At 33.7% G+C, this 144,179-nt stretch overlaps 12 protein-coding genes, 1 long non-coding RNA gene and 1 other non-coding gene across 23 annotated transcripts in view; 6 read left to right on the plus strand and 8 right to left on the minus strand.

The window, feature by feature from the left end:
* Positions 1 to 4,739, plus strand: part of ARP5 (actin-related protein 5) — an 11,164-nt gene extending 6,425 nt beyond the window's left edge. For both annotated transcript variants that reach the window (XM_011078905.3, XM_088879881.1), the window contains 6 exons: positions 2,317 to 2,426; positions 2,509 to 2,599; positions 2,701 to 3,132; positions 3,322 to 3,449; positions 3,590 to 3,935; positions 4,023 to 4,739. In XM_011078905.3, the coding sequence (XP_011077207.1) occupies positions 2,317 to 2,426; positions 2,509 to 2,599; positions 2,701 to 3,132; positions 3,322 to 3,449; positions 3,590 to 3,935; positions 4,023 to 4,523 (1,608 nt within the window). In that variant the 3' untranslated portion in view covers positions 4,524 to 4,739. The remainder of the gene's footprint in view (positions 1 to 2,316; positions 2,427 to 2,508; positions 2,600 to 2,700; positions 3,133 to 3,321; positions 3,450 to 3,589; positions 3,936 to 4,022) is intronic.
* Positions 4,740 to 6,067: 1,328 nt separating this feature from the next.
* On the minus strand, positions 6,068 to 9,957 carry LOC105161270 (scarecrow-like protein 14). Of its 2 annotated transcripts, XM_020693348.2 has the most exons (4): positions 9,799 to 9,957; positions 6,980 to 9,476; positions 6,697 to 6,852; positions 6,068 to 6,279 (listed from the first exon to the last, which is right to left on the minus strand). In XM_020693348.2, the coding sequence occupies exon 2, from the start codon at positions 9,281 to 9,283 to the stop codon at positions 7,085 to 7,087; it is 2,199 nt and encodes a 732-aa protein (XP_020549007.1). In that variant the 5' UTR covers positions 9,284 to 9,476; positions 9,799 to 9,957; the 3' UTR covers positions 6,068 to 6,279; positions 6,697 to 6,852; positions 6,980 to 7,084. The 2 variants fall into 2 exon arrangements, with proteins under 2 accessions (XP_020549007.1, XP_011077208.1); XM_011078906.3 differs by having other exon boundaries at positions 6,068 to 6,852.
* Positions 9,958 to 22,492: 12,535 nt separating this feature from the next.
* LOC105161271 (telomere repeat-binding protein 3) lies at positions 22,493 to 27,599 on the plus strand. Of its 3 annotated transcripts, none has more exons than XM_011078910.3 (11): positions 22,493 to 22,632; positions 22,752 to 22,840; positions 23,896 to 24,044; positions 24,131 to 24,983; positions 25,087 to 25,293; positions 25,378 to 25,431; positions 25,526 to 25,605; positions 25,830 to 26,071; positions 26,300 to 26,620; positions 26,746 to 26,809; positions 27,215 to 27,599. In XM_011078910.3, exons 3-11 carry the CDS (start codon positions 23,964 to 23,966, stop codon positions 27,398 to 27,400), a joined length of 2,088 nt encoding a protein of 695 aa, XP_011077212.1. In that variant the 5' UTR covers positions 22,493 to 22,632; positions 22,752 to 22,840; positions 23,896 to 23,963; the 3' UTR covers positions 27,401 to 27,599. The 3 variants fall into 3 exon arrangements, with proteins under 3 accessions (XP_011077212.1, XP_011077209.1, XP_020548885.1); XM_011078907.3 differs by having other exon boundaries at positions 22,495 to 22,632; positions 22,747 to 22,840; XM_020693226.2 differs by having other exon boundaries at positions 22,495 to 22,632; positions 22,747 to 22,840; positions 26,746 to 26,826; positions 27,215 to 27,376.
* A 7,461-nt stretch (positions 27,600 to 35,060) lies between these two features.
* LOC105161272 (expansin-A6) lies at positions 35,061 to 36,633 on the plus strand. Its single transcript, XM_011078912.3, has 3 exons — positions 35,061 to 35,307; positions 35,405 to 35,723; positions 35,965 to 36,633. Exons 1-3 carry the CDS (start codon positions 35,157 to 35,159, stop codon positions 36,272 to 36,274), a joined length of 780 nt encoding a protein of 259 aa, XP_011077214.1. The 5' UTR covers positions 35,061 to 35,156; the 3' UTR covers positions 36,275 to 36,633.
* Positions 36,634 to 38,755: 2,122 nt separating this feature from the next.
* On the minus strand, positions 38,756 to 41,480 carry LOC148788514 (uncharacterized). Of its 2 annotated transcripts, none has more exons than XR_016065110.1 (2): positions 40,787 to 41,480; positions 38,756 to 39,227 (listed from the first exon to the last, which is right to left on the minus strand). It is a non-coding gene; the product is annotated as an uncharacterized LOC148788514 (long non-coding RNA). The 2 variants fall into 2 exon arrangements; XR_016065111.1 differs by lacking the exon at positions 38,756 to 39,227 and adding an exon at positions 40,450 to 40,631.
* Positions 40,862 to 40,998, minus strand: LOC148788515 (small nucleolar RNA snoR143). Its single transcript, XR_016065406.1, has one exon. It is a non-coding gene; the product is annotated as a small nucleolar RNA snoR143 (small nucleolar RNA).
* Positions 41,481 to 46,641: 5,161 nt separating the features above from the next.
* On the minus strand, positions 46,642 to 52,565 carry LOC105161273 (16 kDa phloem protein 1). The gene is made up of 5 exons (XM_011078913.3): positions 52,246 to 52,565; positions 50,562 to 50,672; positions 49,465 to 49,606; positions 47,764 to 47,899; positions 46,642 to 46,868 (listed from the first exon to the last, which is right to left on the minus strand). The coding sequence occupies exons 1-5, from the start codon at positions 52,310 to 52,312 to the stop codon at positions 46,854 to 46,856; spliced, it is 471 nt and encodes a 156-aa protein (XP_011077215.1). The 5' UTR covers positions 52,313 to 52,565; the 3' UTR covers positions 46,642 to 46,853.
* A 7,863-nt stretch (positions 52,566 to 60,428) lies between these two features.
* Positions 60,429 to 65,712, minus strand: LOC105161274 (cytochrome oxidase complex assembly protein). 3 transcript variants are annotated; one of them, XM_088880135.1, is made up of 4 exons: positions 65,556 to 65,712; positions 65,180 to 65,472; positions 64,112 to 64,286; positions 60,429 to 60,904 (listed from the first exon to the last, which is right to left on the minus strand). In XM_088880135.1, exons 2-4 carry the CDS (start codon positions 65,347 to 65,349, stop codon positions 60,653 to 60,655), a joined length of 597 nt encoding a protein of 198 aa, XP_088736261.1. In that variant the 5' UTR covers positions 65,350 to 65,472; positions 65,556 to 65,712; the 3' UTR covers positions 60,429 to 60,652. The 3 variants fall into 3 exon arrangements, with proteins under 3 accessions (XP_088736261.1, XP_088736260.1, XP_011077216.1); XM_088880134.1 differs by having other exon boundaries at positions 65,180 to 65,686; XM_011078914.3 differs by having other exon boundaries at positions 64,099 to 64,286; positions 65,180 to 65,680.
* A 701-nt stretch (positions 65,713 to 66,413) lies between these two features.
* LOC105161275 (Radical SAM superfamily protein) lies at positions 66,414 to 75,331 on the minus strand. The gene is made up of 10 exons (XM_011078915.3): positions 75,052 to 75,331; positions 74,883 to 74,958; positions 74,332 to 74,429; positions 70,841 to 70,942; positions 70,642 to 70,728; positions 69,514 to 69,630; positions 67,861 to 67,964; positions 67,349 to 67,488; positions 67,122 to 67,258; positions 66,414 to 67,006 (listed from the first exon to the last, which is right to left on the minus strand). The coding sequence occupies exons 1-10, from the start codon at positions 75,253 to 75,255 to the stop codon at positions 66,830 to 66,832; spliced, it is 1,242 nt and encodes a 413-aa protein (XP_011077217.2). The 5' UTR covers positions 75,256 to 75,331; the 3' UTR covers positions 66,414 to 66,829.
* Positions 75,332 to 80,672: 5,341 nt separating this feature from the next.
* Positions 80,673 to 85,109, minus strand: TPI (triosephosphate isomerase). Its single transcript, XM_011078916.3, has 9 exons — positions 84,950 to 85,109; positions 84,210 to 84,285; positions 83,222 to 83,345; positions 82,855 to 82,939; positions 82,622 to 82,754; positions 81,537 to 81,631; positions 81,304 to 81,382; positions 81,021 to 81,103; positions 80,673 to 80,885 (listed from the first exon to the last, which is right to left on the minus strand). The coding sequence occupies exons 1-9, from the start codon at positions 84,986 to 84,988 to the stop codon at positions 80,835 to 80,837; spliced, it is 765 nt and encodes a 254-aa protein (XP_011077218.1). The 5' UTR covers positions 84,989 to 85,109; the 3' UTR covers positions 80,673 to 80,834.
* A 6,867-nt stretch (positions 85,110 to 91,976) lies between these two features.
* LOC105161278 (zinc finger protein ZAT11) lies at positions 91,977 to 92,819 on the plus strand. Its single transcript, XM_020693155.2, has one exon. The coding sequence runs from the start codon at positions 92,058 to 92,060 to the stop codon at positions 92,595 to 92,597; it is 540 nt and encodes a 179-aa protein (XP_020548814.1). The 5' UTR covers positions 91,977 to 92,057; the 3' UTR covers positions 92,598 to 92,819.
* A 6,993-nt stretch (positions 92,820 to 99,812) lies between these two features.
* LOC105161279 (serine/threonine protein phosphatase 2A regulatory subunit B''beta) lies at positions 99,813 to 120,597 on the plus strand. The gene is made up of 13 exons (XM_011078918.3): positions 99,813 to 100,312; positions 105,591 to 105,833; positions 105,959 to 106,064; positions 106,373 to 106,472; positions 110,981 to 111,086; positions 111,197 to 111,287; positions 112,591 to 112,732; positions 113,045 to 113,192; positions 113,317 to 113,426; positions 114,157 to 114,313; positions 114,812 to 114,937; positions 115,046 to 115,196; positions 120,135 to 120,597. The coding sequence occupies exons 1-12, from the start codon at positions 100,163 to 100,165 to the stop codon at positions 115,184 to 115,186; spliced, it is 1,620 nt and encodes a 539-aa protein (XP_011077220.1). The 5' UTR covers positions 99,813 to 100,162; the 3' UTR covers positions 115,187 to 115,196; positions 120,135 to 120,597.
* Positions 120,598 to 129,534: 8,937 nt separating this feature from the next.
* On the minus strand, positions 129,535 to 129,948 carry LOC105161290 (uncharacterized). Its single transcript, XM_011078933.1, has one exon. The coding sequence runs from the start codon at positions 129,946 to 129,948 to the stop codon at positions 129,535 to 129,537; it is 414 nt and encodes a 137-aa protein (XP_011077235.1).
* An 11,336-nt stretch (positions 129,949 to 141,284) lies between these two features.
* AN3 (SSXT family protein) overlaps positions 141,285 to 144,179 on the plus strand; it is a 5,487-nt gene continuing 2,592 nt past the window's right edge. Inside the window, exons 1-2 of one of the 3 annotated variants that reach the window (XM_011078919.3) lie at positions 141,285 to 141,934; positions 143,567 to 143,643. In XM_011078919.3, coding sequence (XP_011077221.1) covers positions 141,854 to 141,934; positions 143,567 to 143,643 — 158 coding nt within the window. In that variant the 5' untranslated portion in view covers positions 141,285 to 141,853. Of the gene's footprint in view, positions 141,935 to 141,957; positions 143,427 to 143,566; positions 143,644 to 144,179 lie in introns of those variants that run through there. The other 2 variants (XM_020693546.2, XM_011078920.3) reach the window with 2 other exon arrangements.

The following is a 144,179-nucleotide window of genomic DNA, read 5'->3' on the forward strand; positions in this document are numbered from 1 at the left end:
TTTTGCATTTTAAGTTTAATTAAAATTTTCTTAGTTGGAAAAAATATCTTTTATTTATAATAAATTAAAATATAATTAGTGAGTTAAATAGTTCGATTTTTTTTTTTTTTTTAAAGACTCAAAGATAACTAATAAGTACAATAAATACACAAAAAAATTCATGAAAAGATTTTATTAATTTGGTGATATATTAAGTTATTAACTATTTATTCTTTTAGATAAAAATGAATAATTAAATATCAGTTTTTTTAACATGTTTCCTTTTAAAAATATGATAAAATATATGTATTCATTTTTTTTCTAAAAATGTTCAACTTTTGGTTAAGCATATATATATTTGTCAATTTCTTTTCAGAAGCATGTATGAGTTATTGGTTTTATTATATTTGTTGTGTATCTATGTTATATATATATATATTAATTTTATACTCCACTTTTAATGTAAATTCTTCACTTATTAAAAAAAATTAATTAAATAATAATTTGATGATGATTTAATGTGCAAACTACTAAAATATATTGAAAATAATGTAATTGTTAAAGGGATGAGGGGTATTTTTGTCCAACCATAGGGGATAAATGATACATGATAAATAGTTTAGGGGGGCAAAGTGTATTTTACCCTATTTTAATTCTGTTTATGATATTTCTCTGTTTTGGTTAAATTCTAAGCAAAATAGGTACTCCAGAAATTCTCATATCCAAGAAATTGGTTTGTTGAGTTTTGGAGAAATATTGGAGATACTAGATTGATTAGCTGTTTCCCTTTTAATTAGATCAGGAAGAAATCTGGTGATGAGGTAATATTCTCTAATCAACTAATCCTATGTAAAAAGATTAAGGACATTATCTGTTAATGGTTTTACAGTTTTAATATAAGTGGATAGTCCTTATTTCCTTTGAAAAGCAAACTTTTATACTTTCCGGGTCTTCAAGAAGAAAACTGACAGTGAAACAGAGGAAATATGCAATTAATATGTACTTCTTGGCCCAATTTCCAATTCTATCTGCAGGGTGAGTTTTGTCAGATAGTTGATTCTTGTAATCCTTTTGATTCTCCCAGGCTTTGTACCCTTATGTTGCGTCTAGGAGTTCTTATTCGGTAAAAAACTGAATTCAATCAAACCGAGCGGAAAATTCGGTATGCCAAAATGTCGTACCAAATACCTAACTGAATAAATTGGTTTGGGTTTAAATAATTACAGAATTTTTTTTCAGTATTTTGAATTGGCATTTCGGTAAACCGAACTTCTTTTTTGAAAAAATTAAAAATAGTTAAACATCAAATATTTAAAATAATCATTACCCTTTTATTTTTTTTTTAATTTTTGATAAGTGAAATAATAAAAAATAGTATAAAAATAATTAATAAACATAAAAAAATGTATATAAAAATCAATTCTTAAAATATATAGAAATAATATTTCGTTATTGAGGACGGCTCAGTAAGCTGAACCTAAAAACTGAAATCAAACTGAATCAAATTTTCAAAAATATGAAAACTGAATGTTGAACAGAATTTTTTGGTGTGGATTTGGTATATACGGATTTTTCAGTTTCTGTTCAGTCTGAACTTTGAACTTGCAGCCAAACTCAAGGTAGATTGTGAATTCGCGGAGAATGATTGAGGAGAAAGGAAGAAATTTAATTGTATCAACCTATTATCCAATGTGGATTGCACTTACCTCCTTTGCTGGCAGAGTTTGGTCTGCAAAAAGAATTTGTCTGCCCTAAAATATTTCTAATATAAACTATAACATGTGGATATAATGTTGGTTGAATGAAAATTCACCTTTCATGCCAGTCTTTGGCCCTTCTCCCTGGCACATGGGGCAAGCATGGAGTTGGCTTGGGCCGCGGCATGTCTTCCCTGCCAACCTACACATCAACCCCAACCCCCCAACCCCCTTCTCGGCTCTCCACGCACGTGCAAATGTTCTGCTATTTCATTTGTTTACCATCAACACTTCCATAATTTCGTTTAACTTAAATATTTAACTTCTGAGACAATAGCGAAACTTGGTATTGTAATAATTAATGATACACATGTGAGAGAGTATGTAATACAGCATAGGATTTACTGAGACAAGGTAAATCAGTGGAAATATCTTGCTTGTCCTCTTTAACATATAATTCTGTATTAGCTTATCTATACCAGGTTAGTTGTTTGACTACACTAACTGAATTACATCCACTATGTAATCAGATACCCAGTTTGACATGCTCAAGTTTTTGAGTAATCATTACTTAAATGCAGTGTTTGCTCAGTTTGAAACAACTAACAATGATTTTATTGGCTATTCGTTCCAATTTCAGTTTTTGAATGGAGAACCAGTGTATGATGCATGCTGCCGGACTAATGTTGGTGGATATCACGTCACTGATTATCTAAAGCAGCTTCTTTCACTTAAATACCCTCATCATATGTAAGCATGATAAACTCTATTTGGATGGACAAACAGAAAACATTTGATTGAATGAGGCTTGGACTAATAAAATCTAAATAAGGTCTAAGCTTACTTGGGAGAAAGTTGAAGACCTGAAGATGGAACACTGTTACATAGCACCCGATTATGCAGCTGAAGTTCGACTGTTTCAGGTATCTGTTTCTGTAGTTGAGCCACTCAAACTCTCCCTCTGTCTTGTTCATGCACAGGCACCCATGTACACCAGAAAGTAATCATTTACGTATTGTCTTAGAAAGGGGACAAGAAAGCCGAAGAAAAGACGAGGTGTTGGCAGCTTCCTTGGACTCCCTCACCAATGGAGGAGGTCCCATCAGAGGAAGAAATTGCTAGAAAGGCAGCTTTAAAAGAGAAGCAAGGGCAAAGATTAAGGGAGATGGCTGAAGCTAAGAGGTCTAACAGAATAAATGATCTTGAAAATGAAATAAGAGACTTGGAAATGCTGTTACAGAGGCTCAGACACGCGACAGAAAATGATATTCCCTTGATCCTTGCAAAGACTGTATATATCTCAAAGCATGATGTAGAATCTGCCCTTGCAAAGGCAACACAATCTTTACGTAAAGCGAAGGGGGAACCTGTTGAAAGTGTTGAGAAGATGGATCCTTCATCTACTGAAAAATACAATTTGATTAATGTGCCTGATGAGATGCTCACACCAGAACAGGTTCCTGTTTTATGTGGTTTCAATGTTCCTTCTTAAAATTGGTCCCCTTTTTGTGTTTTGCGTTCTAAGTTTGATTTGCATAATTGCGTCTTATCTCAAACCTGTGTGCTATTGGTGAAAGCAGTTGATCTTTACATGAAATTCTATTATGCTGGTTTTTGTGACATCTCAAATTCCCTATATCTACAGCTTAAGCAAAAGAGGAAACAGTTATTTATCAAATCCACGTCTGAGGCTCGGCAGCTAAAAAAACAGAAACAGATCGAAGAGGAATTAGAAAGAGAAAGACAAAGGAAGCTGGAGGAAGAAAGACGCTTGTATGTTCATGATGCTACAATTTGTAACATTGGACTGAATTTGTTTTAAAGAAGATAAAGAAAATCAGTCATCTCCCTTAATCTTATTTTGGCTTCTATTGTCTCTTTTTCTTGATGCTGTCTTTCTTTTCCGAATATAGAGAGAATCCGGAGCGATATTTGGAGGAGTTGCGTGCAAAGCACAGAGATCTCTCTGAGAAAGTAGAGCAGCGAAAGAAATTAAAGACGAATGGTGGGCAGACTAATGGAAATCACAATGCATCTGGAGGTGTTGGTCGTGGGGAGAGGTTGAATCCCTCCCAGAGAGAGAGGATGCGTCTCTTGACTACAGCGGCCTTTGACCGGGGAAAGGGAGAGGACACTTTTGGTGCAAAGGATGAAGATTGGCAGCTCTACAAGCTCATGAGTAAGGATAATGATGATGATGATGATGATAAGCCAGATCCAGATGAAGCAGAGTTAGCTCGCATCTCCTCTAGACTCCAGGTGAGTTATCACTGTACATGATTTGGCACCATTTTCTTTAATTCCTGATCTGATGGATAGCTTAGATATCAATTACTTCTCGTACAGGAAATCGACCCAACCTTTATTTTCAAATCAGAGTCAGGGTCCTCTTCAGCAGAACCCCCTCGTTTTCGTCCTCTGACCAAGGAAGATTTCCAGATTATACTTGGTGTAGAAAGATTCCGCTGTCCTGAAATTTTGTTCAATCCCAATTTGATCGGCATTGACCAGGCAGGGTTGGATGAGATGGCTGGCATCTCGATAAGGAGGTTGCCGTTGAAAGGCCAAGGCCTGGAAGAAAAAATAACCAGTTCAATCCTACTGATTGGTGGAAGCTGCCTCTTCCCAGGCATGAGTGAGCGCTTAGAAGCTGGGATTCGAATGATTCGTCCATGTGGAACGCCTATAAAAATTTACAAAGCCTCAGACCCGATTCTTGATGCTTGGCGTGGAGCTTCCACCTATGCTGCTGCCATGCAATTTCCCCAGCAAACCTTCAGTAGGATGGACTATTATGAAAAAGGTGAAGATTGGCTTCAGAGTTATCAACTGAGGTACACAATTTGATCTTCGGCCTTGGCTGCAACGGAATATGTTTTGCTAACATCTTGTGGCATTAAAAATTAAATTGCATGCATATATTATATTAGGGCTTCTATTGATGAAACTTTAGATACTATTGCAGCTGGCTTTGCACATATAGTGAATCCTTGTGTGGCATTTTCACTGCTGGCTTTGCACATATATTGAATCCCTTCTGTGGCATTGGCAATTTTATTGTTATTATGCTCTCTTTTAAATTTGAGTGCTGGGGGAGATCATAACTAGGCAATGTTTGTTCACTCGTGTCACGTTTATGATTTATACCATTTCGGGTGTTCGCCAAATTCTCATTTTTAAAACCTCTTATAGAATCACAATATCTAATTGTGGAGTTCTATAAGATCATTTTGGGAATAGTTATAGTTCTACCAAAAATCATTGTTGCAAAGACGTCCCAAGTATTGTCAAAATGCGTTCCCCCAAAAACTCGCCAGCCACTCCGCCGCCTCTCTGCGACGTCTGGGTGGGCTGGATGGTGTCGCCGCCTAGAGCGACCGATTTGTCGCCACCTCCATTATATATATATATATTATTTTATATTTGCATTTATATTATATATTATAATATTTTTGTTTTATATATAATTGTGTATAAATATAAATGCCAAAATATGTTTTACAAATTTATTTAAAATTTAGGCCGTTTATTTTTCACTAAAAACGATCAATGGCTATAAAAACAAGTGCATAAGGGACAAATCAAAAAATAAAATCAACGCCGTTAAAGACAATTAATAGAGGAGGAGTATGTGCAATATTTTAAAAAATATTAAGAGGTTTTTAGTCGAATTTTGATAACACAAAGGGGTTTTATCCGATTTTCCCATGTGAAAATTTTGTACAAATCCCAAACGTTATAAAGGGAAAATATAACTCAACATCTTTTGAATAGTGAAAGAATTTCCCCAAGTGTATTAGACAATTCTACAGTTTGGCAATTTATTTTGAAGTTTTTGCAAATAAAAAAATATAATTCTAAAACTTTTTTTGCAATCAATAATAAAACAATTGTTTGTAAAAGTTGAGATAAAAATTAGGATAAATTGCATTAAACACTCCCTATATTTTAAATATTCAATTGAAAACCTGTGTTAAAAGAATTAACAAAAAATCACCGTGCTTTTAAAAATTATGCACACTCTCTCCTTCCGTCATGTGATGTTAACGGTGTTAAATTTTTTACAAAATTCCCTAATATAGTCTTGTTATGATAGCCTTTGATCTTCAATAATTAAAAACTGAATGGTCCAAATTTTAAATAATTAAAAAAATATAATTTATACATATATACAATTATATATATATATATATGCTATTCAAATAGTACAATATATATATATATATAATACGAAGAGCGATAGGAGAATCTGGACGCAAAGGGGGCAATGCCGACGCCGTCTTAGCAGAAGGGAGTGATGGCGGTCACCCCATCAAAAGGGGGCGAAGCGACGTTGCCGCCTTGTCTCCCACGATGTCGCCCAAGTGCAAGTCATCCGGCACAATGCTAAATTCTTGAGTAAAATAGAATTAAAATACAAATTATCTTTACAAATGCCAATTAAAAGAAGATAGACAGCGTATAATTGATGTTGATAATAGAGTACAGAGGGAAAGAAAACAACACTTTCTCCCCTGCCATTATGGTCTTGGACAAAAGACTGCATATGTAGCAGTTTCTCTCGATTCTGCGGTACCTCCAGGCATATGACAGAAAAAACACCCTACTAAGAACACCATAGAAAGTTAACAAACCTAAATCTTGTGATAAGTAAATACCAAACAGCCAATTGATCTTCAGTTAGACAGAAGTAACAAATATGATGAGCAAATGTATAATACAAACATCCCTTCACATCAGTGGTATGAGTTTTAATGAGCCGAGATAGTTATATTTGACTAATCTTAAGGGCGCATAGCTCGTATGACCCCTAGCATCTAAGTAAAATCCATATCATGGGAAACGAATTGCCGTTTGCTTAATCGACCTGTTGATGATGCAGGGAATTAAAGCTAAGTAGGGTTGTCTGCCCCTTCGCAACTAGCCTATACCACACAACCATTTCTAGTATCCTTCTTCAACAGATTGTCGTTAACTACGTAGTGATGTTTGTATTGAGGAAAGATCAACCTTGTCATACCTCCGAATTGTTCAAGCATGCATGTCTATTGGCCCAGTGGAGCGATGGCACAATTGTTTTCGGGGCTATGTGTTGCTAGTCCACTTGACATTCTTCAGCCAGATTGAAAAGCACAAGAACTGCCTAAGCAGGAGCAATTCTGATTCCAATAAACAGCTGAAGAAGCATCTTACAAACATTAATAATTGTTCATGTAAAGCTCTCTATAAAATGCTCAATTTGACTAAAAACGCATTATAGGTTTTAGCCAAAAAGAAAACATTGCATGTAGATGGATCCATACCTTGCTATTAACAAAAGAAACATATTGATATTCTGCAATTGATGCAGAAGACAGCATGATCAGTAACCAGCGATTTGGCCTTTCTGAAGGTGTCATCGATGAATTTCAGTATGCAGGCCTCCAAGAAGAAAGTGCGTAAACAATACGCCCCTTCCAACCCTGCAACATCCAGTGGCCATCTTCATCTATCACAAAATCCTTGTGATAGGATGATTCGACTCTGTTTCTTGCCATTTTCATAATCTCCTTGTCCAGAGGAAGCTGCTCAAACCGAGCCCTCATGTTCCGAGCCTGCCACTGCTTGTATGTCTCTGGTCTCTCAATCCTTTCAGCTGCTTCACAAGCAATTACATTCATTGCTTCCCGGCCGAATACTATTCTCTCAAGAAGCATTCTCTCATGAATTTCTCGGGGAATAATGGCCTCAAGCATGTCAAATAAGGAAGAATAATGAAACAGCGCCTCACGAAATCTTGTAATGAAAAAGGGGGCATTATAGGAACCATTCACAATTCCCAGAACAAAAACAGCAGGGTTCATCTTTCTGATAAGGTTTAGAACAATGTTTCTTGGACTGTTCACCATCACAGTTTCATCTAGTAGATTCCTAAATCTGTAAAGACAGTTCACAACAAGCAACTCATCCGTGTTGATCTTAAGATCTTCTAGAGTAATTGTTTCCCACTTCTGAGCTATAGCATTGAACTCAAATGGAACTTTAAAAGTCTCAGCATATCTAGCCAAGCGCCTCCCAGTCTCTTCAACCCTTTCTGATGGTCGGAAACCTGGACATGGAAGATCGATACCAGTAATACGAAGTTTGGGCGGTCCGCCAGGTCTAGAAGAGAGACGTTGTAGAAAGCAAGGCCACTGGAAACCATAGAGAATGCCAAAATCAATAATATGGAGCCTTGTGACTTTCGCAGACAGATTCATAATGGTCTTATTTGCAAAGAAATTAGAGATCTTTCTAAATGGACAGGTAGCAAGATATATATGGTAGGCCTTCAAGACGTCAGCAGCAGATGTAGGCATATTAATTAGGGATGTATATATCTGAGTCCCAGATCCAGCCATACGTGCCACAAGACCATCGGCAAAGTAATGGGCAAGTCTCTGCATTCCATCTCCAGTTGGAGTTGCATGCTGTCTAATCTGCTTAAGAAACTCATTTGCGGTCCTACGGTCATCAGCTGCAACAGCTTGTGCACAAAGGGTCAATAGGGTTCTCAAATCAACCACATTCCTTTTTCCTCCCTGTTTCTTAACACGGGTTTTCCCACCACTAGATCCCTTTAAATAAGCAATCTGTGGAGTGAGTTTACTTACTTCACTCAGTTCTTTGCGAAGGGCAGATTCATTTCTCCCTCCGCTGCATAGAAGCACCTTATCAAACATTTCTGGAGTCACAGTTGATTCAGAATAAGTGGCGGATTGCTTGCTGCTCCGTTCGTCTTGCAGCCCCATGCTCTCATGATATGGATTCTTCTTTCCCCGTGATAAATCGGAAGACTCGTCATTATTAATGTTCTTTTCCACCTTAACGACCATACTGGTACGGCCTTCTTTTTGCTTCTTTTCCACTGACTTATCATACTTCATATCAACAATTAATTTACTACCACTAGGAAGAAATTTCCTTGCTTCTTCAACGCCCTTCTTAAATTGCATAGCTGACTCATTACCTCCAAATATATGAGGAACTTTAAGAGTACTCACAGGAGAATCGATCGGGCCATCAATGATGGTGTCATTACTTGATGAACTATAAGATGACAGAGAAACAGATTGTGAGACTAAATTACCAGTAACATGATGCCCGCCAATTCGATCGTAGTAGGGATCAGTATGCCAATCCGTACACAGAGCTCCCATATCACCAGAACCACAATAACTTTTCAATTCTCCAGAGAACTTATCATCAGGGCTTTCAGTATTCAGATCTAAATTTGGCAACAGCTGATAATCTGTGGAGGCAGGATATTGTTCTCCAAGTACCTCATAGAATGATTTTTCTGCAGCTTGAAGAGCTGCAGACTCTTGAAACATGCAGGTTTTGTCTTCCACTTCCTCTTCCATGAGAATATGGTTTATGTACTTGAGCACCACATCACTAAAATCAAAATCCACAGGATACTCGCCTTCTGACGACGGACCTCGGGCATCAAAACTGAACTGGCTAGAAACTGGCATATTATCAACGACATTCCTATCCAAAAACCTATCACTAACTCTCAAATATTCAATCATGTTAGGATCCGGCGATACAGGGACAGCTTTGTTGTTAAATTTGATTCTAGACATTGTCCCACTCAACTGCTAAAGTACTGATCCATGACCATCTAGTTTGCAATAAGAATTGAAGATAGAAACTACTCTCATATCAGAGAATCGCCTCCCTCAACTTCTCTTATCACCTGTACTGCTGCTGACTGATCCAAACTTTTCAAGATACAAGCTTTCGAATATCAAAATTCAAAATCCAGAAGCAGAAACACTGAAATAACCACAGGAATATGCATAAAACAAGAAATCAATCAGTAAAATGAACCTTGAACTCATGAATATCAAACTTCCAACAGGAAATAAAGCCAAGACAAGCATATATCTAATATTCAGAGGCTTAAACCACATATGGCGAGCAGAAAATCTTTAGAAACAACTAGCCATAGATATGCATTTGAAATCTTAAAACCTCAAAAATCCCATTTCACAAGAAAACACAACGACGCTGCTTACAGACACATAAAAAAATTATATATATGCACATTTTTTACGCTGCTATCATAAGTAGCTACTTGTAGGTCAAAGAAATATACCTTCAAAGAACTCTTGGGGAGAGAGAGAGAGAGAGAGAGCGCATTGAAGATTTGCTGAAGATGGGTCTGCGTTTTCTCAGCATTAAAAAAACGGAGGTTTCTGATGATAGAGAGAGAGAGAGCATGGTAATCTTCATCTTGTCACAGTCCACACGTGACAATAGCTCACGGCTAAACTTTAACCAGTATTGGATTTTTTTATTAAACTATTCTTATAACAGCGAAAACATATATTTTCACATGAATTAACGTGTGAAGATGTATAAAAATAAATTTATTTCACGCTCAATAAGTGAGAAATAAATCAAACGGGTTAAATATAAATTTTTATCCATTAGTAAAAATTAAAATAAATTCGATAATTTTTTACTAACATGGACTTCTTTGTTAGACAAACAAACCTCAGTGTAATATTAAATGTAATTTTTTAAATCACATAGGGTTTATGTGTAATCACACCAAATTTCAAAGGAGAAGAGTGTAACTGTCCCTTAATTATACGATAAGTGCAATACTCTTGTTGTATGATTGATATATAGTTTAAAAACAATGACCAATAAATGTATCATATTTACTCTGTAATTGATTTGATTCAACTAAATTTAATTTAAATAAGAATTTTATATTAAATTTTGATCTTGTATTTAAATTATAATTTATTTTATTTTATTTTTCAAATAAATATATAACACAAAATCTAACGGAAGATCTGCACCCGACAATCTTAATTAGGTATTGAATATTCCAAATGTAAAGGCTGCGGTGGAAATTTTGGGTTGACCGACGACCATCAAATGTTTATCCATTTACAAACAAATATTTGGTTTCCTTTCAAAAAACTAATTAATATATATAAAAATTATAATGTGAGGTGTAGAGAAAAAAAAAATTGATAAAGAAATTTAATACTCAATAAAATAATAATTTTTTTCGATTTCGATTTGGGCCCGAGATCTAAATTAGTAATTTAAATAAATTAATAAGATAATAATTTTTTAAAAAACCCTTATATAAATTTATGGTCGCTTCACTATTATAAATTAATAATTTTATAGAATTACAAAAAAAAAAAAACCTACAGCAACTTAGTAAATATGATTCTATTGTTATTTGCTTCTTTGTAAAATTTAAATTTAGCTGTATTTCATATCTAACTTTGCTTACTGCATCAAAACACTACGCTGTTGCGTTCTTATACTGCAATAAAAATCGTGAATAGTTGTTGCCGCTGTGAGTGCTTCCTTCTGTATAATTAGTTGCAATGGCATTGTATCATCTTTAGTTACAATGAACATTTTTTTTAGGGGGGTGTATTACATTAAGTTAGTGGACACTAGAATATTGGTTTTTATTATTTTTCGTAGAAAAAAAAAATCAAATATTATTTATAGGATGGAGATAGAGGAAATAATATTTTTCGTCATATATTTTTTATTCCATTCACTTTTGGTCCCATATTTTTAAAAAAATAACAGTTTTTGTTCCATGACACTTTTAATTCTGTTAAATATTTAACGGAAAAGACCATATATACAGCCGTTAAGTACATGGACCAAAAGCAATACTTTCTGAAAATTATGGGATCAAAAATGAGAATTCCGTAACATATTGAATCAAAAGTATAAAGGTTCAACCAAACACTTGCTATTTTCCGTTAACATATGTAATGGAAAAGTGTCATGGATCAAAAATGCTAGTTTTTAGAAATTACGAAACTAAAAGTGAGAATCTCATGACCAATAAAATAAAATCAGAAAGACTCTTAATTTCGAAAAAGAAAAAAAAAAGTTGCTACTTGTCCATGCAGGTACATAGTAATAATATTTTCACATGAGCTGCATGGTGGTGAGTTGCTTAAGGAATTAAGATTTATATATATATATATATATATATATAATCTAGAAGGGTTTGAAAGTTCTTAAAACTTGTGGTCCAAGGAAAGAAAGAAAAAAGAAAAGGGAATTATTTATATCCAATCAAAGATAACTCTATCCGAATGAAGAGACTCAACCTAAATCATATATAGAAAAAGATCATTTGACTTGTCATTTTGGGGTGCATGAATATTCTTCCTTTCATGTCATATTATAGAGTTTACTAGTGTCTAACCCATGTTATGTATCAACTTTTTATTAGTGATATAGGTATTATAAAAATTATTATCACTAAATTTTATTATTGACAAGATCCAAATTTTTGTGACAATATATAAGTTGTCCCTCGTATGAACAACAAAAAGCTCGTGTCACTGTAGTTCTTAGTTTTGAGTGACTATTTAAATGACTTTGAATTAGTGACAATATGAATCCCCATTAAAATGTAGAAATCTTATCGCTGCATAACTGATGGGTGTCAAAACCACAAAAAATAATTCCTACTAACACTTTGTAGAAAGTGTGAGTAGGATCAATTCTACAGGGACTGGTACTAAGCTAATTTCAAGAATAAAAGGAAATAGTTGGGGGGGGGGGGGGTTGATTGTAGAGAAGAATAAAAAAAATTAAATTAAACTGAAAGCTATTAAAATTAGAGGATGGAGATATGAGAGGAAATTTTTTCGATTAAGATCAAGTTCATGCTTTTTTTTTTTTTTTTTCCAAAAACCACCTAGAGGTGGGGGGAGCTTTTCGGAGTCCCCAATCCTTCTATATTAAAACACACAAAATAGTTACAGCGGGGAGAGTTACCTCTCTAGAATTTCTAGTAAAGCCATAAACAAGAAGTACTACTTCCTTACGAATAGAGCAACAATAAACAAAGAGTACTACGCCCTTACAATAAAAGACCCGAACAGGTGTCGTAGAAAAATTATGGCGAGTCAAAAAGATTTTTGTTATCCCACTACGTCGTGGATCGTACAGCACCTGCAAATAAATCTGTACAAAAAGGCCAAGCCAGAGTGTGTGTAATGTTCCAAAAGGATAAATGATGAACATAAGTATTAATATTGAGATTATGTTTATATGGCTGGCAGCCTTTGAACCTGTGAAAGGGGTTCATAAGACCTGCAAAAGATATAACAGCAAACAACTAGATAAAGGAGATCAACAGAAGTGACAAAACCAAAAGGTAACTAGAGAAATATTGGTCCCAACGTCAACCATATGGATGAGTAACCTCCAAGGAACCCATATAGGTGCAATCACAAAAACAACACAGAAAAGCTCAGATAGGACAACAAGTATCAGCAAAGAACTAATCAGTAATGAAGTACCCCTAATTTCAGCAAAAAATATTTTAACTGAAATTAAAGGTACTAGTACTTCTGATTCTAATAGCAGGCAAGGAGCAGGCGTCAAGTCTAATCAAACCTTTAGGAATACTAGTGATATTATCAGGGGAAAAAATAGTAAGATGTTGGCTGAAACATGCTTGGTTAGCAAAATAATCGGCCACTTGATTACCCTCTCTAAAGGTGTGTGATATCTTGAACTCAATTTGGGATAGAAGCTCTCTAATTTGTTGCAGCAAGTTTTGAAGGTGCCATGGCCCTTGCGGGGGAGAGGAAATAAGCTTGATGGTGATGTTGGCATCTGTTTCCACCCAAATTTTCCTAATGTTGTTATCAATGCACAATTTAACACCTCTATATATAGCATTAAGTTCTACCGCTGTGTTGGTCATGAGACCAAGATGTTCTTGGAATGCAAAGACGGTCTGACCTAGATGATTTCTGATGATGCCTCCTGCTCCTGCAACGCCTGGATTTCCTTTTGAGGCCCCATCCGTGTTCAATTTGAGCCATCCCTTATCAGGTCAAGTTCATGCTTGATTCCGTAGGTTGATCATCGATGCAAATACAACACTTGTTCAAACAAATAATTCAGTTATGATTATTGATACAGCCTAACGACCTCACCTTTTCTTACTTTTTCGTCAGCCGAGATACAACCTTGACTAGATCCCTAATCAATGGACAACCCTGGGAACGTCCACAAGATTTCATCTATTAACAACATTAAAAATTAGAACGACCTGATTCCAATTAATAAATTCCTACGAGGATAATCTGTTTAAATTAGATCATACATTCCCATAATATAGCTAACTACTTTGACATAATTAATTATGCTACGTTGCTACTGAGTATTGAACTAAACAAACAATTACACAGATTTGTAAAGTTCAATTAGCTAAGCAAACCTTCTTGATAATGAACAATTGGCCACGTTATTCATGAATTAGATGATTGTAATAAGCGCACAGAGAACAACATGAATACTTGTTTAACAAGTGTAAAAAGCGCAGATTAGATCTCACAACAATTTACGAATCAAGCAATTACCTTAACCTTAATCAGAAAATAATTGAAAATAGCCGGATATGTTAATGGAAGAACACACTAGATAGTGGCATTCCATTAACTCTAGGCAATAAGTTAAAACTAAAGAGAGAATCTGAAAATAAAGTTGTCAATTGAATTCAAAAGTATGTTCATAAATTGAGAGACCCCCTTAGTTATAATAAAAGTGTCCTACGAATCTAGACATGGGGGGAGGGTTAAGTATATGATTGGTTCTTAAAATGTCAATAAATCATCTCATTACATCAATCACATATTTAAAGGGGTCATTTCCAAAATTCAGCAAATCATTCCTTTTTCTCTTATGAAAATCGCATCTTTCCTGTTCTTCATCAGTGTTGACTGAAGCACTGAGCGTGAGCATGTTTAGTCAGCTCTGGCGAAATTGTCTGAAATCTTTTCTTCCCTTTATGATGTCTTCAATTTCCGTTTTTAGCTTGATTTTCCCATCTTTATCCTATATAAAACCTTTTTAGCTAAATATGCAATAAATTTACATGATTTTGAATATTTTAGTCCAAAAAAAAGGTAAAATTACCATAAAATAATGATAATATTTGTAGTTATCACAAGTTGTCACTAAATATGTAACATCTGGTGACAAGATTGTCACTAAATATGTTGTATTTAGTGACAAGAATTTTTTTATACAACATGTGAATTTTATTGAAAGATTCGTCGCATGAAATGAGAGAGAAAATTGAAAGATTTGTCCCATGAAAATTCTAAGTCATAAAATCATTGGATCATTTCTTGAAAAAATCATTTGATAGATAGCTCAAGAATTAATTAATTTTGAACTAAAGCACCTTTAAATTAATTAAATTTAACTTAATTAATTAATTGAATAATTAATTAGTGTTCGACTTAGTTTATTTAATTGAATTAAATGAACCTTTAGATTTAATTGAGTTAAAATTAATTATATTAATTATACGCCTATTGCACTTTAGTTGGGCTTAATCATAATTTGATTAAATCAAGTCCAATTCATAACTTAAAGTTCAAGCCCATTTGAAATAGGTTGAAGCACGTCAGAAGGAGTTTCAACTCCACATCATGTAAGCATATAACCTTGTCTAAAACACATAAGAATTGTTTCGTACTTGCGCTTTAAGAAACTTTAATATTTGTTTTTTTTATGAAAATTTAAAATTTGAAAACTTTAATATCGTCTACTAACATACTTAATTATTAAAGATGAATTACAAATTACCTCTTTATATTATTCGAAATATTCATATAAAATCCTATAAAAAAAATAAAATATTATTTTATCCCCATATACTTTTAAAAAAAAAAGCAAAGTACCCTCTCACCAAGAACACATTACACTTGTTTTTTTAAAAACATAAGAAAATAAAATGATATTTTAACTTTTACAAAGACTTATATATAAACATTGTAAAAATATAAAGATGTAGTATACAATTTAGCCAACTCTTAACGTAATGGGACAAAACATTGTTGTAATTGAAAGTTGAAAGTCAAGTCCAACCCTTTGACCCCAAACAATTGTGAGTGCTAGTAATTATATATTGCTTCAAAATTAAACATTTAAAAACGTGTTGATATGAGAGTTACCAAAACAGACGAGGAAGTCAAATTTGAAAAGTCACGAGGCACGAAAACTAGTGCAACTCGCCTACCTTTTTAATGTCTATCTAAAACAAAGTTATATCACTACAAAAAATGTAATATTTAATTATAATTAATTGTCATCGTGGATAATAAATAATCGTATCAAATAGTTATTGATTACGGTCACACGACAATCATTGGTTGTGGTGTTTACAAGGTGGCGAAAACATTTGTCATGGCTTTTAGATATGGCAAATATTTTTTTCATAATGGAAATTAGAAATTAGTTTTTTGGATGATTTTACTTAACTGTGATTAATAATAGTTATTTATCTTAATTTTTAGCCATAGTCGTTAATATTATAGCTAATTAATATTTTTTTCTAGTTTGTATAAGTTTCATTGTATTAAAAATTGAAAACGCTTGAAAACAAAAGTAAAAAATGGAAAAAAATTGAAGTTGGGGTGCTTGGAAAAAAAAACTTTATGTTTACTTTACAATAAATTGCAAAAGGTGGCGGAGAAAAACTTATAACTCTTGACTTAAATGAATTTAATTAATTAAACAGTTCAAAAATATAAACGATAAATCAAGAACACATCATAATTGATTCCTTAATATTATACCTTTTCTGCTCTTAAATATTACTCCAATTGTGGAACCTAATTGCTTGGAGTAATCACATAAGATATAGACTCTTTTGTCTTAAATTATGGGGAAAATTATATTAAAATTCCATGAGATTTAGTTTAATCACACAAATAATAAAAAAAAAAGTGCTTATCCTATGAGGTTTGTGTAAAATTTTGCATATGGGTAAGGATGTATTTATAATTACAACTATAATTTAAAAGGTGTATCTATAATCTGACTATATAAAGAAGAAAATTTTATTTTCACTCACAAATAACGGTTACTTACATCGTGACACTAATTTTTAAATTATCGAAAATAATTTTATATATTTTCAACCACCCATACTCAAAATTCTTCTTCTTATCTATATGATCTATGGTACCTATGTGTACTAGCTAATATATATTTTTTGTGTCGACAATATTTTTAAATTAATTTTATTTATTTATTTCTTTTTTTTTAAATATGACGGATTGATTAATATATTTTATTCTTATTTATAATATATTTTGAAATATAAATAATTATTTATTATATCCACATAGGGACGGTGTGCTATAACGGCTTATTTTACAAAAAAATAGAAAATATGAAAAAATTATTTTTTTCATCCTTTAATTTTACCCCCTATTAGGTTGAGTCCTATAAGTATGTTCTTTATTTGTTTAGTCCTGTAAGTTATAAAAATAATAAAAGATAGTCTTTTTATTGTTGAAATTTTAGTTTTTGGCTAGAAATATGACATGGCGGACGAATTGGACAAATTTTTAGGAGTTTTTGATGCTAGATGGCCTTAGATATGAATTGAAAGATTAGTTGGAATTATTTTAGCAGGAATAAAAATTAATAAATTTTAAATTATAATTAAAAAAAAAAAGAATTTAGTCCCCCTACCACTACCGTCGATGACCCTCATCCCCACCCCTTGGCGTCTTCGCTCGCCCCCTCCCCCTCCCAACCTGTTGCCACCGCAGTCAGCAACCCTCATCCCCAACCCCTCACGTCTTTGCTTCCCCCCCACCCCCCCAGCTTGCTGCCCTACCGTCGCCAACCCTCTTCCCCGCTTCCCTGGCGTCTTCGCTTCTCCCCTTCCTAGTCTGCTGCTGTCGCGGGTAGCAAGGGAGGAGGTTGGGCGTGGAGGGGAGGGGGGCATTGGGAGAGGGGGCGAAGCAGGGGTAGGGTGGGTTATGATTATTATTTTAAAATAATATTTTTTTTATAAATTATAATTATATATTATATAAATATATTTTAATAGTTATAAATTATATATATTATAAATTAGTAATTATATATTAATAGGTCTATTCTGACCAGTTGATTAGGAGGGGCATGTTAGTCATTATTTTTAAAAAATTTATTCATAATTCAGAGTGAATTTTTTATATTAAAAATTTTATAAGAGATTTTAATTTTTGCATATTATAGGGGTTAAATTAAATTAAACCCTAATTAAATCAGATGATATATTAGGAAAGATACTTGAAGAGAGAAAGAGACCAAAAATAAAATACTACTTCGGTCGATGCAAATTCATTCTTTCCAACACCTACAACAATCTACTTCGTTCGAAAATAATTTATAAAATTTAACTACACAAGAATTTCTAGAATTGTAAAACTCTTGAGAAATTATTAATGGCGTTTTCAAACCATCACTACAACAGTTCTAATAGTTGAATCGATCTCTACTTTGTATTTAAATGTCACGAGTTTAAATTTTTTGTTAATTAGCATCGCAAAATATTAATTTTAAATAATAAATTAATCTAATAAGATAGATGTTAATTATAAGGTTAATTTATAGATTATTAGATTATATGTGCACTTATCCCACACTGAAATGAGGGATGCAATGGAAATTTGATAAGAATATATAGAGTTGGACTTGAAAAAGTTAAAACATGCCGCACATAGAAAGCTCTTTTGGAAGAAGTAGTTTCTTATATTGAGTTCAAGGTTCAATTTGTGTTTGAAGTGATACTGAAAATGTGAGTGAACTTGCAAAAATCCCATTTGCATAGTAGTTGGGGTGTGGACGTGGCATTAGGGTGAATATGTCTCAATATATATATTTTTTGTAGCATAATATTTGAATTTCAAAATTCAAACGTTTTGTAATAGTAAAAAATGTCAGTTATTGATTCCACATTTGTAATCGTAGAAATATTAAAATGTCAGAATTCAAACGTTAGAATAGGTGCCCAAAAATCCAATTAGATTGACTATTTTGTAATCTATTTAAGCAATTTTTTTTCATTTTGTAATATTGAATTAAATGAATAAGAATAAATATTCATTTGGCCTTACTTTGTTATTCTTACTTATGTAATTTTCATACATTACAACAATGCCCATAAATCACTAATCAACCAATAAAGTTGGGTTGCGCATTTTATGGCAATTATGAAACCAACTTCTGAGGGTTGGATTTGAAATGTTCTAAGTCGAGAGCCCCGAGAATGAGTATTGAGGATTCTATTGAGAGAAACTTGCACTAAATATTGCGTCCATATGATGGGTGTCATGTTTTAGAGGCGACAGACGTATGTTATCTATACAATTTTAGTGGGTGCTTAACAAAGATTATCAAATCGACTGAACTGACTCACGAGGAGTCGTCATATGAAAGCCTGTGAGGCTTTTGAACTCCTCAGCTCTGATAGTATGAGGTTTGGTCTTAAGACTTGAGGACCACGCAGTCCCATATATAGGACGACTGTATCTAGGGTCTGGTAAAAGATGATCATGTTCTAATGTGGTTATTATAAGTCTTGCCCAATTCAGTCAGAACGTGTATGAACATTGGTGAATTCAAAGAGAGGATCCATCGCCTATCATGAGATGATAGCAATCTCCTATAAGTTCGGATGTGTGTTGTGCTCCCAGGAGTTTGTGGCCACAACGGGTGATCAAATAGGAAATTCCTTTTCTATATTGATCAAGTGGAGAAACATAACCATAATATAAACATAAATGTCTAGTCCAGATGAGAACCGCTAACCAATTTTATACCCTAGACTAAAACTGGAAAATGGCCGATGAAAGGACCGCACTCGTATGGTACTTGGTAGCCTTAAAGATTCACACCACTTTCACTTATTCTCTAGTGCCACAGACCGTTGCTAGATCCCACCCATGGTGATGGGTGCTGTCGAATTATGTGTTAATCGAAAGCAATTAATTAAATATGATTTAATTAATCTAGCTCTAAAATATTTTTCATTTAAATTATGTGATAACACAAGCTCAAATCTTCTGAAAGTGAACTAAGAGAGTCACACAAATTATCACTCAAGGAAATAGTAGAATTAGTTATGAATTAATTCTAGGAGTGGATTAATTTAAAGAGTTTAAATTAGTTCGAGAGATTAAATGATATTTTAAATGGGAGAACCTATGTGATAAGAAATCCAAGATTTAATCAATGAGATTAATTAAATTTGGTTTAGGTTTAATTAAGTTGATAAGATCAATTTTAATTGAACTGGATGAATTAATTAATAGAATTAATTAATTAGGGTATTGATTTTAATGAGATTAAATAAATCGGGTTAGGCTCAACACAATATGATGAATTAATTAATTGGGATATGAGCTAGGATTTATTTGATAAGATTAAATAAATTCCATTTGGGCTTTTAAGAATTGATTGAATTAATTTTATGGAGGCCCAAACCTATGTGTTTAATTTATTTTTGAATTAAACAAAATAGGATATATATATTTATGTAGCCCTAGCTCGAATATATATATTTGGATATATATATATAGCCCTAGCCTGAATATATATATTTATATGTGATATACATATATATATATGAAGTTGTAAGGATGAGGGAGTTATTGCTTGACTACTTGTGGTACTAGTAGGTAGTGTACTATGGAGACAAATTGTACCTATTTTTGACTTGACATGCAATGTATACATGTATGTATATACAAAAAATATATGGGATGTCTCTTGTGTGTGTGTGTATATATATGATGCAAAAGACAACATTCCTCCCTCGCACTTATCATCTTGAGCTCTCTTTTCTCCCTCTTTTTTCTCTCTATTCTTGTTGTTCTTGAACTAGTTTCAAGTTAGAGCAAGATCTATTTGAGTTTGATATACTAAATTAATAGTATAATCAAGTCTCTTATACTACATACACTTTACCTCTAGCAAGATTTGACGTAGACCATCTTGTCGTGAGCACACTATTGGAGGAGAAAAGTTTGAAGAAAGTCTTCAAATCGAAAAAGTAAAATTTCGTGATTATATTTGTGTTACTCTATGTTATAACAACCACTTATTTTATTTCAAGCTTCCTTTATGCTTGTTCAGTGCAGAATGCCCGGGATTACAGGACTAGTTCCCTTTCAGTTTAAAATTTAAATATATTTATTTTCATTCTTCTGTTGCGTTTTTGCCAAGTCTCATCCATACCGATTCTTTCAAATTACACATTTATAACCATAGAAACGTTAAAATGTTTCTGGCAGTCAAAACACTAATGTTATTCGATGTTGCTGCCTCCTTGAGGCTAATGAAGAGAGTTCATTTCTATACTTCAAAATACACTAACACAACAGCACAACGAAAGCTTTCTCTCCCTCTCTTCCAATTTGAATTTTTTAGGTTTTGTTTAAGTATTCTGCCGATTGAGTGTTATTTTAAAATATATGATGTTGTATCTGTTGGGCGAGATATTTTCGCTCTAGTTTCATATGATTCCTCGAGATTGTCCTGAAAATGCATCAAATTAGGGAGAGTAGGCCTTCGGGCTTATAAGCTACTCAAGGTTCTTGTCTGCAGTCAATGTGGGATGCTTGTTTACATCATCAATCCCACAGAAGAGGGGTTTGGAAGGGGCACATTGCCTCGTTCCTACAGACAAAGCCAAATGATATGGCCCGCAACCTAATCGGTACCTCATTGCGCGAGGTATTCTCCGTTCTGGCTTTGTGTAGCTTCACGGATATTATACTGAAACGACACTTTGCTAGAGAGAAGATATCTCAAGACTTATAAGCCACTCAAGGTGCTCATCTGTAACCAATGCAAAACGCTTGCCTATATAAAAAAACATTGCCTTGACTTTTATTTTCAATATTTCTTTGAGTACACAGATCAACTCCCCAATTTATGTGTATGTATTAATACTTGATTCGGTAGAAACTGAACTTAATTTTCAGTATGTTATGAGCTGAGCTACAATAACTAAGTTGAACAATTTTTCAATAATTTTTAAAAAAAGAAAAAAACTTAGGTAGACAATTAAATTCCTTTATTGGAATAACCACAAAGGATTCGATTTGACGTAACATTTTATTTGGTGCAAATTAAAAAAGTTATATAAAATAAAATTTTCTAGACAATTTGGTAATAGTTTTAGTAAGAGAGAAAAATATTTTCGTCCTGTAATTGTGGTGGTATGGTATTTTATTGTCCACTTCAATTCAATTTTGTAATTGACAAAAATAATTAAAAAAAAAAAGAATTTTTTATCAGAATTCTATTGGAAAAAGCCAAAATTTCCCTGAAAAGACACGTAATCCACACAAGACAACCTATTTTTTTTCAACAAAAATAATATTTTTTTTGCAAAAATTAGACCAAAATTAACCATAAAATTAAAAATAAAGTGGACCAAAAGTATCACACCCTGAAATTATAGAACAAAAAAAGCATATTTCCCTTTAATAAGATGTCGTTATAACAAAAAAGCTACCAAAATATAGTAAAGTCGCTATTTCATTATGCCAAACTTTCAACCTAAAACATTCATTTTATGAGAGCAACATCAATTGAATACAATAATAAACAAATTTGAGACAATTCAATTATGAAAACTTTTTGCTACAATTAAATTTGGTAGAATCAAATCAATTACAAAATAAATGTATCGTGAATTATTTTTTTGAACTATACATTAATTACACGATAAGTGTATTGCTCTTGACATATGATTTTATCAAATTCAGCCGGAATTAGAATTTCCTATGTTCACGTGGTGCCACGTGGCGCATTCTATCTAAGAGATAGATATAATAGCGGTGGTGGTGAAGAGTTTCTAGGAAGTGGTCCAATTCCAAAGCCCCCATCTCTCAGTCCTACCCACACCACAAGAAATTAGAGATTATTTTACCGGACGATTTTGCCCCTGTGACCGGGAGAACCGGTTTCCTGGTCAATACATGTATGTAAAACAGTAACCGAGAGAGGGGTTTTAGCAGCACTGTTGTTTTTCCATTTGTTAGTTGGTACTTTCTTTTGGTTGGTTGGTTGGTTGGTTTGGTTGCTTCTCCCAAACCCAGAGAGGTTTTGTGTAAGAACTCTGCTCTTTTTCTTTTTTCTTTTGTTTTTGTTTTTGGGTTTTTGATTTCCGAATTGTGTGTCCGCAAACCATTTCTCATTTTTGTTTGTTTTTATTTCTTTCCAGTACAGTGGTTCGAAATTCTTGTTTGGAATCTTTATGGAGAAGAGGGGCAGAAAAGAGGTACAGGTGTAGATTTCGAATCAAATCAATCTTTCAGGTAATTCTGTGAGATTTTTTTGGGTTCTCTGGTTTCTGTTGTTTGGATTTGGGTGGGTTCTTGTTTTTGTTCTGAATTGTGTCAAATTTGCTGTTTTGGAGCTTTGGGTTGTCGGTTTGTGGGTGTTTTGTTTGAAATTCTAGTTGATCCTGCGGAGATCTGGTCGAATTTTTCCGAAGTCTGTGATTTTTGGTTTGATCGCTTTGATTTGAAGTTAAAAAGAAAGAGGGTAGTTGTATTTAAATCCAAGTAGTTGATTTAGTGTTGTGAGTTTTTGCTATCTGCACCTTTTTGTGTCCTTTGGATGGAGAAATTATGATGTTCAAGTTGGAAATTTCTTGTGTTTTCTTGCCTTTTAGTTGATCAGACTTCAGAATCACATAACTGGATCTGGTGAATTTGAAATTTATGATTTTTGTAAGCATCTTTTGATGTTGTTCCTTGAGAGCTTTGTGAATGGAGATTTTCTGAGGCGCAAGGATGGTAGAAAATCAAGTGTTATGACTTGTTGATTTACTTATTAAGCGACGGGTTATTTTCGAATAGGGCTTATCCAGGACTTAATCGATTATGATGCAAGTGATCAGATTAGATTTCGGTGACAATGATCTTCAAGTCTTTGATTTAAAAAATGATTCTTGACGATAAAAGAATTTGTTGAAGCGTTGTTATGTTCTATTATTTTTGTCCCCCAGATTGTTCATCTCACTTCTTCATGGTCTTTAATTTTACCCCTTATTTTATAAGCTCTATTTTTAATGAGGAAATGATGTTGCACTACAAGGGTTTCAGAATTGGGTTTTGCAGTATCTCCATTATGATCAGTTTTGAAAATCATAGATCATATATTTTTCAGAATGATTTTTAAAATAGGACATTATCTGATTATTTATTTCTTTGTATTTTAAAATGTGAAAATTGATGTCAGATATATCTGCCAGTCAACGTTTTACTGCAGCATTATGTATTAAGTGACTTTTTTGGGTTCCAATGCTTACCTTGACTTGCCTTTTGGTTATTGCTGAATTGCTCTATTGTAATTGCTTTTTTTGTAGATTGAGGGTGACCTCACAGTTTAACATTATTGCACTTGATGATCTCATATTGGCATGCTACCTAAGATATGGTGTCAAAGAAGAGGCTGGATTGCAGATTCAATGGCTACCGAGCCCCCATTGTTCCCAGAGCGCCTAGATCAATTAGGGTAACCATGTTTATAAGTAATGTTATTTCCGCCATCCATATGATTTGCTAAATAACCAAGCACCTCATATTTGTATGTCATCCCAGAGGAGAGGTCCACGCAAGAAATTGGTGGAAGACAGCAAACTTTGTGCTTTTGAGTTACTTGCAGCTGTAGCTGGCAAGTTATTAGAGGAGAGTGAAAGCTCTGCTTCCAGTAATATAGCTGAAGGGAAAGTGAAGGTTGGTGCTTGCCTAGATGGAGATGAGAAGGTGCAGCCCAAAGATGATACAGCTTTGAAATCAGAGAGCTTAGACCGTGGAAGTTCTGCTGAGAGTGCGTTTGTTCCAGAAATCTGTGTTCAGGAGCACAAACTCTTATCCAACTTTAAGGCACTTCCACAAGCAGAAAATGATTATGTTGTTGACCACATTTCTGTACATGCAAGTCCTGATCGTGTAAAGAAAATTGATTGTGATATAAAGCTTGGAATCTGTGAGGAGAAGAATTCAGATGGAAATACTACCTGTAAAATAGGGGGCTCTGCCTGTTTTGATGACAGTTTCAACCATAAAGTGGAGAGTGAACCAGAAGTTCAACCAGAGGACGAAAAAAATCAGATTGGTGATCTATCTATGGCCAACAGATCCACTGTAAAGGATTCAATTGGTGAATGTGTGAATAATGATGTACTGAATAACTCAGAGAGTAGTGTACAGTTACCCTTGTACAGGGAACCTGTTGCTGGTGCTTTCTTCCAGAAGCACTGGAATGATGTAAAGTTAGGGATTAGAGATGATGACGAAAATTCTTTTGGGTGCAATAAATCCAGGACCAGGATTAGGCCCTTTAGGCCACAACCACGTATTGGACACCGTAGAATTAGGAAACTGATGACCTCCAAATACTGGAATTGGAAAGGAGCTCCCAAACTGAAGGATTGTGAACTTTACAACACTAGTAAGTGGTGATTGCATGTCTACCCGAATTTAATAAGCTTAAATTTGCTGCATTTCTGACAATTTATTGCAGATATAACCAGTCGCATGGTTTTTGTTTTCAGGTGAGGGCATGAAGTCCTTCTACCGATACAGGAAGAATGTTTATGCACGAGAAAGATCTCAACGAGTACCTCTGAAGAAAAGAAAATTATCTGATCACAGCTTTGCGGTTTCCTATGATCAGGATGTCAGCAGTGATAGCATCTCTAATTTGCCTGAGAAAGGGGTGATGGGAGATAAGGGTAACTTGGCCATGGTCTTGCATAGAGGTCGTCTATCATATTTGTTATTTGAAAAAGTTACGGTTAGCAGTGTTGGCAGATTTTCTGAATAGCTATTGTAATATCTTGCAGATAATGGGGTGTCAGCCACAGTGAGAGGTCATCCAAAGCCAAAGGATCCTCATGGTATAAGAAATTTTTTCATATTACATATCTTTGCTAAAAGCTTTAATGTATTATTTCATGCAAAGAAGTTACTAGATGTTATCTCTTCCCTCAGTGAAACTTAGCATTAAGTCATTCAAGGTGCCAGAACTTTACATTGAGGTTCCTGAAACTGCAACTGTTGGTTCTTTGAAGGTTTGTTCTCTTATTTTTCTGGTCCGGTATACCAATTGATCCTTTATGTCATGGATGTACAATCTGTATTTGTATCCAAATTATTGCAAGCACTTTCTATCTTGCTATCATGCATTTTAGATAATAATAATAGTGCGTGAGACTTTGCTCCTCCTATCCAATATGCTTAATCAATCTAATAAATGGATGTTAAGTACCTAGTTTTCTGAATCTTGTTTCTTCAGAGAACTGTGATGGAGGCAGTTACTACTATTCTTGGAGCTGGAATACGAGTTGGGGTGGTTTTTCAGGGGAAGAAGGTCAGAGATGATAGTAGAACATTGCAGCAGGCTGGTATTTCTCAGTGTAGCAACCTTGATAATCTTGGTTTTACACTAGAGCCTAGTTTTACACGTGTTTCCCCCTCCTTGACTCCCAAAAAGCTTCCTGCGTTATCGTCATGTGATGCAGATCGGACCTTGCCAAGGTATATTAGCATACTATCACCTGAGTTAATCTCTAATGCTTCAGCTTCTATGTGGGCAGGGCAAAAACCATATGTATAAATTTGATACTACAAAGGTTCTGCTTGCCGGCTGGGGGGGTGGGGGGGGGGGGGATAATTCTTTGCTACTAAATTTGGCAAGTCTGTATTCAATGCTTACACTCATCTTAATGACTAGATTTTTTAATGGTTGTATATCTTATTCTCTAGGTCTCCTGCCACACCAATGATGGCTTCAGGAATCTCAAACACCTCAGTTGATACCCCGGTTTTGGCTAAGTTAGATGATGTGGGCCAGAATAAATATATATGCTCTACAAAGACCCCAAGTGATGCACTGTTGGATGGAGCAGTTCCTGACTCGAAAGCATTGGTTCCAGTGCCTCCAGTGAATGTGGAGGAACTCGCAGTAGTTCCAGCAAACCTGAAACCCAAACGATCTGAGCTTTCACAGCGTAGAACTAGAAGACCCTTCTCTGTGGCAGAAGTGGAAGCACTGGTGGAAGCAGTTGAAAAGCTGGGAACCGGAAGGTAATGACATAAAACAGGACTTGTATTCATATGGAATATAGTTTACTGAGATTATTTGCCATTTTTATCTTCTTGTTCTTTGAAATCCAGCTCACTAAGCAGTTTAGTTCCTTTCTGGTGTGCAGGTGGCGTGATGTTAAAATGCTTGCTTTTGAGAATGCAGATCATAGAACATATGTAGACTTGAAGGTGCGAAATATTTCCTGGTATATCCATTAATTAGCATTGGATGTGGGTTTGTGTCACTTTCTTTGTCCATTCCAGGGTGTGTGTTGTGTTATCTTTGAGATTCGTTTTAGATACGTAATTTCTACTTTGCTAACATGCTGTTCAGCTTTATGGATTTGTTTCTTTTTCCAATATAGCCAAAATACCTAACTTTTCAGTATAGTGTGATGGGATGTATTATGTATTCTGAACTGCACATGCTTTAGGCATATAATATTGCTAAGTGAATCTGTAATTCATGAGAAGAGCCAAATAATCAGTCACATGGGTTGTTGTGGATAGGCTTTGATTCATAGAGATATTTAATTAAGGAAATTAATAACAAAATCTTTCCGGCCATGTGACTCGGCTTGGTTATTTATACAGGATAAATGGAAGACCTTAGTCCATACAGCTAGCATTGCTCCTCAGCAAAGAAGGGGGGAGCCGGTGCCACATGTGCTGTTAAACCGAGTTTTATCAGCGCATTCATATTGGTCGCAGCATCAGTCGAAACAACACGGGAAGCACACAGCGGAAGTCGTGCTAGGGGAGCCTCACTCTGATTGTTGAACTCTGTAAAGTATAGGAAAGTGTAGCAGTGAAACTGTAAAAATGTGTCATTTAAGTTCCATTTAACATTCTCACACTCACTGATTTGTTGCCTAGTCTGTCACTGACTTTGGGGAGACGACTGGCCTTCTGTAAATGATGGGTGGAATAAAGGGGTTTTAACATTGTGTTAAAGAGATGGGGGTTTTAACAGGAATCACTCTTCACCTTCATTCTTTCACTTGTATCTTCTAACTTTGGAATACAACAGGGATCAATTTTTTTTTTTTAAATTTTTATAGAGAGTTTGCAACTGAAATTTGAATATATGCATATGAGGCTTTCCATAATTATAAATACATTCTTGTTTGATTAAAAATTACGATTACTCTCCTTTAGGTTTGTTTTATCTACAAATAATTTCATCAATAGGGTTCCGACGAATTTAACATATGATATTCTAAAAATAGTCCTAATAAAAAATTTGACTATTTGACTATAATTTGATCAATTTCTTCAACCAAAATGCCATTCGGCTAAAATTGACGGAGTTCAATTTTTATGATTTATTATATTTTGTGGTTAAAATTTATATATTATTTTTTTTCCCCTAAACTATTCTTGTTTACTTTTAATAGCCGTAGTATGTAGGAAATGCATCTATATATGCATGTTGAGGCTGTTTTGTGTTGGCCAACTGCTGAATTAGGATAAATTATATTTTGTCATTCAAACTGTGTTTGTTTTCTATAGTTTGGTATTTAAATTTTTTTTTTTTGTGAGTGTCAATTTACTATCTCAACTTCGTGAAATTTGCACTTTACCATATATACCTCCTTTTTTGCTGTTTTTTTGTCGAAAACACATCACATGTTGTGCAGATGTAAAAAATATCACATCATATTCCCATAAATATCATATGTGACTGTATGTGGTGTTTTTTCGACAAAAAACTTGTGGAAAAATATTTATAAATGACAAAATGCAAAATTTTTGTAAAGTTGACATGATAAGTTGACGCAAAAAAAAAAAAATATCATAATGTAAAACTGATTACAATTCGAATGATAAAATATAATTAACCCGTTGAATTGAAGTTAACGCTAGTTACGTGTTGTGTGATGTCATTATCGCGGTCCATGGTTTCTCCCGAAGGTGTGAGCGTGCATGGAGGTGGAGACCGGCAATAGCCAAATGTAAGTGCGGATCATCCAACGATGATGATAAAATATTTAAGGGGCTATAGTGTTGATTTATTTGTGGTTGTTGTACTGTTACGATTAACGGATTAAGGGTCTTTCTTACAGGGGATTCCAAAGGGGGATGCATAATGTTGGTTTGTGATCAACAATTGCCCATTTCGCGCTTAAAAAAAATTGAATTTTCGCCTTATTATAAATGATCGTGACTTAAAAATTAAAGTAAATTAAAGCGAAATTTAAAATTTTTATCAAAATTAATCAATATTCGTCATGGTTTTTACACATACCCAAATCATTTGCCATGGTTTAGGCCATGGCTAATGTTTTGGCAACACCTGCAGAAACAATGGCTTATGGTCGTTGCGAAATTGTAATTGATTCGTATTTATAATAATTTTCTTCTTTTGACTATAATAATTAATCGTACTGAAAAATCATATATTTTTAATGTCGATTGCTCATGGTGGTATACGCAGGCGTGATTCATCGGAGATGATGGCAAGCATTTTGGCACCCAAAAAATGGGTTTTCAGCAAGAAGGGCCAATTTGACCAATGGCAAAAGAGAGTTTTTAACTCATAAAAGATTAATTGTTCTGATTAAAAATCAAGTAAGCTAGATCAAGGCCGAATACCGGGAAAGATTATACGTTCGAGTTTCATGAATATGAATTTTAAATTATTTTTATAATATATTATTATTATTATTTTTAATTTTCAATTGATTAATGTATGATTATTTGATTTTGAATTATTAATTTAGTATTTAATTTGTGTTTAAATGTAGTGGACGATGTATTAAATTGTACTTATAACTACTTAAAAAATTCAATATTTTCTAAGATTGAAGTTCCTATTAGGTTGTATTCCACAAATTAAAGTTCATTTACCAATAAAAGTAAATAAAGATAGATATAAATTGAGCATAAGGAAAATTGATTTTGTGAACATTTGAAGTTGAAATATTATTCAAACTTAGCGCAAGAAATTATTAATTATAATTTAAGTGATTTGCTCACATTCATTAACACTAACAAAAAGAATTATAATTTTAATATGGCCACTTATTATAATTTTTATTTTTCGGAATAATTCATTTTTAAAGTCTCAATAGTGATTATTATTTTATAAAAAAATTAATAATAAGAATTAGTGACAAAAAGTTGACGTCATTGATGAACTAGAGATGAAATATAAGTGTTGTAACTGTACTGTGTCGTCACTAAATTGATCACCGCAGACATGTTACTAATTATATATATTTACAGTGACATATCTTACTAAATTTAGACACATCCTCGTAGTTAGCGCTACTAAATCCTAAGGAGTCGAAACATTTAGAAAGATAATAAAGACGTATTCAGCCGAACATATTTCAAAGATCTTATAACTTTTATATTTCATAAAATACTTTTAAAGCATTTTAACATATTACATTTTAATTCTAAAGTAAGTTCTTATAATGCTTGAATAAAATAAAATCACGAAACTCATAAGTAAAATGCCAATCACGATATCTAATATTGTAACATGGTAAACTAAAGAAATTTGCGACGAGAAAAAATCGCATTTTTCATTCAGTTTTTTAGGTTCAGTATGCTTTTCATTCAATAAGTTATGATATTCTAATTCATGGTCACATAAGTTTTCTCACTTTTAATTATTTCATCAAATTCCATTAGTATTTTGACGGAAAACGTCGCGTGGTCGATAGCTCTTCAGTCTTTTGTAACGGCCATGCAGTCTTTTCCATCAAAATACCAATGGAATATAATGAAACGAGTAAAAGTAAAATTTTTTATAATTTATGTGACCGTTAATAAAAATTTCATCGTAAATGAGATTAAAAGGATATCAACTCTAAAATATAGAACGGAAAATATTATTTCCTCTTTGTGATAATCTTAAATAATTTTTTTATGCTTCCTTGATTACATGTAAAGATCTGATAGGGGTCCCATGAGCAATGATATCACAGCTGCTTTAAACCTTCTTTTTCTTACAAATCTTGTTCGAGGTAGTTATATTAGTTAGTATTCGAGTATGTTTTTTTTTTTTTTTTTTCTCTATAACTAAAGTGGGTGAAGATTGGTCGATACCAGGAATCATTTTTGGGCATGCGTTCATCTAAATATTGTCCAAATTAAAGCGGATGATAACTTTGGTGTTTGTTTATATCTCATAAATAAATTCTTTCGTTAATTATAATTTATCGAATTTGCTGATATGAGAAAAAAAAATTGAATGAAAATCTATACTTACCACTGAATGACTCATTAATATATAACTTATTGCAGGTCAAACAATTTTTTTCTGACTAAACTCTGCTTATAAATCTTTATATGATAATGCACGTGAGGAGGTATATCTTCACCCTTATAAGAGTATTTAAATCAGAAAAGATTTGTTTAATCTACAAAAAATGAGTAATAATTCAACCGGATGTAAATATGAATTTTCATTCAATTTTTTTTTTATTAATATTAGCAAATTCGGTGAATTTTAACTGAAGATCGATCTAGTTATTAGATAAAAACAAATATCAGGGGTACTAAATATAATTTTTCAAACCGTAAGGAGTCTATGTGTAATTACACCAAATCTTAGGGAAGAAAAATTCTAAACACCTTCTAAGGTTAGGTCCAAATATATAAAGATTCTCGGTTCTTTGTAATTGTAATTATAAGTATTCAATGTCAAAAATTGACCCAAAGATTATCTGAGGTACATTACGCTGATGCCCCCTCAGGAGGTGCACCTGCAAATTAAACAGAAAGATTTTTATGTATTTAGATCTAATCTCAGGAAATGTAGAGATAATTTGCAATATTTATGTGACAAAAAGGAGAACATATATACATAAGATATGAATATGATTCGGACATCAATTTGTTTTAGTAAAGAAGCATGGGATTGTTCTTTTCATTGCTTAATGCGTAAAGCTGAAACAAAACTAAGTGAAAGATTCGAAAACTTGGCAAAAAAGAGTGGACATAAGCTAATAATTATGTTCTTAGTGTAAAGGGTTTTATCAATTGCTATAGGGATGAAATTGCTTGCTAAAGAAGATGCAAGTGTGTGTGTGTGTGTGTGTGTGAAGCATGCATGCTTGTGCATTTTGAGGAGTTCAGATGATTATTTCTTCAATAATCGGAATTAAGTTCCTAAACGTGATTAATTGGGAAATTTTAGTTCGGTTTTGCCTTGATGAAATTTGAACCAATTATATGATAATTGCATACATTTGTCGTTTGTTTGGTATACAGTTCAGGAAAAATGAACAATCACAGTTCAGGAAAAATGAAAAATAGAACTAATTTATGTTCACTTCAAGTACTACAAAAAAAGACTTTAGGAACGATTTTTTTAATTGTTTAGAACCACAAATTAGTAGGTGAATAATTTTGAATCAGATTTTGGAACGGGTATGGAACGAAAGATCTTTTATCCTAATAGACGGTGTTCCTAATAACTAAGAACGGCTTGGCAGAAACTGTTCTTAAAATATAACGGTATTTGTACCACATGTACGATGATTGTTTCTAATTATTAGGCTATTAATTGAGATTTTAATCAATAGACACAACTCTAGTTGATTAAACTTAGAAAAAAGAACTAGATCGCAAGAGTGAAGCTAAAGGAAAATTTTAAAATAATTTAGCTCTTTATTAAGAGGTTACGATCTCTTCTGAAATTTGACGTAATTATGAATATCTCGTTATTTAAAAATTACAAATACCCCTCGTTGTTTGAAAATTACAGATACCCCCTGATATTTGATGAAATTATATAATCATTGGATGGAGGTATGAAATTGTCAATAACATCTTTACTGTATTATTTCTTTTAAAAAAATACAAATTTACAAAAAAAAAAAAAAAACAGTCGGAGTGGATGAAAAAATTTGGAAAATTATAAATAAATTATCCACTTAGTTAATAAAAAGATTTAAAAAATAAATAAAATAATAATTTTTAGTCCACAAAAACATTTTTGTGAGTTCACCATAAAAAATGGATAGAAACCTAACGGATACTAATGAAACAGGATAATTATTAGACGATCGTGAGGGGTATTCATAATCATACGAAACCTCAAGAGATATCTTTGTAATTTACCCATATTAAAAGCACTAGAATTTTTGTATCTGAAATTGCAGCATCAGTCACCAAATAGTTAAAATTTTGACGTTCCCACTGAGTCAGAAAGTTGATGATCCATAGAACCCTAACTTTATTTTTAGAAAAAGAAATGTTGACTATGTTGTTCACTGATAAGAACACTTTTCTTTCTATTGCACATAGAAGGCAGGCCAGGTCCCACTTTGCATGCTATCAAGGACTCGACTGAACACTAATGTTTGTATGGGCAGAAAAAAGGAAAATTCCACAATTCCAATTCATTTTTGTGTACACTAAAATTATTGTAAATTATTAATGTCGGTATCACATAATTTTATTAATTTAAAAAAATATTAATTCATTAATTTAAAGAATTTTTTTTTATTCAACGTACCTACATTATTCTTCATGGATACAACATTTACATTGCACTGAATGATGTTCGTGTACAATGTAACTAATAAAATATAATATATTTTCCTAAAAAAAATTGGTACACATAGTATAAAATAAAGGTCTTTCCAAAAATTATTATCTTATTAATTTATAAAAATTAATTTAGACTTTAGGCTCAAGTCGGGATCGAAAAATTTTATTATTTTTTAAAAAAAATATTAATTCATAGACGTTGTAGGGTACATGGGTTGGAGCTGTGGTGAATTGGCAATACGCGGCGCGATAGGCGGAGCGCTGAATGCGGTTGGGTGGGACCAAATGCGCAGCAATTCCCGGTTCGTTGAGCCTTGTGATTGCGATTGCTTTTCCTTTCTGTCTCTCCTTTTGGTTTTCTGTTTTTGAATTTGGCGGGTAAAAACTCGTGATGCGCTTTTGGCCTTCCATTTTCCTTTCAATTTTATTGTTCTTTTTGCATTTTACGACTTTTCATCTCATTGAACTAGACCTAATCATTAAGACACAACATGCGATTTTTATATTTTTTTTATAATAATATAAATTTTTATATTTTTTTGGTATAATAACGTTCGTCCGGCATCACATATTTTTTATGTTTTATCAAATTTTTCTTTAAAAAAAATTAAAATTCAGCAGTAAAATTAAGAAAAAAATATAAATATAATTAAATTAAATTATAATTTAAAATTAAAACACATACAATACACGCACAGATGTGATATGGGTACCAAGGCTGTCTCCCCATTAATTAAACAGACATTCATCAATCCCAGGAAAGGTAGTGTCAGTAGTGGGAAACTGTCTAATTTCTGCATTTTGCGTTGCTTTTTATGCTTTAATCAAAGTTCAAATGTTAGTTGTAGACTCACAAGTCGCCTATTGACAACTTTGAAGATTAGATTAAAAATAGTGGCACTTCTTTGAAAAGATTTGGATCACGTTAATGGAATTTAAACACGACTTTTGAAACATATTTTTCTCAATTATTTTTCTAATTTTTTAATTAGGTGAAAAAACACAAAATATTCTTGAGAATTGTTAAACCAACATTTGATATAAAAGTTTAAATTATTAGAGATTATTATTATTTAATATCATTATCTTAATTCCCACTATAAAAAATTTGAGTTTTCGTTACATTATAAATGATCACGACTTAAGCATCATGGTAAATCACTACTGGTGATTGTGATTAAATAAAATCAAAGCAAGAACTTAGTTTAATTAATTTTTGCTATGATTTTTAGTCATGGCTAATATTTTGGTCACACTAGCGGAAACAATGGCTAATAATTTGTATTTGTCATGATATTTTTTCTTTTACTATATATAATAATTAACCATAGCAGAAAATCATATTTTTTCTAGCGACTCCCGCCTCACTGGCAAACTCCTGCACGAGAAACATTTATTTATTTATTTTTCGTAAACGAGTGCAATGATATTAGAATCCAAAATCTTTTGTTAAACGCTCACTATAATGTTACGTAAACTATCATCTTATCCAAAAAATGAAGTTGTTCGAAAGAAGAGCCATTTAGAAATATCGACATATTTAAAAAATAAAAATAAAAATAAAAATTATTTAATATTAATATTTAACACATAGTGATATTGGTGTAGGATTAATTATGTTTTAGGTTTGTGAGAAAATATTAAGGAAAATGTGTGAAATGATATGGCTTTGGATTCCAATTCCATGGGTGAGGGCACAACTTGCAATTCAAGCAAAGCGGCAAAACCCCTTTCATATTACATGTGGGCCCCCTTTACCTACAATTTTTGCCCTTTCCTCCAATCCCAATGCTCTTCTTCATCAACATCCCAGGGGCAAATCCGTCCAAACAACACAGTACAGTCCCCGCCAATATTTGCCTTAGTTCAGGAGGCATTAATCGTGGGGGATGTCTCATGATTTCCGCTTCTCCTCTGCTTCTCTCTCCTCTCTCCTCTCCCCAATAAGTAGCACTTCACCTTCTGCCTCTGCCTCCGCTCTCAAACACTGATCATCACTCACAAGCCCCCCACCCCCTTCGGCAATATGGCTACAATGGGTTTTAGTTGCATTGCCGCTTTGCTCTTGCTGCTGCTGAGTTATGTCGAATGTAGAATTCCTGGTGTCTACACCGGTGGAGCTTGGCAGACCGCCCACGCCACCTTCTACGGTGGAAGTGATGCCTCCGGCACCATGGGTATGCACTATACCATACTCATTCAAATTTACTACACAACGTTTTGCTTTTTTCTACTTTTATTATAATAGATTTGAATATGCTGTGTTATGGGCAGGGGGTGCTTGTGGGTACGGCAACTTGTACAGCCAAGGATACGGCGTGAACACGGCGGCATTGAGCACGGCGCTTTTCAACAATGGGTTCAGCTGCGGTGCGTGCTTCGAGATTAAATGCAGAGATGAGCCGCAGTGGTGCCACCCTGGCAGCCCCTCCATCTTCATCACTGCCACCAACTTCTGCCCGCCAAACTATGCGCTGCCCAATGACAACGGTGGCTGGTGCAATCCGCCCCGCACGCACTTTGACCTTGCTATGCCCATGTTCCTCAAGATCGCCGAGTACCGTGCTGGCATTGTGCCCGTCTCATATCGACGGTCAGTTCCCCTGCTAGTGTATAGTATAAAGACAGTGATTAATTACATTTATATTCAAGTATGATAATATTTGTAATACGATGTTTGTCTATAGTTTTTCTTGTTCAAATGCTTGAGCAAAAATGGAAAAATCAGTAGTTTATAGTTAGGCCTATGGGGGTGTGTGAAACAGATTGAATAGGAGAGACTTTTTGGTACATTTTTTGATTTTTCACACTAGAAATATTGTTGTTGAATGCAGGGTGCCGTGCCACAAGAAGGGCGGGATCAGATTCACAATCAACGGCTTCCGTTACTTCAACTTGGTATTGATTAGCAACGTGGCGGGTGCAGGGGACATAATGAAGGTGTGGGTGAAGGGGTCGAGGACGGGTTGGATGGCAATGAGCCGCAACTGGGGCCAGAACTGGCAATCCAACGCCGTTCTGGTGGGGCAGTCGCTCTCTTTCCGCGTTAAGGCCAGCGACCATCGCAGCTCCACTGCATGGAACATTGTCCCTTCTAACTGGCAGTTCGGACAGACCTTCACGGGCAAAAATTTCAGAACCTAACCTCAAAGGAAGAAAAACCAAGAAAACAATATTTTAAAATTTTGTGTTTGTTTTTTTTTTTTAAATTTAACGAGAAAAAGAAGAAGATAATTGAAATGAGGAGTGTGTGTGTGTGTGTGTGTGTGTTTGTCTCAACTTTAAGGAGAGTTGATTCAGTGTTGCCAAATGGAAGACTTAAAGCAAATTTGGAAGCTTGAAGTGGCTGCAAAATGGTGTGGCCCTCGGCTATCTTTCTTCCTTTATTTTCATTTATTTATATAAAGAAAAATGAAATATCTACTTTAGGGTCCTTTTTGCTTGAGGCCAAAACAAAATGTTCGGATGATTTTGTGCATTTAATGAGTTGCAATTTTGATTTTTGAGTGCTTTTTCGGTAATTTCTATATGGATTGATATTAATGATTGTGGTATCTCAATTTTGAACAACTTTGGAAATCATAAATTCGTGGATTTAGAGGGTTAAGTAATATGAAAATACTGTAATTATTAAGAGTCACAATACTTGTCGTGGTTCTAAAATTATGTTGTCTTTCTATGTGGATATTTCGGTAGCTTATTATAATTTCATAGTATCACACCTCATTTGGTCGTTACATAAAAACATATAATTTCATAGTATCACACCTCATTTCGCCCTTAAAAATTTAATCAAAGTACTAGCATGTGGAAATAGAGTCGATGGTTACACATAGTTGAATTTTTTATTATTATTTAATGGAACAAAAGAGAAAGAAAATAAACTAAATAATTGATCAATTCTTATAAAATGAGTCTTTTTTTATTTTTTTTGTGTGCCAATAAAAAGTCATTGATAGATTTAATTAATTGAAAGAAATGGTAATTTGGAAAAATAAATTTTGTTAAGACCATTTTAGTCAATGATATTTTGTCAACTAACCTAATTAAAATTTTAATAAATAGTGATGTGTATCAAGGTCCAACAATTGAACGAAGATATTTTTTTACAAACTCCTAAGATTTATCTAAGGGCTAATATGCAAGACGGTGATTAGCACTTTAATATTTAAGTCAGTAAATGACTTATGAGAAATAAAATTGAACGAGTCTTACGTAGTCAACCGCATATATAGGAAAATCTGTTACTTGCTGCTTCCAACTGCATTCCAGCTGGATACGATATCCTAATTGGTGCCTTTTTCAGAGTAACGTGACACGTGATGCGTAGAATAGCTAACACGACAGCCTTCCTATTTGGTGCTCGGGCTTGCTGATTAGGCTGCTTTTATGGATTTTGCCTCATTAGTTTGGCAATAGGAAAGAGTTGGAGACCAGCAAGGTTCTGGAGCCTGACTTCTTGGCTTGACTTGGATTTGTATAACCTCAACATATTTTTATACATAGTTATGGGACTAATTAATAAGTATTAAGAAATTTAAATTACTCAATAAATAAATTATAGATTGAAATTTAAGTATATTAAATTATTGGTGGATTAAAGTGAAATTTTAGAAAGTTGGAGGTCTAATTTATCAATTTTAAAAGTTGGAGGGACACAAGTCGAATTTTTATAAAAATTATAATATAACCAACATAGAGTTGGAGTGATGGTGGACCTACAAGTCAAATTACCTGATGTATAATTTAGTTTTAGCAACAATTATACATGTATTCAAATATTTGGAAACACTTATCTGTATGGGAAAGAATTTCATATTTTCAATAACCCTGCGAGTTTGAAATATGTTTTGACGTATGTGTCAAATCTACTGAGGTTTGATATAATTACACTTCTTTCTATAATTTGAAAAATTATATCTATCACTCCTAAAATTTGTTTTCATCTAACGAATAAGTCCTCAGTTAATCATAATTCATTGAATTTGCTGATATTAACAAAAAAAAAATAAAAAAAATTATATTTACTCTCGATTTAGTTGTTATTGATTTATTGCAGGTCCAATAAATTTTTCTATGATCAAATTATTGAGTAGGATCGAATCCACAGAGATTGGTTTTGAATTAATTCCTTCAAAAACGAAAATAATTAGGGCGAGTTTTGATTGTGAAGAAGAATAAAACTAAAAAGTTAATAAAATTAGAAGAGATAAATATAAGAGAAGAGTATTCCAGTCAAAGACAGGATCACGCTTAATTCCACGGTTGATCATAGATGCAAAGATAACAATTATTCATGATAGATAAATTAGTTATGGCCATTGGTATGACTTAACAACCTCACATTTTCTTACCTTGTGGATAGTCAAGGAACGTCCATTGACTAAATCCCTAATCAATAAACAACCTTGAGTACGTTCTCAAGATTTAATTTACCAACATCATTAAGAATTAAAAAGGCCCAATTCTAACCAATAAATTACTACGAGGATTTATTTAAGTTAAATTGTGCATTCCCCACAACATAATCGAAAACTTCTATATAATCAAGTATGCTATGTTACCACTAGTTATTGAATTAAACAAACAATTACGAATTTGCAAGTTCAATTGGCTAGGCAAATATTTTTGACAATAAATCAGATTATTTGTAATAAAAGCACAGAGAACAACAGAAATACAAATATGAATAAAAGTAGAAAACATAAATTAGATCTCACAACTCGTTGGATTTAAACGTTTACCAAGTCTTCAACCGGAATGAGAGGACTAGCTAGACATGCTAATGGAAGAACACATAAAAAACAAAATAGGAAAATATTATAAAAGCGTAGAAAAATAAAAGAATTCAAAAGTTGTCTCTTAAAGTGCATTACATCACCTATTTATAATAGCTAGATACCTAATTCTACTAGGATTAGAAGTAGATTTCTAATTGAACTAAAAGACTTATAAAGATAAAATTATAATCCTAGTTAAACTTTTCCTTCATCAGAGATAGTCCAAGCTCCAAACTCTTGTCAAAAATTGAGTTTGAATCTTGTTTGAATTTTCATTTCGGTGCTTTTCTTCATTTTCCATTTCTTTTGTCCTAATGCTGCAAAATAATATTTAATTAAGAGCATTTAATCACAAAATAAGTTAAAATATTATATGAAATAAGCACAAAATGCGATTCTATCAATTACTCTCATATGTTTTTACGCATTAATACATGTGAGGTGGCATATTTTTACTGTTACAAAGATAGTTTAGTATGAAAAAATTTATTTGACTTGCAATAAATCAATAATAAGTAAATCGAGGATCAATACCAATTTTTATTAAATTTTTTGATCAATATTAACAAATTTAGTAAATTTTAACTAACAAACGATTTATTTGTTAGAAGAAAGCAAACTTTACAGATGATAAATGCAATTTTTCAATATTGTTTAGAAATATCTGTATAAAAATATTAAAATTTAAAAAATAAAATATACAATGAATAATATTTTGTGAATGTAATTGAAAATTTCAAATCAAAAGAATACAATAACCATCTATTCATTTAATCCAAAATAAAAATGTATTAAATTGTTGATTAAGTTTATTTTTAGATAATATAAACTAAAATACTATATTTTAATATCATCATAAATTAAAATATAAAATATTGACTAATAACTCTATTACGTAGTGAATAGATGCATTTTGTCCTAACGAATTCAATTCATATGCATTATTATTAAATATTTATTTAAAAAATTATCAAAAATGTACTAAATTATCAATTTAAGCTTGTTATTAAATAATATAAACGAAAATACCATATTTTAAATATTCAAAGATAAGAATTGAAAATTGAGAAACAAATTAGAAGAAGAGAGAGGACAAATAATAAAGTTAAAAGTAAAATATATAATATATAATATATTATATAATAATATTTTAATGTAATTAATAAAATTAAATCTATACTAGACAATTCCTTATAACTATTCGATAATCTGTTCGCTTCAATTGCCCTAATCGAAATTGGCCAGTGAACATAAATTGGGCTAGAAGAAAATGAAGAGAACAACACATTATTAATCTAACTTATCATGCGCAACTGACTTCATATGTGTATCATATTTGGAAGAAACGAATCTTAAGATGTTTTGAACAATTTGAGCGAGAACCGACCGCACATGTTGGACTCATTGTGGAAGAGGCTAGACAAAAGATTCTTAATGTTTTTTTAACTTGCTCTGTCCGTTCTTATAAGTTATATAGACTTTGGCGTATTTCTTGCCCTGTCGAGGGAGACACCACTCATTGAACACTACACCACTCATTGTACACTATTGTACTGTATAATTATACTATTTATTTAATAAAAATTACATTAATCTAGAAAATTAAATCTATAGGTTATAAAAAGAAAAAGCATTTTTTCCTCGCAAATTGGGTTGGGTTTCGGCCGATAACAGAATTCTGCACACCCTTAGTCAAAGAAGCTTCAAAGTGCGCAGCGTTCCTGAAGTGGATTGAAGTAAAAAAAAGCAAAACTTTGAAGAAACGTACTAAAAATAATGGCATAGCTACAAGTGCAGAGAGTACTCACCATATATCAGATTCTCAAGAACCAGTTAATTTCACTACCAAAGAAATCAAAGCAAGAAACTAGCTTACCAGCTATCATAAACAATCTCTTCTTGGCTTTTCCTTGTGAACAAAGAAAAATTGAAACATTAGAATGGCAAAGAAGAATATGAGACGGAATCAGTAGACGAGCAGAAGCGAAAATCAGTTCATCTGTGGAAAACCCATCTCTACGGTTGTCTGGCCGATGCCCAACTTTTGTTCAACAAAAAATTAAGCCTTTCATGTATGCACTGTTGAAGATGGTGTGAGAACAATAGAAATAGCTCACCCCATATGATTTTAACCAACAAATGCAGTAAATCATTGAAAAGGAACAAAACAGTAAAAGAATGTTAAAGAAGAAGAGAGGGCTCATATCAAGTGTAAATTGAGAAAAAGGATATTCATAGTGGGGAAAAAGCCCATAACAAAGAGGATAAGAGAGAAGAGAGACGAAATGAAGGTGCCAAAGGCCACCCAGCCGTTTGCAATAACAAAGGGGGCGGCACTGATTTCCTTCAAATTCGAAAATCTGCGTAGATTTCATCTCCATCTTTTCTCAGCTCTGAAATGGGCTTCGTTTTCTACTGAGGGAAAACCGTCCCACTCAAGCCTCTCTCTTTGTAATCACAGCCACTCTTCTTCTGAATTCTCGATTCAGGATAGAAATGGTTACAAGTTAAAGGAGGAGGGAGGAGAGATTTTAGGGTTATAGATCTCTCAGGACCCAGGTCTTATATATACAGTCACTGCCCACCCTGTGTTTGGGTTCCCTTACAAGCCCACAGCCCACAGGTGTTAAACAAGCTCATTCTTGATCTGTCACTTTTATTTTTAAATTGTAATTTGATCCCTCGCTTATAAATTTAAAAAAGTATAACCATTTTAATTGAAAGAAATTATCATTAAGTAATTATCTAGATTATAACTTTATCAATGGCATATAGTCATAATTGTGGATTTAACCAACTTCTTGAATTGTTCAATAAAAGAGCATTTGAATGGAGAAAAAAGTTTAAATAAAAAGATATAGCAAAAATATTGAAACAAAAAGTCTTCTACAATTTGATATAAGTAAGGAAATGGTATGCCAGTTAAAATATTGAAAAGTGGTTTATAAAATCCCTTATAGTAGAGTGCCTACCCGAATTAGATGACACATATTTTTACATTTTTATAACATAATTGTATAGACGACCATACTCAATTGAGATGACATGGGCTTTTTATTTTAAATAACATTATAACTTTGAAACGTTTTACTTGACAAAATTATTCTCATATTCTTTTATATACTGATGCGTATCACGGTTCAGTAGCACCACAATAGTTGAAGAATCTTGGCAAATATTTTCAAAAGGAGGACTAACTTATAAAATAGGAATTACCACTCCAATACTTAAATCAATAATTTTTTAACTAAAGAAACAATCAGAAAACTTAAAATATTGTGAGTAATGGCGTAATAATTGAATTGGAGTGATGAAGTATAATGAAAAAAAAAATGACAATCGCATGGAGTGCCAAAATATGTTATAAACTTATTAAAAATAGAGAGAAAATGAGAGTGAAAAAGTGAGAGAACTTTATTACACATATGGCTGGACATTGACCTATATTATATAGGCTGGTGGAGAGTGAATTTCGAAAGAAGTTGCAACTTGTGATATATTGTAAAAAGTTGCATGAATCAGCTAAATAGAAAAAAACATGGATTGTAATTTGAACTTATCTGAAGAAGTTACGACTATGTGGATGAGTCTTACTAGTCAGTCCATTTTTTTGTCTTACTTGTTGCTTCCAAGTCTGATGTTGTCAATCCAAGAGGAGTTTGTTGAAACCTTTTTTTATATGAATTGTTATATAAGACCAAACAATGTGTGTGACGTGTCATCCTTGCTGTTAGTTGAGTCATCCTGTTGGATTGGGCTCATTTTTTGGTTTACCAAGTTAGTAAAAATAGATGGACTATATATTTAATACTTTGCTCATGGATCAGCAGGGTCAGATCTGCTAGGTTGTTTGGTGTCCATGGCATTAGAGACAGGTGAAGATTGCGTGAACTTGTAAGCTCCCAAGTACATACGGGTATGGTCCTTCAATTTACCATCTTTCAGTCTTAGTTTAGAGCATCAAATTAGATATCTGTCCATCCCATACTAGACAACTGTGTATAACTCTTATCTTTGTTACTCCAACAATCAACATAGTAAAGCCTTTACTATTTGATTGAATGTTATGGCCATGGACTTTCTGGAGCGAGACACATCCCAAAGAACACAAGAGATTGTTATCTTCTCTTGATAAGCATTGAAATAGGTGAAACTCACTAGCCACTATACACGTTTCGATTGCATTAGCACAAGGCTTATATCAACCACGTCAACAACAAAGTCACTCTTCGCGAAGACCAAGATATAGTGGCCCCATGCATGAAGCTACTATGGATTCTCAAGTCTTAGAACTAAATCCTGTACTATCAGAGTCGAAGAGTTTAAGTCATACCAATTATGTCACTTGGACTTCCATATGAGGACTCCCCACGAATTAGTTGAGTTGGCTTGACAACCTTTTGTGAACCACTCATTAATAACGTATAGACATTACATACTTGTCGTCAAATGAAACGTGACACTCATCATATGAGTGACCATCAAGCCAATTGATGGCTCTTTGTAAACAAGTCTAGATGATCTTTTCAATAAAATATATTTTAGCCATCTTCAACATATATTTTGTACATTATATTTATATATATATATATATATATATTTATGCATTTTGGTTGAAGCCTTAGATCATAATGATGTGGGGCTGAGTAGCACATATAATGACGATTATAAAACAAACCTCTATAGCTTGATCTAAAATGTTTCAAGTTGATGAATCAGTGGAGATGGGGCATTAACCATAATTCCCTAGATACTTGCACTATATAATGCATTCATATGATAATTGTCGAGTTTCTTAGATGGAGATGTATGATGTTTGTGCACTTTAGTAGGTCTATGATAAAGAGTTATCAAGTTTATCAAACTGGCCTATAAGAGATGTCATATGGAAGTCTCATGAGTCATGATTGGTAAGACTTGATTCTCCTTTGTTACAATGGTGGTTCTTTGACTTAAACTTCCATAGTTGCCTTGTGTATAAGACAGCTATCACTTGATCATGGTTAACACAACTATGGTTCCTGCTATACTTGTAAGAAGTCATATTCTAGACATAGTCAAGTGATGCAAGGAGGTTGATGAGTTCCAAGATAAGATCCATTGCTCATCGTGTGATGATGAATCTATTATGTTTTTATTACGTTTATGCGGTGTGTGTTGTCAAAGCCCATGCCAATGATACTTGATCAAATAGGAAAGGGGTTTTCAATATTGATAAATGAGAAACACGAAGAGTAGAGTGGATAAAATAGATGTTGAAGTCCTAGGAACCAATTGCAATATGTGTCCTAGACTATGATCGGAAGAATGTTTGGTGGGAATAATTGCAATTTGGCTTGGTCCAATTGAAGATTAAGATCAAGTACACGCCCACAAGACAATAGAGAAAAACATTCACTGAATGAGGTTTGTCTTCATCTTTGGAAGATGAAAAAGCAAAGTTGAACTTTGATACGGTTCTCCATTAGGGACATCAAGACAAAAGGGTTGTCTATAAAAAAGGGATAGCATGACAAGAGACTCGAACATTAGTTCATTCTATCAAAGATAAAAAAATACTTGCTCACTAGCTCTCGCTCATCTCCATCCAAAGCTAGAAGGTCTAGCTCTTTCTTATGTTGTGTTCTTCGTGTTCATTTCTCATCTCCAAAAGAGAAGAGTTCTCTTTCTTTATCTACAAATCAATAGTTGATCTACCTTAAATCTCCAACACTTACTAGCATAAGGTTGAGGGTGATTCCATCATAGGTAGTGTGCACCAACTTTAGAGGAAATACACTACCTTGACAATAAATTAAAATGGTTCCTTCTTGCCGTTCCACCGTTTGCTTAAAAAAGATCCATTCTTGATAATGTTCACATCAACACGAATGCATCAAAGGTTGATTTCTCTTAACAATTAAATTGACATCCTTTTATGCATGAGATCCACTTCATAGTAGAACCAAGACGGATGATTTAATTATTATTTATACATTAATGTTGTACTTCAACGACAAAGCCCACAAATCAAAATAAAATCAATAAAGTTGGGCCACACATTTGTTGGGCCACACATTTGATGACGACTAAAGAACCAACTTTCAAGGGTTAATTTGAAACATTCCAAGTCGAGAATTCTAAAAAATGAGAATTGAGGTGTTTTATTGGGACTTGCATTAAGTGATGTATTCATATAATGAATCTCATGCTTCATGGCAACAGACGAAAAAAGACTATGCATTTAGTTAGTGCTTGACAAGTAGGTTGACAAGTTCACTGAATTGACTAGCAGGAGTTGTTATATGGAAGCTCGTGTGGTATGATTATATAACTGAAACTCCTTAGCTGCAATAGTACGAAAGTTAGTCTTCTAACCTGAGCCGCATTATTCTAGCTTATGTAACTACGTGATTACGTAGTTGTCAAAACCCCTGCACCAGAACATGCATGAAGGTTAGTGCATTTCAAGAGGAATTCATCTTCCATCGTGAGATGATGGTGATCTCTTATCTGCTTTAAGTTGTGTCAATTATCAAATCTCTGGAAATTTATGACCACAGTTGTCCATCAAACAGAAAGTAATTTTCTATGTTGATCAATGAGAGACACAATCAACAGTGGGTACATTAATTTATTGTGGTATTGTGGATACACACACTAGCGGTATTGTGGAAATTAATTGAAGAATTAATTTGTGGATGAAAAATTAATTACTAAATTAATTTCGAAAGAGTTAATTCAAAGGAGTTTGAATTAATCATTTGAATAATTGAATTATTCATTGAGATCATATTTTACAAGAAACTCAAAGTATTAATTAATTGAATTAATTAAATATTTGAGTTTTGAATTAATTCATTAAACTAATTAATCTTATGACCAAGAATTAAATAAAAATTTGAAGTGAACTTGAAATTAATTGATGGAATTAATTAATTATAAATCCAAAATCAAAGTGTATTTAATTCAAATCGTAGTCAAGCCTTAAGAAATTATAAGGTCATTCCATGCAATAAGAACATTTGACTAGATTTCCCTAGCTAAGGGCTTAGCTAAGCCCTTGACTTGAAACACCCTTTGTCTTGATGCTTAAAGTGTGCGTCTTCAATTGTATCACTCCCTCTCTTGCTTCTCTCTTCTCTCCTCTCTGGAGATATTTTCTCTTCCATTCAATGCTCAAGGACTTAAAATATATTCAACCTGGAACACTTTCTACTAGTGTTGTTCTTGCACTACTCTGTTGTGTTTCTAATAAGACTCAAATAAACACAAGTTGGTATAAACACAAGTTGGTATTTTGTGTGGACTTATTAGAGTGAACATTCTTTTGCTGTTGTGTTAACAAGCAAGAAATTTTGTTGGATGTGAGCTTCTGAAGTTAGGACACTACTTTCTTTCAAAGTGGCACATTCTCTTTAACTTGACATCAACTAGTTGATGTGCAAGTGCACAAACAGCCCAATTGACGTAAGATCAGATCCCGTTTACTATATATGTTACTTATAGATTTTGCTGCTTATTTAATGTCCCAAACTTGTACTGGCTCCTTCATGAATATCATGTCCGAACGTGCTTGCATATTAGCAAACCAGATGTCGCGTAGGATCTCTACGCTTCTATAAGAATATATTTGTATTAATGAGCTTAATTGTCGTACTCTTTTCCTTAATTCATATATAATATCGTTTTGAGTTATAAAAAATAAAAAATATCGATCATTTTGTACTACTTTTTAAATAACTTATAAGATCGTCCAAATACCTTTTTACTAATTGACAGTATTTCTAACATTACATACTTCTTTAAAGATGTACACAAAAAAAAAAAAAAAACAAATAGAATAATAACATGAAATTAGAAAGTATTAAACTAAATAAAGTTAATGTACACAAAGCACATATTGTAGGTGAGAGCCGGAGAACGATCTATGGTTGGCTTTATTTCCATCCAACACATTGTTGCTAATCAGTTTCCCCCTGTGCCACAGAAATTTGCTTTGGTCAAAAATAAAATATAACTATTTTCATATGTCTTTTCTTCAACAAATTAAAATTACCACTGCCCATTCCATGGTTTATTAATTTATATAGATACCAACATTAATTATGTTATTTCATTTGACCCGATTCGAGTTCGAATAAATTTGAATCAATTATATGGCAAATGTAATATACTTATCGTGCGATTGATGTATAATTTAAGAAAAATGACCAGTCACAGAATAGATATATCATACTCGCTCTGTGATTGATTTGATTCGAATAACCCTGATTCAAATAAGAATTTTCACAATTTTCAGTTACTCGCATCCACCTTTCTTGAGATTTTAGTCTTGGGCACCATCTTTCTTGAGATCTCGATACTTGGACAAAATATCTCCTCTTGTATTTTTTTTTCAACAGTTTCATTAAAATTCTACTTAAAAAATTAAATACCCTAAACCTAATTATATTATAAGATTAGGATATGGGTATTTTAATTTTTAATTACCAATTTTAATATAATATTTTTATCAAAAATACAAGAGGGGGGTCTTGGCAAATACTGAAATTCAAGGGAGATGGATGCCAATAATCCTAATTATCTCTGTAAAATAAAAATTAAGGGGCCAATGAGGCTTAACTTAATTCATGAAGTTGAAGTTTGCAATATGTGTGGGATTCTATTCTTTTGCATAGAAGGTGTTGTGTATTGTAATAGTAGGTATTGTTTAAATTTCAATTTATTTAATATTATTGATCATGATATAAATGTTGTAATTATTTTTATTAAATATTAAAAATTAACATAAATAATTATAATCGATTTATTTTAATTACTAACAATCCATCTCTTTAAAAAAACAAACAAAGATTTAGGGGGTAAACTTACATTTGTGGTAAAAGTAACAGCAACTTGGATTTCTCCATGGTAAGTTTTGTCGGTGGAGACAACCCTATACTTCTGCGTACGAAGTTCAGCTTTCCCATTCTCCACTCCTTGTTCAAATAGTTCCTTCACATAGATGCTGCAGTTTTTTTCATATATAGCTCTCAATTAGTAAATACAGTAAAATTTTTACAAATTAGTGTTGGACCATATAATTTTATTAATTTAAAGAAATATTAATTAATTAATTAATTAATAATTTATTAATTTAAAAAAAAATTATGATGTAATGAACTTACATTATTCTTAGCATTTGTTTGTTGCAGTATGAGAACACAATACTAGAAGATTGGATGCATTAAGAAAAGTTAGAGATGAAATACAGCTAGGTTTAAATTTTAAGAAGCAAAAAAAAGAATCATATTTTACTAAGTTGTCCTAGTTATATTTGTAACTTTATAAAAATATTAATTTATAATATTGAAGGGACCATAAATTTATATAAGGGTTTTTCAAAATAATTATATATTATCTTATTAATTTATTAAAATTATTAATTTAGACCTTGGACTCAAGACGGGACCAAAAAAAATTATTAGTTTAAAGAAGTTTTTAATTTACCGAGTATTAATTTATAGACTCAGATAAGAATAAAGCATTAAATGTAGATATATGTAATTAATGGTAAATTAGATGGACATCCTTTGAGGTTAGATTTGATTGCACAAACAACCCCTATTCAGGTTAGATTTAATTGCACAAACAACCTTTTTGTAAAATTATCGGTACACCCCTAAAGTGGTGTTAAGGTAATGTGTTTATACAAAATTTCATAACTAAATAAAAAATATATTTATAATTTTATAAAAGGGAAAAAAATATGTATTTAATTAGATCCAACTTCAAAATGGCTCATGTAATTAAACCTATAATGAATATAAAATGAGAACTAATGAGTTGGGGCTCAAGAGTTTTATTTTAATGTTGAAATGGGACATCTTCCCATTATCAATTTTTTATTTTTTTTTTCTATGTATTTCATGATCCCTCTAAAGATTGTTGCTACTATATTGTTTTATCAACAATTTTTATTATTCAAAAGTAAAAAAGAATTGATAAAAGTTTTTTAATACTCAAGTATTTTCATGTATTTGAGTAATAAAAATTGTTCATATATATTTTTGTTAGCTATTTTTATGATTTATTATTACCCATAGATAAAAATAATAAAAGCAAAAAATAAAATTTTTTTGGATTTTTTATGTAATAAAAATTGTTAATGTAATTTTTAAGATAACAAAAATTAAATATTTTTTAATTGTAGATTGTCAATAATAAAATATTTCAAAATTTTACTACTATAATATTTTATTTTAAATAATCTTTAAAAATTAGAAAAAAATGCAAGCAAAACTCCAATGATATTGCGTATGTGCAAATTACGCTCCTATAAAAAAAAATAGCATTTTACCTTCATGTGTTTTTTGAAATGCAACAATTTACCCTATATTTTTTTAAAATAAAGCAATTTACCTCCTCAGAATGTAAATTGCTTTATTTTAAAAAGTATAAAATGTAAATTGCTAAATTTTTTTTTATCATAAAAGAGTAATTTACTCATTTGTAATATTATAGAGCGTAAATTGCATTTAAGTCCTTAAAATTATACTAATTGACATTAGGTATATATGAATTAGGGCTTACGTGGCTTGGCCGAGATAGTCATCATCTGTGAAGTGGTCGCGGTCCATAAGCTTGAGAAGGAGCTTGTGTTGCTCCTCGTCTCCTGCCTTGTACTCTACGCTGAATTTGTACTTCTCGTTCCACACTGGCCTGCCGCCTTGCCCTGCACCCCCATTCATTCATCATTTCTTTTTTATTTTCACTTCATATGTTTGCAATTATTTTTATTTTTCTTAAAATGAATATTTATTCGGATCAAATATTTTAAATTATATTTGGATTGATGGGTTTGAAATATATAATTTTGGTTCCATGAAGACGAATTTTTTAGAGTTTCTTGGATAATTTTGAAAATAAAATATTTCAAATCTTTCGACTCTAAATTTGAAAACTATATATTTTGTTGAATATTGAAGGCTTCTAATTTCTCTATTTTATTTTTTTAATTGAAAGTGACGAACTACTTTCAATTGAATATATCAATTACAGGCTTCCCATTCGAATATCATTATTACATATCATATACTCTAATCAATAATATCAATAAATTAATCTAAACAACACATACTATTACAATAGACAACGCCTATATGCAATAGTATAACATCCCACGCATATAATGGGATCCGAACCCATGATCTCTAAGATCATGGGGTCTCAACTTCCAAATTCATCTATTATGGAGTGACTCAAAATTCTTATTTCAAATTCTTTCCTTAAACAAAAATTTATCAATTCAAATATAGTCTTTGGAAAATATGTAATTGGCATGGATACTTGTGCACAACACAGTATAGAAAAAATTTCCATGGCAAAACTATTTTGCAACGGATTGTATGCAATCCGTGGCAAAATTCCATTGTTCTGACACAATTTTTTCTATAGTGTGTCTTGCAACTAGAACCTGAAAAGTGTTTAATATAGGCTCTCCCACACAGTATCTAATTAGTGTAACAAATATTAAGATACAAAATTCGGAGGTTATGAGAACCCTAAAAAATGAAACATAAATTAAGAAGTTAATTAAAATATTTAAACAATTTTAATCCTATACTTCTACATCCAAGAAATGAGAGAGAGAGAGAGAGAGAGAGAGAGAGAGAGAGAGAGAATGTTACCTCGCAGACAGAGACAGCATTGCATGAAAGACTTAGAAGTTTGGCGTCGACCAGTTGTGGTCTTTTGCTCCTGATTTTTATACTGAATCACTACGTATGGATCCATCTTACCTGCTCCACCCAATACATACACACATATATATATATATTAATGATCCATTACTAACAGCTTAATCAATTATGCATCCTTTTAATGATAAGTTAGGAATAATTACACTCCCTTCTTTCGGCATTTGATGTAATTATATGTAGATTTTTGTTAATATTTGAAAAATCACATCTAGCACTCTTAAAGTTTATTTTCGTTAAATAAATAAGTTTAGTCAAAATTCACCAAATTTATTGATATTAACAAAAAAAAACATCAATATTTATTCTCGATTAACTTATTACTGATTTATAGCAGATGAAATGAATCTTTTTATAACCAAACTACCCTCATATATTTATATGAGTTAATTCATGTGATGAAATGTATGTTCATCGTTAAAATGGTAGTTTAGATTGAAAAAAATTATTTAACCTACAGTAAGTCAGGAATAAGTCGATCAAGAATAAATATGAGTTTCAATACTTTAGAGCCTAACAATACGTACATATTAAAAAAAATTTAAAAAAAACTTTAATATTTCAATAATATTTGTGTCTCGTATTTATAAAGTTAAGGGAAAACAACTACATATTTTCTAATATTTTAAAATTTTAACCAAGTCTAGTAGTGAGTTGGGTCCGAGTCTTGAATAAAAAATAAAAAAGAAAATTCTTGACGGGTCAGATCTCAAATTTTGACAAATCCGTCGCAAACACGGATTGTTTTTATATATAATTTGAGGAATATTTGTTAGTCATGTATCATTTGAGAGTAGGTAAATTGCAACAAACCCTAATCAATGGAGAAAAGCAGGCATTGGGTCAGTATTTGACTTGGTCTCACTCATGCATGTTTGAGGAGGTTCTCTTCTCCCGACCTCCTCAAATTGACTTTTATTATATCGTAAGAAATCAAAATTGTAATAAAATATCTCAAATGGGAGAAAATTAAGAAAGTTGACCTGCGGCCATCGCATTGGCTGAAACCCAATTGTCTCCAAAACTAGTTCCACGTCATGATTCGAGTTTTATAAATATTTATGTTTTTTAATATAAATTTATTATTATTATAACGAGCATTTATCTCATTTACCGTGAATTTATCATAATTTTAATTTATTATAATACGAGTTTATTAATTTAATTAATGCATTGTTTAATTTATTGCTATTAATATAATTACGTCATCACCGTTTCAAAACAAGTAACGTATCTAAGAGGTAATTTGCATGAACTCAACTAAAGATTTGTCAGACTATTGCCCCGAAATTCAGAATGAAATTGAATCCCTCCATGTCAAAATAATTGATAAAACTATTCTGACTAAAAATTACACTAAATCAATAATTAATCACTATCAAATAAATCAATGTAAAAATATAAATACTTATATGAATTAATTAATATTTAACATGATTTTAATTATAATTAAAATTCATTATGATTTTTAATAATGATAAAAACAATGGTGAAATGTTGAAAATAATGGAGAAACTCAAAGAAATATATACGTATATATATATGCAAGAAATTAGACAAGCTTAAAAAATTCATGGTGTGGGTGTGTGTGTGTGTAAGGGGGAAAAGCCTATACCAAATAGTTCGGTGTTCTTGAGACCTTTCGCGCCCACCACCGTCACCTCCATTATTCCCGTCGTCATCTCTCTTTCTTGTCTGTGTGTGTGTGTGTGTGTGTGTGATATAGAGAGAGAGAGAGAGAGAGAGAGAGAGAAAAAGGGGTGTTTAGGTTTGATGAGAGAGAAGTGGAAGTGAATTTAAGTTTGAAGAGAGCAGCAGGCGTTATTGGGAATTGATATCTGCGTTAATGGTTTATATAGAGAGAAAAGAGAAGAGGGGAGAAGATAAAGACATTCACAAACTCTACACACATTAATATGGACAGCTAATAAGTGCTTGGGTTGTAATATGTGCTACCTCCTCGTACTTGCCACATATATATATACATATATATATATATATACCCCTTTGTGTGTGGATAGAGACCCCACAAACAAATTCAAATACAAATACAATATAATATGGAAATGAAATATTTTAATGTTCAAGAAATGTAAAAAGTGAGGTGTTTAGAATAAGGTGTGGATTTTAAATATTAATTATGTTTATTAATGTATTTTTTATGAGGTATTTGTGACATTTTTAGATAAGCTTAATCAAACAACATCTAATTATTTTAACAATTAATTGGTATAAATAACGGTAATAATAACAACAACGATAACAATAGTGGTAGAAATAGTACTTATTAGTGTAATAACGATATAATCAAATTATAAAATTTATTAACGACAGAAATTTGGGGACGGAAAAAAATCCTTTGCAAAATTTGTCACAAACTTTTGGGGAAATTTGCGATGGCTTCTTTGTTGCAGAAGTTGGATCAAATTTGGTACGGAAATGGAAAAGAAACTTCTGTCACAAATTTTGTTTTTCACTATTGTCAAAAGTTTGCAACAAATTTTGCAATGTAAAATTGCAACGGATTTGTGACGAATTTGGCTTAATTTTGGGACTAATCAGCCTAAAGTTGGATGTTGTTGGAAACAACTCCATCACAAATTGCAGCATAGATGGATTGTTGTATGTCGCAAACCCTGACACATTTTGCGACGGAATTTTGTTACAAAAGTTTGTACCATCACATAGGACACCAATCTCAAGATAAGTCGGAAGCAAATTAAATTTTCACCAGTCACTTTCGACATCCTAACTATAGCAAGCCCGTCAGACGGGCAGGGAATACAAGTCCTGTAGCATGAGGTGTAAGGCATTTTTGTATGATGATCGGTCACCCTAATTGACACAAAACTTAGTCCAAGATAGCACAACCTCCTAGTGCAATCAGGAGGCAATGCTCCTAAATTATATTTTTATTTTTCTTCTTTTTCAAATTTGTTTAAATAATATAATATCATTTATACTTTAATTTCAATTTATATTTTTTGGGCATTAAATTTAATATTTATCGCACTTTGCATTAAAATTTCTTATTAACTCTAGTAATAAATTAATTAGTTAAAAATTTTTTAAAAAGTTTCCCATTTATGTTAATTTAAAATTTAATTAATAAACAAGCCATAGCAAAATCCTTTGCAATATTTTTCACGATATCATTTTCAGTATTGGGACCGGTTCTTGTCACAAAATTCATCTACAAAAGATTCAATTAATATTAAAAATAAATTTATCATAAAATTGATTATTTTATCTGTCTTGATAATTACAAAATTTGCCACGGGCTTTTCTCCCCAGTGAAAAATATAGCATTACTTCCGTTGCAAAGATCCGTCGTAAGTAAGATGTTTTTTTTTTCAACAGTGTGATGCCGAATTATAAGGGTTATAAAAGTTACTAGATGATTAATATTTCGTATTCATGTGTAATATTGAGTCAAGTTCTATAGACTTAAGTTCCCAAATTCTTGCAAACTTGACATTTTAGAAATTTTTTCATATTTTTTTGGAAAAAATTACTTTTAAAAATAAGATTTTATTTTGAGATAATTCAAATAAAAGAAAACAAAAAATTATAGTAGAAAGAGTACTAATAACACATTTTTGTCAAGAAAACTTTGTTAAGATTCAATAGAAAACCTTTTGAATATTGGATAATTACAATTTACTCCCTGTAATATATAAAATGAGCAAAAACTCTGTGTGAATTTTTTTTGGCAATTTCTCCTGTATTTTAAAAAGTAAAACAAATTACTACATATCAATACAAGAATATTTATTATAAAATTTTTTTTACTCATTTCTCATATCATCGAAAAGTAAATTGCAATTTTCCTTTTGAATATTAGATGATATCATATTAAATTTTTATATAAAAAAAATTCACTTGTGGTGGAATGACATCAATTATCCACTAACTTTGGGCTCCTACCCACCACATAAATTAATCGGCAAAAAATCTTAAAATAAGGAAAAAAAAATATTATTTTAGATACATATTATGAAGGCGGCTTCTTAAGTTATAATTCGAAAAAGGCTGCTGATCATTTAAAATACATAAATAAATATAGAAAAGAGCACGTGCAGTAAGTTTCATCACATCATGCTAAAATTTTGGTTCCACCTGCCTCCATTGACCCTAATAAGCTGCAGAATTTTCTATCCTATTTAAAAAAAAAAAAAAGGAAAGAAAAGAAAAGAAAAGACCATTCTACGGTGGAGAAATTATTTTAATAATGTAAAAAAAAATATTACAGAAATAAAGTTGTTTTTAATTATTTGTAGATTTAGACAGCACGTTACTGCCAATTTTTATTAAAAAAAAAATTAAACTTTCATGGCACCGATCGCAGTGCCACTTTTTATAATAATAATAAGAATGCTAAGAATCGCGATGTTTCTTAACTAAAAAAGAAAAAATGGTCAAAGCAAGTTGTTTTTGCTGCAGCACCGCTACTGCAAGCAGCAGTGCTGAAATAAGGGTGAGCTGCTTTTGAAGAAATGAGTCTCAACTTCAAATACGAGAGTTGTGAGTGAAAATTGTGAGAGTTTGTAATAAAAAGTGAGGCAAGATTTAATTGTGAGCTCTCAAAAATAAAATTTGAGTGATTATGGCAAATTTAGTTCAATTGATATGGGCAGTTAAATTATCGATTTGAAGATGTGTTCGGAGTTCCAGATACAACTTTATATGTAAGACTGTTGTGATATATTTTTTTTCCATGTCCTTCAACTAGTGCCACATTACATTCATGTTCTGCAGGTGCTACAGAATATGGGATTTTTGTGAATGTTATAATATGGTCATATTAAGATTGACATACCTTATTACTGCATTAGTAGAAAGATGGCGTCCCGAGACGCGTACTTTTTATTTCTTGGTTGATGAGACAATTGCAACACTGCAGGACATCGCTATCATCTAGGCCCTCCCAATCTTATTACCGGAGTAGATACAAGATTAGTACTCAACAATAGCAAAATTATTGCCATCAATGGTTGAGATTTCTACCGGATGAAAATTCTTTTAGATGGTCTAGAATAAAACTTACAATGTTACGCTAGTGGTTGCTTCAAAACACGTGTGACGATGATAGCCCGTTTGAGGCAGCATTACAGGAGGCACGTATATGTGTCATGTGCATTATTGGTGGAATATTGTGTCATAATGTTATGGGTAACACCATATCGTTATTGTATCTACAACATATGGAGAACATTCATGAGAAATGTACCTCAAATTTGGGTTCAGCAGTGTTAGCGTATCTATATCGAGAGCTGTGTACAGCATCACAATGAGAAAAATTAATATTGACGGTGCCATGCAGTTATTATAAATATGGGCATGGTCCCGCATCATAACACTTGCACCAATTCCGTCGAATAATACGACTAATCAGATGCCAACAGTAATTAACCCTGAAAACATCCTATCTATCCCTCCATATGCTGCACGGTATGAATATTTTTATTCATTTATATCGTGATAAATAATTTTGATTTCAGTTATTTTTTAAAATTTTGCTTTTAGGTGTTCGTGTCATATATCTCGAACACATACGACTCAAAACGCTCTATGAATTATAAGGAATATGTTGGATTGTATGCAATCAAATAAGGTACACCGCTGCTAATATTTTTTTCACGGTCCCCAGATTCTATTTCTGCAATGCAGCCATATATCTGAACAACTTCTGCACAGAACTCTCCCAAGTATCGTATACTTGTTCTCTAGCTACCTTGAAAGCTTGTCATGCCTTATGATATGAGATTTCAAAATTAAATCGATCTTTCATAATCTGTTGGATATATTTGATATCATACGATAGGTCTTGACGAACCATACCAAGCAAATATATTGCAATCATACTCTTACCTAAGTTACCATGGTCAATAGAAATGTCATTCATTAGGCATGTATGTATATGGTCCGACATATCTAGTATTTTTAAATAATCCCATGTTTGATTTAAATATTCCTTTTAGCATCCAATTGCACCCAGTCTCTTCATCATATTTGCAAGCAACTTTCCACAATTTTGGTTCGCTCTCCATCACTCGGTATTCTCGTCTTGTAAATCGGAACGAATAATTTTTTACACTTGCTTTCAAATAGTCCTTACTTTTAAAAATCATTCCGTTGGCGAGCTCTCCCTTGTTTGAGTCATAAAAATTACCCCAGTTACCAGTAGGGATATCAATCGAGTCGGCAGGTATTTCTAGATGTGTTGTGCTGAAAAATAGAATCACTAGATATAAGTTAGATTGTTCATGAATGGCAGGCATTTTCAAATCAAACTGATCTTGTACTTGGCTTGTTAACCAATCTACATTATAACCAAGAACGTCCATCATAATTGGTATGCTTACTTCACCATCATCGTTATGATTATTATCAATCTGCCCCTCTACTTCAACCTCATCTAGTTTTGAGTCTGTTTGCTCATTGTTTAAGAAACTGTCGGCTTCAAGCTCGGCGTCTTGTTCATTGTATCTGATGGACCTGCATATGAAGATGGACATGCATAATCCGATGGACTTTCATATGCATATGGACATGCATTTGATGATGAACCTGCATAATCTTCATTAATCTCAAACCTCCCCATTTCTTGAGTTACTACTGGCAAACTCGGCAAATCCTGTGTTATCATAGACATATACGTTCCCCACTCAACAATAGTCGGGTCATCTGGTACAGTATTTTGAAGAATTTTCTCTATTTCGACAAAAATATCAACAGACACATATCCATTCGTCGGGTTAAAAAAAAATACATATTCCGATCCTTCTTAATTGTCAATACCGTCTCTCTCCTTTGTCCAAAACTAAATGTTATGTATTTAAAAAATATATGCAACTTAAAATCATTCCTATCAAATCCAAGTTCTTCGTACAAAATTAATTCTAACTCAGCAAATGTAGTACTACGAAAAATTTGCATAAATCCAAGCAAAAGACGATCATAACTTACAGAACCATTTGAGTTAATCTGTTGACCTCCAAAATATATAACAATATCAAAAATATTTTGCTCCGCCATATCTTCACAACAAAATAAAATACGCTTCAAAATTAAAATTTTCAATAATATTATAATAAGAATATTCAAACGAACAAATAATAAAAAAAATTAATAAATAACTTACTATAAGACTTTTTAATTGTAATTCTTCAACTTGTTATAACAATAACACAAATAAAAAAATGAAGAAAATGGAGAAGAATGAGTTTATTAAGGAATGTAAAGAGAGATAGCTCTATGGGATATTGCTGAAACACAAACTCAGCGAGAATGTGAGAATGAAATTCGAATTTTATAGGCAAAAAAACGGCAATAAAAAATCACTATGCCGATCAGTACAAAAAAAATTATTGTGTTGAGGCATCGCTACTATTAGCAGCGGTGCCATAGAAAAGGTGTTGCAGGACCGCTGCCTGTGGCAGCAGTTTGCTGCAGCAAAAGCAGCCTGCTACAACAAGCTGCTTTGATCATATATTTTTATTATTATTTTAGCTAAGAATCGCAATCTGACATCAGCGGTTCTTCGCATTCTTTTTTTTTATTATTATTATTATAAAAAGTGAAGTTTATTTTTTTAAAAAAAAAATTGACAGCACCACGACTAAAAATTGTGATGTTGCCTAGAGACTAATGGATTAAACTCGTTGTTAGACAGATATTGAAATCAGGAGGGTATTTTTAATTACTCAAACAACGATGATGTATTTATCATCATGTTAAATCAGAGAGGTGACTATAATTTATCTTTTTTAAAGAGTAAATAAATAAAATTACACATTATTCAAAATTTTAATAAATAAATAAAAAATAAGAAAATTAGAATTTAGATTGCCTTACTAGATATACCTAAAAAATACGAGTGAGTGTTTTGGATATAATACATTCATCTAAATTTAAATAAAAAATATTATTTTATTGGCAAAATGAAAAATAATTTTGAGTATCATTAGATATCAAAAAATAAATAAATTATATTATTCATTAATTTATTCAAAAAAAATCTAGTGATTTTTTCGAGTGAAAATAAACAATCACGCAGTTATATAAATTTAAATAAAAGTAAAAATATGTAGCAATATAAATTGAAAGAGAGGATTAAAGGTATTTTTAGTCCCCTAGCTTTAGAAAATTCTCATTTTAGTCCCCTAACTTATTAGAGTTCTATTTTAGTCTTCAATAACTTAAAAAAGCTCAATTTTGGTACACATTTGGTCAGAAATTTGCCTTAACCACCGAAAAAAGTCACATGGCCTTCACGTAACTTTTTAAATTGGAGGTTTCGTTATTATTGGCTTAAAAAGCTCACGTGATGACGACGTGGAAATAAAAACGTGTACCAAAATTGAGCTTTTTTAAGTTATAAAGGACTAAAGTGGAACTCTAGTAAGTTACGGGACTAAATAAAAATTGCCTGAAATTATGGGACTAAAATTGCCTTTAATCCTTGAAAAAGACTATCCAGGCATTCGGTTGTGTTTACTTGGATAGTTTGTATATTTTTGTTGTATTATATATAGATGATAATGTTACACCAACTTAATTTTATTATATATTTTAGCATTAAAAAATACATTTATCAATCATATATTTGTATATCATTAAAATAAAATAAAATAAAAAATTCCCACCACCATAAGAAATGGCAAAATAAGGTCGTCGTAGGATTTTAATAACTAAACGCGTAACCTCATGTTCCAACTAAACCACTTCAATTTCTTTAATAATTTATGAATATTAACTCTTTGAATTGCGCAAACTTTTCTCCACTTGCATGCTTACATAGATATAAATAATGCAAAAAAAAAAATGTTAAACGTTGGGCAAAATTAAAAAGATTTATATAGTTTTTTCATGAACATCAATATTTTTCAACTAAATTGTAACAGAAGGGATTAGGTGTAAACGGAGAATTTTTTAAGAGGATATAAGTTTAATTTTAGAACTTTTTTTGGGAAAAAGTATAATTTCGTATTTTTAAAGAGGGTCTACGTTGAATTATTTCTAATAAGTAAGAATTCGAATTTTGGAATCACACTTGTTGGGAAAGGATTAGCTCTTCCGCGCCCTCCTGAAATAGAATTAGTTTTATTTCTAATATAGATTGAAAATACGAATAGCCGACAAAAAAACAAAAATACAAAACAAAGCCCTCTTGTTTTTGGATTCGCATTTATACCCCACATGAACCTCATTATATTCCAATTCATCTAAGGCCTTGAATTGACTTTATATGGGAGATGTATCTTTTTGACCAAGCTGTATACCCTTGATTTTCATCATAAACACGTTGCGATATTAGCACCATGGCGTACGTTGGTTTAATTATTATTTCTTTTTTTTTCATTTAAATGGTATGAATTCAAATTTCACGTTATTGAGAATATAAATTTTGTCATTTTATGAGTGCGTATAACGAGACAAATAACTATAATCAATCATAATATTTGATTCCATGAATGTTCAACTTGAATTACTAATTATGCATACAGCAAGACCACATGGCACAATTGGCCAAAGATGCGCATAAAGAATAATTCTTTCATAATTTTTTTGTTTTCAAACTGAAAGCGATGAATTATTATGATTTTTTTAAATAAATTGATTATAATTATCAATATCAAATATACATATTAAATAATTATCGACAACTATAACAATGATGAGTCTAAAGTCATGTTCTTTCATAACTGAAAAGTTATTATAATCGATTTGTTTCAAATAATAATAGTCCATTGCTTTTCATAAAAAAAGAAAAAGAAAATAGAGGACACATGAGAATCTCCCAAAAAGGAACTTTGTATGACCCACTAATAACACAATTAGAATCAATGTCAAGCAGCAGGGTATGGTCATCTGAAACTATGGCCTACTGAAACTATGGCCTACCAAAATAGAAGTCATGTGAAACTACCCTTCTTAATATTCAGAACTCCACAAAGAATTATTCAGTCCCAAGCCTGCAAGTATTATTCAAAATCCCAAGTCAGATTTCATGGGAGAAACTACATAGTTACAGAGGATAGAAACGAAACAAGAATTTTTTCCTTTCTAGGCAGGCTGAGGTTGGTTCTCTTTTGCACTTGCTGATGGTTGATCCCTACAAGCAGTGCATGGCTTGCAGGCCGATGGAGGGTTATCTGAAACACTAATCCGAAATGTCTGTTCCTTTTTTTCTTTCCCTGGCACGTGAAGCAGAGCTTCCATAATGAGGATTTCCCAGTCACGAGGCCGTAAAATTGAGAACCATGTATCCTCTGTTAAAGACAATACCTTACTGGTGTTAGAAAAGCGAAAGTAAAAAGAAAACACCCTCGTCATCGAGAACATAGTTCAATGAGTATCGTTGAAGCCATGGTTATATAAAGGTAATGAGTTTGAAATAGAGCATAAATGATAGTTTTTGGTAGCAGTGAAGTATGATGTTACACGCAGTTCAAGTTTTTGCCAACCATCAACTACCTCAACAAAATGTACAACAAAGAGAAGTTCTGTATCTCATTCATATTGTCTTGTGTGATTTTAACTAAATAGCAGGACACGACTGATGCCTGAGTTTTAATATTCGGGATTGCAATGTAGGGCTTTTCTCTAAGCCTTCAGCTTACCCAAAACCAGGATGTTAAGAGAATTAGGCTTGCTATATCCTGTTTCGTTCAAAATAAAAAGACGGTTTTTTATGGCATAAGAATCTTTAATATCTTGACATGATTTACTTGGATTATTTCGACAAATAAGTATTTTTCTAATTAAATAAGGCAATCCAACTGCAAAGAAAATAAGGGAGGACAGAGGTGAAAAGAGAGAGGAACGGAAACAAGAAAAGGAAAGAGAAGAGAAATTTGGGGATAAGGACTTAAAATCACCAAAGTATGCCCTGATCTCAATTGGTTGTCAGGATGAAGACTGAAGATACTAAATATAATGAGTTGTTAGTACAGATATATAAACTATATGAGACTGTTTAACTTGGTCAAAACCACTGACCTGCCCCAAGTTCGCCCCAATTCCAAAAATTGAAAGCCTGAAACCTCTTTATGGACCCAAAACAGAACATAGGAGGAAGATTTTGGCCGGGTTGCCCCCATTAGACATGCCCCATTGTCTACCCTACTTTAGAAAATTAATCGCATACCTTTAAAAAATATAGAGTCTTTATATAGTGTTGACATATTTATTCTTCATCTAAAAAATCACTTAGGAATTGAAGAAAGAGAAGATTGGTGTTTCATAAGATTAATGACTCTAGCTTAAAAGACTGAGCACACTCCCCCCCCCCCCCAAGGTTCCTCACCGCCCTTTCTTCTAGATGTGTCTTTCTCTTTCCTTTCTCATTCCAATATCTGTTCAATTTTGCTTATCTGATCATCATATCTTCCTTCAACTAAAATATTCATACTACAAGTAGATAGATACGTCTACCTTTCCTTTGATCTGTTTGTGCATTGGAGGTGCTCCACGATTAAGGAATTCACTTGGTGATTAGTTCATGAGAAGCTAAAACACCAAAAATTCACTACAAATGAGGACACCTTATAAGGCACCCTGCCCAAAGTGATGTTTCATGCTCATCTTTTTCTCCTCTGTCGAGTTGCAAAGGCACTTTGGCAGAGAATTTTTGAGTTAATGAAAGATATGATAGAAGTCCCTTCCTTAACAGAGAAAAGATTTTCGTGACACGGTTTCTAGAAGAATGAGGAAGCAAAGAAAACTATGTGTTGTGGCATCAGTTGTTTCTCCTATAACTTGGTGTTATCTAGTTAGAGAGAAACACGCACATCTTTTGTGGACTATGACTCAACTACTAGGTCCATTTAGGGTCTTCTTTTAAGGGACTTGCAAGCAGGCTAATTATATTTTATGCGTTCTTTTAGGACATCTTATCCTCTTTCATGTAAGATCCCTTTCTTTCTATGTCCATATTTTATATCAAAAATGTATTCTTAATTCATATTGTTGAAAGATATTCCCAAGCATGTATCTTCTACTCAAAGTAAGATGGAGATATGCTTAGAAACGAGTCGTTACTAGGTTTAACATATATATATATCATATGAATCAAACTTCCATAGAAACCGTCAACCAAGCTCCAACTTGTGTCTAGAGAATTAAAGGAGAAAAACATTGGAGAAGTAACTAGCACTATATCTCCATTTTTGGTCCTAGAGAAGGACCCAAATAATCTAGTTACAGTAAACCCAATCTTATCCAATGTAATCAACATACATAACTAGCGACACAATAATGTAACTTGATGAATCCTCTTGGATTTATTTGTCAAAATATTTTAATGGTTTCCAAATTGAAAACATGCCTTTTACTTCTCAAAACCTTTATTAGAATATTCTTAGAAAAAAAGCTCATACTTCAAGGTATACATATTATTTTCAAAAGCACCAAAACTAATTTTCAAGAAATAATGTTCAATCCTCACAGGCGTTCTTGATTAACAATCAACAAGAAATAAATCGCGCATTTTTAATCAAAATAAAATGTCAAACTGAATAAATTTTAACTCATCAATCATATCGAATGTGCATCAAAATCGAGAAATTTCTAAGTTCATTAAAAAAGAGTAGAAGAATTGCACCCAAATATGAAATCAAGCATCACGACTATATTTTGAAAATTATGTTATAATTTAGTTTGAAATAATACTAATAAAAACGTAGAATTGTTACAATTCCAAAAGAAAAAAATCATACAATTTTAGTAATTTCGTAAGTTGGAACAACAAAGTGAGGAATCCACAAAAGTCTCAAGAGTTGAATAGCATGATTGAAGATTTTGCCTTCTAAAATCACACATGTTGCAAACGTGTGGAAATCCTGATGGAATATCCAGCAGACATTTTCACTTTTGGATCTTGTCTATTATTAAGTTTGGATGGTTAAGTGTAATGTTTTTTGTTTAGATGGTAGAGTGTATAAAAGTCGAATAGTTCGGCTTAAAGTGTATAAAAGTCGAATAGTTCGGCTGGAAAATCATTTTATCCCTATATAATATAGACATCCAGCATAGATTCATAATGTAAAATGCAAGACACAAAGCATGAACTTTTTGCAATTTAACTGTTATACAACTCGCATATTCATATATTGCTTGATCATATGCTGCTCTCTTGACTCTATTTTGTTGAAAACCATTCTAACAATGTACTTTAGTACATTGTCATAATGGATTAAAGAGCATAGCTTTACCTGAATAAAATTTCCGCTCGCATATCCTATAATCATTTGCTTCAGAAGTGGACCTATGTAACTTTTATTAGCAAACCCTAGTAGTTTTAAAATGAACAACCTTGGAACTGCAAATGGAGTTGTATATGAACTTCAATTGGAATATCTGAATACCACCAGAAGACAACAGGCACAATTGGATCCTACTTAAGAATGGACAAGGGAAAGGTCTCAATCATTAAAATGAACATTTCAGAAGGCATGAAACAAACCTCCATTACGTACTGCTTTCAGTTGAAAAATTCCAGAGCCCTGCGGTCCAGAAACAGGAAAAGTGCAAGAAACTGAGTGGCGCTTGTGAGCCACTGCAAGTGATGCATTATACCAAGGACCCCTCACAATAGGCTCACCAATAGCTTCAATTATAGCCTGATTCTTACTAGCTTTCTCCAGGGCCTTGCTGCAAACAGTAAAAGATTATGAACTATGAGCAACAAAATATAAAGTGCATCCATTCAATAGTCTATTTGAAATGTGATTTAGAGGTCCAACATATTAATTTCAAATCTTGCTCACAATACACATTCTGAGCTCACAGTTTAGAGTTTGTTTGGTTTGGGTTGAAAAGTGAGTGTATAATAAAAGTGAAAGTAAAAATGGATATATACGAAAATGTTTGGTGTTTGGTTAGGGAGAATAATCGGAGAGGAAGTAAATCTGAATGTAAATGAAACACCTATGAAGTCCATTTCATTTTCGTCCAAAATGGGATGGTTAAGAGAAAATATAAGGCCAAAAAAAGAGTACATATTTTATTTTTATTTACTTTATTACTCATATATAATTTCCCTTTAATTATTCTTTCCTTCCCGTTGATAATAACGGTACATAATTTTGAGAAAAGATATCACAAAATTTTATCTTTTATTCTCAATCTATTACCCGTTGCCATCTTGACAAATTACTTGAAGAAAAACTATTGTTCTTTGGCTCTCTTTCCTTTTCACTTCACCTCCTCTTGCTTGATCCTTTTCACTTCCCCTCCCCTTCCACTTCCCCTTTCCTCAAGCGAACCCTTAAATGTAATACAAGGATATGACTCTCCAACATTAAGTTAAAAGTTGAAGTACAGAACATAACTTCCATCCACCCATGTATCAAAGCCGCTTCATTTACAAAAGAAAGAAAGAAACAAAGAAACCATATTCTGTTCCTTCCTATAGTTCACCATTGCTACTCAAACTCTAGAAAATTCACTTAACACACCTTAAGAATAAAACATAACAAGCAAGAGATAATCCAATGAGTTTTTAACCATAATTGAATCCATTATTGTATGGACAAAGAGTGCACCTGCTACAGCTATGGTAAATGACAAGATCATCAAGCGCGCTCAAAGCAACACCTCCTGTCAAGCAAATCAGTGCTCCTGACACCACTCTACGACCCCAAGTTTTCGCTTTACCTTCTTCGGCCGCCGCTGCTCTGCTCTTCAGCATGGACAGCACCCTTCGGCCTACCATTGCTGGGTTTCCCTCTATATCAAGTGTAGGGACTCTAAGACGCTCTGGAATTCACTAAGTCAATCTTTATCATTTCCCAAATCGTCTTTGATTGACTATTGTATGAATAATCAACTCCAAGTTCTTCACCGAAAAAGAGTGGCCCGTCAAATCTCGGTGCTTCCGTCAGCAAAAGATTAAAACCAGAAAAGAGAGAAAGAACTCACAGTGGTTGATTTGCAGATGAGAAGCCAAGAAATAAGGTGAGGCGGCGCGAGAGAGGAATTGGGCGATTTTATGAGCCTAAACGCGATTTAAGAGTGAAGAGGAAGAAGGCGAGCCTTCACGATTTTAAAATAGGAGGAATTGGGCGAAAAGGGTAGATATACACTTGGTGCAGTTTGGATCAATTTAAGTGTAATATATAATATATATATATTGCCTCAATTCAATGTTTGTGATTTTTAAAAAATGACCACTCCACTGAACGTGGGCACGCTTAGTCAATTTTACAGAAATTGCCTTGTAATATCCTTTTTCTTTTTTTGATGCCTTCAATTCCGAATTTAGCTTGATTTTTGTCATATTTATCTCATATCTTCCCTTTTGACTTAATATGTAATAAAATCACATAATCAGGAATGTTTTCATTTAAAAAGAAAGATTAAATACTATTAAATCGTCACAATTGCAGGGTTATCAGCTTATAACATTGATTCAGGTGACTAGACCTGAACTAACTCATTCAGATTAGAAAACTAATTTCTATTGTTCTGACTCATACATAGCAAATCGCTATTGGATGAGTTGGACTATGTTAAACAATTATCTTATTTGAAAATTCAAACTGTTAGGAAAAAAAATATTTAATATTTAATATGTCAACATGCTCAAACTCTATGTATGCTCCAACGAAATCAGGCTCAACCCATATGAGAGGGTTGAACGTGAACATGAAGTCATCGAGCCTACAACCCTAAATTACACAACTGAATATCATATAAAGTGACTGGTGACGGATAGGTCGAACCCAGAAATAATGCTACTTAACTGAAATACTACCACCAAATATTTATGAATATCAGTTGCGTCGTGAATCAAATTCGCATTTCAGATAAACTATTAACCAAGAAAACAAGACAATATATATTTAAAGAACCAATTCCGGTACTTGCTCGTACAGATCAGTTTGGTTCTAAACTTTGGACTACGTACACAAATAATGAGCTCCCCGATTCATCCATTTTTTCCTGTCCATGGCCTTTGTCAATTCGAACCTGGGGCCTCGATAAGGTCGACTTTACCTTGTTCAACAGCAGCCCATACACATCTCTTGAACTTCTTCCATGCTGCTTGTCACGAAGAATCATCAAGAAACAATCAATATATGCAAAAACTAGAGCCGCTCAACCCACCTGCCACAATGAGCTCTTTCGTTGTTGGTATAGAGGGAGAAGTAAGAACATGTTATACAACAAGAAGAGGAAACCAAAGAAGAGTTTCAAGAAGCAATGGCCATCTCTAATTGAGGTTGCTGGACTTCAGCGCTAGCAAGCAGAGGTATTTTCTGAAACTCATTCCTGAGTTGACCACAGGCTGCACTGGCATCCAATCCTCGTGTTTGACGAACACTAACAGTAACTTTACGAGACTCTAAAGCAGCTGAAAAAGCAAGAACCTGTCAAGGACAATTTCAAGCTATGTCAAATATAGATTGCATGGTCCACCTGTCTGCAGGCGAAGTTTAATCAAGAATTGGCTAATGGATACACAGTACGATTGAAGAGGCATACGGATTTTTTATATGGACGCTGATACTCAGAACCTTCTATTGGATTGAATGGTATCAGGTTTACATGAGAACCAGGACCCCATTCATGAAGAAGCTCTGCAAGCTCTATTGCATGCTCTACTGCATCATTGACTCCAGCTGCAAGAGGGAGAGAATAGATATCACGTTATTTGCATGTTGCATGCATTCCTTCACAGAAGAAACTTAAAAAGAGAAACCGTGGAATACCTAATAGTGTGTACTCAAAGGACACCCGCCTACTGGTTTGAAGGAAATAGTCCTTGCAGTCCTTCATGATTGCATCCAGTGGATATGACTTTGCACTTGGCACAATCTTTTCCCTAAGTTTCTGATTGGGAGCATGTAAGCTGATGGTGAAAGATGGAACACAGAGGATAAGAACACCAACAGCTCAAGCATTACTGAAAGTGCATTATCAAGCCTAACTTGTGCAAGTAAACACAGAACAACCCCTCAACTGTAGACATGTACGAGTCTACTTTCTCACAAAGACTTGCTAACATAGTCGGTTAAGGACCCAAAACAATCAACACTCAGATTTCCTTGAGAAGAACTTTAACCTTGGTCAACCTTACTTCACTGTGTTCAATTCTCTTCCAAGTCAGGAATTGACAACAAAGACAACATCGCTCATGTATGTATGAACAAGGAAATTGTAAATCAGACGTATGCATCGACCAGTGCATGTATAACTTGAAATGAGCATTTAAAAGTTTTACCTGATAGCCAACGTAGATTGAAGTTTGTGAGACGCCAGTTTTCTGATGGTGTTTGGAACTCCAACAGATGAAATTGTTATCATCCTTTGCCCAATTTGAATATCCTTAATTTCAAAATAGAATAAATTTTTAGGCACTGAAAATAAATAAAGACAGTTCAAATTTTCTATCAAATGCCAAAACTAGGTGCAACACCAATGTGCTTCTGTATTATTCTTTTCCCTTCAAAAGTCCCTTCGCAAATAAAAGCACTGCAAAATTGCAGCTAGAAGAATATGTGAGAAATTTACAACAAGTATGACATCAATGTAGCATAGAACGTCCTGATCCATTAAAGGATCCATATGCCCTATAGACTATTAGGCTTAATAACTGAAGAAATTCAGTAAATTCCTTCCTTGTCTTTTAACATGACTAATAAAGGCAAATTTCGCTGTAATGCTGCACAAGAAGCACAAACTAATGTTGGATTTCCCATTTCTAAGCAAACTACAAAACTGAAGCTCCTCAAGCCTAAATATCAAGCACAGAAGTCCTACAACAGAAATACCTAGATTACTGATTTACTTATTTGTGTATTGTGTTGATTAGATCACCCATATCAACATTATTCTACCCTGTTATGTAGGAAATCTGTAAATATCTTCTGCACAGCAGCATATATTGTTAGTTCTTATGATTTCTCTTCTTACCTTCTAGATTAATTGATTCCTGATTTGAAGGAATCTGATCCCAGATCCACTGTGATTAATTTAGAGGTAAAATTTCCCTAGTTAGGCCCAGTTCACCTAATCCCTCTGGTCTATTGAATCTTCACCAAATCCATCTTATGGGGACCTTGAGAATATTAATCATCCATATCGATCAAATGAAGGCACTATCTAAAGTTGTCACAGATTGTGAGAACAATTTTGAAGGGAAGAAGAGGAAAATTGGATCATCTCACTGGAGCTGCCCCAAAACCTGAAGATCCTAATTTTGCTGCATGTGATGAGGAAAAGTCAATGTATGTCTTGGCTTTGGAATTTAGTGCAGTCTGAACTCAGTGGGAAGTGTATGTTTCTGCATACTGCTCACAGATCTGGGATTCCGCTGACGAAGAAAGACGCAGCTCTAATGTATGAGATCAAGACTAAAATATCATCTCCGAAGCATGTTACACACACTGCAACAGAGTATACATATGACAACCAACAAGCCCTTCTGAATAAAATCTCATATCCAAAAAAATTGTTTTTTATTGAACTTTAGCCTTTAAATCGACAAAATGCTTTTGCAACAGCATCCATGTAGGAAATCAAGTATCAAAACAGCAGTTCCCAAAGCGAAGTTCACTCGTAAGTCAGGTAGATGTTCTATACTTTTCATTCTTCAAAAGCCACCAGAGAAAAAAGAAAGAAACAGCTCATCAATGAAAAGTGAAGAGAATCTCGGTAGTAATAGATGAGAAGCTAAAGAACAAAGATAGGACGTGCCAAACATTATCTGGCTTGTTAATAAACAATAAGGCAAGATCAATCCCTATAAAGGAAAATGCATAGTCTGAATTTTGTTTCATGAAAATGAGAATCATCACAAATTCGGTTTGAAGTTGCTATGGGAGATAAGTGAAATTAGACAATATGATTAGCAGTTATCTCAGACTCACTCTACCTTGTTCAAGCAACGGTGTGCTTCAAGTACTTCTTTCATGTTCAACATTGGCTCACCCATTCCCATAAACACCACATTTGTAACTCTACGCTTGAAGATCTCTTCAATTGCCAAAACCTGAAAAGTTAAGACATCATGGACAATATATTATCATGCAAGTGTCCTCAAACAGGAGCTTGAAGCTCCATACTTGAAGAACTCTTGAAGTGCTTATACCAACTATGCAAAGGAACATAATGCAAAGTTTGCAAACTTAAGAGCAAGAAGCCATATTCAAATTGTCAGAAATACTGCCAAGAGGTGTACTACAACTGAATCACAGGCTTTAAACAAAAGCTGAGGTTCACCACCAACTGCTGGTGGGCCATAAGATGAGCCAAAGTACAGCTGAACTCTGCTTGGGCTCATCCAGTGCAGGCATTCAGACTGCTGAAATCATGGTCCACTTGCTAATTTATACAAAATTGACTCCGCGGACAGTGCTTTTTGCTCATTCAAAAAAATTTAACTTATACATGACAACAACAATATACTTTAAATTGTAGACCATCAGCACAGTACAGGTAACTAGCGGAAAAATGTCATCAGAAATCACAGTATTCCAATTTTCCAACCAATAAAAGCCCTTCATTTAAATGTCTTCTCTTACATGGTTTTTGAGATAAAACAAAAGAACACCATGCATGTATATGAAAATGCTTTGTTTAGTGAATAAGCTTCTCCACAAACAATGAGGGAAGCTAGAGTCCGTGTGCTATTGTTATGCTGAACACATTGAACAAAGATAAAATAACAAGTTAAGTGTTTAGAAACAGCTTCTTCACAACTACTGTTAAAGCAAAAGGAAAAGCAGGCTTAGTGGTTTATGGTGGGGAGGCCGTGGAAACCCCCAACCCCCAAAGAAGGGAAGAGGAAGAAGAAGAAAGGAAGAATAGACAACTGAAGGCACCAAAGAAGTTTACAGGACTTGATAGGCTCATGAATAATTGAAGCACTTCAATTCTTCAGGAAAACAAGAGATACAAAAACTTGTTAAAGAATAAAAGGAGATGGCAAACTTCATTGAGCTGGAGAAGCCTCCTGACATAAATAGCTTAAAAAATTATCCTGGAGCAAATTTAGACAAACCTGTTCAACAATTTCATGGCTTTTAAGGTTCCTCGAGAAACCTCCCTTGCCAGTGGCGCAGAAGGAACAACGCAGTGGGCAACCCACCTGGTCAAGAAAAGTGGATAGATGATATGATGCAGAATACAAATTCCATCATACCCGTCTACTTAAGAGGAAAAAACCTACCTCCAAAAGAATATAAATGGAAGAAAGTTACCTGTGATGAGATGCATGCAGTCAGTCGAAGTGAACCTTTGCTGTCTTCAACAGGTATGCCAACAGTTTCCACCAGCCTGTTATCTTGCAGCTTTATTAGTAACTGAAAGAGACAAGAGTAGTTATGGGAATGTTGGAAGAGGATGAATAGTACAAAAACACACACATAAAGGGGTAATATTCATTTTAATCCTTGACAATATAATCCAACTTCAAAGTAATCCTTGTCTTTTCAATTCATTTTGAATTAGACCTCCAAATCAGACTTCTGGCATCCTTTCCGGCCAAAAAAGGGTAAATTAGAACTTTCAATTACTAATAACAAAGAAAATGAAGAAAAAATGGCCACCATTAATTTACAAATGAATCATAGTCTTCCATTTTCTTTACTCCTTAACACTTCTTCACTTTCATAGATTAACTGCAGACAACTAAGGCATCTAGTAAAAGTATGGTTTTGGCATAGAGGAAAAAATTAGTATTTTCTCATAGATAAGTAAATATCATTATTATAAAAGATAATAGGTGACAAAATACCAAGTGACAATTTTAATTGTCATTAGTGATATATATTCAGTGACAATAATTTTGATTTTGTCACAATATAATTATATAGTGACAAGAATTACGTATAAAGTTATCACTCACTATTCACTAATTATTTTTAGTGAAAACTTTATACATAACTTTCTTGTCACTAAATTCTTACTAGTGATAATTAAATTTGTGTATGGATACCGGATTGCAATTGAAAATGAAAAGTGAGGAACTAACAAATTTTTAGTCAAAAAAGTAAAACTTTGTAAGAGTAATATTGGTAAATCACCTTTATTGGACGGAAAGTATACCGGAAGTCTAACAGGAAGGACTAATTTAAAGTGAATTAAAAAGATAGGGGCCGTTATGAAGTTGGATTCAACTTTCAAGCCAAGCACTGAAATGAATTTTACCCCACATAAAAATTATTTGTCAATAGTAATAGCGAAAATCTATTCTGGAGTTGCATATATCTAGAAAGAGAATTGAAGCTCAGAAATTTGCAAAAAACCTACTATAGATGTAATCTAGAAGGATTGCACTCCGCATACGTCCAGATCTTAAAGTAAAGGAAGAAGCAGAAGCATTCGGACTTGTTCATATGAGTATCTTCTTTCCAGAATTTCAGAATACAACAAAATGAAATCCTTTCCATCGGAGACGAGATTATGAAAAATTGAGTTGTAGGTCTAACGATATTTCCCCAATTTGTTAAGGTAAAATAATACTTAGTACTTTTTCACCAAAGTCAAAGAACAGTATATAAGCACCTATTGAAAGAAAATTAAGCTATTATATGTAAATACTAAGCAGGAATCTTAAACATATCCTGATTTCTTGATGTACTGATTTTGCATTCAAGTTAGCAAATACAACAAGCTGCCATAAGTGTAATACAAAAAGGAAAAGAAAAACAAAGAGAGGTGGCACAAACTAAAGGGGATACCTCCAACATAAGATCTATATGATATTCATTGTCATATCTCATTTAGCATCTAATCTTGATCTCTATTAATTAGGACATATCAACCTCAAAATTATAGGAGAGTGGCCATCAATTTTTCTAATATGAAAAATAAACGGGACTACCATCATCATATAAATGAGCTAAGCTATGAATCAAGTCCTTTAACAAGCACCTAGATGTCCTTCATGGAACTCTATAAAGCCCTTTATAGCTTCTGAAAATTATTAAAAGATAGAAGGATTAGAATAGATATGTTAGCTCCTAGAATAGTTAACATAGATTGAGATGGTTACCACTCCCCATAGGGGAGGTCCTATCATTTGTTAATTGTAGAATAGTAAAGCTTACTCGATTCCTTCATTTAGCCAAAATTGGTCAAGACAGTAGTTCAATTACTTCATACCAGGAGTAGAATCAGTAGCACTGCGACTATATTCCTTATAGGAATTGGCAGGTTGTTAACTAGTTATCATTCGTAACCTACGACTAAAGGTCAAATCACTTGAAGCTACAGTAGAACAATTGTGTGGTTCGGAATCACTCCTCAGCCTGTCTGGTCCTTTATGGGCCAGATTCTTGCAAGATGCTTTCGATACACCCAAGTAATATGCCCTGTCCTCTAGCAGTTTCGGGCACCAGCTCTTCCTTCTAATGACAGGTGCATCTATGATTCTTTTCTCAGAAATAGATACTGCATAAGGGAAGGGTCCTGTAGAGGAGGTCCTGTCAGTCGCTGATAGCAGAATAAAAAAGACAGCCTCCTACTTCCTTCCATCGTTTAGACAACAGCATTGGAACTGTAGCTCAATAACTTCATACCAGGAGTAGAATCAGCAGAACTGAGCCTATATTCCTCATAGGAAGTAGAATTGCCATTCTTGACCAATGACTAGTAGGTCAAATCACTAGAAGCTACAACAGACAAATGTGTGCTCTTGTAGGCCAGATTGCTGGAAGTTACACTAGACTGATCATGCTTTGGCTTCACCAGTATCACAGGCCTAGTTCCCAAGCTCCATACTGCTCCATCTCTTCCTTCGAATGTCTATGGTTTTTCTTCCAAATAGATACAGCATAAGGCGATGTCCTGGCCCCCTCATTCCATTCGTGTAGGGATGTTAGCCAGAAACAACCGGTTGCAGGCCACAGACTAGAATGCCTTGTTGATTCTTTAGAATGATTAACAATGTTGTGCCCATCATCTTCACAAATTCAACATCACCATTGTCTTTGCTATTTTCTAGAAATTCTTTGGCAACAATCATTTTCCTTTAGCCCTTTGGCATCGTTATTACCCAACCATGAGCATTGCATGTCCTTAATTCTGAGGAAGTCCCTGAGCATAGATGTCCAGATAGGAATATCAGCTGCCAAACACCCAAACCCATGGAAGTACATATGATCAACAAATATACTTTTAGCACTTTGGTCCAGCATGCATGAATGGCCTATCATTTGAATGGTTAGTGGGAAGGTACGCATTCAACTGTCGATCATTTGGAACTAGTTTGAGAATTGCCATGTGACAGAGTCCAATAGCTAACAATGGAAAAAAAGATATGGAGCCATGGGCTGATAAACACAAAAGGCAAAGCAATGCCTTCTTTTCAAAGTTGATTGTCTTCAGGAGTGTACCGAAAAACAAGATGAGAAGTGTTATTGGTAAAAGTCCTAGGTCGATGTCTTATCAGGGCTTCCTCTGCTTTCCAATATGAGTTGATTTGAAGAATGTGATAATCAAGAATCAGGCATCCTAAGTAATTTTATTCGTTTTTGTAAATGCTGAAGCCTTTGACAAAGAACTTTTGAACCGCATAATACAGTCAATGCAAATTAGTACATTGCTATACTTAGAAATCTCCTTTGCATATATGCACAGGAAGTCAATATACACTATCATCATCGAAAGCCTAATCTCCCATTGCAGTGATGTAGGCTCCTCTTTCGGAGTAATGAAAATAAGAACATAATGCCACTAAATTTTTCACCTTAACTGTTCCATCAGAAGCTGTGACTTCCTTATAAATAGGTGACCTACCCACATTCCATCCCGCTTCCTGCAGCTCGTTCCTGAATGTCAATGGCACTGCTTCATCCAAAAACACAAGTTTCTTATACAAAGTCCCAAGCCAAATTCAATTATGCTATTTGAATTCAATGAAGGATTTGAGGAAAGAATTCCAAATTACTCCATATTAAAGGAATTTGAAATACGTTATAACATCACAAGATATAATTCAAAATAGTAAGTAAAAGAATTTGATATCCTTTATAACATAAAAACAGAAAAGTTCAAATAATCTGTTATTGCGAACCCAATATCCCTTACGCTAATACAGAATTTGAAATACATTATAAGGTCACAAAATATAATTCAAAACCGTTAGTTCAAATATTTTGAAATACTTTATAACATAATTTTAACAAAAAAAGTTCAAAGAATTTGTTATTGTGAATTTAAAATCCCTTACTTTAAATCCTTCAATCTAATCGCAATTTTAATGCATTCAGATAAAAAATTGGCTGACAAAGTACTCACAGTGACTAAAATCCTGAATTTCTTTAACCTTCCTCTTGTACAACAAATGATGCAGTTGTTTGCCTCTGTACTTTTGCTGCCATAAATAAAAAGAAAAAACAACAAACCCAAAAACTTCAATCTTTGAAGAAAACATACAATAATCATTCATCATCGTTCTCGAGCATACCTGACCAAAATCAAGGGCAAGTTGCTGCAGGTCTTGCTCGGACATGCCGAGGAGCACGCGAGACTCTTGGTTATTCTTGTTCACAGAAGGAATGGCAACATCAGGGGTGGTGCGTACGCTGCTACTGCTGGAGGCCATTGCTAGCGCGCGCGACTGTACGGCACGTACGAGGGGCGCATGGCGTAATACGGCCACGGACGTCATTGTTGAGATGTGAGAAATCAGAGTTGAGAGGAGTCGTGGAGAAGGAGATGATGATGATAAACCCACTGGTACTCGCTTCATTTCAAGTCAGTTAAACCTCAGCTTTGGAGAGGAAAAGACTACTATACCCCTGAAGGCCTTTGGAGTGGAAAGTTAATAATCTATGTTCATTTTTTTTACTTTAACGTCCTTAAATTCTATTTTTTGTCTCAATTTGGTCCCTCTTACCATTTTTCGATAAAATGTGAGTGAATTTCGACTCTTTAAAGGATAAAATGATCAACAAATTTAATTTTATCACTTTAGTCCCTTAAATTTGTAACATTGTCAAATTAATTCTTTCTTATTGTGAAAGAAATAAATTTTTTATATTGTTTATAATGATATGTTGTAACTATCTTATGTGAATAATGAAAATTTTAAACTCTTATAAATAGAATAATAATATATTGTGTAACTTAAAATAAATAGTCTTTTTTTTAGTAGTTAAAAAGAACCCAAATTATGAATAAATTTCATAAAACTTATCTAATATGAAAATATAATAAAAAAAACCTAAGTACATAATTTTTATTTCAAGAGTTAAATATAAGTCTAAAAAATTTAATTCTTAATAATATTTATTAAATGGTTGGACTTTCGAACAAAAAATTGATAGAATATGCTTTTTAATTGGAGTTTTTAGTGGATTCCACATACTATATATAATTCATTTTAAGAGGTTTATATAAATCCTTTTCTATAAATGTGACTATATATTTAGGAAACCTCTTGAAATGAATTTTATATATATTTAAAATTCATCAAATAATCTAATTAAAAGTAAATTTCACCAACTTTTTCTTCAAAACCATAGCTTAATATTTAATAACATTGTTAAGATTTAATTTTATTAGACATAGATTAAAAAATCAACTTAATTTATTTTATTATATTTTTAGATTAGATAAGTTTTATAAAATTTATTTATAATTTTGATTTTTTGGTCACTTTTGAGAGTTCAAAATTTTTATTTTTCATACAAGATAATTACATCATTCACCATATAAAATATAAAAAAAAAATAGTTCTTTCTAAAAAATGACTAATTTGATAATTTAATAAACTTAATGAATTAAAGTGATAAAATCAAATTTAAATTGATAATTTTACCCTCCAACAAGTTAAACTCTGTCCATACTTTCGCGAAAAAATGGTTAGAGGAACCAAATTGAGATAAAATATTAAAATTTAGGGATGCTAAAGCCAAAAAATAAACTTGAGAGATCAAAATAATTTTAAACAAAAACTTAAGGGACCAAATATAATATTTATCCTCACTAAATATATATTTCTTAGGCCAATCATTACTTATTTAGTATATACGACACACTCAGAAGTCATAAATATGTACATAATTAATTTTAAATTAATATTTAAAAAGAATTATGCATGCGGATACCGTGTCCAAATGTGGCTAACTATTTCAAAAATATATAAAATATATAAATGTAAAATATAAAAAAAATATGAAAGAAGACATAAAGTAAAAAGACATTCTTTTCATTTGGTTTAAGTAGAAAATATTGGAAGACTTTAATATAATACCAATAGATGACAATTTTTATTGGGAATATTTTTGAATTCGTATGCGTTACTTCCCCAATCAAATAAGAAAATGATGAAATTTATGAAAAATTTTATGTAGCCAATTTGTGAGAAATTGGTTAGGGCTCTTTTTTGTGGTATATTTTGTATGTAAGTGACTTTGTTCAGAGGAGGATGTCTTCATGAAATTGTTAAGTTTTTTGTGGATTTTGATAGATCCTGTTGTGCCTTTGATCAATCACTATATTTGTCATCTCAATTGAATCACTTTGGACGTGTTTGTTGATCCAGTCTTTTCAATGACATAATCGAGATGGAAGTTTGATTTTTAAATATATGGAGAATTTGAAGAAATTGTTTGAGTGCTGATTGATTTAGCATAGAAGTTTCTGGCATGTCTGTATAAGCTTGGGTGAGTTTGGAAGGAGCAAGAGGAATTAATTTTCAAAAGGAGTGGATCTGTTTGTGGTTGAGTAAGAGTCTTTATGGGTTGGCTTGACGCTAATTGGGTGAGAGGGTTTGTGGGTTGAATTGAAGTAAGTAGAATTCTTAATAGTTTTGGACGTTGAAGAGTTTAAGTGTAACAACAGGAGTTTCCGGTGCATTTAGGATATTGAATGGAGGATATTCTATTTGAAACCTTGAGTTGGTGTTTTTGTTAAAAGATTTACCTTTAGCTTCTATTTTTATACTCGCTTGGACATCCCTATAAAAATTCTCAAGTTAAGAAGTCGGGTATATAATTGTGGGATCCTTTTATATATTCTATATCAAAACTAAAGATAGATAAAAAAATTATTTTGAAACTAAAATTTTAACATCCTTGGTAAATACATCTTTTGCACCTTTGCAATCTTTTCTATAAGAAACTTTTGCTTAAGTAAATTATCTTGAAACTTAGAAATACAACATTCCAGGAAAGAACGCTACCCGCGCCTCACAGGTCGGCTGTGACCTGTGGACGGCGTGCGGGCAACTAGGGGATGTCGACCAGCACGCAGCGATAATGGAGCGCAACCTTGGGCGCGAGTAGGAGCTTAATGTGCGGAGTAGAGTGCTTTATACTTGGAGATGCAGGAAAAGTGCACTCATCGGCCCTTTCAGTGTTCTACTCTTGGAACAAAAGATTATTTTCTTAAGCCTATATAAGGGGGGCATGCAGTGGTGAGCTCCAGCCAGCCCTCCCCGTGCACGACAGTAGTAGCATGAGACGATGTCTGCACTAAATGAGCATCTCTTGGAGGCATGATGGGGGCCTTCAAAAGCCGGCTCTAGGCAGCTAATGAGAGGAGCGCTAGAGTCCCCGAAGGGCTTGGAGACCTGACGGACAGCGTAGGGTCAGGATGGCCTACGTTGGGCGCCGATACTGCCGAGAGGCTCCATGTGACGTACAAGGTTGCCCCGTGGGCTGCGAGATATCAGGGGCAACACCTCTCGTGCGAATGGGTGATCGAGGCAAGCATTCGAAGACCTCGTGATCCAGCTCATAGAATGCACTATCGAGTTCTAACCGTCTATGGGGGTCCGTTGGCTAAAGATAGGCGGTCGTGGGGCGACGCCGCACTGTGGGCATATTGTGAAGCCAAAGCCGAAAGGCAAGAAGGCATCGGGCATGCCGTGCGGGAGAACGGCAAGATGTCGGCATATTGATTGGGCCTCGAACTTATGATGTTGTCCTACTTGGGCGAGGCATGGAAGGCGGCCATGACGAGGGCGAGCGCCTAGGATGTACCGAGTGAGTGTTGGGCATGAGATGGGCGTTGCGGGAGCAAGCGTAGTGCCGTAATGCCGAGGTGGAGCGAGGATGCTCCTTGCCATTGAGCAATGCGTCGGCAGGTTCCGAGATTGTGTGCGAGGGGCTAAGACACGAGTGCCGAGAACCTCAACAAGTATGGGCATTCTGGATAGGCGAGCGCAAAGGCACGCGGTGCAGCGCTGGGAGTCGTTCAGATGTCGCGCTAATGGGTTTCAATGTCGAGGACACGCGACGCACTGTCTCTATACTCTGATATGTGCGAAAGCCGATCGAAGGTTAGGCGTAACCTTTGAGGCAGCACAGGCGAAAATATATGAGAATTACATTCCGCTGCAATGAAGAAGAGCACGCCTGTGACACCGCGCCACTCTCTCTCCCCTAAACACTGTTGTCGCTGCCTTCCTTGTTCCCCTCCTTCCCGAGCCCCTTTTCCCTTCCCTTTCCTACCCCCCGTTGCTACCCCTTCCCCATCCCCTTAACGTCATTGCCCCACTCCTCCTCCCTCTCCGCCTCTTGCACCCTCCCTCTCCCTTCTCCCCAACCATGCCGCCTCTTCCCCTTTCCCCTCCTTCCCACGCCCCTCTCGTTCCCTCTTATTGTTGCGACTGCTCCCTCCCTCCCTCTCTCTTGTCCAATTGTTTTTCCTTCATAACAGGTGTTTCCAAATGCACATGTTATAGTTTGATGTAAGGATAGAAATGAAAAACGAAAATTCGTCATATTGTTTATGATTTAAGCCTGTAATGGCTAAATAATACATAGGCTCCAAGACCTCATATTTAAATCAATCAAGGCTCATACCCAGGCCTATTGAAAGAAAATATTTGGGCATGGATCTGAGTATGTACTCCATTCTTACCCAAAAAGACCCATTTTCAAATTTTATTCATCTATCCCATACTCCCAATTCTCAAAATTATCTCCCCGACCCTGTCGATCATTGCCTCCAGAATTCGCCCGACCTCCACCGCTCCGCCTGGCCGTTGTCATCGGCTGATCGTATACCGGCCAACATTTGTCTTGATGTCTTTTTTCTCCATCAACTGCATGTTGATTCTACCCTATGCTTTTATTTGTCTTGAATTTTGGATATTTGAAGAATCTTATTTGGAGTAAAATTATAATGAAATTGGGATTGAATAAGAGCGAAGGTTGGAGAGTTTAAAGTCCATAGACATACATTTGATGGGATGGGCGTACATTCACAAACAAGATGACAGTGCTTGAAGATTTTGGGCTTTCGAATATGATAAATAATAAGATGAAAAATATGGGGTTTGTGGTTTCTGTTTGTCTCACAATGCATCTTATAAATTTGAGGGAGCCAACAGCCTGAAGAGATAGCAACTACTGAAACGATTTCTGCTGTTGTCAATGTTTATTACCTCAAGAAGATATATATATATATTGAAATGTAATGTTGTTCTTTCCTCAAATTCCTTTACCTTATATAATCCACTTAATTAATTTACTTCGAATTAAAAAATGCTACTGCTGAAAAAAATAGTCTTGGTCTGACCCAACTGGGAAAACTAGGTCGGGTCCGTAGACCAAGGGATCTTGATTTGGGTTGGATAGAGCCTTGATAGTAATTAATTTATTTGGACCAAAACTTGGACCTTACCTTACCCATTAACAGACTTATCTTTATCTATCTATATAAACATGAAACTATTTCAATCCCAAATTTAATCAACACTAAAATACATATTATCCATCATTCTCTAGTCCCATTCAACATTTTATCGTTCATTTATCAGTCTCTCATTTTTCCCCATCAACAAAAGTAATCAAGACCTAAAAGTTTTTACATGTTCTCCAAGTACAGCAACACCAGGTTGAACAGAGACAATTATATCTTAATCTGAACATGAGAACTGCATCATGCATAAAGATGGAAATAGATTGACGTTCCTGCTCTCATAGCAGAACTCATCATATAATCCCTGGGCCATTCTCCCACAACAACAGCCTTTCCAACGACTTAAATAGTTTCAAAATTCACATACTGTGTAAAGCCCAGATCCTCGCAACAAAAGATGATGCTTAAGTGCAGTAAATTTGACAGGGAAACTACATCTTAATATCAGAGAGGTTGTCAGTTTTATTCGTAAAAACGAAGGTAACTTCAAGGTGCAGCCACAAATAAAATTGCACAACAAAGTCCCCAGCCAATAGAGGTAATGGTTATTACATCTCCGCTTCAAAACTTGATTAGCCAAGACTTAAACTGAACTCAAGCACTTTTCTTCACCTCAGCAGACTTGATGATGTCAATGAACTCCGGCTACAGAAACAAAATGGAAGTGAGCAAGTTTGGTGTGATCATCCACTCCAACTCCAAATACATGACAGTATCATTCTTCTCACTATTTGGATGGTCCAAACTTATAAAGTTGCTAAAAAGAAGGTAGTAATTTACCTTGAGAGAAGCACCACCAACTAGGAAACCATCAACATCAGGTTGTCCGGCCAATTCCTTGCAGTTGCCACCATTCACGGAGCCTGGATCGATTACAAAAAAGACATTTTGGAACAACCATCACTCACATGAACAAAAAATAAACCACAATGTACATGAGATGCCACCCTTATTGTGTGTTAGGAAAAGAATACATCCTTAACAAGACATATAGCGCCATATTTTAAACCAAGATATTCTGCATCCAGGGCAATTGAGAATTTGGCCACAAGCTGATTGTTACCTCCGTAAATAATCCTGGTTGAAGCAGCAACTTGAGGGCTTACATTTGTCTCAAGCCATTTCCTCAATTCAAGATGCACCTACAACAAGAAAAGCCATTTTGAAATGTTAGTTCAAAATGTAAGTTTCAACTTGACCAACTTAAATCTTACTTCTTTGCTTGAGAAAATTCCACAGGAGGCTGTACTAGTAAATCTAGATCTATTAAATGCACAAATAAGAAGCCAGACTTACTTCCTGAGCCTGAGCAGGAGTGGCGACCTTTCCAGTTCCAATAGCCCAGACAGGCTCATAAGCCAAGACAACATTAGTCCAATCAGAAATCTTTGCTGTATTGTAAAAGCACAGTGAATTTTTGTTACCAGTCAGTAAAAGGTAGGGACAATTAGCACAACAATCCAATAATTAGAAAAGACAAACAGAATGGGGAAGCAGCAACAGTTTATAATATCACTTTGTGACAGGAAGTCTTCAAAAGCCAAGAACTTGCTTTATTGACATTTGACAACTAGCAGAATCTTCAAGAAAAACAAAAGATGCATAAAAATGCAGAGCAAAAGAAGATCTATAGGCAACAGTTTTGACAACAACAAACTACAGCATTCAACTATAATCATTTTGGTTGTAAAGTATTTGTTGAAACTGCAAAGCAAATGTGTCACATTTAAATATGAAGTTCCAAACATTCTAGTGTCGATAAAACAATTAATTCTCATTAAAACATATGAATGACGCTATACGGTCACTAATATACCATATTAATATTTAGAGAACAGGAGCCAAAGAGAAAATTTGCACATTAACTCCACCAAGATCACAATAAATTTGAGAAGGAAGAAAAAGCAAATGAATCCAACTAATCTATGATCACATACACCACAACAGAAAAGACAAAGGCAGGTAAGATGCAGTCATGAACCATTTAGATAAGGTTGACACCAAAACTGTATGATTATAAATTTACAAAGCCAAGAATGTCAGAAGCTACCAAGAGTATAGATCTGAAATCAGACAGTTGGTCCAATTAACAGAATTTCTTGTAAGGGTAGAAGTTAGAGGGTATATCTTTCCGGAAAAAAATCTCTTAACACTTATCGAACAGAGTGTATTTCTTATAATGGGCAGGAACACCAAGAATATGTTTAAGGATAATCTAAAATGTCATCCCGAGTTGAATAAGAGTGGAAACTCATGTAACCCATAGCCTTCTTAGTCCAATTATATTCAACTGATTGCGGAAAAAGAGTACACAATAATGCAAGCACATCCTTAAATGCACCCTTGCCACATGGAGAATATATCCTTGAAGGCTTCAGTACCTGCAATGGCCTTAGTTTGTGCAGCAACAACATCCACAGTTGATCCTGCTTCTCTTTGTTCAAGAGTCTCGCCAATACAAGCAATTACTTTCAAACCTTGAGCAAGTGCATATGCAACTTTATCTCCAACAAACTGATATTAGAAGGCAGCACGACAACAAACAAACGTAAGAAAAGCTTCAATCCAACAGGATACAGACAAAACTTCCAAGAGAAAACTCATGGAATGTTACCTCATTTGATTCACCTAACAAAGCCCGCCTCTCAGAGTGGCCAAGAATTACCCAGGGTACGTCCAGGTTGACAAGCATCTCAGCACTGAAGCCAATTACTAAATATTTATAATCTTAAACTCAATCACAAACACAATATCTTCACTAATATGCAATGATCTATTAGCTCTACTGCAAGCAGCTACGTCAACAATCAGTACGCAAAGTGTCAAGCATTTATCATACATCTCAATGTTAGAAAGAAGGGCAAGAAGGGTCCTTTCATAATTAGCACGGAAGCTTTATGGGAGCAAGAGAATATGAACACTTAAAATTTCTAAGAACGAGTAAAAGTAAGAACCTGCTCGATATATGTAACAAGGCTTACCTAACCTCACCGGTGTAAGCACCCCCTTTCTTAACCCAACAATTTTGAGCTGCGACATGGAAATCAGATCGGAGAGTACTTTTTACCAAAGGAAGAAACACGAATGGAGGGCTGACAACAACCTCTGCAAGAATTGGTCAAAGTATTCAATAATAAGATGAAAAGAGGTCCAAATTTCCACAGATAAAAGAAACTTCCTATTGGAAAACCCAAAGAGGGAGTTTTAGTTCTCTTCCTTACAAAATTGGTATATGATGTTTATAAACAGTCTAACTCTCAGTTCTCCACTACTCTCATACTACATCCCTAATTGCAAACAAATAGCAGTTATTGGATTTTACAAGAAAATATTTTCCCATCATGTTCACCATATAAGATGTTCCAGAACTCCCAGACTAAATCATCCATATAATTTCATATAAAACAACTGGAGAACTGTAAGTATGATTCTTCATATGTCACTGGAAAAAACCAATACAGTTCAAACATATTTTTATGGGCAAATCAGGGACCACAATAGCAGAATTACACAATGAAGACTCCAAGAATACTTTTTGGCCCCAAATTATAATGCTTACATGGACCAAAGAATAATTCATATAGAATGTAAAGAAAAATGTATCCATTCACTAAAAATAGATGAGGATCCAGCATTCACTTCAAAACATATAAAGACGGCAGATACAATATCATATGGGCAAAACAAAGACAAACTTAATACTTCATCCTTGTGGCTTTATCCCTAAAGATAAAAGAAGAGACTTTTTATACAAGTTAGTACATGAAGTTAGTAGGGTTGAAATTCAGTCAAACTAACAGTTCCTTCTTATGAAGAACAAGGGTCACAGAAGACTGATTTTTTATACCAAATCGTGCACAAAGTACAGGTAAAGCTAATTCCCATAATACTTTCATATCTTCTTTCAACTGGATAAATCAACAAGTTTGAAGCAATAGATGTTAGGTTTAATTAGACATGTGGACTCACCAACAACATCTTGAGATGGCACTTCAGCAGCATTGAGCATTGACACTATCTTCTTCACTTCATCCGTAGTACCATTCTACATAAAACATTGAAACTTTTTAAAGACAAAAGATCGCCCAACATATGGTAATACAACCGACAACAAACAATCTACTAACACATTCATGAAGAGGTAATATAACTTGGTGCTTGATGCTAGAATGAACAATTACAGAAATATATATGAGAGGAACGCAGATAAACAGTTTATTGTAAGGAAGTTCAGCGTATACAATTAGAATACATGTAATGAGATCTGCCTTTAATTGATAAAATAACAGATAACCAAATGAAAAATCTAGGATCAATTGACAAAGTATCCCAAGAAATGTCGCAAGTAGTGATTAATAGCATCGAGCAGGGAATTACAACTACAAGACATCGCTTCAGATCTGAAAAGTAGCATTTTCATTTCCTGTTTATAAGCTCCAATTCCTCAATAGACCAAACATGCTATCAGGTAATAAAATCAATTTCACATCAGTAATCAGGTCTAACTCAATCAACTTTTGTAGCAAAAAAAAAAAAAGGAGATTCCAAATACTCATAATCAATAAGATCCAGAAGAAGAAAAGAACATGAACCGATGCCGAAAACACACGAAACAACTCAAATCTAAGGGAAAAACGCAGATAGATCCATAGATCGAGAATAAGACAGGTAAATAGTAAGCGGACGTTCTACGAGGATCGGAGGCTCACGCATTTCCAGTTGCCGCCGACGAAAAATTTCCTGCCCATATCTCTGCTAGCGATGATCACGAGAAGCTGCTCGAAAAGAAAGAAACCTGTTGGCTTTTGCTATGTGCTAAGAGTGACTGGCTGTGAGTGAGTGGGAGTGGTTTTAGCGTGTGGATATCCACGCATTTATATTTGGGAAACAATACATTATTTGCGGATCACGGAATTTGATTGGTCTATAATGCCCTTGACGCTGTCTGATAACGGAATATCTCATTTTGGGCCTTTGGCCAAGATGTAGGTTAACGACGTCAGTTAAGCAGCCGTTGACGGAATATTTCCAGCGCACGCGAGGAGCTTATATGCTTTGAAAAAACATAATAGCAGTATCTTTGCCCTGTGGACTTTTTCATTTTATATTGTGTAAAATTCCTCGTTCTCAACTATTTTTGATATAATATTTACTTTTTAAATTAATAAATATTTTTTGTCCTGATTATTACTCGCCACGATTAATATTTTTGGATCCAGATGGAGAGGGTCCCCCCAAGTATGAGTCTAATTGCCACCCCTAGATAGGATAGCATTAGTCCTTGGACATAAAGAATTATGGCAGTCGAATGCATATAAAGGTTGTATTTTAAATCTGATGAAATGTGACCGTATTCTTTGATATGGTCATTATAGGTTTGCTAGTCCGATGCAATCAAAGTATGTAGTGAGCACGGTGGATTCCAAGAGAAAATTTGTTCTCTGTCAGTATTCAACAGAATGTCTCATTCGAACCTGAAAACTTTCTTGTACCATCAAGTCTTAAATGTGTAATTATGTTATCACCAGTGCTAGCTATTCAATTCAATGTGTACCTACCTTTGCTTTCCAACCTTAAGATCATCAAGTAGGCCTTCTTAATGCTTTGAAGAGGACCCATCAATAACACCTGGTTCCTTACATGATCAAACTAATCATCTAATTCTATTCCCATTAGAATTTGCATTAGTTGATGTAAATCCATCAAATTCTCTAGTTCATGTTGTGTATACAAAGGCCTTTACGTTCTCCTTGAAGATTGAATTCAGGGACATCGTTGTTACATGCAGTCAGTCCTTAGATATTGTTCAAACTCATCAATATTTACTGTTGGATCATTTGCCATTGACGAAGTCAAGTTTCATCTTGGCTACCAATTCAATTTTTACAAATCTACAGTCTATAACATGTAATTGTTACATGTCAATGGCTTAGAGACAACACTTGTCCCAGGGTGGTGATCCAATTTTCAAGCCTTAAAACCTTTGAATCAATTTGTGATCTAATGTTAGAGACTGATTCACCAACAACAACTGTTGCAATGGCTCGAGACCATTTTTTATTGGTAGGCCAATTAAGCCCAACCCACCACCTAGATGGCCCAAAACCCAGCCCACTATCTGACCCTACCTGGTCCCTTAAAAACACCCTAAACCTCACTCTTATTTTCCATCCTTTCTCCTTCCCCTTCTTTCTCCTGGCAGCGGCGCCCCCTCTCTGTTTTACTTCTTCTTTTCCAATGGTCTTGGAAATGAACTCCATCGCCCAAATCCTCCCCCTTCTACTATATTTCTATAGTATAAATAAGCCCTTTTTGAGCTGAAAATATGTGTGCTATCTACGAAGAAAAAATCAAAAGTATTCTGATAAGTTCTTTGTGAATTGAGAAATACATGAGATGTGGGTCTTTGTGACTTGGGCCTTTGTAGCTGTGGTTCTTGGTGCAACCAGTGGTGGGTTGCCAGTGTTGAGACTGTGTGCTTCGTCCCCCTAATCTCGGCTCTCTGAGTCTCTTTATTTTATTCCATTCTTATGTATTGTCATGTTTTCGCTTTATTTTAATATTACTGTTGTTATACTCTGCTTTGTAATAGTTTGTGTTAGGTTGTATTTTTTGAGCTCATCACTATGGGGTGAAAATCCAACAGTAGTATCAGAGCTTAGGCTCTGTCTCCGTCTCCAACGCTGGTAAGATCGATCCTGTTTTTATTGCTGTGAAATAATTCTTTTTTGCTTTGTGTGAATTCTATGTTTAATATTTTTTATATATCTATTAAGAAAAATCTGATCTTGCAGCTGTATGATTGTGTTGCACGGTTATAGTTGCAATTGTAAATGGAACAAAATGATCTTCCTAATTCTTCTTCAGAGAGCATTAATGGTGATTTGTGAAAATCATATGTTTTTTGTTTGGGGCACTATTGTTGTTATTTGCAAAAATTCATTTAAATTGTTTTTAGTGAATCTTATTCCTTTGTGGGATAATTTATCTGCTTTGTGCAAGCAAATAACTTAATGTTATCTGACATTGAGTTTTTTTCTCGTTCTGTGAAATATTTCTATTGTATTCGAGTATTCTTGAGAAATTAGTATTTATGTTGTTTGGAGAAACTTTTTTCTGTCAATAATATTGCTGAAAATTTTCTGTTAAGTACTGCTATATTTTGTTGTGAAACTTGTTTGTCGTTATTCTGCTTAGTGCATCTGAACCAATTCCCAAACTTCATGTCAATAACTCTCCTGGTTGGACCCTTGAGGTCGACGGGTATCTGGTTGAGCTTGGCTTGGAATCCCTATTATCATTTTTTGAAAAGTTGTTTAGTAAAATTGAAATTGTTGAATCTTTCTAATTTTGTTAAGTGCATTATTATTGAAGTATATTTTGGCTTTGTGCAAATGATCGCTATGTGCATTCTGCTTTGTGACTTGTTGTGTGCAAGTTTATACTTAGTGTATAATAATTGCTCCGTAGTGGATTTTAAGCCTGTGTGGCTATATGTCTTTGTGATTTGTACCTAAATGGTTGGTTGTGCCTGTGTTGCTGTTGGACTTAACCTCAGTGGCTACGGGTTTATAGTGTTGCAATCTGCTTGCTGCAAAAATGACTTAATGCTATTTGTTGTGTGCAAATGTTATGTGTTGTGTGTTGCTTAGTGTTTGCGATATTGTTTTTCGAATCTTGTTACGAACATCTCTATTTTGCAGGTATATATGGCAATGATGAAATGCCAGATCAGTCCTTGAAATGAGTTCCCTTTTCGGTCCTAGTACAAAGGGGGAATTATTGGAATGACCCAGGACCATTTTTTATTGGTAGGCCCATGAAGTCCAACCCACCACCTAAATGGCCTAAAAACCCAGCCCACTACCAACCCAACCCGGCCCTTAGAAACACCCTAAAACCTCACTCTCATTTTTCAGCCTTTTTCCTTCCCCTTCTTTCTCTTAGCAGCGACGCCCCCTCTCTGTTTTCCTTCTCCTTTTCCAATGGTCTTGGAAATGGACTCCACCACCCAAATCCTCCTCCTTCTACTACATTATTATTAGTATAAATAAGGCCCTTTTAAGTTGAAAATATGTGTGCTATATACGAAGAAAAAATCGAGAGTTTTCTGATAAGTTCTTTGTGAATTGAGAAATACATGAGATGTGGGTTTTTGTGGCCTTGGTTTTGGTGCAACTGGTGGTAGGTTGTCAGTGTTGAGACTGTGTGCTTCGTCACCCTGATCTCGGCTCCCTGAGCCTCTTTGATTTTATTCCGTTCTTATGTATTGTCATGTTTCTGCTTTATTTTAATGTTACTGTTGTTATACTTCTGCTATGTAATAGTTTGTATTATATTGTAATTTTTGGGCTCATCACTATGGGGCGAAAAACCAACAACAACATTCGAAATTATTGCAATCTTTACCTCTGGTCAACTATTGATTTTGGTCCCAATAATAAAAAAATATTGATAAAAGCATATGATACTAACCCAACATTTTTATTTATTTATTTTTTCTTAAGTCAATTAAACCAAAATGAAATTAAAAAGAATTTAAGTTGGCTACCCATGATTTGAATTTTGGGTCTATCATTACGAAATTAGAAAATAAAAAGAAAATTTTCTAAAATATTTTTTCTTTCAACAACAAATTAAAAAAATACTAATAAATTCAATATATACATTAAATTATAAAAAATTATTGCTGATTTGATACACAACTTTCTTTTTAGATAATAATTTATTTTGACGTATACCCAAATATGATTGTTTCATCTATTCACTTCATTTTGATGATTTAGATCAAGTAATTTATTTTTTGTATAATTTGTATCTAACATATTTTATATATTTTGCTTTACATTGTAATTATTTTAGTCTTTTTTACTAAATTTATGTGGAATAAAAATATCAAATTTCTCCTACCCATCAAAAAATAAAAATAGAAAACAAAAAAAAAAGTGAGTTTCGTTCTTACGTGAGTCACAACTCATGATTTTTTTTCTTACAGACAACAACTATAACACCGTGACACTAATTTATTGTTATGTCGATAATACCCCTAAATTTACTTCTTCTTTTTTTCCTTCGTTGCTTGTTTTTTCTTTCTTTCTTTTAATTTTTCTAAATTGGCTGTGTTGGTTTAAATATTTTTTTGAAATTCACAATATATCTTAAAATATAACATATTATTCATTATATGCATAAAAAAATAACATACCACAACCACTAATACTTCACTTGTTCATCAAATGAAGCAATAATCAAGAGAGTGGTAGAGAGATGTGTAAAACCTTTGGCTAGTGTGTGAACGAAGAGTTTAGAGAGTATCTGGAAGAATTGAAACGCGTACACATACGTAACTCATATATAGTCCACTAAGCAACAGCAAGATGGAAATATTGTAGACCAAACTTGCTTGTGTTTCACGGTCTTATATCATCACCACCTACGCACGTTGTTTTAGTCGATATAACAACCTTTTGCCTGCTCTATTTTAAAATTGCGGTTGCTGCTACTGTTAACGACTAAGTAACTCAAACAATTGAAAATTTTAACTCAAATTTAATTGAATTAAATCAATTATTGAGTAAATATGATGCATTTAATATATATGATTGATTACTTTCTCTTATTATGCACAAATCATATAATAAGTGTATTACATTTGTCATATGATTGATTTCGAATTAGAACTTCCCCCCACACAACCCGATATGCTGATGCAAGCATTATTATAGTGGTCTTTTTAAATACTTTATTTTTTTCCATTTTGATCGATTTATCCTAAATAGCCTTTCACATTAGAAATCTATTAGAATATAAATAAAAGCCTGAATGCAATTTCCTCTATGTGATATAGTAAATGAGTAAGTTATTTTTGTATGATAAAAATATAGCAATTCGCCCTCCATACTTTTTAAAATAAAGCATTTTACTATTTTATCTAAGGAGGTAAATTGCTTCATTTTTAAAAAACATAGGGGAAATAAATTGATGCATCTTAAAAAAATACGGAGAGGCAAATTGCTGTTTTTTTTTTACTATAGGAGGTAATTTGTTCATTTATAATATCACGTGAAGATTGTTTGTATTTTTCTCTATAAATAAATATTAAATGTTTTAAGATGAGTTGATCATTTAATCAACGAGTATTGTAAGTGGAATAGTCTTATTATTGTACTTTATATTGAATTATAATATTAAATTAATATAATTTCAAATAAAAAACATATATAAATAAATATATATTTTACTTTAATTACTGTTTCAAAAATCGAAATTCGAGGATGAGAAGGCAACAATCCAAGTTTATTGATCTTTCATTCATTTTATTTTTCTTTTTTTATTTAATTAAATAAATTAAATTAAATACCTATATTGACCGTGTTTCGATCACTAGTGTCATTCTATTTATTTTAAATAATTGTATTTTCAAATTATTAAAAAAAAAATACATGAAAAATTCAAACTTTTTGGATGTTAATTATTAATAATTAATACATAGGCAGCTGAATATTAAATTTTAGGGAGTAACATAATTTATGTGGTGATGTGGTTGATATGGAATTCTAGAAGATAGAAGGTTCGGGGTACTGCAGTACGTTTCTTCCCCGGCTCGCCACTCATGACTCACTACTCCCACTATTCTCTAAGCCACGCGGTGCTTACGCGGTCAGTGACGCCTTTTCACTTCCTTTTCACACTTAATTTTTATCAAATCATCATTATTCTTTATTATCATTATTACATACTATATGTAGTATTATTATAAGGGTAAATAGATCTACACTCCCTTTTTAATTTAACTTCAAAAGTAAATAATTCATATGTGATATTGTAAATGAGTAAATTATTTTTTATAAAAAAAAATAGCAATTCATCTCTCTGTGTTTTTTAAAATGCAATAATTTATTCTCCTATATTTGTTAAAATGAAGCAATTTACCCCCTTAGACATAAAGGTAAATTGCTATTCTTTTAATCATAAGGGGATAATTTGATTATTTACAGTGTCACATGGGTAAATTGCATTAAGCGTCATATTTTGAGGTTGTATTTGTAATTATAACTAAGTACACCTATCTATTTTCAGCATTAAAAATTTACACAAACACTTGTAGGCTCATTAACTAACTACCGCTCAAGAGGTGTATCTGTAGTTTTGCATAAGAATACAATATTAACCTTCTCAGGAGGTCTATAAAAAATAGAAAATATTTGTGAATTCGAATTTAACGTCAGAGAGTGTACATGCAATTAATCCTTATTATATAATTCATACTATTAGAGGGATAATTTGCTTCATATTTCAAGATACATGGGTAATTTGTTATTTTTTTTTCACAGGAATCTTTTTACTAGAAAAATGCACAACCCCCTTATGATATTACAAATGAGCAAATTACTACCATACAAGAAAAAAAAACAACTTACTTCCCAATAAACTGCTTTATTTTAAAAGATACAGGGGGTGAATTGTTGTTATTTTCATAAAAAAATAATTTATTAATTTATAATATCACAAAAAGATAAATTACGTTAAACCTGTTTTCTTTACTCATTCTCGTATCAAAGAAGGTGAACAAGAAACTAAATTCTAAATTCTTAAACATGCAGGAAGCAATGGTACGTTACACAAATTTGACTTCCTTCTGGAGCAAGAAAGATCGCCCATTCCAATTGATTTCCACTGGTCAATTCATACATCAAGTCAAAGTACCCCTCCAATCACCACTTCCATCCAAACACCTGTATTATATATCCTCTCATTTATTACAACTCCATAGTTATTATATTTCACGTCTGTTTTCGTGTTTATTTGATCTAGGCAATGATGAAGAGGTGTAGAGAAGGATCTGCAGACGTGGAGGACGTATCGAGCATGGCGAATTGCTTGATGCTGTTGTCCGGTGATCGGGCGGCAGCGGCAGCGGCAGCAGGAGGAGGAGTATTCACCCGCGTTTTTGAGTGCAAGACATGCAACAGGCAGTTCCCGTCGTTCCAGGCGTTGGGCGGCCACCGCGCCAGCCACAAGAAGCCGAGGCTGCAGGCTGGAGGAGATCATCTGCTCCGGGCATCGTCGTCTCCGCCGAAGCCCAAAACGCATGAGTGCTCGATTTGTGGCCTGGAATTCGCAATAGGGCAGGCGCTTGGAGGCCACATGAGGAGACATAGAGCAGCCATGAATGATCAGAACCAGCAGTCGCGGTCGCCGCCACTGCCGTCGTCGGTCTTGTCTCTGTCTCCTCCACTAATTGTGAAGAAATCAAAAAGCACGAGAGTTTTGTGTCTTGATCTGAACTTGACTCCCTCGGAGAACAAGTTTCTGTTCGGGAAGGTTGCTGCTCCGGCGGTTGATTGCTTTTTCTGATCATCCATTACTCTTTAATTTCGTGTCTTCATTTTTTGGTTTTCTATGGATTTATTCATTTGTTAATTAGCAATAAGAACCTCAAAAAGCCCAGTATGCATCATATGCATTGTACAATAGATATGATTTACTATTTGATATAGGGAAAAAATTCTAGCTCCCCTCCTCACAGTTCACACACTATATATAAAGAAAAGGCGAAATTGCAAAATTGATCCTGCATATCTTGGACTAGCAATTTTTGTCCTATAAATTTTATTTTTATAGTAATTTTAGTTTTTTCTGTCAAAAATTGCCATATTTTAGACGAACAAATTGGGACTTGGGGTTTCGACTGCCAACTGAAATTAACTTACACAGTCAGCATCCTACGTGGATGCTGACATGGGGTGGAGAGGAAAAAAATGTGTAAATCAAGTGAGGAAGACTTAGGGTGTTTAACAATTTTTCTGTCGTAATTGTTTACTTCGTCATTCGCCGGCCACTATTCGACCCACAGCATCGGACCTCTTCCAAAAGCTTCGCCATCATCCAACGATTCTACCACATCATCTCTCACCTTTTTTCATCAACTCTTGGCCCATATCTCACCAATGCAATTTTCCCATCGTCCTATACATGTAGGACCAATTTTACCTAAAAAAAATTTCTTAAATTATAAATTACTACGATTAAAATTCAACAAAATCATACTATCTACAAAATTAATTCGAAAACTTAAACTTTGACTATGATTTTTATCAATATTTACTATCATTTTAGTTATGACCAGAGCATTTGTCATGATTTTTAACTGCGACTAATATTTGATCTTGCTTACAAAAAAAAATGATAGTAATTATATATATAATCGTAGTTAATTAGTATTCATCATTATTTTTACTTTCATTGTAAATAGTGATTAGTTTCTCCTAGACAATGTGTTAGCCATTTTCGAGACTTGTTGATCTTCAATCCTGCAAAAAATAAAAAAATATAAATATGATATCTTTTAAATAATAAAGAAAATTATGATAAAAGTATATGTATCAACATCCCATGTAAAAAGCATGTTAGGGATGATACCCATGAAAAATATTAAGCAATGACTTATAACTCAATCTACAACAAGTCTAGAAAAAACCTATTAAAATCAAATGTAAATTTCCAACCTTGGCCAGATAATAATTTCAAATTTTCAATTTTCAGATCACAGTATGACCACCTATCACTTAGTATAACTTTAGTTCCTCATAAACAACTTAAAGAAAAATAAAATAAAATAAACTCAAGAAAAAATAGTACTAAAATCATTATTTTGAGTAACTTACATTAGTTAGGGTATGAACTTGACCAAATATTTTTTAATTTCTTCTAGATAAAGTAGGAAGTTGACTCCTAAGGATAGCTTCCACTTCTAAATTTACTTAAATATTTTGATTGCTGGCTTGGGATTTCAATGTTTGTAGTCGTTGAATCATGGATCTCTTTGTTATCTGTTTTTGGGTGGCTCTCACAACTAAAGAATAATTTTATTGGGATGGAATTCTCGATAAAATTTCATCAATAATAAAGTTTTCGATAGAATTTTTATTGATTTTGAGATAAAAAATAAGACCGCTTCAAAAAGTGGCGTTGAAAAATATTCTGACAGGTAAGCGTTGTCGTCGGAATATTTGTCACGATTTTTTGAAGGTCTAGTTACGGCCGTCAGGAAATCCATCCATAAGACAAAAAATTAATTCCTGACTTGGGACGGACTTTGAGATAAGTAATTGAAAATTTTTAACATGCAGAAAATCTTATATATTATCGTCGGAAAATCAAACAGAAAATTTGCCGAAAGTAAGTTGGAAAATTGTGACATATATTTTGTGACGACAATATTATCGAAAACCATCCCAAATTATTTTGAGAATCAAAATGCATTTTGGATAGAATTTGTGAAGGACTTTGTCATGTTGCCATCCCAAAATATTTTGATGTAATTTGGGTTGACTTTCGTCTCAAAATCCGTTTGAAAGTAGTATGAGATGTAATATTTAATTAGGATGGCATTTTTGACAGTTATCATCCCAAAATCTGCCCCAAATATTTGTTTTTTGTTAGTAAAAATTATTTTATATTTTATTTTTTAATATTTTATAAAAAGTAAATATTTGAAAACTATAATTTATCCAATAAAATTATAATTAATTAAAATAAGTAGATACTGTACATTTTACAGTACCAACAAATTAAAAATTATAAAAAAATACTAATCTAATGGCTCTAGTGGCAGGTCATCAGCATGCTTGGGGTCTGCAGCACCCTCGACTTGTTGTTGCGCTGCTCCCTCAATTAATGTCTGTGGCATTCCCATCCTGTCGCACATCGTACTTAAGACCAGCAATATTTTATCAAGCTTGGATTGGAGACTAGGGTTAGTCTACGATGAGGCAGGAATGAATGAAAATGGTTGAGAGTATGTGGTCCACGACCCAGGCTATGTCTGATGCCAATGATCATAGAGACAAGTTATTTCAAATCTATTCTAATTCCGTCCCAAAATCAGTCAAGAAATATTTTATAAATTATTTCAAAAAATCAAGGCCAAATTGCATTTTACCCCCCTATATTTTAAAAATAAATAAAAAATCCACTGTGATTTTTAAAACCCAGCAAAAAATCCCCTTTCTGTTACAATCCAATGGAAGGTGGGATACACGCGCGAGTGGTGAAAGTGGGCATGATTGTTTTGCGATTTTTGACCTTTTTGTTATTAATTAACAAAAATACTCCTATCTAGTGTTTAAAATTACTATGATTAAATGTACTTATTTTAAATTTATTTTTAATATTTTTTTATATTTTTTATCCCCAAAATTACCTTTGGTGGCCACCCAAATACCCATGGGCGACCATCGTCGTCGCCCTTCTCAGCGTCGGGCAGCGGTGCGAGGGGATTGGATGGGCAGCGGGTGGGTGGGGGTGGGGTTAATTTTATTTGTTTATATTTTATAATTATAGATCTAACATTTAAATTTTAAGTCTTAATAATTTAGATATAACGGTTCAGATGTATTGATTAAATTCTAGCTGTTATACAATAAAAAATTTTTTAACCGTCATAAAAGTAAGAAATAATATATAATAGATAAGGGCATAACGATCTTTTGATAAAAAATTAACATCGTTAACTTCAATTAACGGTGAGGGGCAAGTGTGCTATATTTAAGAAAACAGATGATTTTTTTTGCCTATTTAAACACATGGGATTTTTAGCTGACTTTTAAAAACACAATGAGGTAATATGCAATTTGGTCAAAAATTTAAAAGGCAAAATTGCACAATCTTATATGTATTAGGGGTGGCAAAAATTAGTCCCATAAGTATTGAATTGACAATTTTAATCATGTAAGTTTCAATTTAGTGGAAATTTTAGTCCTTTCGACAAAATATTGCCAGATTTTAGCCGAACATATCGGGAATTAGGGTTCCGATTGCCAACTGGGCTCGAATTAAATACATAGCATCCTCATGGGATGCTGACATAAAAAAGTAAAAAAAAAAGATATCAAAAGATTTTTCTTTTGATGTTTGAACATAAGTTGCTAAATAATACATATTTTCGGCACTACCAAAAAATAGGTGATTGTGAACGTAAATATTTGGGGCCGGCATACTCCATTAGGTGTAACTGGTATTGTAAACATGTCATGGATGATAAATTATTTGTTTTTGTGATGTGAAAACCATAAGAAAAGCCGTTCCAACGAGTTGTACAAGTTATTGTCCCAAATTCCGTTACAAAACAAAATCTATTACAATTTTTCAATGGATTTTGGGTCGGCTATAATTAAAATTGGGACAGCTTGAGCAAAAACGGAATTTTTCGGTCTAAATATGTTAGTAACTCCATTACAATTTTATGACAACTAAATAAGCCGTTCAAATTTATATACCATTCACAAATCTACATAAATTTGCCCAATACTTTTTAATCGTTCCAAAAGCCATCCCACAAGCCGCTCTAATCTATAATGGTTATATAACCATTAATGATTATATCTTAACAGCAACTTTTCCATCCCAAAATCCATTCTTATAGCTGCTCCAAAAATTTGTATATATATATATATATATATATGTGTGTGTGTGTGTGCGTGTCTGTTTATTATTTTTGTTGCATTTGTTTTCAATCTGTTTCATTGTTAAACCACACACACTCAATATCTATCTTATTTTAAAGTATATTAAAGATAATAGCATATTTCTCATGTACCGTTGTTCCTTTGAGCTAGTTGACATCAAAATTTTGGAATAAAATTATCAATTAAAAGCTCAATAAATTGATTAATAATTGGGTTTCAAATTAAAGTAAAAAAGTTTGGATTTTATCATGAATAAATTCGCATAAGTATTCATACTAAATCTAGATCATATGTGTTTTTGGTGGATTGATTCAAGATAAATATGAGTTATTTTTTATTTTGGATTAGCTAATTGGATCAAAATATATTTAAGTACAATCCGATAGTTAATGGATTCATATCCAAGTCCATGGTATACAAGCACAACAGACGTGAGCCAAATTATTGTAGACCTACTCATGCCTATAAATAAGTGTCTCCACCACTTAAGTCAAAGAGGGAGACACATACCACAAATCCAGAGGACATACAACGTTCCTCCACACTATACACGAAGACACATAGATAGCAAATTCAAAGCAAGAGTAAGTCCAAAAGCTTTCTGCCACAATAAAACTCTGCAATCGCAGGGCCTTGATACAATATTCAAGGTAGCATGTGGTAGCCTTTCACAAATCTAAGGGATATCGCATATCCAATTTAAGAACAAGTTTCTGGTGGGAATTGACATTCGTAGAGAAGAATGAGAGGGCTACTTTAAATTCAGAGCTTATAAACCACTTATATTTAAATTAATAATCTCATTTGGTCCATTTTATTTCTTGTCTTGTAATCCATTTTTCAGATACGAAATTCGTGTGAATGGTAACAATCAGGATTCATTTTAATCTAAACTAGTTTAATTATAACTTTTAATTTCTATATTTCAATGTTAAGTATTACTAGTGAAACTTAATTAATTTATAGCTCAAAATTTATTTTTATATATGTTTGCATATACATGTGTATAATTTGTAGTGATCATCTTGTTAAGGCATCTGCAGAGATGAGTGTATGAGAAAAATATGTCGAAGAATGTGGGTATTAGGCAGGAGTTTGAGACTGGTGCTAAGGGTCTCATAGAATGGGTCAAGTGTCAGCATGCATATATGTCGGGCTAGAAGATTAGACGCCCATCTCATAAGTGAATAAATCAAAGTATAAAACACCAGATGAGGTTAATTTTGACTTATGTATGAAAGGTTTATGCTAGAATATTATAATTGAATTTGCCATGGTGTCAAGGGCCGCTGGCGCACTCGGCACCCTTGACATACATTCGGCCATGCAACCGCTCAACCCGACTGACCAACAACTTTTATCGACAGACGCTGGACTTCCGCAGTCTTAGAGTTTTAGGCTTATGTCTTTTGTCTTGTACAACACTTGTAAATACTTTTGTTTGCTTAGGGGGGCATTGTGCCTCTTAAGGTGCGATGTTCAACCCCTTTTGGTATTTAATGTAGTCAATAGAAAAAATCTTTTTAAAACTATTATAGAGGGGAATGAGTTCTCGAAGCTTGGTGTAGTGTTACATGCTAGTGTCCTCCTCAAGGCGATCCCCTTGCGCTAGCATCGTTTCTACAATGTATATGCAATTTGCTATTCAATTAAATCCACGTTCTAAATCTTGTAATCAATTTATTGCTTTCCTACTGCACCTTGCTTACTGTTGTTGCTTCTGTCGCAATCTGTGTTGCTATATTCGGTTGGCACGCTGTGCTAGTGTCGGGGGGAGTTTTGTTGTTGTGTTGCTATTGGCTGAAGTAGTCATTTGCTGTGGACTGCTAGCCACACGGTGCTCCTTTCCCCGCATTGCGGAAGGCACTTCGTGAGACATGGGGATGACAGAGTGCATGAGTACTTTGATATAATGATCGCCGCAATCCAGCAACAAAGTGCACGAGTACTTTAATGTAATGAATGCCGCAATCTATGAGCACATCCCAGTTGCATAGGAAGCTAATATGCACTGGGTTAACGATTAGTAGATGGATTTAGCCCAAAAGGATTTATGATGCAGCTGGGTTGGAATTATTTTTGTTGTACGCCAAAGGTGTACCTGATGAGGGTTCGAGCTCCTGTCCTACTAATGACGGTTCTAGTTTATGGTATGATAGGGGGCCCAATGATGTGTCCGAGTTATATTACCATTTTTTAGATGTAGTACACGCTGCCAACTAGCCTTTGTACAATGGGTGTAATGAATTTTAGTTGTTTGCAGTTGTTGGTTTACCATCCCAAACAGCACAAGTGCACCATAATTCAAACGAGCAACTTTTTTGCTCACATCCTTATCCATTTATTCAGTGAATAACCAAAAATCCAAGTCGTGGGTTGATATATGCTGACATCAACTTCAATTTTTCAATTTCATTTTGGATTAATAATTAACCTATGAAAAAACAATACGTAAATAAATAAAACATTGAGTTAGTAATTTATGTTTTTATCAATAATTATCATTAAATATACGATTATTGAGATGAAAATCACAAATAACTCTTGTCAATTAATTTTTTTTAAAGAACATATAATTTATTATATCATTTAAAAATATTCTAATATAAAAATATTAAGTCAACATATTAATGAAAAACAAATTTAGAATTACAAAATTTTGAACTTTAATTTTATCAGTCACCCAAACATAGTTATTTATCAACATATTGAAAAACATATCTAGCACCATTAATATATTTATATAACAAATTATAATTATTTATTGATTAAAAACTATACATGATTAAATAAATACTACATGGAAAATGATTTTATTTCTTAAGTTTTTGAAGTTTATTCACTTGAATTTAGATGGATTAATGGATAATAATCTAATTAAATTGGGAGAAAAAAAGTATAAATATTTTTCTTAGATTCAAATTGGGAACTCTTAGAGAGCACTAATATAATTTACTATAAACAAAAAGGTCACGTGATAATCACGTGGGATTGACTCCCGGAATTGGGCTTACGTTTCGACTCCCTAGTGCTTCTGTCTATGGGTATTGGGTATAGTTTGATTTCAGGTGTGAATATAATGATAATAATAATAATCTTATAATTCTTACTATTATTATCATCGCTACTATTACTTCCTCCCCTTCTCTCTCTCTCGCGCACACACGCACACCGCTTTTCTGCTCCAAGGGTTTGCAATCTCTCTGTAAATTCCGTCCCTCCGATCTCAGTTCGAGCCGAATTCCAGGGTTTGTTTGCAGCGCATGTAGTAGTAGTACACATCTGGAATCTTATGTGCGCCGAAGATTCGGAATCTACGAGGATCCGTGAGTGCAAGAAATCTCCAGCTTTCTGCTTGGGTTGGGCCATTTTAGGGTTCTGTTGATGGTTGAAGAGGCATTTGAAGATCTGAGGGTTGTGAGTAATATTATAATTTGAGGGATTTTGAGAGATATGGATTTGGATTTCAATGGTGATGTTGCGAGCCTCGATGCCGAACTCTTGCAACTTCCGGAGGTGTCTCCTTTGGCCATCAAAGCCAACCCTTGCGTCGCAGAGAAGCTTTTTGATCAGTGGCTATCCCTTCCTGAAACCAATTCTTTGGTAATTATTATGTTTTCCTTAGTTCTTAAATTACAGTCTGGCGATGATTTTCGTGATTTGGGTAGCGCGTTTTCTTTTGTTGTTTAGATTAGGTTAGTTTACGTTATCTGAGTGTTGATGAGTGTATAAGATTGATACTCTTTTACATGCAATGTCATTTTCACACATTTTCTGTTAAAAGTTACAAAAAAGAGGAATTATAGTTGAGCTTTGGGTTTGTACTCTGATGCATTGTGAAGAAACCGTGCTGTTTTCTGTGCTGTTCTTGAGGTTTTCTTGTTGTGTAGCAATGGGGAAAATTAATTTGGTAAATATACAGAAGGAAATATGTGATAAACATGTGCCATGCTGTTAGCAATGGGTTGAAAGTGGATATTCCCATAGGAGACTTAGAGGTGAGCACCAGCAGTTTGAGTCACTTAATGCAATCATGTTTCAGGTCAGAGCTTAACTTGTAAGAAGGGTCAAAAGAGAGGTAGTTGGTGATATCTTAATGGTGTGTACAGGAAATAAATTGCCAAGAGATACGTATTCTTACATGCAGCAAATATAAGTTGCTAAATTGCTTAGGTGCCAAATGAATTACTCCGGGTCATATTCATGTATCATGTTATCCACTTGTCTCACTTGTTTAATCTCTTGATAATTTCTTTGCCTTACTTGAGCTTGATTTCCAAGCCTAATGAACTCCAGGCCTCCAGCTGCTTGATATGATAACAATTGCTGTTTCTTAATGCATTTGTTGCTTGTACGATCAAGAACGTTAGTAGGTTATTGATTTTTACTCGTAAGATATATTAATTCCATAGGTTTCGAGGATTACTATAACAACTAATTGTAATGCAACTGTAGGGCGCTGATGCTTAAAAAAAGTTAAATGAATTTTAAGTTTAAATATGGTGGTTGAAACATGTGAATGCCCAACTTCGTGAAAGAACTAAAATTTTTATTTGAGAAAATAACCTTATATCAGATATTTTTTTTGCTCCCTGATATTTTCTCGAAAGTGAAACTTCAATATCAAAAGTTCCTTTTCAACTTAAGAACTTCTGCTTCTTCAGCTTGTTTCCATCTCAAATTTCTTGACATTTTGTCACCCGAAGTTCTAATCTATTGTGCTTGTTGCCACTTGAATTCTATTATGTCCTCAATTGATAATCCAGTATTATGTCCTATCATTTGACTCAGTTAACATTATTATTCATAGTGAATAAAGCTTAAGCTATCCATATAAAGAAGAATGTGAAGTGTAGAAAAAAATTGGTTATAACTACGATGAGATATCTGAAGTTCTAATTTTATCAGAATTTGAATGTCGCACTGTTTGCAGATAAGACATTTCCTTGTAGTTGGTGTTTGTATCTTGACTAGAAGATTCTGGTAATAGAAGTTAGTTATAATAATATGATATGCAGTAGCTAATATGAAAAGTATCAATTACGCATGCACATAGGTAAGCTTTCCGTAAGGCAATTGCCTTTGCAGAGGAATTTCCAGATAAGTCATTAGGTATAAAGAATTAACTTTGGAATATAAAATAGACTTGGTTTTGAATATTCATAAATAATACGAATTTCACAAAATTGTGTTCATCATAGGGTCACCTGTATGGATAAAAGATATAGATTTGCGTGAATGCTGGTTGAAACTTTTGTACCTTAGCTTGGTGTGATTTCAGAGTGATATAGTTTTATACTTATCACTCTTGTAAGCTGTGTCGGTGAATTGTATGCTCTAGCATAAAGATGGCAAGTTCAGGGTGGGATTTTTGCTTTAGCTCAAATATCTTAGGCAGCAGTTTCTAAGGTCAATTTACTCAACTGCACACTGCTGGAATGCATTTTTTGCAGGGCCAGAATTTTGTGCTGTGGCAACTCTTGTTAGCAATTATTAATTCCAAGAATGTTAAACCTGTGGAGTGTGGACTAATTTCTTGTGGCAGGAATGACCTTTAGCCATAAATGTGAAACATGAGAAGTTTTAAGTGAATGTGTACAACCATTATGCCCTTCACATAAAGCATATTATTACCTTCCACACAGCATGATCCATGACACTGATTTTATGTGAGGAAAAATCTGAGCTGCTTTAAGTTCTGCTGACTTGACTAAGTTAGCACAATGTGCTAAAATTGTTTCAGTACTGGAGCTCAATTGACTACCATCAGTCGGCATTTGATTGTGTACATATTTCATCAGATATGTCTCTGCACGTATGTATGACTTGGTTTGAGTGCAGTATAAGTTCATGCCTCCAAACTCTCCGGGGCTCATTAAGGGTTTGTTTGGTTCAAGTGACAGGAAAAGAGAAGTGTAAGGGGGAGAGAAAACTAATAGTTTTCCTTCAAGCTGTTTGGTATGATTGGAAGGGGAATAAATCTCAAATACTTTTACTTGTTTGTATGAGGAAAACAAATTTAGAAGAAAATACTATTTTTTGTAATTTTACTCAATAACCCTTCTCTTGGTTTTGTATTAGAAAAATAAACAAATTAAGATCATACTAATATAATTGTAGTATATCAAAAATTTAAAAACCTTAACAATAAAAATATTTATCAAACAAGAACAAGAATATTTTTTATTAATAAAAATATTCATTCGACTTTGATGCAATAGTTTTTTAGGCGATTATGTACCGTATTATTAGCGGGAAGGAGAAAACAATTGGAGGGAAATTAGATATGTATATAGCGTAAAGAAAAATAAAATATATACTTGTTTTTTTGTCTTTTTGGCCTTATACTTTCACTTTTCTGCCCAATTTCGGACGGAAACAAAATTGGACTCCGGAGGGGTTTCGTATGCATCGAGTTTTACTCCCCTCCATCTCTTTTCCGTAACCAAACACCAAACTATCTCTTATACATTCTTTTTTACTTTCACTTCTCTTATACTCCCACTTCTCACCCCCACCAAACATACTCTAAGAGAAGACTTTTAGTTTTCGTTTCATATTTATACCCGATCCCATGGAGTCATGGACCATGAAAACAATGGTAAAGCAGAAGTTCTGATTAGGAATAGAGTTTCTATATGTTGCCTAATTGCTATATCAAATTCAATAATTGTAATATATTTAAGCTGAAATGTAAAGATGGGAGATCATAGTCATTGAATGAAGAATTTGCATCTTGGATCTGGAGCTCTTGCAATTTTAATCCGTCTTTTCTTCAGAAGTTCAAACTCTGAGGAGAAAATGGTTAGAGATTCTGCTGATAACTTCTGTTATTTTCTAGTTTGCAAACCACATATCTCTCTTAGATCCTCTATCGCCTCTATCACAATTATTACTCCTAGGACATATCTAGTGTTTTTGTAATCACCCAAATGTTTCTTTTTAAATAATGGATGCTCATTTTCTAGAATATTTTATGTATGTTGGTATCTCCATGCTGAGTGATACTTTTCCTCTAAAGATTTGCATGGTCTGGGAGTCATGTTTTAACTTTTTCATCCTTTATTTTCCCCCATCAAATTGAAAATTTCAAGAGAAGTACAGAAGAATAATCAATGTATATATGGGATTGGAGTTTATATCTTTAGGAGATGTTAATGAAAAGCTGAGGTAAATTTGACATTGAATGTTTGTAAGGCTTAAGGATATTCAAGTTATGCCAAGTGTGTCTTAATTTCCTTTTTATTTCTTATAGACATTTTGCTTGGTTGACTGAAGATTATACATCATGTGGTCAGCTTGCATGTTTATCCATGTGGATTCATACGTGAACATGTCCGTGCAACACATCCAATTTACCAATACCACTGTTCATTACATGACCAAGGAATTATGATTTTTTTTTTTTTTTTGACTCTATGGGAAAATCATATGTTGGTAAAGTTATGTAAATATGTTACTTACTGTAATTACTTTCTTATAATTGTTCAGCGTGTTTTTAGATTTTTAATCAACTTCCTAATCATGATTCAATTCATTCATGCATTTACATATTGTATAAGTGGATGCTACTTTTAAGAGGAACCTAGTTACTAAAGAAAATGGGTGGCACTCAAATCTGATTTTTAAGAAGGTTTCCCTTAATGATTGTATAAAGGTAAATTATATGTTGTGCCCATTGCTTAGTTCTCTAGGCTAGCCTACCAAAGAAAGCTCAATATTATATAGCCTTGTGTGTGCTTACTGATGAGGTAGAAGACAAGATGTATGCTATGAGGGACTCCAAACCAATGATGTTTTCACAAATCTGAGTCTCATAATTTGACTGACTCATGTAATCACATGTAAAACATAATTGGCTTCTGCTTTATGGGCTAAAATATGCATTACCATGGTTATATAAAGGGAAGGATATTTCAGAGATCTTTTTTAGATTATGAAAAAGAGTGGCTTTGGGAAGGTCCAAATTTCTGTTCAAGTGGAAGATATTTTCCATTTTCCTTGTCGGGAAGGTCAAGAGAAATACCATTTTTTATCTTCCATTCTACAATTACGCAATCTTATTTTTCTGTTTATTTTAGGGGTATTGTAGTCTGTTTTACCCATAGATTGTCTAATTGCTATAGAAGAGACAGTAATTCTGAAAGTAGACGAGGAATGTCGATTGCCCTCCTTGTCTTGTCCGTTTGGTTCCTCTTTCTGCGAAATAATGGTAGGACGCCTCCTCTTCAGTTTTCCTATAGATGCTTCCACAAATGGAGCCGAAGTGAATTCTAAGATACATTATTTGGGAGCTTGGAGGTGGCATTTTTATAGATTTGGTTTGACTGATTAGTGACTTGCTACCACGCTATAATTATTGTAATAATGTGGTTTACTTGGAAAATCTCTATACTGTTTTGAAGTATATCTGTATACTTTTTTGGAATCAAATTGTATGTATTAATTTACTTGTATTTTATAGGTTTAATCGTGAAGAACTTGTGTTGCAAAGTAGAATTCACAATTGTACCTTTTCATCTGGTGGATGTTTTGCTACCACATTCATATCCATTATTTATTTTGATGCAGTTGGGACCTTTACATTCTCACACGTTATCTTTCAATTATGAATTGTTGTCTAATCTAATTTTTTCTTTACATGTTTTACAATAGGCTGGAGTGGAACAGTCTTTTCCATGTAAAGTATTCACATGTCGGTCATCCAAAGCACAAATTGCAATATAATTTATTGTAATACTTTAGTTGTTTAGAATTGGGACGAAAGCAAGTTAGCTGATAGTTTCTGTTTTTTGAAAGCCATATATTACTTTTCTCTTGAGTCTTCGCACAGTTGAAACAGTAATCAATTTTTCTTACAAAGATCCACCTACAATTACAGGTAAAATCCTTGCTAAATAATGCTAAGGGAGGAGGTCCACTAAATGTCGCTGGAGTGTCATCTAGCACAAATTCCGCAGCAAGCAATTCGTTGCCTTCAATGTTCCCTGCTGGTAGTACACCTCCACTTTCACCAAGAAGTTCATCAGGTTCACCTCGCATCATGAAACAGAGGGCAGGGCCGTCTGCTTTAGGCTCTCCGCTGAAATTAGTAAATGAGCCTGTGAAGGAGCTCATACCTCAGGTTCAATTAGTTGATTTTTTATATGTTTATGGGTATTGTTCAATTTGTTTTCCTTTTTCTCTTTACTGCTTTTACTTTGATATTGATAATTATTGATAGTTTGATAATACTTGTAACAAGTGCAGTTCTATTTCCTTAATGGCCGTCCGCCACCAAATGAATTGAAAGAGCGGTGTTTGTTTAGAATCAATCAATTTTTCTATGGTCACATGGATGGTCTCCAAATGCACGGTGAGATTTTCTAGAATGTCTATTTTTGTATGTTTTGTAAAATCATACCTCTATTTTTATAAGTTTTCAATTGTATTCAGTTACTCTTTTATCTACCAATGCTTCTGGAACTTGTAATGTGAAATATGAACAAATGATATGTCAATTAGTGGCCGAGGATTTCATTTGATCTGTCAATTAGTGGCTGAGGATTTCATTTTCTTCGTCTATTATCTGCTGATCTATTGGGGTTGGAACTTGCTATATGAGATATGAACATATGATCTGTCAGTGATAGCTGCATATGCTTACGTTTTCATGGGATTCAGAATTCAAACCAGTGACGAAGGAAATCTGCAAGCTACCTTCATTCTTCTCCACTGCCCTATTTAGAAAGATTGACGTTGATTGTACAGGAGTTGTGACCAGGTAATTTGCTGTGTTGCTATTTTACTCATTGTGTTCTTTTTTCCTTGAGTTTGAAATTCGCCATTTTGGTTTTTATTTCTCTTCTTTCCATACATACACATAATGAACTAGATCAACTTCCACATGGAAAAAGATTAAGTACACTAGATGTTGATATAGTGGGAACACATTGATTCAATTGTGTAGGAAAATGAGGGGAAGGCAACTATCACATTTACTGAATATCATGGTGAAGTAGCGTTCGTCATCATCATAATGCTTAACATATGCTGTTGTTAATTCTATTGATAGTATTGAAAAAGATTAATCTGAGCATGAAGCTTACTGTATGCAATTAATGGTTCTATAAAAGTAGAGTGGCAGGCCAAGTGTACAGAGCTCACACTAACTCCAATATGACTTTATTTCTCTATCTGGCACATCTATATATGCTCAAACTTTGTTTATGAACTCACACCAAGTTGGACTAGTCTGTATTCTGTGGCTAGAAACTTTGTTATCTTCTGCAGAGTAATTCAAAGTTTAGGTGTCTTTTTCATGTCTGATTTATCTTTCCATGAGTCAGGACAAGGCCGTAATTATTTGGTGGATAATGTGCTCTGTTTTCTGTATTCTGATCTTGTGCTATGTGCCCCTTATTCCTTGCAATCAAATTCTATTTTCTTAAATTTTCCATGTAGTGGTTTTCTAAAATTATAGTTTATATGGCATTCTGCAGTGTAAGACCAAGATCACAACTACTGTTTTGTGATTTATGATATTTAACACTGTGAAGGAGTGCTACTCATGTTTATGAACTGTAGACATCTGTTTTAATTTTGGCCTATTTATCATCTGATTATAGTTCAACAAAGCATTGGGATTTTTAGGAGAACTGGTTAATCGAATCCCACGGCCGGATATTTATTTAATGTGCAAAGGGATGGTTGTGACAATTTCACTTCTTTCCTTCACCCGCACTGTCAATTAATAATGCCTAATGTATATTAAGACAAGACAAAATTCTACAATTTTCTTGAAGTGACCAATGTAATTCTTTATTGCAAAATTTGGCTATTAACGGCTAATAGACCGATTAGCTTTTCATCAGACCATACAAAGCTGCCGGTTCTGCAGCCAAATTCTCCCAAATTAGTTCAGGGAAAGCTGATTAATTTTTTCTCCTATCCATTTTTGGCTCTACTTGGGACCCAAAAAAAAAATCCTAAAATCATGAGGTGCATTACTAGTGTTAAGAGCTATTAGTGATGTGCTGCTCTCCATCGTTGAGTTCAGACAGTTTTTTCTACCATTGGATATTTTGTTCATTGATTTAGTAGACCAACAATAACAACCGGAACTCCATGTAAGGCGGTTACTTTCTTAAATAACAACGAACTAGCTGCTTCTGATGCAGTTGCACTTTTAGAATATGGTATGAAGTCAGCTATCTTTGAGAATCAACCAACAACCATGAACATTAAGGTATGTACTTGCCTACATCACATAATTAGCTGTTCAGGTTGCTGCTCTGCCGGTATTCCCACGACTTAGCGAATTGAGGGTGGTAGTGCTGCTCCAAAAGCAACAAAACTCGTGTCAAGTTTGGCCAGGGGTATCATTCAACTGAAATAGTTGGTTGATTAGGATGCAGTAAACTGGCACTCATTCCTCTAGCTGCAATAGTGGTGAGCATGAGTGATGGAGAAACGTATCAATTAATTGACGGAGGAATTGACTAAGGAAATTAAAAAGAAAGAGCAGGAGAAAAAACTGGAGGATGGAGTGGAAGAGTGTGGATATGAGGATTGAGGAAATCTTCAAGGTCCCGTTCAATTGGTGGGAATTGAATCTGAGGTAGAATTTTATTGCTAGGATTCTGATTGCTAGTAACTTGATTCCATTAGAATTTATAACATCTGGAAACAAAAGGAATTTAAGTAAGGGAGAAACATATTGTTTTAGATGTTTGGTATAGTATATACAATAAGGGCTTGTTTGTTGAACACTATCATACATAATCACTTGTTTGGTTGGAATGAGTGAAGGCCGGTATAAATTAAAGGCCCTGTAATATATATTCTCATATGTACGGGCCATAGTGTATCCCACCATGGTGGTGCCCAAAGGTATAATATTTTGTTGGGACCAAAATGCCCATATACTTCCACAATTATACAAAATGCATTCGATGTGTCTTGACTAACTCTTCCTCTTCCCCCTCTTCTTATATACACCCCCATTGAAGACAACACCTACCACCATTGAAGACATAATTTATATCACACCGTTCTTTTGAAAAATTCCCTTTTTTGCATATTATTTAGCATATTGAGGATGACAAATTTATTAATCTTCAAAACTTAATTGAATTTAGCCCATAACCAGTTATAATTTCATGCAAAGCAATGTTATATGAAAAAAGACAAAATACATAAATTAGATACGATAAGGTATTTTTGCTTGTATGAATTCCAAAATCATAATAGAAAAGCTTATTATTAACTTTATTAAAAATAAACCTCATCAATAAGTAGTGAGAGCATTTAATTTGTTTATAGCCATTCACATATTGCATAGCTGAGATGGAATCAACATTAAAAAGGTTACCCTTAGTGGTCTTCTTCTATGTTATCATACTTAATAATCCATTCAATCAAACACAACCCGAAATTTTACATGTGATATGACACTGCACAATATGTCCAACCAAACAAAGGATAATGGATCAAGAGATTAGTTATAATGCAATTCCCATTCAATCTCATCATGCCTAATCCCAAAAATCTAAGCAAACATGTCCTGAAGGAATGCAATTTGTTATTTGGATGAGTTTACAAAAAAAGTTGTTCTTACATACATTCACATTTATGTGAATATTGTATATTTATATACATATGTAAATGTATATATAATTGTTTATATAGACATAAATAGAAATAAATAAACTAAATGTGTTCACAATAAATATAAAGAAAATATGTGCTTTTATATATATATTTATTTCGTATATATATGATATTAATGTTAAATACAATATGATTTTAGAATAATCTCCCGAATGGCCTCATCTAATTGATCTTCTGCATGCAGTTTACTGGAAAATCTGCAACTTTTCTGATTCCTCCTTTATTTATGTCAAGAGCTCTAACCAATCTGTCTTCCTGTTCACCCAAGTTCAGGTTCACCCTGAACCTGCACATGGTTAAAATTGACTCCTCTTCAAGATCTGCTTCTCTTTTGCTGCCACCTTTGTTTATGCCTAAAGGCTCGTATTAACCCTGAGATTCCTCCACCTATCATCCAGTCTTTCATGTGAGAGAAGAGCTTGGAACAGCTTGTGACAACTCCTCAATCACATGCCTCGTATCAGCCATGTCCATAGCTTGTGCTTGCCATCCTCACCTTTCACGTCCACTGCTACCATGATTTGCCTTTACGAAAGGATCAAGGCCCTGGTGGCAGGAACTCATAGGAGTCGGTGAAATATGAGTAAACAGAAATCACACTAAAAAATGCAGCAGATATAATGAAATTGATATTAAATAATTGAAAGAGTGTTACTTTTGAAGATTTATATGGTCTTGAATCCCAATAAGAAATATGCAGAACTTAAATATAATTGGCAGGCGGTGAATAGACAAGCTTTTCCTCGTGTTTAAAAATAAAAAGAACTCTTGTGCTTCGCTGATGAACAAAATGACCTGAACAACCTTACCTAAATTTGACATGTTAAAACAAAACTCAAATGAAACATAATAGCTAATAGAGGCGAATAAACTAATAGTTTCAAGTAAATTAATGGAGCTTCTTGAAGCTATGTATCATTATTGGAGTCTCCATTTCGGATTCTTATCACAAATAGTTACTATGTACCAAGTTGTGATGGTTGTGAAAGAGCTCAAAGTAATTTCACCAGTAAACAGTGGATACGTTCTGCCAAATAAAAAGGCAAGGATACTGGAGGTCTTGAACATTGGTTCAAATACTGAGCTGGGACTGAATCACAAGCTCAAAAAAAAAAAAAAACAGAGTCTAACAATTGTCTACGAGCATCTTATTTTCACCTTTGGTTTCAATACAAACAGTTTCATGTGGTTTTAAACGTGGCCTATGAGATGAGTAGCAATAGGAAAATATTGCGGTTAGATATTTCTAATTGATGATTACTCTGAATATAAAGCTTGCTGACTGGATTTTTTTTTGATAAATTCTATTTTAATGATCGCATTCTTCATCATTCATTTTGGGGTTTTAGCTGGCTGGGGTTTTCACAAGGTAGGAAAGCAAGACTGAGACAGGGAAAAGTGAACTTAATGGTGGCTGAAGGAGCCAAATATAAATGAAAAATTGAAGAAAATTATATTGTAGAACTGACATTGTTTTTATCGTGCACTCTTTAACCCCAGCCAGCATTTTATTATAGTTAATGGTGGTTGATTGTACAACCACCACTGTTTTCTTGTTTTAGACATCTCTTGTTTCCACTGATGTATAAAGTCTTACTTCATTTCATGAGATGCCAACAGGGATGCATTTGTTGATTATTGGATCAACGGAAACATGTTGACGAAAGATATAGCAACACAAATATACACAATTTTGAAGCAGCCAGATGTCAAATACTTGGCTCAGGTTTCATGACAGCTAATACAGCTTTTGTTTTGTGCATGGTTGGAAGTTGAGTAAAAATTGTTATTAATATCTTGCTTCATATTGTTGGCAATATTGTCAACTTGACATAGGATGACTTCAAACCAGTGCTTCGGGAACTTTTAGCAACTCATCCAGGGTTGGAGTTCTTACAGAGCACACCTGAATTTCAGGAAAGATACGGTAAGATCTATATCTTTGTTTGTTTTGCTGAGTTGGATTGGTTTGATTTGGTTTTCTCAAAGAAACTCCTCTATTATATTTTAGGGGAAATTGAACATGGGTGCTCTGAACTTTCAGTGTTAGATAATAGATGGAATATTTATCTGCTTATGAAGAATGGAGAGCATAGCAATACAGTCTATAAGTAGGAACAAAGGGCTAGAAATATTTAACTCTATTTTACAAATAAAGCTAGAAATAAAATCGTGAAAAGGAAAATTTTTATTTATCAAAATGTAACAAAACTACTGTATCTGTAAATCTTATATATATCAAACAAAATCTTGAAAAAAATTAGATAGTCTTATCTATATTTAACCCGAATCTGATTAGTTACCAGATCAAAATATTTGTTGAACCAAGAGTTTTAATTTGTTTTGGGGTTGAATGTGGAATCTGAAAACTTTTACTGTTCTGTTAGACATTCTTGTGTTATGTGTTGTCCTTAAAATTATTTCAAACTTTGAAGAATATTATTTGCATATTCAATCTTGTTTCATATCAATATTTCAGGGATTTCAGGTTTAGTAACCTACTTAATTTCTTGATTATATGTTTGCCAAACATGCCCAAGTAAATGATGGTCAAATACCGCCTTAAGAATGGGGACCAGTGAAATTTTATCCCAGTGATTGACTTCGAGATGCTAGTTTTTAGGTGCTGCCTTAAGAATGGGGACCAGTGAAATTTTGTCCCAGTGATTGACTTGGAGATGCTAGTTTTTAGGTGCTTGCTTCTTTATTGGCAAAACTTTTGCTTCAATTTTGCTCAAAAAATAGAGCAAAGATGCCTTCCCAAGTGCTGCACGTGCAAGGCACATGCGTACAGTTCCTCTTATCGCAGTGAACTAACAGTTATGTGCCTCACACTTGTGCCTTCCTTTACATTTTTTACAAGTTGTTTGAAAAAGGCCAAATGTGCAAAATTCTTATTTATTTATTTATTTTTGACTAAATATGCTGTTTGTAAAGCTTGGAACCATATATAAAGACTCCCTTATTCTGCTGATTCTGTTTGTGTATTATTCCTGATTGTATTTGTGCACAAGTTAGAAAGAAGCCCCTTTGTTGGATGACGAGCAGCATACATCTTTTTTTGTACCTATCATGTGCCTGTATTTTCTTTTGCAATGGCAAGCTGCCTGGCTGGACAGTTCCCTGACTTGACCTACTGATTTTCAAGTTAAACTTATTTTTTCAATCTACTTGTTAAAAGAACCCATATTTTTAATTGAACTAACAGTTAAATTCATTGTCTTTTCCAGCTGAAACTGTAATATACAGAATATTTTACTACGTGAATAGATCAGGTAATGGTCGTCTTACCCTCAGGGAGCTGAAGCGTTCGAACTTAATTGCTGCAATGCAGCATGCAGATGAAGAAGAGGATATTAACAAAGTGTTGAGGTAACGAGAGAAGCTGCTTAATTGTTTTTCCTTTGGAGTAGGTTTTCTTGCTTTTGTTAATGGTAATGAATTAACTCATCCAGTCCTTCTGTTAATGAGTTGATGAATCTTTGGATAATCAATCAGGGGTTGTATTTCGAAAGGGAGAAAATAAATTACAAACATATTTGCTGTATTCTGATGAGAAAACAGTTCTTGGAAGTAGATGTTTCAGAAAATACATCTTGTTTGCACTTTCTTTCACTGCCACATTCTCATCTCTGCTACTACTATTTGTTTCCCATGCTCTACTTCAATACCTTTTTACTGCAGGTACTTCTCTTATGAACACTTTTATGTGATATATTGCAAATTTTGGGAGCTGGATACGGATCATGACTTTTTGATTGATAAAGAGAACCTCATCAGATATGGTAACCACGCACTTACCTACAGGATCGTTGATAGAATATTTTCTCAGGTTTGTGATTCCTATGTTCTTATTCAAGTCATGTGACTTGCTCCATTGAAGAGAGACTAATCTCTATTTCGTATGGAGCTCCACTCATCTCTCTAATTGTTGCTTCTTTTGGAATTTGGCTAAGGTTCCTAGAAAGTTCACCAGTAAGGTTGAAGGAAAGATGGGATATGAAGATTTCGTTTACTTCATATTGTCGGAGGAGGATAAATCATCTGAGCCTAGTCTTGAGTACTGGTTTGTGTACATTTCCATTAGTAAAATTGTCATCTTTTCCAATGTCTTGATGTTGTGTTGGAGCTTTTTCTCCTATAGTAAGTTGTTTCCACCTTGAGATGTTATAGAAGAAATATATTTCAATTTTAATCATTGAAATTCTAGCCTGGGACAATGAGGTAATACCTGACTTGAGGTTTCATGATTTGCTGAGGGGTTGTGGTATCTAGCGAAGAAGATTAATGATAATCCGGGAATGCGGTGTCTGAGCCTTTCAAAATCCTTTTGTACACAATTCTTTAGGGTTGGCAGTATGCGATATTCACCCTCCAACAAGCAAATCAGAAAAATGTTGTGATTCATCTCCTCATATCTTTTAATTAGTGGATAGAGAACTTAAGGAAGGAAGATATGGTGTTTTGGCATGGAATATGATGTCATAGTCCTATCTTTGAGTCTCCTGTAGGGGATGGAAAAGTACATCAGGAATTAGATGGCTTGGCAATGAACCCACATTTCTGGTGGGTGTCAAGAGATTTAGGTTTCTAATTGTTTTAATTCCTTACTCTTGTAATCAAGCTAAGGAATCTAATTTGTTTTTACCACACTTCATTGGGTCCTTTTTTCTGAAGTTCGGTTAATATCTCAGCTTGCCAAAGTGGAATAATCTGAATTTTGATCAATTATGTGTTTAATCTGTATCAGATGGTTCACGTTTTGCATGTATATCTCACTCTTTTCTTTGCCTCAGGTTCAAATGCATAGATTTAGATGGAAATGGAATCATTACAAGGAATGAAATGCAATTCTTTTATGAGGAACAGTTGCACAGGATGGAATGCATGGCCCAAGAACCTGTTCTTTTTGAGGATATTTTGTGTCAGATAGTTGACATGATAAGTCCAGAGGTTAACTCGAGATCGTATTCATTTAATCTTTTCATTTTTCTGAGTTCCATATCTTCTTTTGCTCTATATTTATAGAGGAGTGGTTGTAAGGAGAATTTTGTCTGTAAGACCTTGCCTGGGTCATGCAGTAGCTTTTCGCTTAGGACAATATAAGATTTAATACTTATTCTCTATCTTTGTTTTTATTTCCCGTCCAATTTGGTTGTGAATAGAGGTTGTCTAAGAGGAAATAACATTAAGTAGACTGACTGTGATGTAGAGCTTATAAGTTGGTCAGTTGATGATGCTCATTACTTGAAAACATTGAATTTGAAAAGTTGAGAGATAATCCAGATAAACTGAAACATGCAGCAAATGGTTAACTACTACGTTTGAACATATTATGGGTTTCAATCTTAGTTGGATACATTGTTCTAGGCCCAGGTTGTGCAATGATTTCACTGATGCATGTGTGGCACAGTTATCTCCTATAACATCTTATACATATTTCATATGCAGGATGAGAGCTATTTTACGATACGTGATTTAAAAGGGAGCAAACTCTCTGGCAGTGTTTTTAATATCCTTTTCAATCTTAACAAGTTCATGGCTTTTGAGACTCGTGATCCGTTCCTAATTCGCCAGGTAAATTGATTTGTTGTTGTTGTTGAGATTTGATGAATGCTGCATTCAGAATGTCACAAATAGAGCATCAAAATTTCACTATTTTTTCACTGTTTAATTCCTGTGCAGGAGCGTGAGAACCCAACTTTGACGGACTGGGACAGGTTTGCGCACAGAGAATATATTAGACTTTCAATGGAGGAAGATGCAGAAGATGCCTCCAATGGTAGTGCAGATGTCTGGGATGAATCACTTGAGGCTCCTTTCTGAGTTCTGTTTGGTGAGATCTTTATCTATGTTAAGACTGATAGAGTTCTTTATGATTCTATTATATTTCATGTTAAATTGTTTGATATAAGTTTTGTGCATTGGCTTACCTGTGTTTGTGTAGTCACCAAGTATTGGATGTAGAAGTAGCAGTTTAATATTTATGTTGGAATGTTGCCCCACTTTATTCTCATTTTTCAGTTTACTAGTGTGTCGAGGGTTTTTATTTTCGCATTGCTTATTGTGAGTTTAGAAAGTAGAAAAGGAAAATAGATGTGTTTATTATTGATTCTTCCACCTCTATATGTAGGGGTCGAATTAAGTGATAACTACACTAATGGATAGCTACATATCTAAACCAAATTGAAAAGATATGCACAAATCCTGAATATTCTAACCCCCCCCCCCCCCCCCCCCTCAAGCTGGGACAAATCAATGTATCAATCACATGCCCAGCTTGTTACACAAAATATTAAAATGCTTTTCTCCCAAACCCTTTGTAAAAATATCTGCTCGTTGCTCTAATGGAGTAAAAGGAGTGCAAATTCTGACTCATGATAGCCTCACGGACGAATTGATAGTCAACTTCAATATGGTTCTCATGGCAAATAGGATTACTATTAATAGGTGCCTCAAAGTGCATAGGTGCGGGTCATTTTATGTGAAACCTAGCTTCAGTAGATTCTTCAACTACAAAATTTAAATAGTAGTATGAGCCATAGCTTGAGATTCAGCCTTTCGTGCTCGATCTAGCAACTGTTATTTGTTTCTTGCTACGCCAAGTCACCAGATTCCCACCAACATAAGTGCAATATACAGGTGTAGACTTCCTACCATATTTGTATCCAACATAGTCTGCATCAGAATAAGCTTCTATCTTGACGTGTCCACATTGTTTGTATGATAAGCCTTTACCGGGGGATGTGTTTATATATTTCAAGATCCTAAGAGCAGCTCCCCATTGAACAGATCGTGGCTTATCCATAAACTGACTAGGTTGATTGCGAAAAAGATACCAAGCCTAGTCACAGTTAAGTAGATTAGCTTGCCAACAAGGCTTCTGTACTACGACCTCATCGTCTCCACCCCACAGGAACTACGAGATCACCCTAAGGGTGGCTTCGGCATCCACGGGTCAGGAAAACCGACCATAGAACCCTGTTCAATAAGTGGAACGCATTAGCCGTCTGTTCTCAGGTTGGGCAGTAAGGGTCGGAGAAGGGGCCATCTTCCACTCAGGATGCTGAACTGCCCCACAATAAGAACTAGGAATAGGAACACATGACATAGAGACAAAAAATGTGAGAGAAAAAACAAATGATAGGAAATAGAATGAGCTGAGCGATGAGCAGTGCAAGATCTTTTACCTTTGAGATCATCATTAGATGGGTGGAAGAGGAGCCATGCTGCAGAGGAAATCGAGGCGGTTTAGGAAGCCTGGTAGGGGTGTTTAAAATTTGGTTAACCGGTTGAAAACTGACCTAACTGTATTTTTGGTTCGTCCTTGCTCCTTTTGTTCGTTTTTTTTTCTCTTTAAATCGGTACAATCGGTTGGTACGGTTTGGGTAGGTCGGTTAGCCGTACCAACTGAAATAACCGAAATTAAAGAAAAGGTTAAAAACAAAAACACCCCCCCCTAATGTTTAGGTCGTTATGCACTTTGCCCCCACAGCTGTTTTTTTTTCACAAGTCACCTCCCAACCTTTTATTTTTGTAACCGAAATTTCCATTTTATTCCACGAAAAGTGACAAAAAGGGCAGTGCTACAAAAGAAAAGGTTGGCAGGTGACTTGTAAAAAAAAAAAAACAGTTGGGGAAAAGTGCAAAATGACCCAAACATTTGGGGGGGGGGGGAGATATCTGCTTTTAACCCTAAAAAATGCATATATTATATATTATAATTTTATAAAATATATTAATACATATAATTATATCTATAATTTATAAATATTAAATTTTATTTGTTTTAATTGTAAAACATAAAAAATAAAAAGCTGTTTAATTAATTAACTAATATTAAGATTAAAAAATTATGGCAGATTTATTTTCAATGAATTTGGTAAGTCTGTTATTAACGAACTGAACCGAACCGAAAGTTATAAACAAAGCGAACTGGTTAAATCGAATGGCATACCTAATTTTCGGTTAATAGAAAAATTGGTTAGGTTAACTGAATTGAACAACCTTAAAGCCCTACTAGAGCGGTTACGGCGAAGAGGTATGTCCATATGCTTTGGACTTGAAGATGCTGGTATAAGTAAAGGAAGGAGGATGTGGGAACCTCTTGGGAAGATTTCTTTTAGTAAGTAGTGGACTCACGGAAGCTAAAATTGGCAGGGGTGAAGGACCGGTGAGACTCGAAATACCCTAGAATTTCTACACTTGATAGACCAGAAAGTTTATCCAGATTAGGAGAGTGGAAATGAAGGAACACACACAACTAAAGACCTGAGGAGTTACCCAAAACAGGGGCTTGCTAGGGATTCCAGATAAAGGCAAGAGAGCGCTACATCCGCGCTAAGAACACTGGGAGGCATATGGTTAATAAGATAACACGCAATGAGAATTCATAGTTATTAATGGCGCGCCCATGGTGCAAGGTGCGCGAAGCGCAAGCCCAGCGCCATTTTCAGAAAATGGCATTGGGTTTTGTCACGACAGTGGAAAGGCTCTGCAAGCGTCTGGGCGAACCCCAGTTTTTTTTTCCAAGACGCGGTAGTGGCAGAGGGCGGCTACAGTGGCGGGGTACGCTCACGAAGGCTGCGCCGCGCTAGGGTTCCGGCTGCGACGCCGATCTGGGACTTCAGGGCGCTGCTGTGCAAAACTAGGGTTTCAGAGAATGAGGAGAACTAGGGTTTACACAAGGACAAGAAAAGAAAAGGAAAAAGAAAAGAAAAAGGTAATGACATAGTAGTCTATGGCGCGCGCCTTCTTTATGGTGTCGCCATAGTGCGCGCCTGGGCGCCATTTTGGCGCTGCCCAGGCCCGCCATAAGGAAGAGGGCCTGGGCAGCCCAGCCCATGAGTTAAAAAAAAAACGCTAAATATAGAAGGAATTTTAGCAAATTAAGTACTTTGCATGCATGGGTAACTTTCATTCTTGACTCTTCTTTATTCGGTTCTCCCTTCTTCCTCTGCCAACGCATCTTCTTCTCAGTTTTTCTGTTCTTCTCTTCTTCTTCTCTTCCATAGAGAGAGTGACTTTTTTTCTAAATTCATGAAGTGTAAATCTTTGGCGTGTACAACAGTATAAGCTCTAATTATGCTGATTCATTGAAATTGATGTGATTTTATTAATCTTTAGTGCTTTAGTTGTTTTGTTAGTGTTTTCTTTTTGGGATGATTAATTGCCGGTATTTAGTATTTGCAGCTTAAAGTCTTAAACTTTCTTACTATAAGGCTGTACTTTAGGACTTTTGCTATCCTTCAATGGTTCAACATTGTTTGTTTTAATTATATGAAGTCTTGTTATGTTGAATTTATTGTTTTATATGTCTTACTTAACTCCTTATACATTAATCTAGTCAAAATAATACTAATTATATAAATATATAGATTATTTCTTATATTTCGCCATCCTTCGAGAAGGCGCGCGCTGCGCCGTGCGCCATACACCATGGCTCCAGGAGCCCTTGGCGCCATTGTGCTCCTTGCGCCACTGACTACTATGGGTAATGAATATTTAAAAGAAAGTAACAGAGAAATGTAGGGTTTCTTTAAGCCTTTTAACTTATTTTTTTTAAAAAGTTACAGAATAATGTAAAGGAAAAATTAAAAGAAACATAACAGAAGAGAAAAACCCTTGCTAGTTGTTTGACACATTTATTCAATGATATAATGATTAATATAATTTCTAATATATATTTATATATTTAATTGTTTCTGTAATATTGAAGTTAAAAGATATATTAATATATGATTATAATTTATTTATGCAAATTTGTGCCGTAATTCAAAAATGCGCGTCCTGCGCTGTGCACCATGGTTCCAAGGCACCTTTACGCCGTGGTGCACTGTGCGCCATGGCTCCAGGGCACCTTAACGCCTTGGTGCGCCGTGCGCCTTTGACAACTATGTGAGAATTGCCTCCCCCCTAATAGGACTTGGGAACATGCATATGTGCCATAATAATTCGAGCAACATAGACAAGGTGGCGATGTTTGCATTCTGCAACACCATTTCGTTGAGATGTATATGAGCAAGAAGTTTGATGTAAAACGCCAAGGGAATCACACTAGTGACAAACTGCTTTTTGGACAAACTAAAGGGCATTTGAACGTGCTCTTATACCATGTAAGTAGAACCCCTGCAGATCCGATCGTATCGGGTGGAATCAAGTGATGACTACAACTAATGGACGCTACCAAAGATACCTATCTAGACCAAATATTAAACGATATGCACAAATTCTAAATATTCTAATAGTGAGAACATGAGAATGAATTAATTGATGTTATTGCATTTTTGATTGTTAGTGATGTCTAATTACCTTTATTTACTAAAGATTGCTTTCTTATGGTTGAGAACTGCTAGTTATGTCGCAATGTATTGTTGCAAGTATAAATTGTAATTCATTAAGCAAAAGATTGAAGATACATTGTATAATTATATATAGATAGATTAATGATTGAGATGAGAAGATCTGGAAATATTTTGAGCTGAAGATATGTAATAACAGGCACGATACGTGCACTTTCAAGTAGATTAAATTTGGGCGTTGAGAATGAAACTGAAAGCAAATAATGTTTACATCTTCATTTGCTGTTCCTTTCTGCTGATGAGATGTCTGGTTTACATCGGTTCAGATGTGGTTTCTGATGCTAAGATTCGGAATTAAATGAAATATGGGGATGGTGATTTATTCACATTGACAAGGAAGCTTATTATCTATTGTTGTTTTTGTTAATCTTTACATTTTCTGGACATGTTATTGATATATTTTATGTATTCAGGTGTCTATAGTGAATTCTTTTGTGTCATACTGGCTATAAAGCAGTAATGCAATGTTTTGCGGGATGAGCCATCTGTGGGATTCGGCAGTCAGCTCAATCCCACCATTGATACGTTTGGAGGCTGTCAATGAAATTTTGAGCTTATCTGCGGTGTAGCTTGCCAAGGTCAAAAATTGTTTATTCCGTGCTGTGGGCTTTGGAAAGGTTTGGCGAGAGTGCACCAATTGTTGACTGGCAACTAACCGGCAACAGTTTATGTTAGTTCACAACTATTAGCACTCCCTTTGCCTAGTTGTAAGAAAATGTTAATTAATTATTTTGTTTTAGAGCCAAAATCTAGTACTTTTCCTAGTACATTTTTCGGGTGGGATTAGTTTGATGAAAACTGTAGTGTTCTGTTTGCATTTTACCTTCCTTGAGCCTCTTTTAATTTCTGAACTTATGTAGCTGTCTTTGTATGTTATATGTTTTCGCCGCCTTAAATATTTGCATATCAGTTGTCTGAACTTCAAGTGACGGTTGGATGTAGAGATGTAATGACCTTAGCTGTTTTCCTTGCTGGGGTAAGATTGATACAGTTTGCCTTGTAAAAGTTCTAGACGGTAATGGAGGGTAAAAAATGTAAAGAGAATAGTATTATCTACCTCTATTGTATTTGATTTACTGAGGCTAGCAACGGTGGTTTAAGTGACAATTATAACTGAACATTGGATTTTCATTTCCATAAAGGAGTGAGAACCTTGGACTTGGCTCATCAATAGTATATCTGAATAACTATTTGCTATCAATGAGTTGCTTATTGTCCTGGAGCATTCCATGGCACTGATGGAAATGATGTGATTTTGTTTCTTTACTGCGAGGAAGAGGATATAGTTTTTCGAATATTCAATTTCTCGATATATTTGTGGACTGACATGAATAGTAATTCACATCCATAAGATCATGTGTTCTCGGATGGAACAATGCAAGCTATAATTTTTTCCAGGCTTGTTTTCTCCGTTGCAAATTGGAATGCTGGAATATTATTTGGTCTTTTTAGCTCGTCACTTTCTCCGTTTTCTCGACATTACTTGGTTTGAGCCCTTTCCATGACGATATTTGTAGTTAACAAATCAATGGTTTTGAGTTTTGGGTGGTGTGTTCCATTTTGTATCTATCTATCTATCTATATACGGGGGAAAGCTGCCTGCGCCAAGGGGTGGGCTCAGGTGCACCCATATACGACTCATTAGGATTTTTCATAACTACCTTTTGGTAGTTTTTCTTTCTTAATTCATTTTTGTCTTATATATATTTAAAGTAACTTTTAACCCTACAAAAATAAATTATATAATTTAAAAAATAGTCTAAATATTTTATAAAATTTATGATTAAATGCAATTATCACTCCTAAAGTATCCATCCCACATAAATTATTCACTTAAATTATTAAAACCTTAAAAAAAACAAGATCTTTACTTTTTAAAACTGAAAAGTCCTTTGTATCCTTACAAAAATTGCTTTGTGAAAAAAGTAAAGAGACTTTTAAATGCCAAATCACCACTTGTCTGGTTTTAGTTTTACTTGTTCATCGAGCTCTTTCTAGTTTGTAATCCTAAAGTACGTGCTGCTAATTTTATTTTAGTTTTACTTGTCAAATTAAGTTAAAATAAATTTATTATCCTATATTACAAATTATTGCTACTTAAATATCATAATAAATCAATGCTATCTATCACGATCAGAAAAAATCAATATGAAAATTAAAGTTTTAATCACGATTAGTCAACATTATCTTGATTTTACCTATGACCAAAATATTTGCCACAACTCTTTGCTATATTAAATATTTTGCCATCGTTTGTAAAAATAGCGGTTAATTGCCATTTTGCAGGCTTAGTTAACTAATATCTGTCATAATTTTTTTGTTTCTAATCATGATAATTAGTCATAATTTTTGTTTGAGAGGACAATAATTAATCATAACAAAAAATCATATTTCTTCTAGTGATATAACTAATAAATGATTTTATCTAACTAGTAATTAGGGGTACAATCGGTGACTTTTCGTGTAAGTTTTGATTTCTTATATAAATTATATAATGTTAGATACTTTAATCTACTTCTTAATAAAAAAGTATTAAAAATGAATTAAATAATATAAATATTAAAGATATAATATATGCATGAATAAATTTATTTTTAATTTAATTTGACAAATAAATAAAATTAAAAATAAAATGAGCCACAAGTACTTTAGGATTACAAAATAAAAAGAGCTCGATGAATAAGTGAAACTAGAATTAGACAAATAATGATTTTGACATTTAAAAATCTTTTTATTTTTCATCAGAAAGCAATTTTTATAAGGGTAAAATGAACCGTTTAAACTTAAAAAGTAAAGATCAGAGGGAATCTTGAAGATTTTAATATTTTAGGAAATAATTATATGGGGTGAAAGTTATACACATACATAAAATATGTGACACTTGTTATTGTGTGGTTATAGGTTGTGCATCAATTTCAACCCAAACTTACACAAAAGTATTGTACTTAACATCAAGAAACTCATAGAAAGCAACCAACACCTAAGTTGCTGATGACCTCAACACCGCTTACTGCTGCTCACAGTTCCACAAAAGCATTTTACTGAACATGAAGAGACTCAGAGAAAGCAAACGACACATGTATCATTGCTGTCGACACTGCAATGCACGTAGCTCCTCCCAAAGCCCTGACACCAGAGGAGATTGTGCTTAGCCCTCGCTTTCAATTTATATGAAGATGCCAAGTGAACCAGAATTCTTCTCATTATTTCTTGTCTTGAAAAAACCTTACTTCACATCATTTCTCATTATCAAAGTAGACAATAAGGTAAGTTAACTTGTCCTTTGATTTAGTGGAGAACTATAGTGCCACCTTTTGAAATTAGGTTTATTTGTTAGTTTTGATAAGTTCAGAGATGTTAAACTCGATGAAAAATAAAAATTTTAAATTATAATACAATATTATGAACGGTGATAAAATTGTCCGTCTCGTTGTTATTAGGATCTGGATCTCATGCTTAAAGGGGTCAATTGAATAGATAAGAAATACCAATCTTTGGTGCATTCCAATTGATGAAGATGCTTCGAATGTTCTGAAGAACGAGAGGTTGATTGTTAAGAGAAGGAACCCACGTTCGTTTCATCTAAAGAAAGTGTTATAGCTGAGTCTAAGGTGGGGTTTCACGATCGGAATTCATTCGGACGGCGACGAATCGACGCCAAAAAGCTTTGGCAGTCGTGTTCGGAGTCCACTCTCTCTATTCAATAAAAACTCAAATTGATGCTATAAATATCTTCGCCTTAAGGAGAGGATTCAAATAGTGTAAGTCACGGTAGGAAGTTCATTCGAACGACTCGAAGATTCCGAAAAAATAGTTATATTATATTATATATAGTGTATATAAATAAAAAAATACATTTAAGATTTGGACCATTTATTTTTTACATAAAAAATCAATGGTTGTTATAAAAAAGGTGTAACAGTCAATTCAGCAATTAATGCCGTTAGGCTTTACCTAACAAAATGGGAGAGTACACAACATTTTAAAAAATACAAAAAAACTTTTATTTATTTTATAACACATAAAATTTTTAGTTAAATTTTAAAAACACACCGCACTTATGTGCAATTTACCCATGTTAAAATGATAATCAAGTCCCAAGAAGAATTGTCACTTACCTTTTTATTGGCTGAGATCAGCAAATTTGGTTATCACAATCTCAAAGGAATTCCTCACCGCAAGATTGATAAGGAGTCTATCAATAATTTTCAGAAACCGAGTGGCTGCACTATATATAATATGATTAAATCTTACGAAATCTGTAAGTATCCCTGTAGATAACTTGCTCTTTACTTGCAAGATTAGGTCCGCTAAATCTTTTATTTTCTTTCTTGCACGGAATATATATATATATATATATATATTGATATCGTATCTACTTAAAAAGTCATAAATAATCCTTCAACAATGCTGAAATTATTATAAAAAATATATAATATTTAATCATGACTAATTATCATAGTTAAAAATAAATAATCGTAGTAAATAGTCAATAATCACGGCCATGCAACGATTTTTGATCGTGGTATCTGCGAGGGTGACTAAAATATTTTTCATGACTTTCATTTTCATCATGGCAAATAACTTTTTCTTGGTGAAAAATTTATATTTTTGTATTGGTTTTATTTAACCATGGTTAATAAATTTTATTTACCACGATTTTTAGCCATAGTTATTAATATTGTAATCAATAGTCATTTTTTTCTAGTAAATATCACTGGAGCCCTAAGATCCGCGTTTTTATCTTGGGTCGAGTCGGGTGCATCTTTCTATCTCGGGTAGGGTCGACTATAAATCATCTACCAACTCGTGATTTGAGATGACGCCACGTTGAACCAGAAGGTGGGCACATTTTGCCCTATAAATACTCTTATTCCATGTCATTTATGGTAAGACATTTATTACTCACTACCTCATTTACTATTTGAAATTGCCATTTATAATCTCCAACTTAAACTGACTTAAGCGTTGGAGGATTATTGCTGGGAACCATCACTTCTAGCCTATCATGCTTTTCTCTTCTCAGATACCACCAAACATTTGGGATACTCACTACGGGTCGCAGATCATCACCTCACAGGAGATCGCGAATCCGACATGAATTATATATATACATATATATATATATATATATATATATACACATACTCATCACCTTATAAATTTAATATCCGTACCAGAAAAACAAGTACACAAAATACACCAATTAGATTGAGAATATGAAGAGAGGGTAAACAGCATCTTCCAATTGACCCTCCAAACAAATGTGCAGTGAAAAAGAATATGCCCACAATGAATCCAAAAGCAAATATGAGAAAGTCTAGGGCATGAAAAACCATAAATATAGAAAGAAACATAAGAAAAAGTTGCATGAAAACAGAAGTTGAAGGGTACGTACCCCGTCGGCCCTTCATGTTTGGAAAGCTGGGAGCACCAACAACCTTTTCGATGACATGATTCCAACATCGAGTATTGACCCCATCTGCAATTATATGCATTACATACATAAATATAGAGAGAGAAAGGTAGAGAGAGACAGTCACGTACTCTCTTGGATATACTTACCATTCAATCCAAACAAGCCTTCCTATCAGAAAAAAGGAAGTATATTTGTATACCACCCAACCACCATACAAGACCATGTTCTTTCCCTTTGACCAACAAAAATGGTGAACGCTGTTGAAGGCAGAAGTCTATAGCTTTTGCTTCCAGAATTCTTTCATACTCCTGTCGGTATACAGCTGTTATGTGCAAGGCCTCAAGATTCTCCTTTGGATCTAATTCTATCAAACTTAAACCATTCATATGGAAAAGATATGCTTAATTATCGTATAATAAATGTACAAGTAAGGAAAAGTGACCAATTATATAACAAGTGTGTTTGGTTTGGTTTGATCAAACTTGATCCTGACGAGAATTTTTTGAGCCTAGACATGCACGTGACATATATTAAAATTAAATTTAATGGGTCTTTCTCTATGTTGAAAAACAAGCATGCAAAATACGTAATACATATTGTGATGAGATCTTGAAATCATGAAAAACAAAACTCTCGGTTGGAAAGTTCAAGTTCAAATATTGGACCCGTAATAGATTAAATCAAAACTGTTTGACAATCAAGCTTTCCATCTATAATGGTGTAGCATATGATGCCACCGCCTTCAAAATCGTGGTCTCACGGCACTTTTTGGGAGTAGTGGAAAGTTGTACTATCATTACGAAACAAGTAGATCATTTGTCTCACAAGTCGTGGGAGGCGACATATAAGATGATCATTTGGATGATGGGTTGGGTGTAACACATAATAACACAATTCACTTGGTGGTCTCATAGAGATGGGAATGATAAAGAGTTACCTCACATAAAATGATTTTCATGTGAATCATAAAAGTGGAGTATGAAATTCTTTTGTGGACCTCAAGCTTGTTAGAAAATTATTTTCTGGAATACTACTTAAAAGTTGATAGAATTTTGAAGAGATAGTGAGAGTAATTTATGACTTAAAGACCAAGTCATAAGTCTTAGGAAAAAAAAATTCCGTCCTTTAATTGTATATTCTATTAGATTTAATCCTATAAGTACGCCTATTAACTAATTAGTCCTGCAAGTTTATAAAATAATGAAATTAAGTCTAATTTAGGGTTTTCTTGTGAATTTTTCGATAGGTTTTAAAATTTATGCCCAAAATGCACGAGTGGCAAATTTTTGCTAAATGGTCCAGCCACTTATCCAGATATACCTTTCACGTGTAATGACAGATTTCATTGTAGTTTAATGGGCATGCCATGTGGGAAAATAAAATTAAATCCAATGATTTCCAAAAAAAGAAGAAGAAAAGAAAAATAACAAAAAAGATACAACTGTAGCCATCTTCAAACACATACACATTCTCCTCAAATGAACAATTTTCTCCACAAATTTCTTCAATTTTTTGATTTCATCTTTAAATGGGAATATCTTGCAAGCAATTCATGGATTATAGCCTTTGTCCGAGCACACATAGATGGATCTTCCCAAGCACAAAATCTTCTCTCTTTAAAAAAAAAAAAAAAAAAAAAAGAAAAAACCACGATTTTAAGAAAAAATAAGAGGAAAAATTTAAGAACATTACCTTGTAATCTCGACAAGAATGGAACCTTCTTTCTGAATTTCATTAGTCCAAGAAGTTCCCACCATTGCCCTCTTTCCACAGTAGCAGAAAAGGGATCCTTCCATGGAAGACATCTTTAGCTGATTTTGAAGAAGAATGGAGAGAAAACGGATTTTGTTAGTTAGCAAATGAGTTTTGGAGGGAAAAAGGAGGTTTCATTCCAAAATGTCCTACATGGCTTCCAAGTCATATCCAATGCCACATAATATTAAAATCCCCAAAAAAATCACACCACTCAACTACCATGTCACATTTTTTGGGCAAAATACAATTTCCCAACCATCATAGGACTATTTTGCCATCATTTTATAAACTTACATGACTAAATAGTTAATAGGCATACTTACAGGACTACATTTAATAGATGGTAAAATTAAAGGACCAAAAAAAAAATAATTTTTCGTAAATCTTATATTTGACATTAAGAATGAATGATAATTTTCGTTTTCTCTTATTTAGATGTAGATCAATATGTTTAAGAATCCACTTTTTATAATACTTGAGAATAATCGTCTTATGGGAACAAACTATACCTATTGGCTCCAAAATTTGAATGTGCTTGACAAACTTTCACCCATTTCCCTGTATAAAGGGTCTACTAATGTCGAATGCGAAGAGGTCAAATGTTGGCATTGTGATGACCGTCAGGCACGTTGCAATCCATCACCGGCTACAAAAGTTGTATGGAGGTGCAGGATCAACATACTAGTTATGTAGTGTTTAAGGAGTTCTTTTGGGCAAAAATGATCGGAGGATCATCCATCCATGACCACTATGTCAAACTGCTCTCACTTATTGAGAAACTAAGTGGCTTAAACATGACAATGACACATACATTCATGTGTTCCTTAAATCACTTCCTCCCTTCCCTTTGATCACTTTGTTGTTAACTACAATATAAATGGGTTTGAGAAATCTATCATAAACTAATCAATATGTTGGTTCAATATGAGGCAACGATTAAGAAACCAACGCCTGTTATGCTTAGGGCACCAGCTACTTCTAAGTCCAAGGACAAGAAAGCCTGATGTTAAATGAAGAAGAAGAAGAAGAAGAAGAAGGCTAAGGGCCCAAGTGAAATAAAGGGGCCCAAGATATGGGCAAAGGAAAAAATTATGGCGAATGACCAAAAGGTGGAAGATGAATGTGACTTCTGCCGTGTCAAAAGACACTGGAAGAGGAATTGAAAGGAGTACCTTGCCTCTGTCCAAGGAATTTTTATTATTGAAAGTAACATGTTGACTAACACTACTTATTAGATATTGGATACCGATTGTGGGGCTCACATTTGCAATGATTTTCTATCACAACAAATGGCACAAAACGAAAAGTTAAACCCGTGGAGTTAAGTTGCGCATAGCTTGGCATCTATTAGACTAACTTCTGAGGGTCGATTTGAAACGTTCCAAGTCGAGAACCTCGAGACAGGACATCGAGAGTCTTATAGAAGCTTGCACGTAGATCGTCTATGCAATTTTAATAGGTTAATGGGCAAGGTAGTCAACTGACTAAACTGACATGCGAGAATCCTCATATAAAAAACTTTGAAAGCTTAGCTAGTATGACTGGAATTCATGAGTTTAATAGTACGGAATGAGTCCTCGGACTTGAAAAATTATGGCAATCACGTGTATAAGAAAATTGTATCTTGGATCTGACGAGCGGTGACTATGTCGTAAGATATGATCATTATAAGCCTTGTCCAGTATAGGCGGAGCATGCAACGAGGATAGTGGGTTCCAAGAGAGATCTATCCCCTGTCAGTATTTGACAGTAGTTCTCTTATGTGTTCTGAGATGGTTTAGACTCTTAAAGTCTTTGATCAAAGCGATTGATCGATTAACGATGAGTTCCCTAGGATCAATAGTGTAAACACATTTCAAGTATGAAGCATAGTTAGCTAGTCAAGAATGGGAACTGATGCCCAATTCCATGCCCTAGACTAAGGTTGGGAAACGGTTGATAGTAACACCATACTCGTGTAAAACTTAGAGCCTAAATGTTCATGCTAACATTCACCAAATCTCTAGTGTCATGCACCTTTTCTAGACGACCACACATGGTAATCAACATTTCTGATTATGGGATCATAAAAAAATAATTAATTAAAGTAGATTTAATTAATTTATTGGTAATAAATTCAAATCTAGCTAAAAGTGAATTTAAAGAGTCACACATTTGTGAAAATGATGGAATTAACTTAGAATTAATTTAAAAAAAATGAATTAATTTAATTAAATTAAATTGAATCACAAAAAAAAAATAAATGATTGGATAATTTATATAGGATAATCCATCGAATGGATAGTTTCAAGAACTTAATTGATTGAATTAATTAAATTTTGGGCTTAGTCTTTTTAAATTAATTATATTAATTTAAAATAGACTTGAGCTAAGTAATTAAGGATTGGAATAATTATTTAATTAGTAGATGGATTTGTCTAATTAATAGATTGGATTCCTTAATGAGTGGAGTTAGGCTTAAATTAATTAATTAGACTAATTAATTAATTATTAGGGGGCTTGATTAATAATTTAAATTTATTAATTGGACATATTTGTGTCTGTGTATATTTGTTTTTCGATAAAGGTATACTTCATTAAGTAAAAGAAGTTTAATAGTACAATACATCTTGCTTAATCTAAGCGGTTTCCTCGACAGGTCAAGGAATCCGCCATAAGCGATAAAGCGCACAAGTGCTAACAGCAGTAGGTAATTCTACACTAAGAATCATCTGTTGCACATCTCGAACCATCAGTGCACCCACAGTGCGTGTATCTCTTTGTACTCCATCAAATCGCCTAATGTTGCGCTCACGCCAGATATGGTACACACACGAGGCCAAAAGAGCGCGGTAGGCCGTAGAAACATAGTGTTTGCCTCTCCATCTGCGAGCAGCCCATAAGACATCAGTAGCCCAAGCTCGGTTGGGCCAATCAAATCGAAGTGTGCGTCGAACCGTCAAGCAGCCACGTGAATAAGTGCAGCGAAAGAAAAGATGATCATGGGTCTCATCAGCACCATCAGAACAAAGTACGCAGGAACTATTAATATGAGCCAACCAAGGCTTATCCATAGTAGAGAGTCTACCAAAGATCACCAGCCATAATACAAAAGTATATCTCGGGGTTTTGAAGCGGCCTATCAATAGTGAAGACCAGCCTACCTTGGGTATATTTAATTAGATAAAATATTCATATGAATTTTTTATTGGGTATTTTATTTAATTGAATTAAATAATAAACCCAATAAATTTGTTGTTGGGCTTGATTTCATTTGTTAGACAAAACAAGTCCAATCTAAAATTTCAAACCACAGTCAGGTTTGAATGAGACCAAGTTTAGAGCACCTTTTTTTAAAAAAGTAGTCGAATGAGCTCTTTGGAAGAGTCCCACTAAGCCAAATAGGTTAATATGCAAAAGTACTGCATGTTTTTGTGGAGATTAATTGTCTAGAAGTTTAATAGACTAGGTCTTTTGAACACACAACAATACTATCTCACACAACTCTCTTATCATCTTGTTTTTCATCTCTCTCCTTGTGCAACCATAACCCACGAATTTCTCCCCCTTTTCTCCTTGGTTTTGGTTCTCCTTGAAGCACATTCAAGTTGAGAACAAGAAATCGTTTACACTAATTAATTGTATAAAACAATATTGATTTATTCCACTGGATCTAATTCTTTCTAATAAGATAGTTAAATCCATCTTCCCGATGTGGTGTAGACTAGCTTTAGAGAGGTTCTACACTTGAACTCTCTAGTGATGTATTCGAAAAAATAAGAGGAGTCCACACGAGTAGCCAAACAGAAAAACGAAGAAAAAGTTTTTTTTTGTGGTTACATTTCTGTTTGCTTTTATTTATTCTTTGTCACTTTCTGAACACTACTTTATTTTATATATATATATATATATATATATATTGTGTTTTATTTGCACCAAAAATCAAAAAATGATAAAAGAACACACCCTTTTAATCCGATTTTATTCTCGTTATGGTTTTCATTGCTCTGACATTTTAGAATTGCACCTAAAAAAACTCAAGGCAACCTTCCATGGTGCTTGAAACTAAATCCATCTGTGACCAAATACCGAACTAGCACAACCTAGGGCTGTGTTTGGATTTCTAGCTTCGCATTTTTCGAGACAAGATAAAACACATTCAATGTTTGTTTTTGTGTTTTTACACTTTATCTGCGTGTTTTTCTATTTTTCAACTTTCTATATATAATATATATACATAATATAAAACAGATATGATTTAACAATAAACAGTAATTTTTATCTTCTAAAAATACGACATTAAACATAAAAAATTTATATATAAAAATATATGATTTGACAATAAACAGTGATTTTTGTCTCTCAAATCCCAACATCAAACCTACACGACTTATTTTAAAATATTTTAAATTACCCCAAAATACAAATTCAAACATATCATTTATTTTCAACACACACTTACTTATATCTATTTTTCTTCTTTATTTTCAAAATACAAAACAAAACAACTAAAATACAAATCCAAACACAATCCAAGTGTCTGCCCATTGTTTACTTCATGCTGCAATGGAAACAACACAAGGGAGCAAATAGGCAAAATGACGGCGGTTGAGTAGGAACATAATTAGGAAATATGTGGATTTAAGGGTATGCTAATTTTTATTTTATGAATAAGATTGTGCAACAGTTATAAGTTTTTTATTTTGAATTAGATTGCAGTAGTATATATAAATATTTAAAGTACAAACTTTAAAAACGAAGTAAGGTGATTATGAGGCCATACTATAATAATGTGATGATATCATCAAATTAAATTCTCACATTTATCAATTGAATAAAAAATATAAAAATATTAAAACAATGTATATAATATAGTATAAATACAAAATATTAATTATCATAATTATTGTATTTAAAATATATTTATATATCATCAAACTTTTATATAAATTAATAAAGTAGTACAGCGCGTTCTTGCTTTTGTTTTTTTTTTTATGGGATAATTATATTTTTCTTTTCTAATATTTGATGCAATTATATGTAAATCTTCTGTGGTTTAGAAAATTACATCTAACACTCTTGAGGTTTATTTCGTCTAACAAGTTCCTCTCCCTCTCTCCTCGCGTCAAAATTCACTAAATTTATTAATATTATAAAAAAAATCAAAAGAAAAATAATCTATATTTACCCCCAAATTGACTTATTGCTGAATTGTAGCAGATCAAATAAATCTTATTATGATCAAATTACCATCATACACATCTTTATGGGTTAATACATATGAGGAGGTATATTTTCACCGCTATAAGGGTAGTTTACATCGGAAAATTATTTGTACTAAACCAGTAATAAGTCAATTAAGGAAAAATATCAATTTTCATTCATTTTTTTTTTAATATCAGCAAATTCACTGAGTTTTTACTAACACGTGGACTTATTGTCAGATGGAAACAAACATCAGGACTTCAGGGGAGGGGAGTGAAATTATCCTTTTTTTATTGCTAATAATAATAAGTGATAATTACACTCCACTTTCTTGACGTTTGGTGTAGTTACACGCAGACGCCCTGTGGTTTAAAAAATTAAATCTAACACCCCTGAGATTTGCTAATAATATTTTCACCGTTATAAAGGTAGTTTAGTTCGAAAAAAATTATTTACAGTAAGTCAGTAATTAAGTCAATTAAGGATAAATATTAATTTTTATTTAATTTTTTTAATATCAATAAATTCATTAAATCTTAACTAACGAATGAATTTATTTATAATTATATAATTATAATTTATCCATTCAAAATTAACTCAAAGGGAACGCAACCCCCACCCAACTCATAAGACATTGTTTCTATACGATTTGAGATGAAACGATGAATCGGGACGGTTCATTGATTTTGTCGGACGCCCCTATTGTCTTGTAGAATTTGTACAATTACAGAAGTTAGAAAGTCCCCCCAAGTCCCAACAGTGCACTTTACCCCACCAGAATAAATGCCCCTCCCCATCGCTTTGGGCTCCGAGACAAAGCGAACAGACGCAAATCCCACGTCAAAATGCAGCGCGTGCCGCTCATTCTAGTCTAAATAAACGCGTCCGACAGAAGTCCACCGCGGGGCAGATGCGCGTGGGAAAGTGGAAAATTCCTCGAAGATATAAAAGGCAAATGACGTCATGAGGGAGGTAAGTGACCAATCGTTGGTGTTTGGACCGAGGTGAGGTGGCCCAAAGACCAATGGCTATTGTCCTCTACTTCATCCCTTGTGCCTCATATATATAGTGCTTCAATACATATTTTTTTTTTAATATAATTAGCTGTTGTAATACGTTGTTTCTATATATATAATAAATAAATTTTTATATTTTAAATATAATATAAATAAATATAAAATATATAAATTAATATATTTATTAATCAAAACAAAGAAAAGAAAAAAATAATTTATCAATTAATATAAATTTTAAAAAATTAAATGAATTAGTTATTTTATCATGAAAGACATAAATATTTATTTTAAATTAAAACATATTAATAATTATAACAAACTTCAATAAATATGTTTTAATTTACCCATTTGTTTATTTTCAAATGAAAGAAAATTGGCTTTGTTTCTACAATTAGGAAAAAAGGAATATTGAGCATTACTATTAATCGGATATATTACTCGATAAACATTTTTGCTTTATTGTTATAATAACTTTAAGGGTTAATTACCTCTAGACCCCTTTTAAAAATGCTGAATTATATTTTCTTCAAAAAAAATTTAAAATTATACTTACACCCATTTAAAAAAATTTCAATTTATTTCTAACATCCTCCGTTAAGCTTTGGATGAAAAATATTAATGTAGGCAAAGAAAAATATATAAATATTCAATTTTGTTCCTCATTTAACACTCACATGATACTTCTGTATTTATAAAGGGAAAAATATAATTTATATATATTTATGGAGTGAGGTTAATATTATTAGATTTTTTCCTTCATAAGTACAAAATTACTATAAAAAAATATTGAATGAGGGGTAAAATTAAAAATTTATGCAATTTTTTTATGCTAAAATCATCATTTTTCGTCCAAATCCTAACGAAAAGTGTTCTTGTGTAAACAATAAATTTTCGGAGGAAGTGTAGATATAACTTTATATTTTTAAAGAAGATCTAAGTGTAGTTAATCATAACTTTTATAATTTTAATAACGAAAAAGCTTATATAAAAGTTGATCATCAGCCACAAAGAAAATGCATATAAAATTATCGATGTAAATAATTAATAGTGCGTAAGCAAGTAAAAATAGAATAATAACAATTATAACTATTATTATTATTATACTTGTGATCCAGGTCGAAATCTGCACAACCTCCTTGGTCGGATGAACTGGTTCTCCAAGCGGTTCGAGGATGCTACCTCTCCCAGAGTGATGTAAGGGCCTTGAGAAAAGAGAAGCAAATTGTTAGGTTTGCTGGGGTAGCCCCCAACTAAGACCCTCCGATGCTTAATTCAGTACTTGGTATCAAGGTCGTGTAAGTAGATTGTTGTCGAGCTAGCGAGCCTGGACGATCTAAAGTAAAGAGCAGTAGAAAGGGCGTACCATAAATGCACTGAGCATTGAGTATTTATAGTGTAAAATTAGGGGTTTTGTTGGTCTAATAGATGTCTTCCACGTGTCCCGAGTTGTCAGAGTCAAGTCGCCGAACCCAATCCGAATAGCAACCCGACGCGATTAGAGAGACGTGGGGTAAAATTACAATTTTGAAGTCTTTCAAGGACAAAATAGTCTATTTCCAACAACATTAGGGTTATAACCATCAATTTGTACTGTCATTGTATAAACTCGATATTTATTGTCTATGTTGATAATTAAATATACATAATACTAGTTATGTTATAATAAAATTAAAATTATTGGTACTCAATACATATTTTTTTAGTAATAATTTTTATGATATTTTACTTTCTATATGTCTGTGTGTAGGATTTGATTTGCATTTGGGGCAGACGCAGACGGATCTTGGGCGCCAAACTCAAGGAATAACTAATTTACAAATGATTATATTTGCATCGTAGTTGATAATTTAGAAGAAATCATAAACAAATCTTGTTTGATAGTTGAATTGAATATTCAGATTTACATCCATATTCACTCAAACACTTGAGAAAATATTTTACTAAGTAAATGGAACTTGAGTATTATGAATAAGATCGAAACTACTGTTGTAATTTTCAATTACACTAAAGAAATCCAACAGATTAGTTTAAAAAAAAAAGACAAAGTTACTTGTCCCATATAGGTATCTGATGGGAGATGTGAAGATAAGATACAAAGAATTGTGAGGGTGAGTGTAATACACTCATGTTTATTTATTCCATATAGAGATTTTATCACAACAATAAAATTCTTGTATTAAGTTTAAGTTCAAATTTAAATTTGAAGTGTTATGAAAATTAGAGTGAACATAGTGGTGCCCCATACGCGTTGCTCGCCCCTCCCCAGCCCGATTTCGAGCTTTGAGTTTTGAGTGTTTGAGCGTTTGTCGTAAGGTGTAACTTTTGGCAGCAGAAATATTTGAATTTTACCAAACATAAAGGAAAGTTAAAACAAATTTTAATAGCAATTAAAAGTTTTGAAATTGCCGGCCATTACCTGCGGTTTCGGGTCTGTCATTTCAGATAGTTTTCAGTAACTTCCGTTGAAGACATATGGCCGTCTTAAATAGCAGTGATAATGGCTGGTTGTGGAGTACCTATAAAAAGGCAGCAACTCCATCATTCTCACCACCACCACCACCACCAAACATCTCCTCTCTCTCGGTTCTCTTGTCTCTCTCTCGAGAGTAATCACTCTCAAATCATAGGTTGGGAACTTAAGTTTCACTAAAGGTTTCTAAGTGGTTTTCAACATATTCGTCAGTATAGTGTTGTACTGAACAAACTTTAACCATCTTATTTTGGGAGAAATAACGTTGTAACCGAAGCACTTGTAACGGGGCCGTTTATTTTCTTCAAGGCAAGTAATTCAATTGCGATTCGGTTAAGTGTGGTATTATTCAGCTAAAATGTCGTCTCCGATCAACCTCAACCATTATCTGTTATCATGATGGGCACTTTACCAGTCTCATTGTTGTATTACAACAAAAATTGTGGATAGGCTTGATGAGATGGAGAAACTAAGAAACGATATATCGAGACATGCCTACTATCGACAATGCGTCGAAGGGAGGGCCGACAAGTTAGATGGCAAGAACTCTATTCACGATCGGGAGATAGAAGAATTAAAGGCAGAATATGAAGTTGAAATTGAACAACTTCAACAGGAAAATCAACAACTCCATGATCAAGTAGATGATCTCACAGATCACATAGATCAGTTGAAGTTGAACAACTTCAACAGGAAAATCAACAACTCCATGATCTCAGATTCTTTCTATGAGTATACAGTTAGATGATGTGATGGCATCAGGCGTTTGATCCAACATAAGTGGTTTTAAAGCTCATAGTCTCTATTATTTTCTTGCTTGACTACTATTTGTGGGATTAATAGTGTCTTAGGAATATGATGATAAACTCTTTCGCTTTATCTGAATAAAGATATGAGTATCATGTCTTGATATTGTTACTGAAACCAAGTCATTTTTTAAAGATAAGTTTGAAATGAAGTATGGATAAAAACTTATGTAAATCTTGGCATCAAGTTGATTCGTTCAACTGATGGGATAACTATTTTTCTGTTGAAAAGAAAATAGAGAAATTTGGTTATCAAAACAGTAGAATTGCTAAGACACCCTATGATTCTTCTGTAGTTCTATTAAAAAAAAAAGTGGTGTTTCGGTTGCACAACTAAGGTATTCTCAAATTATTGAGAGTTTACAGTATCTAGCAATTGGCACGAGACCAATATATTCTTTTTTGGTCTCAAACCTAGCTAGATACACTAGTTGTCGTAACAGAACCTATTATGGTGCTTTGGATAGGGTACGAAGGTACCTAAAGGGCACGGTGTCAATGGCCATATATTATGGCATATTCTCTACTATTCTTGAGGGATATAGTGATGCTAGTTGGATAACTAAAACCTCCGGTAGTAATGAGTGTTCAGAATATGTTTTTACCTTAGGTGGGGACACAGTTTTCTGAAAGTCTGTAAAACAGACTTTGATAACCCCATCTACTTTTGAAGCTGAGTTATGTGTGTTGAATATGTCTGGTACCGAGGCAGAATGGCTATTTAGGTTGTTATCACAATTTTCTCATTGTAAGCCAGCTTCTTCCACCTATTGCTGTAAATTGTGATAGCCAAACCGCAATTGTAGAGGTGTGGAGTCGTAAATACAATCAAAAGACTAAATGACACATCTAAGTTAGACTGAAGTCTATAAGCGCATTAGTGTCATACATAGTAATTGTCATTGGCTTTGTGGGAACAAAGGACAATATGGTTGATCCTTTAACGAAAGGATTGGAACAAGTACAAAATTCAAGTTGGGGATGGGGCTAAAAACCCATTAGTGGTGTAACTACGATGGCAACCCAACCTTCCAAGTGGAGATCCCACAAAAAAAGTTCAATGTAGTATCAACAAGTCGTAGGATATGTCAGCATCATATTAGACTGATACTTTGTATCTGGAGTCTGTGCCCTGTAATTTTGAAAGATGTTGGTACTGTAAGTATAGTAAGAGCTTAACTCTGAATGGGGTCAAATCTATTAGACGAGATGCTAGCAATACATCCTTGGAGATACCCAACTAAGTGAATCTAGTTGTTTGGTCGCAACTAAGGAATTGGGTTATTTCTAAAAGCATTCATGAACAGGATCATGACACATGGCCTAATTGTCAACTCTAATGATCAACACAAAGCCGGTGGCTTGTTGTTACTGTCAGAGGTCGTCACACTCACAGACTCAAATTCAAGGTTTAGTTTCATTTGACCTGGTGATAGCTGACATTAGATAACTTAAACAGCGGTTCAAACTAGAAGGTACCATTGTTGAAAGCAAGTTACAGAAACTTGAGTTCAAATTTATGGATGTAGGAGATTGTTGTAATTTTTAATTATATGAAAGATATCCATAGATTAGTTTGAGAAAAAGAAGAGAAAGTTACTTGTTCCACATAGGTAAATAAGGGGAAAAGTGAAGGAGTTGATAAGTATATAAGGAATTTTAAGGGGTGAGTGTAATACACTCATGTTTATTTATCCCACATAGAAAGTTTATTGCAACAATAAACTTCTTATATTAGGTTGAAATCCAAATTTGAATTTGAAATGTTATGGAGACTAGAGTAAACATGGGAGTGCCCCATGAGCGAGTTGCCTGCCCCTACTGTGGCTTCAAGCGATAGGAGTTTGGTGAATGTCTCAGTCTCAGGATATAATTTTTTGTAGCAGAAACATTTGAATTTAACTGGACATAAAGGAAAGTCAAAACAAATTATAATAGTACTTGAAAGTTTTGATCGGCAATTTCGAAATTGCCAGCCGTTACTTGCGATTTTCGATCATTTCAGATGGTTTCCGGCGGTTTCGACGGAAGACATTATGGCCGTCTTAAGTAGCAATGTTAATGACTGGCTGTGGAGTGCCTATAAAAAGGCAGCAACTCCGTCATTCTCACCACCACCACCACCACCGAACATCTCTTCTCTCTCGATTCTCTCATCTCTCTCTTAAGAGTAGTCACTCTCACATCATAGATTGGGAGCTTAAGTTTCAGTAAAGGTTTCTGAGTGTTTTTCGAGGTGTGCGTTAGTATAATATTGTATCGAAAAAACTGTAACCATCTTATCTTGGAAGAAATAACATTGTAGACGAAGCACTTGTAACATGGCGTTTATTTTCTTCAAAGCAAGTAATTCAATTGCGATTCAGTTAAGTGTGATATTATTCAGCTAAAATGTCGTCTCCAATCAACCCCAACCGTCCACTATCATCAACCCTGATGAGCACTTTACTAGTCTTGTTGCTAAATTACAACAACAATTGAGAGATAGGCTTGATGAGATGGAGAAACTAAGGAACAATATATTGAAACATGCCTACTACCAACAATGCATCGAACGGGGGCCAACGAGTTAGATGGCAAGAACTCTATTGAAGTTAAACAACTTCAACAGGAAAATCAATAACTTTGTGATCAAGTAGATGATCTCAAAGACCTCTAAGAAAAAAGTAGATGATCTCAAAGAGCACATAGACCAGCTGGCAGAAATGATACAGACGAACTGGAGGATGACCTTGAAGAGGAGCCCATGGAATATTCAAGTGACAATGGTGAGCTAATTGCTGGCAGTATTATTAACTGAGGATATAACTGGTAATGAGTTTTTGGTATACAACCCAATTCTTGAAATTTACTGTTTTACGTATTTAATTATTTATAATAATTTTTTCATTGATTGTGATATATATACCTATATACATGCTCAATGAATGGGACTAGTTTTCAAGTCTGTTTTATCGAATCATTTCAATAAGAAAACAATGTCGTGATCAAAATTTTCTAACAATTACAAGTTTGAAACTTTGGATTTCATTAAATATATCGATGGTTATCTCATTTTATATAAGTGTATTATAATTTATCTCATTTTCTGTGTCATATTTATAAATTAATTGAAATGATATATTTCTTATATAAATTGTTAAAATATTGATTTAATAATATAAAAATTAACGCTTTTATGTAATATATATGTATATATATATATCATGCATATACTATTTGACAAGTAATAGGACGCACACTTTTATGTGTGCTCATAATTTTTTAAAATTATAAAAATATATGAGAAGTTATTGAGAAAAATAATAAGAAGTAGATTATAGAAGTTGGGAAAGGGAGAAAAAATTTAAAAAGTTGGTGAAATTATTTAAAAAAGAGAAAAAATTGAGAAGAGAATTAGAATATATATATATAGATATGTTGAAGAGGGAAAGAAAAATAAAAATTGATGAAGTAATCTATACTAATATAAAAAAGAAAGACTTTCTATACTCACAGACGGTGGTTAGTAACATCAGAACACTAATTTTTGTATATGACAGTTATACTCTTATGAGATATCTGTACTATATAAAAAAAAATTCATTTTTACTCACAAATGACAGTTATTTACACTGTAACACTAATTCTTCAAATTTACCAAAAATATTTCATCTATATTTTTCAACCACTCATACTCAAATTCTTCTCTTCATCTATATATCTATACTAATATAAAAAAAAAAGATTTTTCTTTTCACTCACAAATGGTGGCTTTTGACACTGCGTCACAAATTTTTTTTTGTGCCGATAATATATATTTATTGAAATGCGATATGTTGATTTATATATTTTATTATTATATATTATATTTTTAAAATCATAAAAAATTATTTAGTATATGCACGCAAGGACGACATGCTATAACAACTAGTATAAAGAAGAAAAACCCTCTGTGCTTACAAATGATGGTTAGTGATACAACCACACTAATTTTTAATACGACAATTATATCCCTAATTTGATAATTTTGAAAATGAACTAAAATTCTCTCTCTGTCTCTCTCTCTCTCTCTCTCTTATAAAAGTGACACCACGTCAGTTTAACACCATTATACTAATTCTTTTATTGTGTCAATAATACCTTAAATTGATTTTATTTTGTTTCTTTCTCTCTCTCTCTCTCTCTTTTTTAAATACGATTTGTTGGTTCACATATTATATTCTTATTAATAATATATTTTAAAATGTAAAAAATTATTATTATATGCATATCGAAATGAAATGCCATGACGACTAACTTAAGAATAAATAACAAATCAAAGAAATGACATTCTTTGAACTAAATATATATATAAGGGTAATAATGTTTAAAAATTTAATTATAAAAAAATGATATATTTATTAGTATATGGAGATAAATGTTACCTGACGGATAACTTAGAAGACAAAGGTATATTTTACCATAATTAAAAGACCTAGTTTAAAAATTGGTGTTGGATCAAATGAGAGGTGAAGAGGGAGGAAATATTTATATGAAAAATAGTTTGTACATTTGTGAAATATAGAGAGTAAAATGAAAATTTTTTATTATATTAAACTTTAATCGAATTAAATTAATTATAAAATAAATATATCATATTTAATATACAATTAATTTTTTTTAAATAATATATTAATATTATATAATTGATTAAGATTCAATTAAAATACAGTTTGAACAAAAAAAAATTCAAAGTAAAACTAGTCGTTCATATGGTTGTACGTTGATTCTTCGCTCTCTCTCTCTCTCTCTCTCACTCTGCGTCGCTATCACATCGATCACGTGACCAACTTTTTAACAGACAGAGCCACGGCAGCAGACCAAACCCCGAAGTAAAACCCTTTTCTTTCTCACTTAATAATGCTTCTGCAGCAGCTGCCCTCTGCCCCCCTCCCTCTGTCCTTTGCAGATTCTTTTCTCTCTCACACATCTCACACACTGACACTCTACCTCTCCAGAGAACAACTGCCCAAAAGGGTTTTTTGCTTTCCTCCTCCTCTCCTCGGTTCCTCCTCTTTTCTTTACTATCTATTCTCTCTCTCTCTCTCTATATATATATATATATATATATTCACACTCGAGCAATACGCTAATATCTACTAGCTGTTACTACTCATAATACAGTTTCACACACTTCTTCACCACCCACAACCACACATAAATAGTACGGTCTTGTTTGCTAATAGTCCACCCTTTTAATCTGTTCAGAGAGAGAAAGGGAAAGAGAGAGAGTCTGTAACTATCCGAAGAGAGGAAAGGATAAACCCAAAACAGGAGGGGCCATTTTTCTTTACATTTGCAGTGCTTTCTTGTTGACGCATATTTATCACAGTCAAAGTTACAGAGGTGAGAAAGAGATAGTAGCAGCTGATATTTAGAAAGAGAGAGGGCGTTCACTTACTCTCTGTGTGCTGAGTATTGTGTGTGTGTGTGGTGTGGGGTGGGTATAAAAGAGAGAGGCATGCAGCAGCACCTGATGCAGATGCAGCCCATGATGGCAGCCTACTATCCCCCCAACGTCACTACTGATCACATTCAACAGGTTCTCTTCCCTTCTCCACTCTTCTCTCCCTCTCTTCCTCCCTCCACACACTTGATTCTTCTTTCTGCTCTTTCTCTTTCAACTTCTGTCCTCTGCCTGAATATATCTGCTCTCTCTTATGCGTTTCTGCCAACTTTCACTATTGTTCAGAAATCTTGAGATACATGGATAATAATATATAGCATATATATACATCTTGTCCTTCTCGTCTCTGATAGTTACCCAATATCCCCAGCCTCAATTCTTTCCAGTGTTTGATTTGTAGGGTTTTCTTGATGCCGGTGTTGCCTTTTTTGGCTCTAAAGATGCTATCTTTCTATGGGGTTTGGTGGGTTTTGGGTTTTAGGTTGGTGGGTGGAAAGTAGACACTGCACAGCCTCCTCTGCTCATTTTTATTTTGCCCTTTTGCTTTGGTATTGATGTTCCTTTTACAATCCATACGAAAAGGCACTTTTTTTTAAAAAAAAAAATTAATCTAAGTTAATTTTTTAATAAACTCATCTCTTTCTTTATATGCCATTGTTTAAGATTCTCTCACGTATATATCTATATCTGTTAAATTTGTAATCTTGGTGAGGTTTGTCTGTGTTCTTTTGACTGCTACTTAGATAATTAATATACTCATTGAGAATAGGCTGATCCATCATGTGTTATATGTATTTGTTGTCATACCTCTTTGAACTGTGGACTTTATTTTGCTCAAAAGGGTTTTATTACTGTTATCGCATGAATGATATTTTTTTCCTTATCCCCATTGATTGTTTTCTGTGAGGACAGTGTTCTTGTTCCTCTCATATTGTTCTCTTGCACTAATGCTTTAGAGCTAGTGTTGATTTTATCTTTTGTTCATTATTCTTTGATTTTGCTTCACACTTCATGGTTCAAACCTTTCAAGAAATCTAATTGAGCACTAGCCGGTGCCTGTTTATTTTCGCTCTGGTTAAGTTCATGGACTTGATTAAACACACTGTTAATTTGTTGTTTCGCTTTGTTTGGATTTATTTCTAAGTTGTTTTTCTTATTTTTGAAAGATTAAGATAGGAATAAATAGAGATAAATGCAAGTTTTTTAGAGCTTTTAGTTGTTTAGTTTTGTATTTTGTATGAGCATAAGATTGAAACATGTCGGAGAAACATACTTAATAGTGTCTTCATAAATATATAGTAAAAGTGATGTCTTTTATAAAGATACAGCAAGCGAATACTGACCGAGTGGCGTGGATCTTTTATTATACTTTCGTGCCACATGATTGTGTTAGTAACAGTATTGGGCGTGACATTGGTGTATAACTCAAAAATGTGATGGGAAATCTTCTTACCACCGTTGCCAAGCATTCGACATGTTTCTGGATATGTAAAACGAATACAAACAAACAAAAGTGTTTTGTTACTTTTGGTTTTTCACTTGCCGGATTGCTTCACCATGCCTCAGCTATGCGTTCAATCGACTCCTTAGTGGCTGATTCCAACTAGTATGCTAGTATGTTTCCCAAGTATGATTTTGATTTTTGTTATTGAACTATGATTCTTATAGCGCCAACCCACCACATTATGTTACTGACTGCTAAATTGACAAGGGTGCTAGCTAATTTATGTTCTTTGCTTCTCTATTTCATATTTGTGCTGTCTGCAGTACTTGGATGAAAACAAGTCACTGATTCTGAAGATTGTGGAGAGCCAAAACTCGGGAAAGCTGAGTGAGTGTGCGGAGTAAGTGGATTACTATTGTCTTTGTTAGTTTTATGAATTTTGCTTCTTACTTGACTCTCTCTTCTCTAATTTATTGCAATATGATTAGTTATTCTAATATACAGTTTCCCTTTGCTCTATTTGAATGTTAGTTTTCACTGAGATATGTAAGCACATATATGTAAAATAGTGAATGAGCAAGTTTGCGATTTCACCTATTACTTCAACTTATGAAATTCAGAGGCAAAAGCAAGAGTCTGTAAGAAAGAGATGGGCTTCTGTGATGAATGCAGTGTCATGATGGAAACAAAGACTTTAGGCGAATTTTCTCAAAGTATCAAGACAAAAGAATATGAAAAATGTATACATAATTTAAGAATTTTTTTTTAATATAAAGATTGGATTGATTTATTAGAAGTTTACAATTTCAATGATTCTAAGCTAACGTCTTAATTGGCATTTCAGGCTATTAACTATTGGATTTAGGTATGGGTATTCACTATTACAATGGGCTCGGCCTCTGCCTCGGCTTGTCTGCCCGTTGACAGGCCTAGATT

This window comes from Sesamum indicum, linkage group LG4 (genome assembly GCF_026168435.1).
Source record: "Sesamum indicum cultivar Baizhima isolate 11 linkage group LG4, ASM2616843v1, whole genome shotgun sequence".
NCBI classification, from domain to species: domain Eukaryota; kingdom Viridiplantae; phylum Streptophyta; class Magnoliopsida; order Lamiales; family Pedaliaceae; genus Sesamum; species Sesamum indicum.

Coding starts and splice junctions, on each gene's coding strand:
- LOC105161271 (XM_011078910.3), top strand. CDS start 23,964: ATGGTGTCAAAGAAGAGGCTGGATTGCAGATTCAATGGCTACCGAGCC. Junction 24,984..25,086: donor TTGTGAACTTTACAACACTA/GTAAGTGGTGAT, acceptor TTTTGTTTTCAG/GTGAGGGCATGAAGTCCTTC. Junction 25,606..25,829: donor CAACTGTTGGTTCTTTGAAG/GTTTGTTCTCTT, acceptor TTGTTTCTTCAG/AGAACTGTGATGGAGGCAGT.
- LOC105161274 (XM_088880135.1), bottom strand. CDS start 65,349: ATGGTAGGCCGAAGGGTGCTGTCCATGCTGAAGAGCAGAGCAGCGGCG. Junction 64,287..65,179: donor ATTTACCATAGCTGTAGCAG/GTGCACTCTTTG, acceptor TACTGTTTGCAG/CAAGGCCCTGGAGAAAGCTA. Junction 60,905..64,111: donor GAATTTTTCAACTGAAAGCA/GTACGTAATGGA, acceptor TGTCTTTAACAG/AGGATACATGGTTCTCAATT.
- LOC105161290 (XM_011078933.1), bottom strand. CDS start 129,948: ATGGATAAGCCTTGGTTGGCTCATATTAATAGTTCCTGCGTACTTTGT.
- LOC105161273 (XM_011078913.3), bottom strand. CDS start 52,312: ATGACGACGGGAATAATGGAGGTGACGGTGGTGGGCGCGAAAGGTCTC. Junction 50,673..52,245: donor CAAGAACACCGAACTATTTG/GTATAGGCTTTT, acceptor TGGGTGGAGCAG/GTAAGATGGATCCATACGTA. Junction 49,607..50,561: donor ATGCTGTCTCTGTCTGCGAG/GTAACATTCTCT, acceptor ATGGGGGTGCAG/GGCAAGGCGGCAGGCCAGTG.
- LOC105161279 (XM_011078918.3), top strand. CDS start 100,163: ATGGATTTGGATTTCAATGGTGATGTTGCGAGCCTCGATGCCGAACTC. Junction 106,065..106,372: donor GGATGGTCTCCAAATGCACG/GTGAGATTTTCT, acceptor CATGGGATTCAG/AATTCAAACCAGTGACGAAG. Junction 113,193..113,316: donor TTGATAGAATATTTTCTCAG/GTTTGTGATTCC, acceptor AATTTGGCTAAG/GTTCCTAGAAAGTTCACCAG.
- TPI (XM_011078916.3), bottom strand. CDS start 84,988: ATGGGCAGGAAATTTTTCGTCGGCGGCAACTGGAAATGC. Junction 84,286..84,949: donor TCGGCGGCAACTGGAAATGC/GTGAGCCTCCGA, acceptor TGTTTTATGTAG/AATGGTACTACGGATGAAGT. Junction 81,104..81,303: donor AACCAGGATTATTTACGGAG/GTAACAATCAGC, acceptor TAATCGATCCAG/GCTCCGTGAATGGTGGCAAC.
- LOC105161278 (XM_020693155.2), top strand. CDS start 92,058: ATGATGAAGAGGTGTAGAGAAGGATCTGCAGACGTGGAGGACGTATCG.
- LOC105161275 (XM_011078915.3), bottom strand. CDS start 75,255: ATGACGTCCGTGGCCGTATTACGCCATGCGCCCCTCGTACGTGCCGTA. Junction 74,959..75,051: donor TTGCCCTTGATTTTGGTCAG/GTATGCTCGAGA, acceptor TATTTATGGCAG/CAAAAGTACAGAGGCAAACA. Junction 67,489..67,860: donor CAATCTACGTTGGCTATCAG/GTAAAACTTTTA, acceptor TTTCACCATCAG/CTTACATGCTCCCAATCAGA.
- LOC105161272 (XM_011078912.3), top strand. CDS start 35,157: ATGGCTACAATGGGTTTTAGTTGCATTGCCGCTTTGCTCTTGCTGCTG. Junction 35,308..35,404: donor TGATGCCTCCGGCACCATGG/GTATGCACTATA, acceptor TGTTATGGGCAG/GGGGTGCTTGTGGGTACGGC. Junction 35,724..35,964: donor GTGCCCGTCTCATATCGACG/GTCAGTTCCCCT, acceptor TGTTGAATGCAG/GGTGCCGTGCCACAAGAAGG.
- LOC105161270 (XM_020693348.2), bottom strand. CDS start 9,283: ATGTCTAGAATCAAATTTAACAACAAAGCTGTCCCTGTATCGCCGGAT.